Below are 106,097 nucleotides of genomic sequence, written 5' to 3' on the forward strand. Positions count from 1 at the left end.
AGGAATTCCCTGGCAGTCCAGTGGTTAGGACTCGGTGCTTTCACTGCCATGGGCCTGGATTTGATCCCTGGTGGGGGAACTAGGATCCCACAAGCTGTGTGGCGTGGCCAAAAAAAAACAGGTAAGAAAATTTGCACAGCAAAATTCATATCTATTGCTTACAATATGTTGTAAACAAATTATAATCAAAACTAGTTAAAAAATTGTTAAAAAACAAAACAAAACAACTTGTTAACAGGCAGGCAGAGCTTGGAAGGCAACTGGAAGGGTGAGCCTATAAGTAAAAATACACTGTCAAGGGCCGACTGACAACCAAGATGGTACATGGCATTATCATTAAGAACATGACTAATATCAATTAAAATATAAACTTAATTTGTGAAAACTGTAGATATCTGTAAACGTGAAATGTAAATTTTTTTCTACGTAACTCTATAGGCAATATTTGGAAAAATCCCTGAATTTCTAAAATTAAATAAAAGGTTTTATTGGTTTTGTTTTGCTTTGCTTTTATCTCAGTAAACAGTTTGGTAGTGCTGGTAACCATAAATCCAAATTTTTCAATTTGGTGTCTTCACCACTTGCTGCTGCTGCTTGTTCTGGCTCAGTTCTTGAATTTTTTTAAGCAAGGTTACTAATGCATAACTAACTACTCAGCCATAAAAAAGAACAAAATAATGCCATATGCAGCAACATGGATGCACCTAGAGATTGTCATACTAAGCGAAGTAAGTCAGAGAGAGAAAGGCAAATATATGATTATCACTTATATGTGGGATCTAAAAAAAGGGTACAAATGAACTTATCTACAAAACAGAAATATTTACCGATATAGAAAACAAACTATGGTTATCGGGGGTAAATGGGGGGAGGGATAAATTGGGAGATTGGGATTGACATATACACACCACTATATATAAAATAGATAACTAATAAGGACCTACTGTATAGCACAGGGAACTCCACTCGGTACTCTGTAATGGCCTATATGGGAAAAGAATCTAAAAAAGAGTGGATATATGTATATGTATATAACTGATTCACTTTGCTGTACACCTGAAACTAACACAACACTGTAAGTCAACTATACTCCAATAAAATTTTTTTTAATGAAATAATTAAATAAATAAATTATAGCACTATTGAAGTAGGAAATAGATGGGCCCCTGGGCTGGACAGCTGGTGTTTTATCAAATGGAGCAAAACTGAAGCTTTGTCCTCAGCCAGACAAGAATGATGCCCTTCTCCCTTCCTCCATTGATATGGAGGGAATGAACTAGCAGTGGGGAACTTGTTGCAGCAAAAATAGAAATGAGGGAATTCCCTGGTGGTTAAAGATCTGCCTGCCAATGCGGGGGACACGGATTTAAGCCCTGGTCTGGGAAGATCCCACATGCCGCAGAGCAACTAAGCCCGTGCACCACAACTACTGAGTCTGCACTCTAGAGCCCGCGAGCCACAACTACTGAGCCCGTGTGCCATAACTACTGAAGCCCACGTGCCTAGAGCCTGTGCTCTGCAAAAAGAGAAGCCACTGCAATGACAAGCCCGCACACTGCAACGAAGAGTAGCCCCCACTCGCCGCAATTAGAGAAAGCCTGCATGCAGCAACAGAGACCCAACGCAGCCAAGATAAATAAATTTACAAAACAAAATAGAAATGAGACTTTTCTTTTCTGATAAACAAGGAAAATAAGGAAACAATGAACAGGCTGGGGAAACAACATAAACAGGCCTGAAAGAGTTAAGCAATCTTGGTTATTCTTTAGCTGTTACTACTAACAAACACTTGTAGCTAGACCTGTCCTTCACAAAGCTGATTACTCTTGATTCCATATGAATTACCCTTTGCACCTAGCATTTCTTCTCCCCCACACTCCCTTGTAGCACTCTTCATTTCAAAAAGAACATCATGGGCTGATAACTTCAGGGCCATCAGACCCGGTTGCTGAGCTGCCTGATGCCAGCTTTGGCCATGAATTTGCAGAAGAAAAGAAATGCAAGACCTTAATTACTTTGAGCCTTATCACCTACCCCAGACTTCAAGCCCCAGGCTATATAACCTTTCCTTATTCCCCAGGGAAGGGGGGGGCACAGTTCTGGAGGCACTAGCCTGCTGTGTTTTTCCCTTTGTCAGGCAAAGATTAAGGCCATTTTTCTTGTTTCTCCAAAACTCTGTCTCTGTATTTCTTTCTGGCATTGGTGCACAGACAGCCAAGATTTTTGGCATCACTATTTATAATAGCCAAGCAACCTAGGTGTCCATTAACAGATGAATGGATAAAGAAGATGTGGTATACACACACACACACACACACACACACACACACACACACACACACTACAATAGAATATTAGTCATAAAAAAAGAATGAAATATTGCCATTTGCAGCAACATGGATGGACCTAGAGATTATCATTCTAAGTGAAACAAGTCAGAGAAAATATTATATGATACCACTTATATGTGAAATCTAAAAAATAATACAAATAAATTTATTCACGAAACAGAAACAGACTCACAGACATAGAAAACAAACGTGGTTATCAAAGGGAAAAGGGGGATAGAGGGATAAACTAGGAATATGGGATTAAAAGATACAACACTATGTACAAAATAGATAAACAGCAAGGATTTACTGTATAGCACAGGGAACTATATTCAATATCTTATAATCTATAATGAAAAAGAATCTGAAAAGTATATATACACATATAAATATATATGAATCACTTTACTGTACACTAATATAATATTGTTAATTAACTATAGTTCAATATGAAATTTTAAAAACTGAAAAAAGTCACCTATTAGATCTAAACTGTTGGATTTTAATTAATTAATTGATTAATTAACTAATTAAAACATGGGTAGGGAAAGACTGAAATCCTGCTAATGATATTGTGTTAAAAAAAACAAAAAGCAAGGAAAAGATCCAATTTCCTTCAAATCTCATACCTTGAAAACAAGCTGTAATTAGAGTCTTCCATTGTATCACCTATAGGAACTCTGCATTTTACCTAATACACCTTAGTTTCTCAATTCCAACAAAAAACAAATGAATTATTCAAGTATCAAGTTGAGACACCAGTGGTTAAGGGTAAAGATGATCTTCTCTAGCAGCTTTTTCAGGCGACAAAAATCTTGCATGAAAATGATGAAGGTCATCATCTAACTCTGCCTCTTTATCAATTTCTTCTCGATTTATTGCACAGCTATAAAACAAAAATTAAACTTTAGGCACTAACCAGAACTAGACTTGTCAATATTTCTCCCTAAAGGAAATACATTTCTTACCCCCTCTTTTATTAGCTAGACTTAAAAGTCGCATTATCACAAATATTAAAATTTCCTTTATATTTTTCCTCATGGGAAAAACAGATTTGCATTTAGGCTTATGGTAATACAAATCTGTTCAATTAGCATGAAAAAAATGCCATTGTAAACAAATCTTGGTTAAAAAAAAAAAAAGTAGAGCCATATCTCAAAGGATTTTTTACCACTGCTTCTAAATTGCAGTTTCCTTTAGTGAGCATCAAATATTCTAGAGGACCACTGTCTTTTAAAATATAACTTTAATTATATATATCTAAGTATACTATAAAATGTACATGCTTCATGAAAATTAATATGAGAAACAAAGTTCCAAATTACTTATACATACCACTAAGTCAACTAGACCAAAGACTTCTTAATATCTAAGAATATGAAGAAGAATGGGATAAATCAAACACAGGATGAATACTTTCTAACAGAGCTGGAAAAAATACTATTAGCAACTCTTTAAGAAACAATCTTTACTCATAAATGCCCAATACTCATAAGAACTGGGATTCCTTATGCCCATAAATAATCTTAGGCCAACAATTCTTTTTTTAATAATATAAATTAATAATTTGCTGGAAACTGTGAGGTATGTCTACATTAATATCCGTCCGTTATCTACTCATGCCAAAAGAGCATTTTAAAAAATTTCTCTAAGTTCTCCTCCAATTACTATTTTTTTACTTGAATATATTTGACATATACCACTGTGTAAATTTAAGGTGCAAGATGTGTTACTTTGATATATTTAATATATTATAATATGACTGCTGTTGTATTGATATTTGTCACATTTCATAAAAGTACAATATTATTGTCTCCAATTACTTTCTGATTTGACCCTAGTCCACCATCTAAAAAAATTTATCCTAGGTGAATCCCTGTCTTATCACAATAACGCTTACAGATAGAGTCATCAACAAAAGGATATCCCAGAGCATTTAAAAATATTTGCTACAATTTAAACAACAGAGATAGGAATTCTTTTCTATCTCTAAAGAAACATAGCATTAGTCTCCTGAGTGATTTCTGTGGGTTTTTTTAAGCTACATATAAGCAGAACTTTTCTAGATTCCTCTATTTAATTTTGGGATCCATGATTTAAGGAAAAAAATCTGAAGTGTTTGGAGGAGTATGCAATGATTATTTTAAAATTTGTAAAATGAGAACTAAGAGTTTTAAAAATTATTAATGTTAAAAGAAACAGTGTAAATTTTTGAGGTATTACAGTGGATTTGTTCACTCAACAGCTTTAAACATGCATTCCTGTACTACAGGGGTAGGAAATTAAATATTATTTCCCAACCTCCCTTGCAGCTAGGGTTCCAGATATGATTGGTCCAAACAATCAGATGTACTCACTTGAAACTTTTACTCAGAACTGAATTACATGGGGAGAGAAGCAGGACATGAAATATCCATTTTTGCTGACACAAAGCAAGGCAGAGGTGGTGTGGTTCTGGAGCTGGCAACTTCATGACTTCCTAATATGGCAGGTGGCTTCCTGATTTAGCAGGCAGCTTCTTGATGGTTCCAAAAGCAGCAGCTTCTTTGGCAGCCCAGTCTCATGATGCAGTTCCTAGAAGCTCAGCCTAAGTTCCATTCTTTCAGCCCTCCCAAAGATTCTGTGAGCTATCTATCTATACTGCTCCCCCCCCATCAATCCCATTCTGTTTAGTAGCTGAAGATGATTCTATTACTTACAATGAAGAATCTTAACCTATACAGAATTTGGTAGCTAGAAGTAAGGTGCAGCAAGTAAAAGGATCTGAAAAAATGGAATTGGCTTAGTTAAGAAGGTAGGGTTTGGGGCAGTGATACTTCATGCCAACTGAGGTTAAGGTATCAGAGAAAATGGTGGTAGAATTTCAGAATGCTAGCATGTGTGGGCTGCGCCTTGCCTCTTTCAGAAAAGTGCTACAGGAGAGATGTGGCTCGGGCTAAGTTAAGCAAGTCTGCAGAGATGGAAGGCAATATAGCTTTGCCGAGAGAACTGCTCTCTATCTACCAAATAAATTGATAAAGTCCCAAATCTGGAGCCCTGAAGAATTGAAAAAGTCACTTACTGTACTACCGTACTCTAAACTGAAACAGTTATAAGTAAAGGTTCTGAGGAAGCGCTAAAGCTTTCACAACCTTTCCAAGAACCTTCCCTTAAGAATTTTCTGCCAAATAATGGGAGCCATCCTAAGGAAAAAGATCAGATTAAGACTGCTGTTATCCCATCCAAGCCTATAGTTTAAAACAATCCCAAGTGGGTACCATTCATTTAAGACCCAACAGGAGAAAAGAACACAGAGGCCAGCAAGCAAAAGATGAAGTTCTTTGTTAAAGATGTCTTGACAAGATCTCTGTGGTTTCTCCTGGTAATAATTGAAGAAAACAGACCAGAAACGTACAACTTTTGAGGGAACTGTTTTGTCAAAAAGCAAAACGAAACAAAAACAAACAAAAACCCTAAACCTGGCCTGAAACAGCCTGTAACTATCTGAAACAATCCCAAGGCCCCAAACCCACAATAACAGGAAGTGAAGTGCGAAGACTGTCCAGCCTTCCAGAAGAGGACACTTCCCAATGCCCACTTGCGTCCTTGAAGGTTAATGGGCAATAAAAACATCCTAGAGGGCAATGCCAAGGGCCCCTGAGGACATTAGACAAGGGAGTTCCTCCCAGAAAGGTGAAGCAGGGGTTGCCTAATAGAAAAACCAAAGAATATATTTATGGACAGAGCAGAGAGACCTTGCTATTTTTGCCAAGCAGTATTTTTTTAATTGTTATGGAAAGATGACTGCTCTGTTTCCTGTTTTCCCCTTTTCTAAAAGGTTGATTTTATTGCAGTTATCCTGTATCTATCCCATTATGCATATGGTGCTCAGGGGGCAGACATGTTGCTTTTTAGTTTGCAGATGACCAGAACATAAAAAAACCACATCCTAACCTGATGGAGGGGACTATACTCAGATGTCATGGGCTTTGAACTACATGCAATAATAGATTGGGTTTTGGTGGTTTCCTTTTGAGGTGAGGGAAGTGAGCGGTTTCTGTTTTGGAAGAATGTACATAGATATTTAGGTAACCAAAAGGCTGTTTAAATTAAAGCTGTAAGTTGCCTACCAAACATTCCCTCTTCCCTTCTTAAAGGGAAACCTTCCTAAAAGAATCCTAACTTTTAGCCTGTCCCATTGCCAAATGGATTTCTCAGCTTCCCTAGCAGCTAGATGGCCATGTGACACAGCTCTGGCCAATGAGATGTAAATTCAAATGCTATGTGGTTCTCTGGGAAAACTGCATCAAGGAAGCTGATTCAACTGGGGGACATTCCTTTTGTTGCCCTTCCCCACTGCGTCCAAGAGCCATCTTGGACCCTGAGAATGAAATAACTCGAGAATAAAAACTATGCACTGGGGAGAGCAGAGGAGAAAGATAGGAACCTGTACATCACCTACTTCCAGATTTCTTCTATGTAAAAGGCAGAAGTTCTTATTCAGTTTAAACCACCATTATCTTTGGGTTTTCTGCTATATGTAGCAAAACCTGATCTTGAATGATAGAGTATAAAGCAAAATTGTAAATGAAAAATGAACTTAAGTGGTAGCAAGAGCTGTTTGGTTGAAGAATTTCTAGCAGTTAAGATTGCTGAAAGTAGGAAAAAGTTACCAACACACACTGGGGAATACTATGGTCTTCTCAGGAGAAGAATTATTAATATCAAAGAGCTTTTATTGAGAGAGGGGATGATAAGCACCCATAAAAGAGTATTTACCTTTATGAATAAGAGAAAACAATTTATTTTAAAAGCAGTGGGTGGCGCTTTCTCACTTAAATAGGTACTAATAGTTTCATTAAATTATGGCATAAAGCCACTTAATTAAATCACTAAAGGAGAACAAAGGAAAAAGAAAAGAGGTATGAAAATGAGAGCAGGTATTGAGTTTGTTTCCTTCCTGGTTCTGGTAGACTTCAATCCTTAAACATCTGTGTCCAAAAAAAAAAAAAATACGTTCTCATTTAAAAAGTATCTTCCTTTATTCCATATATGCTTTAAAATATTTACTGAGCAGAGGAAAAGGAAGGGAGGTAAAAAGATGACACACATGATGATGTAACAATTTTATTCTAAGTTCTGGCGGACTTTGGACTTTAAATGCCTGTTCAAAAAAAAAAAAAAGCCCTCATTTTAAAGGTATCTTCCTTTATTCTGAATATTCTTTTATACTTAGATATACTGAGTATTTGCTTTTTAACTATGTTTAGTTAATCACTGATTACAATTAAAAAACATATTCTGTGATAGTATCAATAACTGATTAGGAAGAATTATGAATAATACTGAAAAAAATCATTTCACCATGCATATGGCTATCAAATTATATAGCTTTTGAAATGTACTGATGTATACAAATTTGAGAGGCTTTTTCATTTTTCTGTAACACAAATTGCTCTATTTCCACAAATAAACAGAAAATAGCACAGATATTAATGACTTGAAATTATATTTGTAATAAATGTGAATTTCTATTTATTCAATTTTTTAATTTCCTCAAACAAACAAACAAATAAACAAAATTACATACGTGGCTGGATCTTTGATTCTCCACCAGGCACTGATGGGGAAATTTCTTGTTGTAATTTTTTTTGTTCCATCTGCTGTAAAACCTAGTGAATGGAAAAAGAATGCCTTAAAAGTAAGCGTTATTTGATTTTCTCTGATATGTATGACCATTGACAATGCACAACAAACTGAAAATTGTTTTCCAAAATGGGATATTTACGTTCTATAATTTAGATTAATATTCAACAAGGAAGTTTAAAAAAATGCAGTTTAAAAAATACTAAAATTTAAAATACGACAGCTAATTAAAATATATTACAAAAACACAGGCTTGTAGCAAAGCCCCTAAAATCCTTTTTAATGCCACAAGCCTTTTTACAAAATATCACCTGATGGTATTCCAGCTTCTGAGCCTCAAGTTGGTCATGCTGACGTTGTAGCTCTTCTTTTTGTTTCTGAAGCTCATCTGCCTTTTTCTTAAGTTCAGTTTCTTGTATGGAGATAAGATTTTCATATTCCTTCAGTTCTTCCTCTGTGAAGAACTGTTGTTGATCCAATGTCTAAAAGACAAAGAAATGAGAAAAGAAAAACCTTAGAAAGAAAACAAAAAGGTCTGATTCAGCTTTAAAATTCTATGCTTAGCAAAGTACAAAAGAATATCTATAGTATTATATCTTTTGGGTAAGAAAGAAAGGGAAATAAGAATATACACACTTGCACTTATTTGGGCAAAAGATATAACAGGAAGGAAAATCCAGAAACTAATAAGACTGGTTACCTACAGAGTAAGGGGAGAACTGGGTGGAAAGGACAAAGACAATGTGGGAAAAAAAAAATCACACTCCTTTGAATATGCCTTTTTTTGCAGAGATTTGATTGTTGGAAACATATCAATGTTTCACATACTCAAAGAAAAAAAGAAAATAAATAAAAATCCACGAGGACAGAAAACCTCTCCAAATTGAATACAAATAGAAACAAATAATACTTTTATTTTAAGTGAATAAAACAATCCACAGAAGGGGGCAGGAGAAAAGAACTAACCCAAGAAACTTTTTTTTTTTTGCGGTACGCGGGCCTCTCACCGCTGCGGCCTCTCCTGTTGCGGAGCACAGGCTCCGTCCGGACGCGCAGGCTCAGCGGCCATGGCTCACGGGCCCAGCCGCTCCTCCTCCCACACCGGGGCACGAACCCGTGTCCCCTGCATCGGCAGGCGGACTCTCAACCACTACGCCACCAGGGAAGCCCCCCCAGAAACTTTTGATCACAGCATTTGGACTATATGCCCTTAGGCTAAAACAACAAAAAAAACTGTAAAAAATATTAAAGTCTGGCTTTGCAGAGGCATCGATTAGCAATTCTGAAACTCTTCGTACATCTTAGGATTGAACAAATAAATACAATATTATTGTGGAAAATAAGAGCCAGGCTTTGTATGAAATATGGAAAAAGAAAAAGAATGTATTGCAAGTACAAGCGTTAGATTGAAATTTAAGGAGATATCAGTATGAACTCATGAGTTTTAATACCTCTTGATAGCTAAAATATAAAAATGAATATAAATGTATAGATGTGTCTATATACATATGTGCATGCATGCATATATATATATACACATACACATACTATAAATATATATTTTATATATATATATATATTTTTTTAATTCCTCAACTCTGTTACTTGATAAGACCTAGAAGCAATGGCACTCCAGTAGCAAGGAGCAAATCCAATGTCCAGATCCTGGACTGTAATATTGATCTCCACTAAAAGGAACCAGTGCTCCTCAGAAAAATGTCTGAGTCCAGAGGTAGGGCAGAGAAAGAACAAGATGAGCCTTGGACACCTTATTACGCTAAAAAGTAAGGAAGTCCTCAAAGAATGATAGGGACATGCCTGAAGGACACAAAAGCCAGTCTGAGGAAACTCCTACTAGCCAAATCAGGGACAATTTGAGCATTGAAAACAAATGACAGTAAGAATTCAAGTTTACTGAATAAAATAAGAAGCCAAGAGTCTACATTGATATAAACAACTAGAGAAGGGGGAAGGAACAGCTACAGTGGAAAGTCAAAGGGAATATTGGCTTTTTCCACCTACAGCGGAAAGCCAACTAAGGAATGATGATTAGAAAATCACCATTTGTCAACAGTCACAGTAACAATTTATTCTGGCTAGATTCATCAATGCATGCTAAACCCCGTAGATAATGAGTCTCAAAGTATATCCCCAAAGAAAATACCTTTTTAAACAGTAGAGCAATCTCATTTTTTATTGGTGGAAATGTAAATTGGTACAATTCTTCTGAAAAGCACTTTTACGAAGTATATCAACAACCTTAAAAATATGCCCTTGGTCCTGGTAATGCTACATTGAGAATTTATCTTAGAAAATAACCCTGAACACATAAAAACTTTATATAAAAATGTGTTTATAGCAGCACTATCTTTTTAAATAACAATAAAAGACTGGAAATAACCTATATGTCTAACCCTCAGAAAACAGTTAAGCGCCTCCATAGTTATTAAAACAATTCTTACAAATAGTATTTGGAAATACTTTTGATATGATGTTGAGTGATTTTTTTTTTAAGCTGACTTCTGATTCTAGCAGTATGGTGGGATAGACAAGATACTTTTCAAATTACAAAAGGTAAAATAGTAATTTTACAGTGGGAAAACCTGGTAGACACCACCTTAACCAAATAAGCAAAGTTAACATTGCCAGTTATGGAAATAATCAGCAGCATATGATTCTTGATATGATGCACTTAGCATCACTTCAGTGATATTCCTATCAAAAGTAGGAATCATAAGGAAACACCAGACAAATTCAAAATGAGGGACATTCTACAAAATAACTGGTCTGTAATTTTTAGAAATATCAATGCTATGAGATACAAAGACTCAGGAACTGTTTCAGATTAAAGTAGACTAGAAAGACATTACAACTAAATCCAATGCATGATCTTGGATTTTCTTTTGCTATAAAGACCAATACAGGAAAAATTGACAAAAATCTCAATAAAATCTAGAGATTAGAGAATAGCATTGTGTGTGTAGCATTGATAATCTTATTGTGATTATGTAAGATAAATCTTTGTTTGCAAAAAATACACACTCAAGTATTTAAGGTTAAAGCAGCATCGTGTGCAACTTACTCTCAAAAATAATTATAGATGTTATATATAAACACACACACACAGATTAAAAATAGAGAAAGAGAGAAAAGGAGGGAGAAAGCAAATGTAGTAAAATGGGAAATCTGGGTGAAAGGTATTCAGGAATTCCTTGTTCATACTTGCAACTTTTTTGTAAATCTGAAATTATGCCGAAGTGAAAAAGGTATATAATTATCTATTGATCCAGTTCACCAGAAGCACTCAAGGGAATTCATGTTCAAATAATCTTAGCATTCTTTTTCTTCACCAATGTCCAGAAATAGTTCAAACGTTAGACAAAAACTTACAACAAAAAAGAAGCTGATTTCTTTAACCTCAAACTAAGATGACCAATCGTCCCAATTTGTCCAGGATTGTCCAGGTTGTAACACTGAAAAGTTCCGCATCCTGGGAAACTCCACAGTCCGGGTAAACCAGGACAGTTGGCCACCCTATCTCAAACTAATTAAAAAGGTAATATTTTTATTTTATATAGGAAAGGACAATGTTCTTTTTTTTTTTAACATCTTTATTGGAGTATAATTGCTTTACAATGGTGTGTTAGTTTCTGCTTTATAACAAAGTGAATCAGCTATACATATACATATATCTCCATATCTCCTCCCTCTTGTGTCTCCCTACCACCCTCCCTATCCCAGCCCTCTAGCACCGAGCTGATCTCCCTGTGCTATGCGGCTGCTTCCCACTAGCTATCTATTTTACATTTGGTAGTGTATATATGTCTACATCACTCTCTCACTTCGTCCCAGCTTACTCTTCCCCCACCCCCGTGTCCTCAAGTCCATTCTCTACGTCTGTGTCTTTATTCCTGTCCTGCCCCTGGGTTCTTCAGAACCATATATATTTTTTTTAGATTCCACATATGTGTGTTAGCATACGGTATATGTTTTTCTCTTTCTTAGTTCACTCTGTATGACAGACTCTAGGTCCATCCACCTCACTACAAATAACTCAATTTCGTTTCCTTTTATGGCTGAGTAATATTCCATTGTATATATGTGCCACATCTTATTTATCCATTCATTTGTCAATAGACACTTAGGTTGCTTCCATGTCCTGGCTGTTGTAAATAGAGCTGCAAAGAATATTGTGGTACATGACTCTTTTTGAATTATGGTTTTCTCAGGGTATATGTCTAGTAGTGGGATTGCTGGGTCTTATGGTATTTCTTTTTTTTTTTTTTTTTTATGGTATTTCTATTTTTAGTTTTTGAAGGAACCTCCATACTGTTCTCCAAAGTGGCTGTATCAATTTACATTCCCACCAACAGTGCAAGAAGGTTCCCTTTTCTGCACACCCACTCCAGCATTTACTGTTTGTAAATTTTTTGATGATGGCCATTCTGACTGGTGTGAGGTGATACCTCATTATAGTTTTGATTTGCATTTCTCTAATGATTAGTGATGTTGAGCATCCTTTCATGTGTTTGTTGGCAATCTGTATATCTTCTTTGGAGAAATGTCTATTTATGTCTTCTGTCCATGTTTGGATTGGGTTTGTTTTTTTTGATATTGAGCTGCGTGAGCTGCTTGTAAATTTTGGAGATTAATCCTTTGTCAGTTGCTTCATTTGCAAACATTTTCTCCCATTCTGAGGGCTGTCTTTCGTCTTGTTTATGGTTTCCTTTGCTGTGAAAAAGCTTTTAATTTTCATTTAGGTCCCATTTATTTTTGTTTTTATTTCCATTTCTCTAGGAGGTGGGTCAAAAAGGATCTTCCTGTGATTTATGTCATAGAGTGTTCTGCCTATGTTTTCCTCTAAGAGTTTTATAGTACCTGGCCTTACATTTAGGTCTTTAATCCATTTTGAGTTTATTTTTGTGTATGGTGTTAGGGAATATTCTAATGTCATTCTTTTTTTTTTTTTTTTTTTGCGGTACACGGGGCTCTCACTGTTGTGGCCTCTCCCCTTGCAGAGCACAGGCCCCAGATGCACAGGCTCAGCGGCCATGGCTCACGGGCCCGGCCGCTCCGCGGCATGCGGGATCCTCCCGGACCGGGGCATGTTGGCTGTGGGTTTGTAATATATGGCCATTATTATATTAAGGTAAGTTCCCTCTCTGCTTACTTTCTGGAGGGTTTTTACCATAAATGGGTGTTGAATTTTGTCAAATGCTTTTTCTGCAACTATTGAGATGATCATATGGTTTATCTCCTTCAAGTTGTTAATATATTTTATCACATTGATTGATTTGTGTATATTGAAGAATCCTTGTATTCCGGGGATAAACCCCACTTGATCATGGTGTATGATCCTTTTAATGTGCTGTTGTGTTCTGTTTGCTAGTATTTTGTTGAGGATTTTTGCATCTATGTTCATCAGTGATATTGGCCTGTAGTTTTCTTTCTTTCTGACATCTTTGTCTGGTTTTGATATCAGGGTGATGGTGGCCTCGTAGAATGAGTTTGGGAGTGTTCCTCCCTCTGCTATATTTTGGAAGAGTTTGAGAAGGATAGTTGTTAACTCTTCTCTAAATGTTTGATAGAATTCGCCTGTGAAGCCATCTGGTCTTGGGCTTTTGTTTGTTGGAAGATTTTTAATCACAGCCTCAATTTCAGTGCTTGTGATTGGACTGTTTATATTTTCTATCTTCCTGGTTCAGTCTCGGAAGGTTGTGCTCTTCTAAGAATTTGTCCATTTCTTCCAGGTTGTCCATTTTATTGGCATATAGTTTCTTATAGTAATCTCTCATGATCCTTTCTATTTCTGCAGTGTCAGTTGTTACTTCTCCTTTTTCATTTCTAATTCTATTGATTTGAGTCTTCTCCCTTTTTTTCTTGATGAGTCTGGCTAATGGTTTATCAATTTTGCTTATCTTCTGAAAGAAACAGCTTTTAGTTTTCTTGATCTTTCCTACTGTTTCCTTCATTTCTTTTTCATTTATTTCTGATCTGATGTTTATGATTTCTTTCCTTCTGCTAACTTTGGGTTTTATTGTTATTCTTTCTCGAACTGCTTTAGGTGTAAGGTTAGGTTGCTTTATTTGAGATGTTTCTTGTTTCTTGAGGTAGGATTGTATTGCTATAAACTTCCCTCTTAGAACTGCTTTTGCTGCGTCCCATAGGTTTTGGGTCATCGTGTTTTCATTGTCATTTGTCTCTAGGTATTGTTTGATTTCCTCTTTGATTTCTTCAGTGATATCTTGGTTCTTTAGTAGTGTATTGTTTAGCCTCCATGTGTTTGTACTTTTTACATTTTTTCCTGTAATTGATATCTAGTCTCATAGCATTGTGGTCGGAAAAGATACCTGATACAATTTCAATTTTCTTAAATTTACCAAGGCTTGATTTGTGACCCAAGATATGATCTATCCTGGAGAATGTTCTACGAGCACTGGAGAAGAAAGTGTAATCTGTTGTTTTTGGATGGAATGTCCTATAAATAGTGATTAAGTCCATCTTGTTTAATGTATCATTTCAAGCTTGTGTTTCCTTATTTATTTTCAATTTCGATGATCTGTCCATTGGTGAAAGTGGGGTGTTAAAGCCCCCTACTATGGTGGTGTTACTGTTGATTTCCCCTTTAATGGCTGTTAGCATTTGCCTTATGTATTGAGGTGCTCCTATGTTGGGTGCATAAATATTTACAATTGTTATATCTTCCTCTTGGATTGATCCCTTGATCATTTTGTAGTGTCCCTCTTTGTCTCTTGTAATAGTCTTTATTTTAAGGTCTGTTTTATGACATGAGAATTGCTACTCCAGCTTTCTTTTGATTTCCATTTGCATGGAATATCTTTTACCATCCCTTCACTTTCAGTCTTTATGTGTCCCTAGGTCTGAAGTGGGTCTCTTGTAGACAGCATATATACAGGTCTTGTCTTTGTATCCATTCAGCCAGTCTATGTCTTTTGGTTGGAGCATTTAATCCATTTACGTTTACGGTAGTTTTCAATATGTATGTTCTTATTACCATTTTCTTAATGGTTTTGGGTTTGTTATTGTAGGTCTTTTCCTTCTCTTGTGTTTCCAGCCTAGAGAAGTTCCTTTAGTATTTGTTGTAAAGCTGGTTTGGCGGTGCTGAATTCTCTTAGCTTTTGCTTGTCTGTAAAGGTTTTAATTTCTCTGTCGAATCTGAATGAGTTCCTGGCTGGGTAGCGTAATGTTGGTTGTAGGTTTTTCCCTTTCATCACTTTAAATATGTCCTGCCACTCCCTTCTGGCTTGCAGAGCTCCTCCTTAAAGATCAGCTGTTAACTTTATGGGGATTCCCTTATATGTTATTTGTTGCTTTCCCTTACTGTTTTTAATATTTTTTCTTTGTATTTAAATTTTGATCGTTTGATTAATATGTGTGTTGGCATGTTCCTCCTTGGATTTATCCTGTATTGGACTCTCTGTGCTTCCTGGACTTGATTGACTATTTCCTTTCCCATATTAGGGAAGTTTTCAACTATAATCTCTTCAAATATTTTCTCAGTCCCTTTCTTTTTCTCTTCTTCTACTGGGACCCCTATAATTTGAATGTTAGTGCATTTAATGCCGTCCCAGAGGTTTCTGAGACTGTCCTCAATTGTTTTCATTCTTTTTTCTTTATTCTGCTCTGTGGTAGTTATTTCCGCTATTTTATTTTCCAGGTCACTTATCTGTTCTTCTGCCTCAGTTATTCTGCTACTGATTCCTTCTAGAGAATTTTTTTTTTTTTTTTTTTTTGCGGTACGCGGGTCTCTCACTGCTGTGGCCTCTCCCATTGCAGAGCACAGGCTCCAGACATGCAGGCTCAGCGGCCATGGCTCACGGGCCCAGCCACTCCATGGCACGTGGGATCCTCCTGGACCGGGGCACGAACCTGTGCCCCCTGCATGAGCAGGTGGACCCTCAACCACTGTGCCACCAGGGAAGCCCCTCTCTAGAGAATTTTTAATTTAAGTTATTTTGTTGTTCATCACTGTTTGTTTTCTCTTCAGTTCTTCTAGGTCCTTGTTAAACGTTTTTGTATTTTCTCCATTCAATTTCCAAGATTTTGGATCATCTTCACTATCATTACTCTGAATTCTTTTTCAGGTAGACTGCCTATTTCCTCTTCATTTGTTTGGTCTGGTGGGTTTTTACCTTGCTCCTTCATCTGCTGTGTGTTTCTGTCTTCTCATTTTGCTTAATTCACTGTGTTTGGGGTCTTCTTTTTGCAGGCTGCAGGTTCGTAGTTCCTGTTGTTTTTGGTGTCTGCTCCCAGTGGCTAAGGTTGGTTCAGTGGGTTGTGCAGCCTTTCTGGTCAAGGGAACTGGTGCCTGTGCTCTGGTGGATGAGGCTGGATCTTGCCTTTCTGGTGAGTAGGACGACGTCCGGTGGTGTGTTTTGGGATGTCTGTGACCTTATTATGATTTTAGGCGGCCTCTCTGCTAATGGGTGGGGTTGTGTTCCTGTCTTGTTAGTTGTTTGGCATACAGTGTCCAGAACTGTAGCTTGCTGGTCGTTTAGTGGAGCTGGGTCTTAGCGTTGAGATGGCGATCTCTGGGAGAGTTTTCCCCATTTGGTATTACGTGAAGCCAGGAGGTCTCTGGTGGACCAACTGTCCTGAACTCAGCTCTCCTATCTCAGAGGCACTGGCTTGACACCTGTAGGAAGGAAGGAAGGGAGGGAGGGAGGGAGGAAGGAAGGAAGGAAATAATTAAAATAAAAAATTTTTAAAAATTATTAAAAATAAAATAAATTAGGGCTTCCCTGGTGGCGCAATGGTTGAGAGTCTGCCTGCCGATGCAGGGGACACGGGTTCGTGCCCCGGCCCGGGAAGATCCCACATGCCGCGGAGCGGCTGCGCCCGTGAGCCATGGCCGCTGAGCCTGCGCATCTGGAGCCTGTTGCTCCACAACGGGAGAGGCCACAACAGTGAGAGGCCCGCATACCGCAAAAAAATATTAAATAAATAAAATAAATTAAAAAGTAATTAAAAAAGAAAGAAACAAAGAAGAGAGCAACCAAGCCAAATAACAAATCCACCAATGATAACAAGCAATAAAAACTATACTAAAAAAAACAAACATAAAAAACGGACAGACAGATTATCTAGGACAAATGGTAAAAGCAAAGCTATACAGACAAAGTCACACAAAGAAGCATACACATACACACTCACAAAAAGAGAAAAAGGAAAAAAATATCTATATAAAAAAAAAAGGAAGAGAGCAACCAAATCAATAAACAAATCTACCAATGATAATAAACTCGAATTACTAAACTAAGATAAACATAAAACCAGAAATAAATTAGATGCAGAAAGCAAACCCCAAGTCTACAGTTGCTCCCAAAGTCCACCAGCTCAATTTTAGGATGATTCGTTGTCTATTTAGGTATTCCACAGATGCAGGGTACATCAAGTTGATTGTGGAGATTTAATCCGCTGCTCCTGAGGCTGCTGGGAGAAATTTCCCTTTCTCTTTGTTCACACAGCTCCTAGGGTTCAGCTTTGGATTTGGCCCTGCCTCTGCATGCAGGTCGCCTGAGGGCGTCTGTTCTTTGCCCAGCCAGGATGGGGTTAAAGTAGCAGCTGATTAGGGGGCTCTGGCTCACTCAGGCCGGTGGGGAGGGAGGGGTATGGAATGCGGGGTGAGCCTGCGGCAGCAGAGGCTGACATGACGTTGCAATAGCCTGAGGCATGCTGTGTGTTCTCCTGGGGAAGTTTTCTCTGGATCACCGGACCCTGGCAGTGGCAGGCTGCACAGGCTCCCAGGGTGGTGTGGATAGTGACCTGTGCTTGCACACAGGCCTCTTGGTGGCTGCAGTAGCAGCCTTAGCATTTCATGCCTGTCGCTGGTGTCCACGCTGATAGCCGCGGCATGCACCTGTCGACAATGTTCTTTTTTCAATCTACTTTGTTTGGTACCGCTCAACTATTCTGTTCAAGATGTGTATGCACTCACTTATACACAGTAAACCACGGTATAAATTCAAATACTTTTCAGGAGCAATTTGACAGATATATTTAGAAACTAAAAAATGTTCATAAAACTTGAGAATAGTTCTATTCCTAGGAATTAATCCCAGGGAAATCATCACAGATGCCCCCAAATGCATGAACAAATGGATAGTCATCATAATGTTATTTATCACAGTAAAAAAAAATTAGAATTGACCCATAATGTCTGAATCTGGAAGAATGGCTATATAAATTATGTTACAACCACACAACTGCATGCTAAGTGGTCATTTTTCAAATCGAGATTTTGAGACATGGCATTGAAATGTTCATGAAATATTGTTATATTTTTAAAAAACAGAATTTCACAAACATACAAAGTCATTTATATAGTGAATATATGAAGCCATTTAAAAAATATATAGATATGAATTTATGTGTATATGTAAGCTAAAAATGGGACAGTATACTATTTATTCACTGTATGCTATATATGCATATACTAAATATACAAACGATTTCCAAACTGGCATAACACAATGCATAATTTAAGTGTCTACCTCCGGATGGTAGAATTACATGTAACCTCTAATTCATACTTTAACTGTATCCATATTTTTAATTTTCAAGAATGAACATATTTTACACATAAAAAAAGTACGATTTTAGGGCTTCCCTGGTGGCACAGTGGTTGAGAGTCCGCCTGCCGATACAGGGGACACGGGTTCGTGCCCCGGTCCGGAAAGATCCCACATGCCGCGGAACGGCTGGGCCCGTGAGCCATGGCCGCTGAGCCTGCGCGTCCGGAGCCTGTGCTCCGCAACGGGAGAGGCCACAACAGTGAGAGCCCCGCGTACCGCAAAAAGAAAAAAAGGACGATTTTAGAAAGACACAATTACATGCAATGTGATTACCAATAGAGATCAATTGTCCCCGCTTTGCAAGAAATCAAGTTCATTATTTTATAGTGAAATTTCATATGAAAAGCCAAGATGGTAAAACTATACATGCAAACATAATGGCGAATAAAAGTTAAAAGCAGAATAGACTGATGTAGAATTTCTTGAACGATACATCCCATTTAACGTAGGTTCTATTACCTCCCAGCTGTCTGGCTCCAAGAATTCCTTTTTTTCTGTAGCTTTCAAAAACTCTTCTAGAGTCACCAATCGGTCTTTGTTAGTATCAACCTGATTAAAGGAAAGTGTACATGTAAAATAAAATAACTCTTTCACATTATTTAGATATTAGAAATTCTTCTAATAGATGCTACTACATAAATATACAGCAATTAGGGCTAGCCTAACATCCAGAGAAACTGAGGGAAAAAATCAAAACAGGACACTCAACATTATCCTAGAATCAGAAAATAGATAACTTTTTCTTCTATATAATTCAAATTTGAAAATAACTGATACCCCCAAAGATCACCAAGTTTGAGTCTGCTGATATGACTGGGTAGACTAGTATTGTTTTCCTTACTCACCACACCTTTCAAAGCCAAGTGCTTGGGCAAGAAAAACAATCTTTCCAGAAAGAAGACTGTTTTAGCCAAGAGTAAAGGAGTTTAAGTAAAAATGCTCTCAACAATGTTTTCCTAAAAACAAACAACTAACTAAATCAAAGCTAAAGTTGACAACCTTTCCAAACCCTGTTTAATGGCTCTTATAGACTATGGCAAATTCAGTTACAAAAGTGAACTCTATGATGGCCAAAGAAATTAATTTGTCACTTGGTAGCCAACACTCAACAAAAATCCCAATTTACCATAAATAGCTCAAATAACAGGTGAAAATCACTGAAGCAAAACAGTGGGCTTGGGGAATTCCCTGGTGGTCCAGTGGTTAGGACTCTGTGCTTTCACTGCCAAGGGCCCTGGTTCGATCCCTGGTCAGGGAACTAAGATCCCAAAAGCTGATCCCACAAGCCACGTGGTGCAGCCAAAAACAAATAAACAAACAAAACAAAACAACAAAAAAGTGGGCTTAAGTTACCCTGCCTATGATAGCTATTTCAGAGTTTTCAGCTTAGTAATATGAACAAGAAATAAATACTTGTTGTTATAAACCATTAAGGTATTGAGTTTTTTAATTTCTTAGCAAAAACGAATACAGCATTTACAATATCAAATAATAGACTACATTATTTTTTACTTCTAAAAGAATGCTTTACAGCATTCTTTTATATGCAACAGCATCTTAATATTTTAAAATATTTTAAAGCAGTTACAAAATAATTTTATTTACACTAAGGGAAACTACTGACTGTTCTGGATCAAAAATGCAAAATCCAATTAAATATTATATATATTTATTTTCCATTTTACAATAAGATTTATTGCAAGAACTTGAAAACTCCACAGAAGTAACAGATAAACTTTTCAAACATACCTCATTCATTACATGTTCCCTCATTCTAAGCCTTTCTTCCTCCATTTCTACCATATCATCCTCTTCATTTTTGGGGTCATATACTTTCTCCAACTAAAAAGAAAAATTTAAAACCAATATAAAAGAAAGGAAGATAATAGAAGGAAAAAAGACAGAGCAAAACCACTGAATACTTAATGAACTCATTTACCTCTTTAGTAAATAGGGCTTCTAATTCTTGTTCATCTAGGAAGCCATCACTATTGACATCTAAAGTTTAAAAGTTACAAATGCAAAAACTGATTTTAATGCCTTAGAAAATTGATAGTTAAAATACAACTAATTACTAATGGTTTGCAAAAGTATTACTTAACACGAAGCATCAACATGCTACAGAAAAAGGTATCCTTTTTTATGAAGCCTCAGATCAGTCCAACTGATAACAATTCACTACTTATTCATAATTCAACATAGTTATTTAGAAAAATATATATATTAACCAAAATATAAAGTGAAGCAATATGCTATAAGACTAAAAGTAAATTTTAATATTACAGCATAAAGTCCATTAGATATAACCTAGCTAGTCACAGAAATGCCTTCATTTTACAGAGAAACTTGTAATAAGTCATAAAATGACTCAAAAGTAAAAGCAAGTATAAAGACATAGCTACTGACCTAAAGTATTTTATACTGCAGACCAGCAATAAAGACTACTATACTACCCTAGAGGAAAACTCTAAATGTTTACTATCAATAGGACTCGATTAGCAAACCTTGGCAGAAGTCAATTAAGAGTAAAGCATCTATAATTTTTCAAACAAAAGATATAAATATTAATATTGTATCAAATCTGTTACCATGTAATTTGAAAAATGTCTTGGGGTCAAAGTCATTAGGATCCAATCCATCAGTCTCTTCCCACACTTCTTTTAGTTGATCTTTGCTTCCCTGTGAATCAATTTAAAAAAAACCACTCAAGACAAACTATAATCTATGTATATAGGCTCAAAATAAAATATAAAATTGAAAAACTTTGCAGAATTAAGAATCAAGATTTTAAGTACTAATAACTTATAAAATTCTACTATCTGGCACAAAGAAGTATCTTCATCTAACTATGGTTTTACAAAGTCATAATCCTTACTGGATGATTAACTTTGGGATGACTTTCATGCTTTCTCTTCATTTCCTCAAATTTAGATTCTTCTTCTTTTCTCTTTTCTTCATTCAGTGTTTTTAAATATTCTCTCCTTTCATGTTCTTTCATCATTTCATATTTTTTAAATTCTTCATGTCGAGCTTTATCATAGTGTTCCAGATCACTTGTAGCCTATAATGCAATTTTTAAATTAAATAAGAAGATGTGCTTGAAAAATATAAATAAAGGCTTTCTTGCATATAGCATACTCTCTAACAGAAGGTAGCATAGGAGGGCCAAAACATATTTGACTTCTGTTTTAAATTTTACCCTTCTATTTTAGTCATTATTACTCTCAGAGATGTAGGCATTCAAAGAAACTAAAATTTCAAAGCTAGCTTCAACTTTAGGAAGTTCCTTATACGCAGTAATATATAAATTTATTTTAAAAAGAAGAAAAAGGAAGGGACTGTATCAAATCTGTACAGTATAGAGAACTAGAACAGTTCCTAACGACTTAACTAAATCTAGTAACACCCAGGCTAGAACATCTAATTTGCTAACTTCATACAGTACAACACGAGAGGTCTACAAATTACAATCTAAAATCCCTGAGGCAGGATGTGTTTAAGAATTTTCTAGATTTTAGAAAAGACATACGGCATATATGCCATATCATTTAACACCCCAGAAGAGTTTGTAATCAAACAGATTAGTACTTCCTTATCAAAATCTATAAATACACTAAGTAAGCTAAATAAAACCTATAAATAGCCTTACTATAATTTAAGCCAGGTTTCCATTTTTATAGTATTTTGGAATTGTTGGCAAGGGATTACAGACCTGTATGTCCACATTATTATCTATACTAATAAGGGTTAAGCTATCTCCCTTTAAAGATATTCTAGAGAGTATGTAAAAGTTATACTACCACGTCATGGAATTTACTTGTCAAATTACAAAACCTCAAAGGCACAACAAAGACAACACATTTTGAAATGAGTCTCACCGCTTTGATTAGCATATCTAAATCTGTAGATTCAAACTTCTCAGGATTCAGGTGATTTAGATGATCAAATTGTTTTAGAAGAGCATGGTGGTCTATGCCTGTATCTGAAAGAAAAAGAGAAAACTGTAAACAATAACTTATTAGAAGCTAGAAACATTAATATAAATAATACATAAGAATAAGCATTCATATTAATTCCTATAGGATTTTATAAGAAAATTCAAAGTTTTAGATTTAAAAGTTCATATTTTCTTTTAGAGTATTGTACATATTGTTATTCTAGTCAAAGGTAATGCCCTTGAATCTAGAATGGAATACAATTTAATGTGTACATTTTAATGTTATTTCAAGAAAGACTAGTTAGCTATCTTTTACAGTATAATTTACAGTAAAAACTTTTTCATTATTGTAAAAGTACCAAATTTCCTACTTTTAATTAAACTCTAATATACTACCCTCACCAAAGGTCTAAGAAGAATTTCTTTCTTTTTTTTTTTTTTTTTTTTTGGTTTTTTTTGCTGTATGTGGGCCTCTCACTGTTGTGGCCTCTCCCGTTGCGGAGCACAGCCTCCGGACGCGCAGGCCCAGCGGCCATAGCTCACGGGCCCAGCCGCTCCACGGCACGTGGGATCTCCCCGGACCGGGGCACGAACCCGTGTCCCCCGCATCGGCAGGCGGACTCTCAACCACTGCGCCACCAGGGAAGCCCTCTTTTTTTTTTATAAGAATTTTTTTTTCTTTTGGCTGCACCGGGTCTTAATTGCAGTATGTGGGATCTTTTATTTGCAGCATGTGGACTTCTTAGTTGCGGCATGTGGATGCTTACTTGCAGCATGTGGGCTTCTTAGTTGTGGCATGCGGACTACTTAGTTGAGGCATGCGGACTTCTTAGCTGCGGCATGCATGCAGGATCTAGTTTCCCGACCAGGGATCGAACCCGGGCCCCCTGCATTGGGAGCACAGAGTCTTACCCACTGGACCACCAGGGAAGTCCTAAGAAGAATTTCTAAAAAGAATTGCTCTAAAATTTATATGAAGGAACTATTTTTATGCTGCTCCAATTAATCCTTTATGGAACAATAAAAATCTAATTCAGTAAATTCAATTGATTATGACTTTTTTTTTTGGCTGCACAGTACAACATATGGGATCTTAGTTCCTCCACCAGGGATCGAACCCTCGCCCCCTACACTGGAAGCACAGAGTCTTAACCACTGGACCGCCAGGGAAGTCCCTGATTATGACTGATTTTTAAAGAAACATCAACAGTTTTCTTTGTAAAGAACTTAAAAAAAAAAAAAAAGCTATAGTGTATTGTAGTTGAATGAGTGAAGCAATTCTGGACGATTTCACTTGTATTATAGAACTGAGCAAAATATGTACATGTGTTGATTTGTTAGAAGTCAGGGTTCTCACTTAGGAAAAAAGAACATACAAACATGAAAATGATGGAAGGCAGGTAAGAAACTTGGGGAAAGGGATGGGAATTAGTGCTAACTGTGTGAACTTATTATTTCTAAACATACATATATAATGTGTACACATATATGCATGTGTATGAATATATATTTATATATGTGTGTGTACATGCATATGTGTATGGACATGCATGTATTTCCTATCTCTGTCCTATGGAAGTGTCAAGAAGAAAATATATCCTAGGAGTACTGAGCACACCTAGTGCCATCTCTTGGTCTGCAACATCATTTCACACTAAAATTAAGAACCAGGAATCCTCAGAGAAATGGCTAATTCCAGGGTTAGGGCAGGGTATAAAGTACAAGATGAGCCTGGAACATATTGTTATGCCAGAAAGTAAGAAACAGCTAAATTTAGTTCAACTAAGCTTTCACTGAATTCTCAGTATGGCCCTGTACTAGAAGTTTTACTTATGAAGAAAAGATCTGTTACAAAACCTAGCCCTAAAGGATACGACCCATCACTGAAATACATGAAAAGACACTTAGCCTCACTCAAAATAAGAGAAATACATATTAAACCTGCACAATTATACCATCTAACAGAGTGGCAAAACTCCTAAAGTTTGATGATACTTATAATTAGCAAGGCTGTGAGAAATTACTGCTGGTGGGAATGGGTATTGATCACCCTCTGTGGAGGTGGCAGTATCTACCAAAATTACAAATACATATATCCTTTGGTTTAACAGTTTCATTGTGGGGAACTTATCCTACAGATAATCTTACATGGATACATAGTGGTATGTGTACATGAGTGTTCACTAGAAATAACCCAAATATCTATCAACAGGGGTCTGGTAAATAAATTATGGTATACCTATATAATGGAAATCTGCGCAGTTGCTAAAAAAAATGATGGTCTCTATGTACTAATACAGAAAAATCTCCAAAATATATTAGTAAAGGAAAAATACAAGCTACAAACGTGTATTGCACGTATCTTTTGTATAAAAGAGAGGAAAAATAAGAACTTTTATTTGTATTTGTTTATATGTGAGTAAAGAAACTCAGGAAGGATGGTATTAGGGGCAGTGGGAACTGATAAAGTACAAAAATGTCATGGAACTTTTTGCTATATACTTTCTTACACTTTTTTTTTTTTTCTTTTTTTTGCGGTACGCGGGCCTCTCACTGTTGTGGCCTCTCCCATTGCGGAGCGCAGGCTCCGGACTTGCAGGCTCAGCGGCCATGGCTCACGGGCCCAGCCGCTCCGCGGCATGTGGGATCTTCCAGGACTGGGGCACAACCCGGTGTCCCCTGCATCGGCAGGTGGACTCTCAACCACTGTGCCACCAGGGAAGCCCCTTACACTTTGTTTTTTTAAACCATGTGAATGTATTGCCTACTTTAAAAATTACACACACACCCCGCAAAATTAAGACGCTTTAAGCCCTCCTTCAAATTATCAGAAATTTTAATTCATAAATTTTGAATCAATGAGAAAATACTCATAACTTTTCTAAGCATATAAAACAGTTTACTTTAGATAATGAAATTCAGCCGCTGTCTTGGAATAAAGAAAATGTTGCCAAGATTAAGGGGATGGAAGTTGTCTAAGGGCAAAGAAATCTCAAACCACCTTAGGCCTGGCTTCAAGGATGGAATTACCTTGTGTGTCTGACCAGCTGAAGTAGGATGGTATGAGTTAATTTACCTCTCATTGATATCCTTAGTTGCAGGATAAAGAGTATTTGGTACTTGTTTTCTAAGTCTATTCACCAGCAGAGAGTTTACTGCTCTACACAATTTCTCCAATATGATCCACTGACCAGAGGTACATGTTTAAAATGCAGGAACTTCCCTGGTGATCCACTGGGTAAGACTCCATGCTCCCAATGCAGGGGCCCAGGTTTGATTCCCAGTCGGGGAACTAGATCCTGCATGTATGTTACAACTAAGAGTTTGCATGCAGCAACTAAGAAGCCCGCATGCCACAACTAAGACCCGGCACAGCCAAAATAAAAATAAATAAATAATAAATAACTATTTTAAAAAGATAAAATGCAGATTACTCATCCCTAGAATCAGAGTATCTGGAGGTGAGATCCAGTAATCTGCATTTTTAACTAGCTCCCTAAGGTGATTTTTATGCAATCTGAAGTTTAAGAACTGCTATTCCACCCTTAGTAAGTATTCAGATATTTATTGATGACAATGAACCACCCAGATAACCAACAGATGGGGGCACGTTACAAGGACACAGGAGCCAGACTGAAGGGTCTCCCACTTGCCAAAGCTGGCCCTTGGATTTTGATTCATAATTAGAAAGGCCATTCCAAGACAATAAAGGAATTCACTTATGCTGTCAACTGTTGCTTTTATAGTTTTATTTTCTACACTTAAATCTTTGATTTATATAAGCACTTATTCTGATGTATATGAGATATAAATCTAACTACCTTTTTCCAAATGGCTATCCAACTCTATTAAGACTACTTATTTTTTTTTAAAATCTTTATCTCACTAATAATGAGATACCACCTTTAATTCAAACTAAATTCCATATGTATTTAATTTTATTTCTGGAATTTCTATTTTGTTCCACTGGTCTTTCTACTTACATGACAAAACCATAGAGTTCTAATGTCTGAGGCTTAGTGATATATTTTAATATCTAATATATCTAGTCCTTCTTCTTTGTTCTTCTTCAGAGGCACATCGCTTTTCTTGCTCATTTCCCTTCTCATATGAACTTTAAAATTAACTTGCCTAGTGCCAGTTTTATTTGGATCATGTTAAATTTGTAAATTAACCTAAGAACTGACATGTTCATAATGTTGAGTCTTTGTATCAAAAAGATGTTATGTCTTCCCCTTTTTTCAAATCTACTTTCGTGTTCTTCAGGAGCACTTTAAAGTTTTTATCTGAAAGTTTTGCACATTTCTTAATAGGTTTATTCTGGGTGTTTTATCTTTGTTGGTATCATAAATGGAGTCTTTTCTTCCATTATATCTCCTAACTGGCTGTTGTTTGTACATATGAAAAACACTGATTTCTGTATATTGTTTACCTTGCTGAATTTTACTTTTGCATATACTAAGTTTTTCAGACAAGTTCTTTGGGTTTTCCAAGTGAATAATTATATTACCTGCAAATAGAGATGGTTTTATCCCCTACTTTCCGATTATTTTACCTCCAATTTTTTCATTTGTATAATTGCTTTGGCTAGTACCTCCAAAACAATATTAATTAGTAGTGGTGACCGTGAGCATCATTGTTTTGTTTCTGATTCTAGTGAGAAAATATATTTGTGTTTCCCCAATGTGTAGCTGAGTTGGACATATCTGATCATGTTACAGAAGTATCTATTGATTACTATTTTATTACTTTTTTAAAATTACGAACGGGTGTTAATTTTTGTCAAATGCCTTCTCTGAATATATGGAGATGATCATATGAACAATGAGATTACTTTCTTTAAGATATCTTCACATTTCAAAAACTCTGCTTCATAGCTATTTAATCTTCTCATAGTCTAAAATTAAAAGAATATAGAAAGATGAATAGGCAGAGCACAGAGGATTTTTAAGGCAGTGAAACTACTCTGTATGATACTATAACAGTTGATACATGTCATTATAAATTTGCCTAAACCCATAGAATGTACAACACCAAGAGTGAACTCTAATATAAACTATGGATTTGGGGTAATTATGATGTGTCAGTGTAGGTTCATCAATTGTAACAAATGTACCACACTGTTGGGAGATGTTGGTATTGGGGGAGGCTATGAACGTTTGGGGACAGGGGTGTATGGGAAATCTCTGTACCTTACCCTCAATCTTTTTTTTTTTTTTTTTTTTTGCGGTATGCGGGCCTCTCACTGTTGCAGCCTCTCCCATTGAGGAGCACAGACTCCAGATGCGCAGGCTCAGCAGCCATGGCTCACGGGCCCAGCCGCTCCGCGGCATGTGGGATCTTCCCAAACCGGGGCACGAACCCATGTCCCCTGCATCGGCAGGCAGACTCTCAACCACTGTGCCACCAGGGAAGCCCTAAACACGTGTCCTTTTTTTTTTTTTTGCGTTTACCCTCAATCTTGCTGTGAACCTTATATTGCACTAAAAAAATTGTCTTAATTTTAAAAAAATACAAATTTCAAAGATTTATTCTGATTCATTATTTGTCCTTTGACTTTACAATTTCTCTTGTCACACCAAAAATTTCTTTCTTCTTATATCTATTCATATGATAATTTACAGCATTAGATTTCCTAAAATTAAGTTAATCTCGCATTCCTGAAATAAATCCACTTGCTATGATAGAATATTCTTTTAACGTCCAATAATTTTGGCTTTGGCATCAACACATAATAAGAGTGTGGAAGTTTCCTTCTTAATCTATGCTCTGGAATACTTTAAATAGCACTGACAATCTGATCTTTAATGGTTTGGTGGAATTCCCTTTGGCACTATCTGAACCTGGTGTTTCTGTGGAGCTAGCTCTGATGATTGTTCTATTTCATCTATGGAAATTGTTCTAATTAGATTTTCTCTCTCTACTTTCTTTTGGTTTGCTTTGATTTTATTTTTCCTCTTTTAAATCAGTGGCTTAATTCATTATTCTTCATTCTTCCTTTTTACTGATATAATTATTTAAGGCTAATCATTTTGATTTTTGAATGACATGAATATATAACCTATTCAAAAAATTAAATTTTAAAAATTAAGAGAAGGTGGGACTTCCCTGGTGGTCCAATGGGTAAGACTCCATGCTCCCAATGCAGGGGGCCTGAGTTTGATCCCTGGTCAGGGAACTAGATCCCACATACATGCCGCAACTAAGAAGTCCGCATGTCGCAATGAAGATCCCGAGTGCCGCAACTAAGACCTGGTGCAGCCTAAATACATAAATAAATAATAAATAAATAAATTTAAAAAAAAATAAGAGAAGCCAAATCAATACTAACATTAAATGTTGACTATAGGAACATGGTCTGTAAACTGACCTTAACAACCAAATATTGGAATTTTCCTGCCTTTTCTTTAGCACTTACCTTGAAGGGAATCCAATTTAGCTTTAATCAGCATTCTTAACCTTGCCACTTCTTGCCTTTTCAGTTCATCAAGTTTTGTCCTCACATGGTGACTTACTAAATCCAGTTCTTTGCTTAGCCTCCCACTCTGTTAACAAAAATAATAAATTAATTTTATCTATTCCATTGCATTTTTAGATAAGACACAATATATTAAAAATAGGGTTATAATAAAGTAGTGATACTTTTGACTATTTTAGATAAATCTGACATTACAAACAGCATTTCTTTCAGAAGATATTCAGTTTGTAACTCTAAAATCAAGATGTCTAAAAACCATATAATTTAGAAAAGCATAATTAAAGCACAAAGAAGAAACTCAAAAAGTAACTTAAATTGCAAAATGGTGCAGCCACTTTGGAAAACAATTTTGGCAGTTCCTCAAAAAGTTAAACCCACAGTTACCATATCACCCTGCAATTCCATTCCTAGGTATATACCTAAAGCGTTGAAACATATATTCACATAAAGTCTTTTTTTAAATATTTATTTATTTATTTATATTTTATTTTTGGCTGCATTGGGTCTTCGTTGCTGCACTCGGGCTTTCTCTAGTTGCAGTGAGCGGGGGTTACTCTTTGTTGCAGTGTGCAAGCTTCTCACTGCGGTGGCTTTTCTTGTTGTGGAGCACGGGCTCTAGGTGCATGGGCTTCAGTAGTTGTGGCACCCAGGCTCAGTAGTTGTGGCTCACTGGCTCCAGAGCACAGACTCAGTAGTTGTGGCACACAGGCTTAGGTGCTCCGCAGCATGTGGGATCTTCCCGGACCAGGGCTCGAACCCATGTCCCCTGCATTAGCAGGAGAATTCTTAACAACTGTGCCACCAGGGAAGTTCTCACATAAAGTCTTAAATATGAATATTCATAGCAGCATTATTCATACGAGCCAAAAAAGTAGACATAACCCAAATGTCCATCAACTGATGAATTCATAAAATATGGAATATCCATACAGTGGAATATTATTCAGCCATTAAAAGGAATGAATACACCAATACATGCTACAACATGATGAACATTGAAAACATTATGCTAAGTCAAAGAAGCCAGGCACAAAAGGCCAAATTTTGTATGATTCCATTTATATGAAATGTCTAGAATAGGCAAATGCACAGATAATAAAAGTAGATTAATGGTTGCCAGGGGCTGAGGAGAGAAAGGAAAGGGGGAGTGATTGCTTAATGGGTACAGGGTTCCTTCTGGGGGGAAATAAAATTGTTCTAAAATTAGATAGTGGTGATGGTTACATGACTCTGTACATATAATAAAACCACTGAATTGTATACATTAAAGGGGCAAGTTTTATGGTATGTGAATTATATTTCAATAGTTTTTTTTTTAAGTAATGTGGCCTCCTTAAGCTTTAGTCATTCCATATATAAACAACTTTTCAAAATTCATCTTTTTTAGGTTGCCTCCTTTGATTACATTTTTTCATAGATGAGTAATTCTATAAATGTTCCAAAATTTAAGAGACAAAATAGCTAGTGGTTTACCTTCTCTTGTTTAAAAATGCATTTTCAATCAGAAACTGCAAGTCTAACTAGCCAGCAGGCACACAGACCCTTCAGGACTGAGTCAAGGGGGAGGAAGGGAAGGAAAAGAAACGCCTCAAGCAAGACCAAGAAAGATTGTTCAGAGAGGGAGGAGAGCTAAGAGAATATGCTGTTACAGAAGCAAAAAGAGTAGTACATTTCAAGGAGAGAATGGTCATTATTATTAGATAAAACAATAGTTCTCAAGTGTGGTCCCAAAGTGGACGCATCAGCATCACCTGGGAACTTTAGATATGGAGGCCCTAGACTTACTGAATCAGAAAGTCAGGAGGTGGGGCCCAGAAATCTGTTTTAACAATTTAAAATCTGAGAACCACTGAGATAAAATAAAGGAGTCCAGTAAGAAGAGGAATAAAAGGTGCTCACTAGATCTGGCAATTAAGAAATCACTGACAGGTACTTCCCTAGTGGTCCAGTGGTTAAGACTCCATGCTCCCAGTGCGTGGGACCTGGGTTTGATCCCTGGTCAGGAAACTAGGTCCCGCATGCTGCAACTAAAGATCCCGCATGTCGCAAATAAGACCCGGTGCAGTCAAATAAATAAATAAATAAATATATTTTTTAATTAAAAAAAAAAAAATAAGGAAGTCAACTGGTATCCTTCACAAAAGTACATTCAGGGAAGTGGTGTGGGTGAAGCCATAATCTTCCCAGTTAGCAATGTTTGGTAAGTGAAGAAACATAGTCTGATTCTCCTTTCAAAATGCTTAGCTGACAACAAAGGACAACTTCTAACTTTTTTTTTCCAGTTTTTCCTGAGACAGGAGGCTTTGCTCAGCTGTTTGTAATGATTCTGTCGGCTTGATTTTTATTGTCTATTTTTACTCAATTTCTTTTTCATTAAACAACTGTTTAACTTACTTCATTTTGTCTCCCCCCATGCAACCCTATAGGGAATAGGAATTGACTGTGAAAGGAAGACAGTTATAAAAGTATTCTCCTATACCGAAGAAGGCAAGCTTGTTGTTTTCTTTTCCCTGATTATCTCTATGTAGTAACTCCCATTACCCACACTGCCTGTTAGCCCCCAAATAATGCTCTTAGTCCTAACTGAAGTAAATAAGAGACATTGAAAGTTCTACATTAAATATCATTCATCCCAGGAAATTAGTTCCACAGCTCAAATGAATTTTTCAAGGAAACACGAGATTATTCTCAAAACAATTCATGGGACTGTAGATATCATGCTAAGTGAAATAAGTCAGAGAAAGACAAATACCGCATGACATATGTGGAATCTAAAAAAACAGAACAAACAAACCAACTAAACCAAACAAAAAACAGATTCATAGATACAGAGAACAAATTGGTGGTTGCCAGAGTGGAGGGAGGTTGGGGGTGGAGTGAAATGGGTGAAGGGGATCAAGAGGTACAAACTTCCAGGTATAAAATAAATAAGTCATGGGGATGTAATGTACAGCATGAGGTCAATAATACTGTATTAACTTTGTATGGTGACAGATGGTTACTAGACTTATTGTGGTGATCATTTCACAATGTATACAAAAGTCAAATCACGATGTTGTGCATATGAAACTAATATAATACTGTATGTCAAATATACTTCAATTAAAAAAAGATAATTCAGGGCTTCCCTGGTGGCGCAGTGGTTGAGAGTCCGCCTGCCGATGCAGGGGACATGGGTTCGTGCCCTGGTCCAGGAAGATCCCACATGCCGCGGAGTGGCTAGGCCCGTGAGCCATGGCCGCTGAGGCTGCGCGTCCGGAGCCTGTGCTCCGCAATGGGAGAGGCCACAGTTGTGAGAGGCCCACGTACCACCAAAAAAAAAAAAAAAAAAAAGATAATTCAAAAAAAATAATAAAATAAAATAAAGATAATTCAAGGGAATTATTGGCATAAGGCCGTTACCATTCTCCCAGAAAAATTCACAGCCTCCAAGAGGACAGCTGTGAACTAAAAGCAGGGGACATGGGTTTGAGCCCTGGTCTGGGAAGATCCCACATGCCACGGAGCAACTAAGGCCGTGCGCCACAGCTACTGAGCCTGTGCTCTAGAGCCCGTGAGCCATAACTATTGAGCTTGAGTGCCACAACTACTGAAGCCCGAGCGCCTAGAGCCCATGCTCTGCAGCAAGAGAAGCCACCACAATGTAAAGCCCACACATCTCAAAGAAGAGCAGCCCCCACTCACGGCAACTAGAGAAAGCCCATGTGCAGCAATGAAGACCCAACACAGCCAAAAATAAATAATAAATAAATAAATTTATTTTTTAAAAAAATAATAAAATAAAATAAATAAAAGCCACACACAGGTTCTGATAGTGGCCACAACCTAATGTGGGTCAGACTTTCACAGGGGCCCAGACCAGGGACAGAGACTAAAATAAGGATGTTTGATTCAGAAATTTTCCTTCAAACAAAGTTCCAGGTAAGATAACTTTTTACAAAAGTTAAAAACAAATAAACAAAAATAACATACGCAAACCAATAAAACTATCTTGAGAGTTATAACTGAAAGTTTAAAATTAAATCATTGGAATTTTTTTTTACTGCTGACTCTAAGATAAACCCAACTAAGTGGATTCATTACCCTTCAAGGGTGGGCTTTAAAAGAATCTCTCACGTCAGATCTTGGTTTTTACAACCTTCTTTCTTTATTGTGAATACTAAGGAGATGTCTAGGGCTAGGATAATGTCAAATAAATAGGGTTCTTAGGACAGAGACAAATAATTAAACCTCCCCTATTGAGATAAGATATGGCCCGTTACGTCTTCTATTAATCTGGACCTGATTAAAACACCAGAACTAAACCTGTGCTAAACCTTTGAATAGCTTCCTGCTGTCCTCACATCATGATTCAAGCCCCTTACCATGATGTACAAGGCCCTCTGTCATCTAGCCCATGACTCTTTCCAACCTCATCTTTTGGCCAGTCATGGCCTCCACTTCCCAGGCCAGGTTCCAGCAACAGTTACTCCTTCCAGGTTCCTATATATTCCTGTCTCTGTTCCCTTGTACCTTGGCCTAGCATGTCTCCCAGTCTTTCTCCTTTTCTCAGCCGCATATTTAAGCACAGGCATAATCTCTACCAGGAAGAAAGACTTCCCACCTTCCCCCACTGCTTCCTACTGAATTAGGTGTCCATCCTCTGTATCTCCAAAATGTATTATACACTCAGCGTATATTTATCTTAGTAATCTTTTTCTGGATATTAGTCTCCCTTGAGGGTTCTTTAAGGGCTAAGAATGAGTCTTTGTTTTTTGTTTGTTTGTTTTAATTATTTATTTTTTTATTTTTGGTTGCGTTGGCTCTTCATTGCTATGCGCGGGCTTTCTCTAGGTGCAGCAAGCGGGGGCTACTCTTCCTTGCAGTGCACAGGCTTCTCATTGCAGTGACTTCTCTTGCTGCGGAGGACGGGCTCTAGGTGCGTGGGCTTCAGTAGTTGTGGCATGCGGGCTCAGTAGTTGTGGCTCACGGGCTCTCGAGCACAGGCTCAGTAGTTGTGGCAAATGGGCTTAGTTGCTCCGTGGCATGTAGGATCTTCCCAGACCAGGGCTCGAACCTGTGTCCCCTGCACTGGCAGGTGGATTCTTAACCACTGTGCCACCAGGGAAGTCCCGAGTCTTATCTTTGTAATCCCGATACTTAGCTCAGTGTCTGGCATGCTCAAGTGTTTGTTAAATAATTATTTAATTACATTTACCTTTATTTCCTCTATGTCTGCTTTCTGGAGCTTTTCTCTGAAATGATTATCTGTTTCCAGCACATCAATCACTTGCTTGAGGTATTCATCATAATAAAGTCCAGTATCCTTCAAATTAAGAAACAAACAGTAACTCTTCTGAAAGTTTTTCCTTTCCTGTATCTAAAGATTTCAATCCTAAAAAAACAAACAAACAAAATAAAAAACGTCTAGCAAAATGGCATTGAGACATACCTACTTTGATAGTTTGGGCAGCCAAAGTTAAAAGCTGTATTTCTCAAATGAAGAGAGTTGTATCAGAACCAATGTCATGTTTTACTCTTACATAAAGGTAGATTTTCTACATGGCTTAGACAGTGAATACTTAACCAATATACTAATTGGTTTTACCCCCTTGTCACCTGTCTCTCCTCATTGTTATCTGTCTCTTCTCTGAATATAGTACGTTTTCTTGGTTGGTTATCTCTACATTGGAAATATATTATGATTAATTCTTTTATACACTAATATACTAATTAGATATATATATCTAATATAACTACATTAAAAAAACTTTGTCTGATATTAAAGAACATATGCTTATCCAATACTCTTTTTACTGCTATTTCAGAAATAGTTCCTAAATGTCCAATTTTATAAGTAATAAATTCTTAGCAATATTTTAGTTAAAATTCTTCCCACAAGGTTATCTTTAGCATTCACTTACTGGTGGTTCTATCTTTGCACTGTCCACAGGTTGAGCATTTTCTACTTTTGTCTTGTCTATGTCTATAGGCACAGCTTCAAGAGCAGTAAGTATACATGTAACCAAGAGAAAACAGTATTGTAGTAGGATGGTCCTCCACATCATCTGAAATAAAGGTACAATTATATTAAGGTTCTGAAAAGACGTTTTCAAACTATATATACATGCATTCCCAATGCCACATTAATAATATATTTAATTTCAGGAAGTTTAATTCAACAAAAGAATTCTAGGAAAGGGGTTAAAAATAGATTATAACATCAAAAATAATGCTTAAAATAGATCACTAAAGAAAATCAGGAAAGAAATGCTTTTCAGCTAAAATTGAAATGACAAGTAAACAAAATTTTAAAGTTTAAACTGCTATATAATATAAGAAAACATTTGGTTAATTATAAAAGCTTCAGATAAAGACAGTAATGAGGGACTCAATTTTTTTTTAAATAAATAGTCCAAGTTTAAGAAAGGGAGAAGGGGGACTTCCCTGGTGGCACAGTGGTTAAGACTACATGCTGCCAATGCAGGGGGTCCGGCTTTGATCCCTGGTCAAGGAACTAGATCCCACATGCATGCCGCAACTAAAAGTTCACATGCTGCAACTAAGGAGTCCACATGCTGCAACTAAGGAGCTGGCGAGCTGCAACTAGGAGCCCGCCAGCCGCAACTAAGACCTGGCACAACCAAATAAATAAATAGTTTTTTTAAAAAAAAGAGAGAAGGGAAAACTATTTATTTTTTTCTCTATTAAAATACTAAAGAGCCAAAATTATTTCTGGATATAATATTTAAATTAGCTTCAATCGAATTTTGAAAATAAGTTGCTCTATGAACATAAATTGCTTAAAAGAGACAAATAACTGGCTACAAGTATTCTCTTAACTTTCCTAGACATTATTTTACCATAGCCAATAGTCTTATGTTAAAATTCTGTTTGGCCAATAATTTTTCAGATAAATAGGTCAATAAAATATCAAGCAGGGTGTAACAGCATTGAAGCAAAAGAGGAACAAATACTGCTGGTCCCGCAATATTATTCAAACCTTGCTCATTCAGCTTCTACTTCATAAGGATCTTTGTAGCTCCAGAGGATCTACTACAAGAATTAGAATGAATAAAAAGCTCATACTTAATTGATTTTATATAGAGAGAGTGATATTAGGATCCAAGTCAAAAATAATGGTCTGACCATCAATCTGGAATATGCATTATTAATTTAGAGACTCCCAAACTTAGCTGGCCATGGACTTTTTTTTTTAAAGTAACATGTTTTTATCTACAGAACACAATTTGGAAGAGTACATTGCCTCATTTTCATCACAACCCTACGTAATACATAGAACAGTGACTCATTTTATGGATGAAGAAATTTTTAATGGAAACAAATCACTCATAGAGCATTGTCTTGCATTAACAAAATCACTAGAATCCACATTTTAGTGCTATTTCTAGTATATCAAATTTTTTAGCATCTTTATTGAGATATAATTCACATGCCATAAAATTCACCCATTTAAGGTACAGGATTGGACTATTCTATAAAGATGCTACTCAAAGTTTAGTTCTCAAACCTGAAGGATAAAATCATCTGGGAGCTTGTCAGAAATGCAAATTCTCAGCCTGCAGCCAAGACCTCTGAAATCAGAATCTCTGGGGTGGGGACCCAGAATCTGTTTTAACAAACAATCCAGGTGATCCACCTATATACGTACGCTCAAGGCCAAGATTCACTCTTCTCTAGGACACTAGTTCAACATGATTGCCGTGAATAAATGGTTTTTATAATGAAATGTTTGGGAGATACTGGCTCAATGAAGCTAAATAAGTTTCCACCTTCATAAGACTTTCAGAACTTCAGATCGGCTACTCTGCATTATGAATCTCTAATAGAAGGATGGTTTGTTTCTCCACAGAATCTTTTCCTAACCATGAATTACCTCCTCTTCCCACAATTATTTTTTATGACAACAAAGTTTACTTCTCATTCATGCTTCATGCTCACTGTAGGTACATGTTTTATTTTTGCTCTTTTGAGACACAATTTACATGCTATAAAACTTACCCTTTTCAATTGTACAATTCAGTGGTTTTTAGTATATTCACAAGGCTGTGCAATTATCACCATTATCCAATTTTAGAACATTTTCATCACTCTAAAAAGAAACCCCATACCCATTAGTAGTCACTCCCCACTCCCCCTATTCTCTCAGTCTCTGGCAACCATTAATCTACTTTCAGTCTATATAGATTTGCCTATTCTGGACATTTCATCTAAAACATGTGGCCTTTTGTATCCGGCTTTTTTCATTTAGCATTGTTTTCAAGGTATAACCATGTTGTAACACGAATCAGCACCGCATTCTTTTTTTTTGGCTGCATTGGGTCTCGTTGCTGCGCGCAGGCTTTCTCTAGTTGCGGGGAGCGAGGGCTACTCTTCATTGGGGTGTGCAGGCTTCTCATTGCAGTGGCTTCTCTTGTTGCAGAGCACAGGCTCTAGGCGCGCGGGCTTCAGTAATTGTAGCATGCAGGCTCAGTAGTTGCGGCATGCGGGCCCTAGGGTGTGCAAGCTTCAGTAGTTGTGGCGCATGAGCTCAGTAGTTGTGGCTCGCGGGCTCTAGAGCGCGGGCTCAGTAGTTGTGGCACACGGGCTTAGTTGCTGTGAGGCATGTGGGACCTTCCTGGACCAGGGATCGAACCCGTGTCCCTGCATTGGCAGGCAGATTCTTAATCGCTGTGCCACCAGGGAAGTCCCAGCACTTCATTCTTTTTTACAGCTGAATAGATTTGCCATTGTATGGATATTCCACATTTTGTTTATCAATTCATCAGTTGATGGACATTTGGGTTATTTCTACTTTTTTGGCTAGTATGAATAATGCTACTATGTTCAGGTTATTGTGTTAGCATATTTTGAATTCTTTAGGTTGTATACCTAGGAGTAGAATTGCTAGGTCAATTCCATAACTCCATGTTTAATTTTTTGAGGAACTGCCAAACTGTTTTCCATAGCAGCTGCACCTTTTTCCACTACCACCAGCAATATAAGAGGATTCTAATTTTTCCACATACTAACCAACACGTGCTATTGTCTATCTTTTTTATTATAGCCACCCTACTGGGTGTGAAGCGGTATCTCACTGTGATTTTGATTTGCATTTCACTGGCTAATGATGTTGAGCATCTTTTCAAGTATTTATTAGCTATACCTTTTACCTTTAAAAAAATTAATTTAAAAATATTAAGTTAGTTGTTTTTTTAAAAACTCTGAATTGAAAGTTTTGTTTACCTTTGCAAGTCCCATATGCCACTGTAAACAGGCTGACCAAATGACCATTAAACAACGTAAAAGTTTTAAGTGTAATCATGGTTGAAAGGCCCAAGTTATGACTTAACTGCTCAAGTCAATTTTGATGTCTTCTACACACACTTCTGGAGCTTAATTAAGCTCCAGCCCCTAACATGGTACCTGTACAGTTAGAAAATGAATAATTGCTAAAATGGTTTGAATAGTCTCTCTATAATAATGTACACAGAGAAAGTCAGCTCAGGGATATACCTCCATAACTTCATTTTGCAGACCCCATCAGGAACTGTGATTATCCCTTGATGTGGTCAATCCAGAGTTCAAAAGAATCTTTCAGGACTTCCCTGGTGGTGCAGTGGTTAAGAATCCGCCTGCCAATGCAGGGGACACAGGTTCAATCCCTGATCTGGGAAGATCCCACATGCCGCGGAGCAGCTGAGCCTGTGCACCACAACTACTGAGCCTGTGCTCTAGAGCCCGCGGGACACAACTACTGAGCCTGTGTGCTGCAACTACTGAAGCCAGCATGCCTAGAGCAACAAGAGAAGCCACCACAATGAGAAGGCTGCACACCACTACGAAGAGTAGCCCCTGCTCGCTGCCACTAGAGAAAGCCCTTGTGCAGCAATGAAGACACAACACAGCCAAAAAAAAATAAAATTAAAAAAAAATACATTAAAAGAATCTTTCATACAGATCTCTCCCCTCCACCTGTGTCATCTCTGATGTCCCTTAGGCTCTCCTTTTCCCACAATACAACACACGTACACATTAATAAGCAGTTCTGTCTTAGCAATTGGCAGCTATGTCACATACCTTGAAATATGCTCTTTTTTTTATAGTGTCCACCTTTACTTCAATACACAATAGAAGCTGAGAGTAATAAAAATAAACTATAGATAAATCCAATCTTGGAAGTGGAATCTCTTTACCAATTTGTCACTTCTGCTCTCTCACTCTTCTTTCAAGTCTACCATAAATACGAAGAGAGTCAAGCAAGAATGTGTTTGTATATATGAATGTGTCTATGTGTCTGTGTCCTGACAGCATCTCAAAGTGACAGAAAGTCTCTGGGCATCTACTCTAAAACACTGACTGAATTTATGGTTCATAAACATTTCACTGGGTCCCAGGCTTATTATAAATAACAATAGAAACCATCTATTGAGTGTCTACTATGTAGCAAGCAGTATGCCAAACTTTTTTATTATATTAACTAATCTATTTCTTATAATGGTCCTGTGAAATAAATATTATTATTCCCATTTTACAGTACAGGAATCTGAAACATATCAGTTAAAAAACTTGATCTGGGTCACACAGCAGTAAATCGTAGATCCAGAGTTTGGACCTGGGAGTGACTGACTTCAAAGAGTATGTCTGCTTTTAAGCACTGGTTCTCAAAGTGTGGTCCCTGAACAAGCAGCATCTGTACCACCTGGGAATTTGTTAGAAATGCAAATTATCAGGGCTTACTCCAGATCTTCTAAATCAAAGAATCTTTGAGGAGGGTGAGGAAGAGAAGGGGGGGGCAAAATCTGTTTTAACAAGCCCTATAGGTGATTCTGAGGCATGCTAACATTTGAGGACATACTGCCTCTCCTTAGCTCTATTATTCACAAACCTCTTCTACTATGAGAGACAAAGAGAATGTGTATCTGAAAAGTAAATTTGGATCCTCAAGGAAATGAAAGTCAGGTGTTACATCTAAGAAGGGTAAGGCAAAACTAAATTTAGGTCTATATTCTAATTCCAGCTGTACCATTCACTTGCTATGTGATCATAGGTCAGTCAGTTAACTTTCCCTGCTTCCTCATTTTTTTAAATAATGAATTTTTTTAAAGAGACTTTAACTAGACTTCAGTATTCTTTAAGCTCTTAGAGTCTATTATCAGCTTATTCTTTTGAATAATGTGTAGATCTTTTCTGTTACCTTATCAGAAATACTACTAAAATTGTTTGTACTCACACCAATTGTAAGAAATTAAATTATATGATTTATAAATGTCTTTAAACCAAACATTGCTTATTCAGCCAGCTGAAAATTACCTTGGTAGATCAAATAGAAGATCTGGGTGCTGGGATACAAAGAATACAAAAATCAACTACCAAAGAAAGTTCCTATCTAGATAAAATAAGAATGAAGTAAAGCCAGGAATGTTTCACACTTCCCATACAGAGTGTGAGACACTGTACACTTTAAAAAGAGTGAATTTTATGATATGTGAATCATATTTCAACTTTTTTTTAAAGTAATGAAAAATAGAGCAAAAAATCTGAGCTTATAAAATAAAATGCGAACATTAAAAAAGGAACAAATACAATTTACAAATATCATTTACCTACAAAAGTAAAGAGGTTTTAGAACTAGCCATACTCTATAAATTTTCGTAATTATCCAATTTTTACATTCTTAATGATTTTTGTCTGTTTGTCCTATCATACTAGAAAAGTGAAAATCTTGCACTTTAATTTTGGATTTATCTGTTTTTCCTTATAATTCTGTCCATTTTCATTTGAATATTTTGAGGCTATGTTATAAAATGTACACAAATTTGGGCTTCCCTGGTGGCGCAGTGGTTGAGAGTCTGCCTGCCGATGCAGGGGACACGGGTTCGTGCCCCGATCCGGGAAGATCCCACATGTCGCAGAGCGGCTGGGCCCGTGAGCCATGGCCGCTGAGCCTGCGCATCCGGAGCCTGTGCTCCGCAACGGGAGAGGCCACAACAGTGAGAGGCCCGTGTACGGCAAAAAAAAATGTACACAAATTTAAGATTTTCTAGGTTTCTGGTGGGTTTAATCTTTTTCACATTTGAGTGACCTTTATACCCCAATTTGCCTTAAGGTCTATTCTGACAGTAATATAGGTAAAACAGTTCTCTTTTGATTAGTGTGTAGATACACACAAACACACACACACACATTCTCACACACTTTATTTATTTTTTCCATTCTCTAATAAATTTTCTTTTATTTGTATGATAAAGACCAGTTATATATAAAAAATAAGTGTCATATTTTGGGTTTTTTTGGTTATTTTGAAGTACACTTGGTAAGGATGAAATCTTCCTAGCTCATATTTTTATTTTTTTAACTTTTTATTTTATATTGGAGTATAGCCGATTAACAATGTTGTGATAGTTTCAGGTGCACAGCAAAGGGACCCAGCCATACATATGCATGTATATCCATTCTCCCCCAAACTCCCCTCCCATCCAGGCTGCCCCATAACATTGAGCAGAGTTCCCTGTGCTATACAGTAGCTCCTTGTTGGTTATCCATTTTAAACATAGCAGTTCATATGTTTTTTTTAAATTCAGCCTAATAATCTTTCCAACTAGAGTATTTTTTCTGTTTATATTTAATCAAATTACTGACATTGTACTTAATTCCTCAGTTTAACATCTCAGAAATCAGAGTGTTTTTCAGTTAATGGAATATTAAAATGTGGTTGACTAAGTGGCAATAGCAACATAATCTTTACTGCCTGCACATGCATGAACTTTATTATAGCTATTCCTACTTCCATCACTTCAGACTGAGTTTTTGCATTTTGGGTACTTCACAAATTGAATTTAATTGCCATTTAAAATATCTTCAAAAGGATTAAATTGTGATTTGGCATTGAAATGAAAAGCTATTCTGGGGAATTCCCTGGTTGCCTAGTGGTTAGGATTCTGGGCTTTCAATGCTGTGGCCCAGGTTCAATCCCTGGTCGGGGAATGAGATACCGCAAGCCTCGCGGCCAAAAAAAAAATATTTTGTAAACACAGAAATGAAGCAGCTGATATTAGTGAAGCAAATATTTGATGTTAAAGGAATAACAGCAACTTTACATTTTCTTGTAAAAGAACATTTAAGTGCTTCACCTGACTTTAGACAGGAAGATACCAACAAATAGACAAAGCTGCCTTACATTTTGAGATGCAACAAGATTATCTACGAGCAGCCAAACAATGCAAATGAAGGCAGTAGAAACTGACAATGCCTCCAACAAATAAAAAAAAAATTATAGAACATGAGGCTGATTTGATGGATTCATGAATCGTTAAGGCAAATGTTAATTTGTCAGAGACTTCCTATCAAGACTAAACAGAAGCTGCATAATTTCCATGTAACCTGACGAAGAAACAAAGCTGAATTTAGTCAATAGGAAATGCTGAAAAAATCCTGGTGTTCTTCACAGGCCTCAAAATGATATACTAAGGCTAAAGGTACTAAAGAGATTGATATCCTGAGAATGGGTTACATAGGGAATAGCATATCACTGAAACACTAGCATAAGCACCTATGGCCACAAGTTGCTGCCATATTAAATTTTAAACTACAAAAGCATTTCCCAAAAACGTTACTGTGTATGTAAAAGAGGGATTATGGCTGAGTTAAAGGAAGGCTAGCTAAATCTGGTTTGAATGTTCAAGAGCCTTTCGTGGTCTGCCAAGGGTATGAGTTTAGTTCTTGATGCATTCTGAGGCTGCATACATGATGCCTGGGATTGTTTTAAAAATAATCTGGGGGCTTCCCTGGTGGCGCAGTGGTTGAGAGTCCGCCTGCTGATGCAGGGGGCACAGGTTCGTGCCCCAGTCCGGGAGGATCCCACATGCCGCGGAGCGGCTGGGCGTGTGAGCCATGGCCGCTGAGCCTGCGCGTCCGGAGCCTGTGCTCCACAACGGGAGAGGCCACAACAGTGAGAGGCCCGCGTACCACAAAAAAAAAAAAAAAAAAAAAGAATAGGTTCCTGGAAAGGTATCACAACTTGATGTTATTCCTGATGCCATGTCTAGACAAAATATAACCCCTCAACATTTTAGTCAATAAACAACTGAAGGAGAGGTTGAGGAAAGAAGATGAATCTGACAACTTTCCATTGTCATCTTTTGAAAAGCACTGGCATCAAAGCTTGCAAAATGAATGTCAGAGGCTTGGAAGAAAATTCCAGGCAAATGGTCTTAAAGAAATTCCCAGAATAAAATTACCCTCACTCTTCATAGGAGAGAGAACAATGTCGTGTGGGAAAACACAAACATTCACAATTCTGAATCAAGGAAGCATTTCAAAAGACTCAGACTATGAATGTGAAAAAGCCTTAGGAATACCTTAACCAATTTATTTAACTTGTAATTTCTTTATGTATCTGCAAAAGTGATGTGAGAAAAATCTATATGTTTAAATGAATCTTAAAAAGCACTTTCAGTAAACACAAAATGAAATTATAAGTGATAAAGCACAGTGTAATAATTTAACTGGCAGTATGTGTTCTATATAGTATAAACTGGTGTCTTAATATCAATGGAGTCTTAGAGTTGATGAAACACCATCTTCTTTTCGGCTTTCTATTTATCCTGCCTCTTTAATATTTATCTCCTATCCTTTCTTGCGTGTTTTTTAAAATTTTGTTTTTGATTGATGAGGAATTTTTAAAACACATTTTTCCCTTCTATTAGTTTCTAATCTTTTACTGTTTATTCTAGAAATAATTAGGACAATTAACTTACTGAAGTCTAAAGCTAATTAAAACATTTACTCCTTAATAAGCCCTCAATAAATGTTGGGCCAAACTAGCTGGCTGACACAGCAGACTGATCCAAACCAGGATAGACTGAAAATTAACCCTCTGAAGTAGGATAATATGAAATTCTAAATCAGGCAGTGATCTCAAGACAGCATGGAGGGATTTCCCTGGTGGTGCAGTGGTTAAGAATCCACCTGCCAATGAAGGGGACATGGGTTCGAGCCCTGGTCCGAGAAGATCCCACATGCCGCAGAGCAACTAAGCCCCTGCTGCATGACTACTGAGCCTGCGCTCTAGAGCCTGCGAGCCACAACTACTGAACCCATGCACCACAACTACTGAAGCCCGTGTGCCTATAGCCCGTGCTCCACAACAAGAAAAGCCACCGCAATGAGAAACCTGCGCAACACAAGGAAGAGTAGCCCCCACTCACCGCAACTAGAGAAAGCACGTGCACAGCAAAGACACAACACAGCCAAAAAACAAATTTAAAAAAAAAGACAGCATGGAAAGCACTGATCCCAAAGGCATTAGAGCCTCAAGAAAAATTACAAAATAAGCAGAGTTCTTGGAACTTCCCTGGTGGTCCAGTGGTTAAGAATCTGCCTTCCAATGCAGGGGACACAGATTCAATCCCTGGTTGGGGAACTAAGATCCCATATGCCGCGGGGCAACTAACCCTGTGCGCCACAAAGAGAGAGAAGCCCGTGCACCACAAGACCCAGCACAGCCAAAATTAAAAAAAAAAAAAGCAGAGTTCTTAAGCCTCTCCTAACATGCAGTAGATACAAAATAATTTCCCTAAATGTCCAAGTCCTAAAAATAAGTTTAACTCTCCTTCCCTGTCTCCACCAAATCAAAATTCCCATTCATAAACAGAGGCACATTTCTCAACTACTGATTCGTACCAGTAATTATCCAGATTAAGTTTACTTGGGGTGTGTATGTGTATGTGTGTTTCTCAAGAGTTTCATGTTTTGCTTGTTTGTAAGGAGAAAAACCCTGGAAGTGATTAAAAAGCATGGTCATGGGTGAGAAGTGTGAAAAGTACAAAAAACTGAAACTAGTTTGTCTCTCTTTCCTTTTGTTTCTCTTCTTCCTCCCTCATCCATCTCTTTCTCCCTCCCCCAACCCTCCTCTTTTACTCCTATTCCTTTTAAATTTAAGACTGAATTGAAGTACGTTTTGTTTAATCTGTTGTATGCTATTTATTAATTTAACAAATATTTACTAAGTACTCACTATATTCCAGCCATTATGCTGGATACAAAGGTAAGTGAGATAGACATGGTCCCTACCCTCACAGAGTTTTCAATCTAGTGTGGAAGGCAGCCTATTAAGTAAACAATTGCAATTTGAAAAAAGCTGCTTACAAAGCAAATGCAGCATGATCCTTTCTGTTAATTGAAAAACTTTTAAGGCATTAAAATAGTATTCAGCAAATAAGACATTTTCAGTCAGGTGACTAAAAATGCTAAATGTCTTAATTTGCTCCTTATATTCCTTCTAATATTCTTAAAAGATTCACTGAATCTTTAGGTTCTTCCCCCATCCAATTTCCATTTCTAAATTTCAGTTTCCTTTTCTCAAAACTTTATTTCATTCACTTTCTTTACAGATGTAATGGCAATTGAATCATTTCATGTGACAAGTATAGGGTATATTTACATAATATTTACCCAAAAAGGTCTGGAAGGAAATAAAATATTGGTATACCTAAGTAAGTTAAGCAAGGGCTAGTAGTTAAGTAAGAGGAAATTTCAAGACGGTTAACAGTTAAGTTGTTTTAAAAAAACCACAACTTTTAACCAAGAAGAAAGGTAAAAATGTTCATTGCGTGACAACATTGAATTTAAATGTATCTTAAGGTGGATTACACTTTTCAACATAAATTTACTTCCTGATGACTTATTATGTGATACTCTTAGGATAACTTATCTCTGTCTTTATAGTACTTTGCATAAAGCAAGTGGCTCAATAAATGTTAGCTACACAACCAACATCTACTATTGAACATTTATGGGTAATTTTTTTTAAATAACCAGAACAAATACCCAATCAAGACAGAAAACCTTCTATAATGAATCATGGGATAAACATAACAAAAGAAAAACAGTGTATTAGATGAAAGTTATTTTCTTCTAGAGACAATGGTCAGACTAGAGTTCTGCCGTGGCAAACTACTGAAGCTTCTTTGAGTGGTTATCACAGCTTACAGATATCAGAGATGAAAGAGAAAAAGATCCATATTGTGGCAAATACTTCTATTTCCCAGCCAATATCCAAATCTTCCCTTCCTCTTCAATAACAAAAGCCCAATTTTGTTCAGGGCAGCCATATATCCAGCTACATTTCCCTGCTTCCCTGGTAGCCTGAGCGTTGGTTCAGGATAATCTCCTTAAAGGGAGAGGATGCATCCTTCTTTGTCTTTGCCTTGCTGCCTGGAACTCTGCTTTGACAGTTAGAGCTCTGGCAGCTATTCTGGACTACGAGGACCAGGGCCACATCTTAGGAAAGCAGATCAAAGAACTGGAAAAAGTTTAGGTCCCCGGTGACTTTATGAAGCTACTACACCTATTCTAGGCTGCTTACTTCAAGAATTACTTTACATGAGAAAATAAATATTTTATGTTGAAGCCACCACTAAGTCTGTTTTCATTTTTGCTTTCTTAACTGATCACTTACCTTCAAACAGGTAAAGAATTTTTATCTCCTTTTTACAGATCAGGCAACTGAGATCCAGAGAGGTAAGATGACTTGCACAAGATCAGTCAGTGAAGAGGTGGGTCTGGCTCCTGGCTCAATGCTTTTTCGCAAGAACTGACTCTTAACAGGTTCTAAATATATGTAAAAAAAAATAAAAATTAAAAATAAACATAAATTTAGCCTTATTACAGTGGTAATGGCACATGACAGTGTAAACATTTGTCAAATCCTGTGATAAGAAAAGGTGCCAAATTTCTATAAAGTGGAATGAGACTGTATCATATTCCAGTGGGGGAAGGGAAAGAAATATATTAACTAAACAGAATCAAAGACCAGAATAAGCAAAGATACTCATTTATTGTACCCAGGTTTTACCATATTGCTCCTCTTTTAAATAACTAAGAAAAGTTCAAATTAAAAGCTTATTTTCCTCTGCAATGAGACTTCAATACATAGGGTAAGTTTCCCCATTAAATCCTTAACTGGAATTTTTCTTAAAATCTTTATCTGGAATCTTTTTTTAATCTTAGCACCACTTTTAAAAATTAACCTTGGCCCCAGCCTCAGACATAGTGATCAGTAATAAAGCAAAACATCTCAAAATCTTTTTTGAAATCCACTACCTAACTGTAAAATACAAGGCAGTTAGCTCATGTGCAAACTCACCAGTGAACATAATTATTTCTAAACAGTATGTAAAGAAAATAAGGAAATAAAATATCTTCAAGTTTTAAGAACACAGATTTGTTTCTTTTCATGGTACTATATTTAACATAAAATTATCTAAGCAGGAGAGTAATCATATGCATGTAATATGTCGGAAAGGCACATGACTTTTATTACCACAGGATGGTCAAAAATAAACAGCAGGGCTTCCCTGGTGGCGCAGTGGTTGAGAGTCCGCCTGCCGATGCAGGGGACACGGGTTCGTGCCTCGGTCTGGGAAGATCCCACATGCCACGGAGTGGCTGGGCCCGTGAGCCATGGCCGCTGAGCCTGCGCGTCCGGAGCCTGTGCTCCACAATGGGAGAGGCCACAGCAGTGAGAGGCCCGCGTACCGCAAAAAATATATATATAAAAAAATAAAAATAAACAGCAGATTGAATCCTAAACACCCTCATTTACTGGCAAGCTATTTGACTCTCTGAGTCTCGATTTTCCTATCTATAAAATTGAACTAATACTTCTCCATAAGTTTTTGACTGGATGAAAATAAGAATGACTACAATGTAACTAGCACAGTACTGGCAATAGTAAATGCTCCATAAACAGTAATGCCCTTCCTGTCTTGAAAATTTAATATCTATATATTTAAATTAAATCTGTGCTGTAAACACCCAAAGTCATTGAACTTAAAAAGCAATAAACCAGTTTGACATACAACGTTAAATGTCATTTTTTGAAAGGCCATGTTAGAGCTCTCCTCTGAGCATTGCCATAGCCAAAGTCCTGATGCAGCTGTAGGCCAATGAAAAGAATACATCCAACAAAAGAAGAACACAATCTCTTCCTCCCTGGAATTAAAACAGAGCTTCTGGGCTTCCCTGGTGGCGCGGTGGTTATCCGCCTGCCAGTGCAGGGGACATAGGATCGAGCCCTAGTCCAGGAAGATCCCACATGCCGTGCAGCAACTAAGCCCATGCGCCACAACTACCAAGCCTACGCTCTAGAGCCCACGAGCCACAACTACTGAGCGCAGCATGCCGCAAGTACTGAAGCCCACGCGTCTACAGCCCATGCTCCGCAACAAGAGAAGCCACCGCAATGAGAAGCCCGCGCACCTCAACAAACAGTAGCCCCCGCTCGCCGCAACTAGAGAAAAGCCTGCGAGCAGCAGCGAAGACCCAACACAGCCAAAATAAACAACTAAATAAATAAAATTTAAAATAAAATATATACGAAAAAAAGAAACTTTCTAAAATTAAAAAAAATAAAACATCAGATGTATGACCAGCTGAGCTGGACTCCAACCCTTCCCTGTATCAAGATATCAGCATAGATCTTAGTGTCTCTGCTGCTTATATCTGTAGAAAAGGACACCAATCAAGAAAACCAGTATATTGCCTTTTTTTCCAACCTTAAAAGACAGTTTCAGTATTCTTTTTTTTAAATTAACCATTCTTTTAATTGAAGTATAGTTAATTTACAATGTTGTGTTACTTGCAGGTATACAGCAAAGTGATTCAGTTATATATATATTTATATTTATTCTTTTTCAGATTCTTTTCCACTATAGGTTATTACAAGATATTGAATATAGTTTCCTATGCTATACAGTAGGTCCTTGTTTATTTTATATATAGTAGTGTGTAGTAGTGTGTATATGTTAATATAGTAGTATGTAGTAGTGCGTATATGTTAATCTCAAACTCCTAATTTCTCTCTCCCTCTCCCCTACAGTATCCTTGATGATAAGGCTTCTGAAAAGCAGATACTGTTGCTCATATGTATACTCAATAAACATATGAGCAACAGTAAGAATTTTAAATTTATTAAAATTACAATGTCTTCATTATTTACACATACTGTACTTCAATAATTAAAATACAGTATGTCAAGAAGCTCTGCCAAAAACAACAAAGAAAAAACAAACAAACACAAAACTGCCAAAAATAAAAGCATGCAACTGCTATCTCATTTTCCATTAGGCTGCTTTAAATTTTTTAAATCAGAGAATGCTGGGACCAGAAATGATCTTAGAGGTTGTTCGCTTCAGACCCTACTTTTATAAAAGGTTATAAGGCACAGGGAGGTTAACCGAGTTGGCCAAGATCATTTGGCAGAGCCAGGATTGGAATCTGGCCATTTAATTCTAAGTAAATGTACTTTTTACCATATTGTGGTGGTTTTTAAAATTTTTAGATTGAAAATCATTAAAGTGATCAACACTTTTCCTTGAATGAATTATTTTAAATTGTTAGGAGCCTGTTTTTTAAAGCCTATAAACTAATTGCATGTATTAAACAGAAAAATAACAATTTCCCCTTTCTAGACCTTCAATTATTTAGAAAAAGTTAATCATCTATCATGCCAAATATAGTCAACTCAATTACAATACTTAAAAGATTATTGACTTTAAGAATTATTTTCAGTACATTTTGAAATCCTACACTTGATTCCTCCAGCTACCCAGTACTTAAAAGGGTATTTTGCACTCTTCAGTCATCTAAAGGGTCCTTAGAAAGTGGAAAGGAATTTAAATATTATTCCAAATAACACAAAATTAGTTTGGTATGTCTACAGAGGTACATAACATATCCCAAAATAAAAAGACACTGGTATTGATCATGTTACTGATACTCTATATTAGTGCCCATAATCAATAACTAGTGTTTTGAAAGGTACCCTTATTGCCTTAATTGTGCATTTCATTTTAACTGGTATTTACAGAGCACAAACCAACTTGGCAAAAAGCATACTGAAAGGGTATATACAAAATGTGTGGTATGAACAATAAGTACCTCGGGAGATCATAGAAAGGTAAACACAACATGGACTTCACCCTTGCAAAATGGGTAAAACTAAAATAGAAGGAGAACAACATAGGTAACCACAAGGAGACAAATGAATTTTTCACTTATCTTGAAAAGCAGGACCAGATCATGGAGAATTTAAAGACCAAGATGAGAAACAGAAGTTCCTATGGGTTTTTTTGTTTGTTTGTTTTTTTGCTGTATGCGGGCCTCTCACTGTTGTGGCCTCTCCAGTTGCAGAGCACAGGCTCCGGACGCACAGGCTCAGCGGCCATGGCTAACAGGCCCAGCCGCTCTGCGGCATATGGGAGCTTCCCAGACCAGGTCATGAACCCGCGTCCCCTGCATCAGCAGGCGGACTCTCAACCACTGAGCCACAAGGGAAGCCCAGAAGTTCCTATGTTTACCCTAATAACAAGAGGGATATTATTTGAGATTTCATTTCTAATTCTAATTTCCATTTTTTTCTTAAAATTTTGACTCTACTAACTGAGGAAGAATTGTTGAAACATCTGTTGGTTCAACGTTTGTTGAACTTGGTTTTCAAGTTTTGTAAAACAAGAACTAACACTCGGCTTAAATCAGAATGAGTCTCGAGGCAATATCTATGAGGAACAAGATGCAAGAATCTGGATATTGGCTGACACTATGCAACAGAGTTTACCAGGGAAGGTCTTAAGAAACAAGTAATTTAAGTAGGCTGTAAAAGAAGCTATAAGTTAATGGATCCAAATCTATTATACCACTAGTCATACTACTTTTAATGAATTCCTTAAAGCAAATATCTCATCAATTCTTTCAGTTCTTATAAGGAAAGTCCACAATATCCTTCAGACAACATTGAGTATCAGATATAATTGCATTTAACCTCCCTTCTCCCTCCTGCTCCCTTTTTTAACCCAGGTAATATATAGTTTGGTGCTCATAGTCACTCATGAATTTAATAGCCTTAATAAAAGGCTTAGACGGCAGCACTTACTTATTCAATTGTGTAAATGGACATTATCCAATTTAGGAGTTTAGCGGACACTGAGACTTTCAAGAGGTTCTGTCTCCCAGAAATGAGAGTAATGGTTCAATGGTTTATGTCCATATTTTCTTTCTTGACATTATAAAATAACTGCCATCCAAGACCACTGCCAGCACCAACCACAACAATAACCACATTTTACTCAGTCACTATTTAGCAGGTGCAACAAGGAAGTACCATCCTTCTCAAACCCTGTACCATCATCTCACACCTAATGATTTGTCACTTAGGGAAAACAATACCACACCCGGCACGAACTTTCTCCTCCCCTAATGTCAGCGGTTGCCGGCTGAACAGAACCGGCAGAAGAGCAGGATTCACCGGCCTATCTTAGCTCCTGCGCCTCAGCCGGTGGTGAGCATCAGTCTCACCAGGGGGCACCTCCCTCGCCCATCAACCTGCCAAGGCCGGGCTGGAGCCCAGACTGGGACTTGGACCTGCACTAACCCCCCCCCCCCCCCCCCCCGCCTGCTCCTCGCCAAGAGCCTGCCACTTTCATCAACCGCAAAGAAAGCATGGGTGCCCGGCAGCGAGTGGAACGGAGAAAGAGACCTCGCGTCTCAAGCTCGAGCTGGAAGCCACTCTCCACCGTGCCCGCCCAACCGTGGAGCTCCCACCATCCTTACTGCCGGGGCAGGGTAGGCGAATACCTGAGCTTTATCTCAGGACCCACCCCAGCCTCCCGCGGTGCAGATCCTCACCCACCTCGAGACCGCCGGCCTTACGAAGCCGCGTCTCCACACGCGAAGCTCCGCCTGCTGAACGCTTGCAGCGCACGGACCTGCCTCTCCAGCCCCCAGCCGGCAGCTCTGCTCTGTACTTCTACCCACCGCGCGCTCCCGCCTCCTTGCTGCCATGGCGACCGCCCCGGGCCCCAGCAGCCGCTAATTGGTCCTACCCGAAGAGTGGAAGGTGCCGATTGGCAAGGGCGGAGACCAGGCCGCGCCGGAGGGCTTGGAGGCGGGCGGTGTGGAGAGCTAACGCGTAGGAGCCCCGGGGAGGGTGAGCCAGGAGGGACGTGGCGCTCCGCGGCGCGGGCTGAGAAGCCGCGCCCCTTCCTTCTCTGGCTTTCATGGAGAGTCCTGTGGAGCAGGATTTGGGTGGGTGAGGTGCTTACCCGGGACGCGGACAAAAACCCAGGTATCTCCTCCCCTTCGGCCGCTGGTCCGCGCCGGCAGCTCCCGGACTGGTCAGAGACAGGCTATTAGGCTCGTTTTCGCCCGCAGGCCTCGCTTGGGTCTAACACCCCGGGCCTCCTCCATGGCGGGAATCTTCCTCATATTTGTAACCGCACCCACTCCCGTTTTGCTGGGCCCTGGGCCACTATGGCTTGATTGCTTTTATTTCACCTTGTCTCACACCCAGCTGCGGACATCTGTCTTTTCTTCACACCCTTCTCATAGAACTGAGACATCTACTCCACAACCCTCATTTTAAAGATAGGAAAACTCAGCTTCAAAGATATTAGTGGTCGAGGGTTAGAGAAGCTGTTGGAGCCTCAAGGCTGGTTTCAAAACTTAAGTCTGCCAAATAATGGCATCTTTCTCCGAGCCTTAGTTTTCTCCCTTGTGAAAAATAGTATATACCTCAGAGTTGTTAGTGAAGATTAGATAAGATTCCAGAAAACCAGTATAGAACCTGTTGCATATATGTTAGTAATGGTAGCTTCTTTTTTATCAGGAAGTAATAGAGAATAGTAGCTAAGTCACAAATTTGGAGCCAGACTGCCTATGTCAAACCAATTCCTTGTCTCGCAGCGTTACTTAAGTGCTCTGTGCCTCACTTTCTTTGTCTGTAAAATGAGAATAATAGTACCCTCCTCCTTACAGCATAAGTTAATAGAAAAGTGACAGGCATATAGTAAGTGCTCAGTAAATGTTAGCCCTTCTCACTTTAGTGGCTGAGCTATGGCTATAATTCAGGTCTCTGGATTCCAAGACCAGCAGTCTTTACTCTTACACACCTCTCATCTGTATACTTACAACAGTGCCTGGAGGTTAAGCTTTTTTGAAGGTTAAGGAGGAAACACTTGTCCATTTTCTTAAAATCTCAAACTATCTCCCTCATCATCATGAAAGTCCTAGAATGTTATGACTCTGCCTTCACTGAGGGTTTAATAGCAGAGACAAATGTGAGGAAAATAATCATATTCGGTTCTGATGGAGAGATTGAAAAGTGAAAACACTAGAGAAAGAAAGTATATTCAAGAGGTTATGGTATAGGAGGACTAAATTTCTATTTGAAAAACATGCGAAATACTAATACGGGGGTATTGGTTATGTACCATTAGTAAGCAATGTTACTGTTAGGTCAGGAGACAATACCACATCCCATCACTGTGGAAAACACTAAACTGTAAATACATCAAAGGCAGGAGCTATCTTCCACATTTTTATTACCCACTATCTACCAAAGGGCCAAGCACACTGTGCCTGATCTAGGCCCTAAAAATTGGGATAAACCCTTTAAGGGGAGACCCTGAAAGATCTTGTAATAATCTATCTAGATTATTTAGATAAATATTATTTATTACTATTATCTAGTAATCCAGTGGAGAAAAGAATGGAAAATGAGAAATTGGATTAGTCCAACAACACAATGAAAAGAAAAAAATAACACTGGCTTGGTGGCTGAGATGCTGGCAATATTCTCAGCAATATTCTGGGGTGAAAGAAGAAGAAAACAAGAAAGACAGGAAAACAAAGATGAAACAGCAAGACTCAGGATTAGGAGAGATCACTGAGGAAGGTATTTCAGAATGTCATGTGCCTGTAAAGCAGGCAACAGCATCTCTTATACTAGTAAAGACTATCTTGTGGTAGAGAAAAATAGGAATGTTGATAGTGAGCCCTGGAACTATGAGCTCATGTGAGGGACTTATAAGGAAATGTTATTACTTAAGAGGTAAAACCCCAAACTTGGAGAGGGAAAAAACAAGACTTTGGAGCCAGACCTGGGTCCCAGCCCTGCCTGGATTAAAAACTCAGTTCTGTCTTTATTAGTAGGGTATCTTCTGGCAAGTTACTTAACCTCTCTCCATAGCATAGCTTCCTCACCTATAACATGGAGGCAATAATAGTTCCCACCTCATAGACTTGTGAGGATTGAATGTGTTTATATTTGTAAAGCAGAGCAGTGCCTGGCACATAGTAAGTGCTATATTAATGTCTGATACAATATTAGTCTCAGTTTCTCCATCTGTAACCTGGGAGCATAATATTGAACTTACGGTAAGGGTTCAAAGGATGTATGTAAACTGTTAGAGAAGAGATGCTCAATAAATATTATTTCTCTGCCCCCTCCACCCCTGCAAGCCCCCAGCCTGTTACCTCTGAACTCCTCTCTGATTAACACTGCCACTGCCACTTCCATCAAGGGGCTATTGCTCAACCTGGTCTAAGCAAGGATAAAATATCTTTGCTTGATTTTTCTTGGCTCAGAGGAAAAGCTCAAAATGAGTTTACTGGAGGCCAGGAGAAAATAAAAGGGAAACAACTCCAGAGAACCAGCTGATGTGAAGCCTGCCCCATACCTTGGTCTTCCAGGAAAAAAAAAAAAAGGTGTCAGGGAGATTCTGGCTTTTTAACACTTCAATTTTCTCCTTCTCACTTCTAGGATCCCACAGGACATCACTTGGCCAAGTTCTTCACTGTGTTCAGAATGGGGGAGAGGGAGGCAGGAGTACTTACAAGAGACAGTAAGTAATCAGAAAGAGGAAAACCACAGTACACTGTACATGGGCACCAAGACGTAACGGTTTTATTACGATCTAGGTCAGTGGTCAGCAAACTAGGCCCTTGGGCCAAATCACCCAACTGCCTGTTTTTGTAAATAGTTTTATTGGAACACAGCCATTCTCAACAGCCACGCTCATTTGCCTATGTATTGTCTCTGATTGCTTTTGAATTACAAGGGCAAGGTTGAGTGGTTGTAATGGAGAATCTGTGGCCCTCAAAGCCAAATATATTTACTACCTGACTCTTTACAAAAAAAAAATTGCTAACCTTTGATCTTGATAATTCACCCAGAATCATTTGTCAATATCCCGACTGCAAAAATGTTCACCTTCGTCAAATCCCCTAATCCATTGCTTCTCAAACTTTAATGTGCATACAGATTACCTGGGGGGTCTTATTAAAATGCAGATTCTGATTCAGTAGATCTACAATGAGGCCTGAGATTCTGCATTTCTAACAAACACTAGGGTGATACCCTAGTGTTGCAATACTAGCAGTACTAGCAATACTAGTATTGCTAGTCCCTAGATCAAACTTCATCCCATCAGCCTGCATTTCTAACAAACACTAGAGTGATACCCTAGTGTTGCAATACTAGCAATACTAGCAATACTAGCAGTATTGCTAGTTCCTAGATCAAGCTTCATCACATCAGCCTTTTTTTCCTTTATTTTATTGAGATATAATTGACATATATCATTTATATTAGTTTCAAGTATATAACATAATGTTTCAATATTACATATTCAATATGTATATATTGCAAAATGATCACCACAATATGTCTAGTTAATGTCTATCACCACACATAGATACAATTGTTTTTTCTTGTGCTGAGACTTAAGATTTACTCTCTTTAGCAACTTTCAAATGTGAAATACAGTATTTCACACTACATAAAGGACCAGCTGTATAGTACAGGGAACTCTACTCAATACTCTGTAAGGACCTATATGGGAAAAGAATCCAAAAAAGATGGATATATGTATATGTATAACTGATTCACTTTGCTGTACATGTAAAACTAACACAACATTGTAAATCAACTATACTCCAATAAAAATTAAAGTAAAAACCTAATTAAACTTAAAAGCTTTTGCACAGCAAAGGAAACCATAAGACAACCATTAGAATAGGAGAAAATATTTGCAAGCAAAGCAACCTACAAGGGATGAATCTCCAAAATATACAAACATCACATGCAGCTCAATATCAAAAAAACAAACAACCCAATCAAAAAAATGGGCAGAAGATCTCAATAGACGTTTCTCCAAAGAAAACATACAAATGGTTAAAAAGCACGTGAAAAGATGCTTCAACATCACAAGTTATTAGAGAAATGCAAATCAGAACTACAATGAGGTATCACTCACACTGGTCAGAATGGCCACCATCAAAAAAAATCTACAAATGATAAATGCTGGAGAGGGTATGGAGAAAAGGGAACCCTCCTACACTGCTGGTGGGAATGTAAACCAGTATAACCACTATGGAGAATAGTATGGAGGTTCCTTAAAAAACTAAAAGTAGAGCTACCATATGATCCAGCAATCCCACTCCTTGGCATATATCCAGAGAAAACCATAATTCGAAAAGATACATGCACCCCAGTGTTCATTGCAGCACTATTTACAATAGCCAGGACATGGAAGCAACCTAAATGTCCGTCAACAGAGGAATGGATAAAGAAGATGTGGTACATATATACAATGGAATGTTACTCAGCCATAAAAAAGAACGAAATAATGCCACTTGCAGCAATATGGATGGACCTAGAGATTGTCATACTAAGTGAAGTAAGTCAGATGGAGAAAGACAAACATCATATGATATCACTTATATGTGGAATCTAAAAAAAGGGTACAAATGAACTTATCTACAAAACAGAAATAGAGTTACAGGTGTAGAAAATAAACTTACGGTTTATTGACATAAACACACTACTATATATAAAATAGATTGACATAAACACACTACTATATATAAAATAGGATTGACATAAACACACTACTATATATAAAATAGATAACTAATAAGAACCTACTGTATAGCACAGGGAACTCTACTCAATACTCTGTAATGGCCTACATGGGAAGAAATCTAAAAAAGACTGGATACATGTATATGTATAACAGATTCACTTTGCTGTACATGTGAAACTAACACAACATTGTAAATCAACTATACCACAATTTAAAAATTGTTTTAATTAAATTAAAATATAATAAACCATATAGTCACCATGCTGTACTTTACATCCCTAGGATCATTTATTTTATAATTGGAAGTTTGTACCTTTTGACCACCTTCACCCATTTCACCCACTGTCCACCCACTGCCTCTGGCAACCACCAATCTGTTCTCTGTATCTATGAGTTCATGTTTTTATTTTTGTTTTTTAGATTCCATATATAGTGAGATCACATGGTATTTGTCTTTCTCTGACTTATTTCACTTAGCATAATGCCATCAGCATTCATCCATGTTGTCACAAATGGCAGGACTTTCTTCTTTTTCTAATGGCTAAATAATATTCATATATATATATATATATATATGCGCCAAGAGTGCAAAGTCTTTCAAGGAGAGAGACAGGTCAGCAGCAAAGAATGCTGCTGAGCAGTTGAATAAGATGAGGACAGAAAAGTGTCCACTCAAAGGAGAGCTTAATACTGTAAAAGCCATCTCAGAGGAGTGGTGGAGATTCCATCTTGCATATGCATATATATATATATAATTATATATATATTATGAAAATGTGATATAGATATATATCACATTTTCATTATCCATTCATTCACTGATGGACACTTAGGTTGCTTCTATGTCATGGTTATTGTAAATAATGCTGCAGTGAACACAGGGATGCAGGTATCTTTTCAAGTTAGGATTTTCATTTCCTTTGGATAAATATCCAGCAGTGGAATTGCTGGATCATATGGTAATTCTATTTTTAATTTTTTGAGGAAACTTCATACCATGTTCCATAGTAGCTGTATGAACTTACATTCCCACCAACGGTGCACTAGGGTTCCCTTTTTTCCACATCCATATCAACACATTTCTCTTTTATTTTTTATTGAAGTACAGTTGATTTACAATGTTGCGTTAATTTCCGCTGTACAGCAAAGTGATTCAGTTACCCATACATATACATTCTTTTATGTATATATATATATCCTTTTCCATTATGGTTTATCATAGGATACTGAACCAACACTTATTTCTTGTCTTTTTGGTAACAGCCATTCTCACAGGTGTGAGGTGATATCTCATTATGGTTTTGATTTGCATTTCCCTGAAGATTAGTGATGTTGAGCACCTTTTCATGTACCTGTTGGCCATTTGAATATCTTCTTTGAAAAAATGTTTATTCCAGTCCTTTGCCCATTTTTAAATTGGATTATTTGGTTTTTTGTTATTGAGTTGTATGAGTTCTTTTTATTTTTGGATATTAACCCCTTATCAGATATAGGATTGGCAAATATTTTCCCCCATTCCATAAGTTGCCTTTTCATTTTGTTGATATTTTACTTTGCAGTGCAAAAGCTTTTTAATTTGATGTAGTCCCTCTTGTTTATTTTTGCTTTTTATTACCTTTGCTTTTGGTGTCAAATCCAAAAAATCATCAACAAGATTGATGTTCAGGAACTTACCACCTATGTTGAAGTTCTTCTAGGAGTTTTATGGTTTCAGGTCTTATATTCATGTCTTTAATCCATTTTGAGTTAAATCCACAAACCGCCATGATTCTGTAACCATTTGCTCTTTTTTCCCTCTGTAACAACAAAAGGCAATCCCTTTACCTGTACTCTGAATCCTGTTCCCCTCCCTCAGTTCTCAAGGGCTTCATTTCTCACTTGGTTATTCCCTTTCTTTCTTTTTTCATTAATCTTCCGTACCTGTTGAATCACACTGTAGGCATACAAACATGCTCTAGGAGTGTTTTTCATCTTTAGAAATTCCTTCCTTATGGATATATAAAAAGATATGATAGGGACGTCCCTGGCAGTCCTTGCCTTCCAACGCAGGCGGTGTGGGTTCGATCCCTGGTCAGGGAGCTAAGATCCCATATGCCTCACGGCCAAAACACCAAAACATAAAACAGAAGCAATATTGCAACAAATTCAATAAAGACTTTAAAAATAGTCCACATAAAATATATATATATATAATAAAGCAAACATAGTAAAATGATAATGATAGAACTTAGTGAGATTTACTGTTATATTCTTTCAACTTCCTGCATGTTTAAAACTTTGATAATAAAATATTTGAAATAAAATCCTTCCCTTGACCCCAAATCATCCTCCATCTTGTTTCTCTGCTTATTGTTTATTCAAATTCCTTTAAAAATTTCCTTTCTCTGCTTGCTCCCCTCCCTTTACTCTCAGCTTGTGCCCATCTGGCTTCCATCTCCACCACTCCTCTGAGATGGCTCTTACAGTATTAAGCTCTCCTTTGAGTGGACACTTTTCTGTCCTCATCATATTCAACTGCTCAGCAACGTTCTTTGCTGCTGACCTGCCTCTCTCCTTGAAACACTCTGCACTCTTGGCATCTGACACCACTCACTTCTAGTTTTCCTTCTACCTTTCTAGGTACTCCTTTTTTGGTCTCCTTTGCCAGCTTCTTCTCCATTACCCAACTTCTCAGAGTTGGAATGTCCCAAGGCTTGGTTCTGGGACCACTTCTCTGTCTACAGCCAATTTTTCCACCCAGGCTCTATTGGCATTTTATGTTGGACACTTCTTCACTGAGTAGAATTTCCCATGTATTTCAGGATGTTTTACACTCCTAGACCCTACCCACTAAATGCCAGTAGTGTCCCCCTTGTCCCCTTAGTCAGTGTGACGACCCAAATTGCCTCCAAACAGTCCCTAGAGCAGTGATATTTCTCAGGGTTAAAAACCATTTTGTCTCTTAGTAGGTGATGCCAGCCAATCTGTGACCTTAAATATCATATATATGCTAATTCTCAAGTATCTCAGGCCCAAACATCTCTTGTGAACTCGCTACCAACTATGCACCTGACATTTCCATTTGAATGGTCTATTATAGAAGCTCAATAAATATTTGATGAATGAATGATCTAATTAACTGTCTTAGCCCCGCTCCTATCAAAAACTGAATTCTTGATCTTTTCCTACCTGTTGTTCCCTGTGGTGGACATGGAGATGTGCTTACTTACATCCCCCTTCAAGGAAGGACTGCCTGCCCAGCTGTGAGGAATGTGGTTAACTGACAGATTCCAGCTCTTACCTGTTTCAGGGTCCACCTCACCTTTAGAGCCAGTTACACTCTTCTTGGGGTATAACTAATGGCATACTGTTCTTGGGGAGGCTCCCAGCCAATGAATGAGCAAGGTGGTAGTACAAGGACCTAGTCCAACACAGAACTCTACTAACTAGCAGTCTGTGCTCTGGTGCTCCCCACTGGGCTGGCAGAGACTTTGTCAGGTTTGCATCATGCTTGCAACCTCTCTCTATACAACTATGCTTCTGCCTCTTTTCCTTTTACAAGTGTTATTCCCTGAGAAACTTTTTGCACACCTAACTCTGTGTCAGCATCTGCTTCCCAGAGAACCTATTAGCACTCTATCTTTTTCATTTCAGTAAATGGAATGCACCTGTTGTTCAAGCCAAACCCTATGAGTCATTCCTGATTCTTAATGTTCCTTCATATTACATATCTAATTCATCAGCAAGTTCTGTTGACTCTACTCCGAAATACATAATCTACTTCTCTCTCTGCTGCTACCAACCCAGTCCAAGTTATCATTTCTCACTGGAATACTGCAGATAGCCTCTAAAGTAGTGTCCTACACCCACTCTGATCACCTATATTCCATTCTCCACACAGCAGTTGGGGTGATCTTTAAAACATAGCACTGCTCTACTTGAAAACAATGGCTTCTATTCCAAACTCCTTGCTCTATCTATCAAGCTTCTTCATGAGGTCTCCTAGCTCTCCATTCAACCTTATTTCTCACTACCATCCTTCTCAATCACTATACTCTAGCCATGTTGATTTTTTTATTTGATTTTTGAATTTTATTTATTTTTTATACAGCAGGCTCCTATTACTTATCTATTTTATACATATTAGTATACATATGTCAATCCCAATCTCCCAATTCATCCCACCACCACACCCCCACCCCACTTTCCCTCAGTGTCCATATGTTTGTTCTCTACATCTGTGTCTATTATTTCTGCCTTGCAAACTGGTCATCTGCACCATTTTCTAGATTCCACATATATGTGTTAATATATGATAATTGTTTTTCTTTCTGACGTACTTCACTCTGTGTGACAGTCTCTAGGTCCATCCACGACTCTACAAATGACCTGATTTCATTCCTTTTTATGGCTGAGTAATATTCCATTGTATGTATGTACCACATCTTCTTTATCCATTTGTCTGTCAGTGGGCATTTAAGTTGCTTTCATGACCTGGCTATTGTAAATAGTGAGGCAATGAACATTTGGGTGCATGTGTCTTTTTGAGTTACGGTTTTCTCTGGGTATATGCCCAGTAGTGGGATTGCTGGGTCATACTATAATTCTATTTTTAGTTTTTTAAGGAACCTCCATACTGTTCTCCATAGTGGCTGTATCAGTTTACATTCCCACCAACAGTACGGGAGGGTTCCCTTTTCTCCACACCCTCCCCAGCATTTGTTGTTTGTAGATTTTCTGATAATGCCCATTCTAACTGGTGTGAGGTGATACCTCATTGTAGTTTTGATTTGCATTTCTCTAATAATTAATGATGTTGAGCAGCTTTTCATGTGCTTCTTGGCCATCTGTATGTCTTCTTTGGAGAAACGTCTATTTAGGTCTTCTGCCCATTTTTGAATTGGGTTGTTTGTTTTTTTAATATTGAGCTAAATGAGCTGTTTATATATTTTCGAGATTAATCCTTTGTCCGTCGATTCGTTTGCAAATATTTTCTCCCATTCTGAGGGTTGTCTTTTCATCTTGTTTATAGTTTCCTTTGCTGTGAAAAAGCTTTTAAGTTTCATTAGGTCCCATTTGTTTATTTTTGGTTTTATTTCCATTACTAGCAGGTGGGTCAAAAAAGAACTTGCTGTGATTTATGTCAAAGAGTGTTCTTCCTATGCTTTCCTTTAAGAGTTTTATAGTGTCCTGTCTTACATTTAGGTCTTTAATCCATTTTGAGTTTATTTTTGTGTATGGTGTTAGGGAATGTTCTAATTTCATTCTTTTACATGTAGCTATCCAGTTTTCCCAGTACTACTTATTAAGAGACTGTCTTTTCTCCATTGTATATCCTTGCCTCCTTTGTCATAGATTAGTTGACCATAGGTACATGGGTTTATCTCTGGGCTTTCTATCCTGTTCCATTCATCTATATTTCTGCTTTTGTGTCAGTACCATATTGTCTTGATTACTGTAACTTTGTAGTATAGTTTGAAGTCAGGGAGCCTGATTCCTCCAGCTCCGTTTTTTTCCCTCAAGATTGCTTTGGCTATTAGGGGTCTTTTGTGTCTCCATACAAATTTTAAGATTTTTTGTCCTAGTTCTGTAAAAATTGCCATTGGTAATTTGATATGGATTGCATTGAATCTGTAGATTGCTTTGGGTAGTATAGTCATTTTCACAGTATTGATTCTTCCAATCCAAGAACATGGTATATCTCTCCAACTGTTTGTGTCATCTTTGATTTATTTCATCAGTGTCTTATGGTTTTCTGAGTACAGGTCTTTTACCTCCTTAGGTAGGTTTATTCCTAGGTATTTTATTCTTTTTGTTGCAGTGGTGAATGGGATTGTTTCCTTAATTTCTCTTTCTGATCTTTCGTTCTTAGTGTATAGGAATGCAAGAGACTTCTGTGCATTAATTTTGTATCCTGCAACTTTACCAAATTCATTGATTAGCTCTAGTAGTTTTCTGGTGGCATCTTTAGGATTTTCTGTGTATAGTATCATGTCATCTGCAAACAGTGACAGTTTTATGTCTTCTTTTCCAATTTGTATTCCTTTTATTTCTTTTTCTTCTCTGATTGCCATGACTAGGACTTCCAAAACTGTTTCATAATAGTGGTGAGACATCCTTGTCTTTTTCCTAATCTTAGAGGAAATGCTCTCAGATTTTCACCATTGAGAATGATGTTTGCTGTGGGTTTGTCATATATGGCCTTTATTATGTTGAGTTAGGTTCCTTTAATGCCCATTTTCTGGAGAGTTTTTATCATAAATGGGTGTTGAATTTTGTCAAAAGCTTTTTCTGCATCTATTGAGATGATCATATGGTTTTTATACTTCAATATGCTAATATGGTGTATCACATTGATTGACTTGCATATAGTGAAGAATCCTTGCATCCCTGGGATAAATCCCACTTGATCATGGTGTATGATCCTTTTAATGTGTTGTTGGATTCTGTTTGCTATATTTTGCTGAGGATTTTTGCATCTATAGTAATCAGTGATATTGATCTGTAATTTTCTTTTTTTGTAGTATCTTTGTCTGGTTTGGGTATCAGGGTGATGGTGGTCTTGGACTTTTGTTTTTTGGAAGATTTTTAATCACACTTTCAATTTCATTACTTGTGATTGGTCTGTTCATATTTTCTGTTTCTTCCTGGTTCAGTCTTGCAAGGTTATACCTTTCTAAGAATTTGTCCGTTTCTTCCTGGTTGTCCATTTCATTGGCATAGAGTTGCTTGTAGTAGTCTCTTATGATGCTTTGTATTTCTGCAGTGTCCATTGTAACTTCTTTTTCATTTCTAATCTTATTGATTTGAGTCCTCTCCCTCTTTTTCTTGATGAGTTGGCTAAAGGGTTATCAGTTTTGTTTATCTTCTCAAAGAACCAGCTTTTAGTTTTATTGATTTTTGCTATTGTTTTCTTTGTTTCTATTTCATTTATTTCTGCTCTGATCTTTATGATTTCTTTCCTTCTACTAACTTTGGGTTTTGTTTGTTTTTCTTTCTCTAGTTCCTTTAGGTGTAAGGTTAGATTGTTTATTTGAGATTTTTCTTATTTCTTGAGGTAGGCTTGTATTGCTATAAATTTCCCTCTTAGAACTGCTTTTGCTGCATCCCATAGGTTTTGGATCATCGTGTTTTTGTTGTCATTTGTCTCTAGGTGTTGTTTGATTTCCTCTTTGATTTCTTCAGTGATCTCTTGGTTATTAAGTAGTGTATTTTTTAGCCTCATGTGTTTGTGTTTTTTACGTTGTTTGCCCTGTAGTTTATTTCTAATCTCATAGCGCTGTGGTCAGAAAAGATGCTTGATATGATTTCAATTTTCTTAAATTTTCTGAGGCTTGATTTGTGACCCAAGATATGATCTATCCTGGAGAATGTTCCATGTGCACTTGAGAAGAAAATGTAATCTGCTGGTTTTGGATGGAATGTCCTATAAATATCAATTAAATCTATCTATTGTGTCAATTAAAGCTTGTTTTTCCTTATTAATTTTCAGTCTGGATGATATGTCCATTGGTGTAGGTGAGGTGTTAAAGTCCCCCACTATTATTGTGTTACTGTCGATTTCCTCTTTTAGAGCTGTTAGCAGTTGCCTTATGTATTGAGGTGCTCCTGTGTTGGGTGCATATATATTTATAATTGTTATATATTCTTTTTGGATTGATCCTTTGATCATTATGTAGTGTCCTTCTTTTTCTCTTGTAATAGTCTTTATTTTAACGTCTATTTTATCTGATATGTGTATTGCTACTCCAGGTTTCTTTTGATTTCCATTTGCATGGAATATCATTTTCCATCCCCTCACTTTCAGTCTGTATGTGTCCCTAGTTCTTAAGTGGGTCTCTTGTAGACAGCACATATATGGGTCTTGTTTTTGTATCCATTCAGTGAGACTGTGTCTTTTGGTTGGAGCATTTAATCCATCACATTTAAGGTGATTATCAATAAGTATGTTCCTATTACCATTTTCTTAATTGTTTTTTTTTTTGTAGGTCCTTTTCTTCTCTTGTGTTTCCCACTTTGAGAAGTTCCCTTAGCATTTGTTGTAGAGGTGGTTTGGTGGTCCTGAATTCTCTTAGCTTTTGCTTGTCTGTAAAGCTTTTAATTTCTCCATCGAATCTGAATGAGTTCCTTGCCAGGTAGAGTAATCTTGGTTGTAGTTTCTTCCCTTTCATCACTTTAAGTATATCATGCCAGTCCCTTCTGGCTTGTAGAGTTTCTGCTGAGAAATCAGCCGTTAACCTTATGGAAGTTCCCTTGTATGTTATTTGTCATTTTTCCCTTGTTGCTTTCAATAATTTTCTTTGTCCTTAATTTTTGTCAGTTTGATTACTATGTGTCTCAGCGTGTTTCTCCTTGGGCTTATCTTGCCTGGGACTCTCTGTGCTTCCTTAACTTGGGTGGCTATTTCCTTTCCCATGTTAGGGAAGTTTTTGACTGTCATCTCTTCAAATATTTTCTCAGTCCTTTCTCTCTCTCTTCTCCTTCTAGGACCCCTATAATGTGAATATTGTTGTGTTTAATGTTGTCCCAGAGGTCTCAGACTGTTTTCATTTCTTTTCATTCTTTTTTCTTTATTCTGTTCCATGGCAGTGAATTCCATCATTCTGTCTCCCAGGTCACTTATCCTTTCTTCTGCCGCAGTTATTCTGATATTGATTCCTTCCAGTGTATTTTTCATTTCAGTTATTATATTGTTCATGTCTGTTTGTTCTTTAATTCTTCTAGGTGTTTGTTCTTTAATTCTTCTAGGTCTTTGTTAAACATTCCTTGCATCTTCTCAATCTTTGCCTCTGTTCTTTTTCCAAGGACCTGGATCATCTTCATTATCATTATTCTGAATTCTTTTTCTGGGTGGTTGCCTATCTCCACTTCATTTAGTTGTTTTTCTGGGGTTTTATCTTGTTCCTTCATCTGGTATATAGTCCTCTGCCTTTTCATTTTGTCTGTCTTTCTGTGGATGCGGTTTTTGTTCCACAGGTTGCAGACTTGTAGTTCTTTTTGCTTCTGCTCTAGCCATGTTGATTTTTTATTGTTGTTGTTCTTAGAAACCATTCCCAGCTAAGGCCTTTGCTCAAGTATACCCACTTCGGTAGACCACTATTTCCCCTACATTTTACATGGCCGGATCCTTCTTCACTTGTACTCAGCTTGCCATTGCCTCAGAAAAACCCACTCTGACTACTCAACCTAAAGTAATTTTCCTCTCCTCCTTCCCATTATTCTCCATAATAATATGTATATATACATTTACATATATGTGAAATTCATTTACATATATAGGTATACATATATATGCACTTCTTTCCTTAATTGCTTTTGTCTGTCTCTTTCACTAGACCAGAAGATCCATGAGAGTATAGACCATATTTGATTTGTTTTTCACCATTTACCCAGAGCCTAGCACAGTGTCTGATACATATAGTAGGCAATCAATACATATTTGTTGAATGAATGAGTGAATGAAAGGACAATCACCTAATTATCTTAGGTATTCATGTTGTTGGGGATGTTTTTTCTCAGTATTTTGACAAAGGGATTTGATTCTTGTTTTTATCTTTTTTTTCCTTTATAAGGAGAATGGAAATTGTGTCCTCTGCCTGCTGATATTAGTGATCATCACAAAGGAGACAAATATTAGTAAGAGTAAATCAATAGACAGTAAAAACAATATCTAGATCCATGTTACAATGACAATAATTTAAAGAGTCCCATACTTTAAAAATTAGACTATCTCTACCCAAAAAGTTTTATAGCATCCTAAGAATGATAATTTTACTCCCACTTAGGAATCCTAAAAAAAAAAAGAAGAAGAAACTAGAAACAAAGTAGTATGAAGTATGTGTTCCATAGATTACAAGAATTTAGTGAGAAAAAAATTCAGTCATGCTGCCGTAAGGAATGTTATCAAATAAATATTGTGTGCTACATTCATAATTTTTGTTTCTGTTCAGCAAAAAACCTTATAATGTGCAATGACTGTAGTTATATAAATCTTATTCCCAATCACTAGATTTTCACTTTATGAAGTTAAAAAAAAGATAACCTCTCACTCCCCCTAAAGAATAAACAGTATATCCAGAAAGCAGAATCTCTTTAGAGATCTCCTATAAAACTTCACTATGATAGATGTTTGCCTGAAATACTTGGAAAACTGAATTTATACTTTTTACTCACTCTAACGAGATCTAAATCACAGTATTTACACATCCTTCTCTAACTTTTATGATCCTTTTTTTTTTTTAGAGAGATGTTTATTCAAGGCCTTTGCCCATTTTATTTTATTTTATTATTTATTTATTTTTGGCTCTGTTGGGTCTTTGTTGCTGCATGCGGGCTTTCTCTAGTTGTGGTGAGCAGGGGCTACTCTTTGTTGCAGTGTGTGGGCTTCTCATTGTCATGGCTTCTCTTGTTGCGGAGCACGGGCTCTAGGCGTGCGGGCTTCAGTAGTTGTGGCACCCGGGCTCAGTAGTTGTGGCTCATGGGCTCTAGAGCGGAGGCTCAGTAGTTGTGGCACACAGGCTTAGTTGCTCCGCAGCATGTGGGATCCTCCCAAACCAGGGCTCGAACCCATGTCCCCTGCATTGGCAGGTGGACTCTTAACCACTGCGCCACCAGGGAAGTCCCTATGATCCTTTTAATGTAGAAATTTTCTTATGACATCATGAAGTTTCCCAAGCAACCTCATGCTTTTGTGATGCCATACAGATTTTATCTTCCCACTTCCCATCCTATGTTGCAGTCCTGAATGAGGTTAATACATGATATCATGGGGCATGATACAAAGAAATAGGCAAATGATTGCAATGGTATGGAGGCATGGGTTGTCATTCCAAGGTGGTAGGGCAATTCATGAGGTCATAAAGGGTAGGGTGTGGCCAGGGAAATTCAAGAATGGAGGGGAAGATTGTTGGTATAGTTCACGTTATCACAAGAGAGGTTTTAAGCATAAAACTTGATGCTTAAAGGAATGGGCAAACTGCAATTACTAGAGGGTGGTACAAAATAGTTCTTCACAAGAGAAAGAGGTTGAGTCCTTATTTGGGAATCCAGTAATGTCAGGAGATGGAACAGTCCTTCATTCCTTTAAGTATGATATCATAGAAAACTAAAAAAGTTAAGCAACTGGTGCCCAGGGGTAGAATCAGACCCATAGACATGTTGTTTGACCTGCTTATAGGGTTGGGGTTTTTTCCAACTAGTTACCAAGTCACAAGTTCCCATAATAAAAATCAGGATTTCTGGCTTCTCTCTTGAAAATATTGGAGTTCTGACAGTCCTTAGCCTGTATTCCTACATGGCAACAACTGGCTGGAGCAAAGTAACAGCTTCCCTCTTTGGACAAGGCAGATACTTATTAGTTTACAATCCCACTTAGCCAGCTTTACTCATATTATCCACCTAGCACTTGTAGGCTTTTAAGTTTGTGACACTAGTTTGGGGAATTCCATATAACAAAGAGGTGAGTCAATGTTGTAGGAGGGGAAGGTAATCTATGACATAAGGTATAGAGACCTTGGAAAATTCATTGTGACAAGAGTAGAAGCAGCAGGATGTTTATATCCTGCCCTTTTAATCTCAGTAATATTCTTTCTGATCCTGCCACTCTGACCTCAGAGGATTTTGCCTCCATTATGCAGTCTATGTATTAATCAAGGAATTAAACTGGATCGATGGAATTTAATTCATAAGATACTTTCCTCCCAAATTCACTAATGTTGACATAATTTTTATTATATATTTGTATATTGTCGAGTGTCCTTTGTGTCAAACATCCATGGGTCAAGTTTAGAACAAATCTCATTATCCCTAAGTGGTATAAACCATCATGTCTCCAAAGAATAAGACATTCCATAGCATCACCAACTGTTTGTCCTTGGGGCATCCTATTCTCCTCACTGCCTGCATGCCTTGGCACAGACTGCTTCTTTTCTTGTAATGTTTTTCTCTCTCACTAAACTAGTCATTTTTCAAAGAACAGTAGAGAAATCACTTTCTCTAACTATACCTTCCTAGCATTAAAAAAAAAACTCTGGGACTTCCGCGGTGGTGCAGCAGTTAAGACTCCATGCTTCCAATGAAGGGGGATCACAGGTTCAATCCCTGGTCAGGGAATTAAGATCCCACATGCCGCGTGGCGTGGCCAAAAAAAAAAAAGAAAGAAAAGAAACAACTCGTTTATTAGGCTCTCATAGAAATTTGAAGATACCTTTATTAAAGAACTTATACCTTTATTTTAGAACTGCAGTAGTTTTTTTTAATTTATTAATCTCCTTGGGTAGAATTAAAGACGGTGACTTACTTAAAGGCAGTATTTTCGTTTCTCCAGGGCCTAGCAATCTAAAGACATTTAATAAATGTGTTGAATGAATGGTCATAAGCAAGTATAGAAATCTACTAGGTCAAAAGGTTATGGGGGGGGGACTTCCCTGGTGGCGCAGTGTTTAAGACTCCGTGCGCCCAATGCAAGAGGCCCGGGTTCGATCCCTGGTCAGGGAACTAGATCCCACATGCGTGCTGCAACTAAGAGTTCTCATGCCACAACTAAGGAGCCAGCGAGCCGCAACTAAGAAGCCTGCCTGCCGCAACTAAGAAGACTGTCTGCCACGACTAAGACCTGGTGCAACCAAATAAATAAATAATCATTTCTTAAAAATTGCCATAAGGGGATTAAGCAGAATATGATGTCATGAGAAAAATCTGTGAAAATTTATCTGGTGACACTAGTCTGGAAGTGTTGACCACAACAGGAAGAGGAGCTGGACCCTGCATTTATACCACTAGGGTGATTGATGCAAGCCTCTCTGGAATCCTCCCATGCCCAGATAAGCGTGAACACTTACCACAGTGCCTGAAGCCTAGTAGGCCTGCACTAAAGCCTTGTTGAATAAATTAATGAATGAATGGGTCTGGGAATGAGCCAGCATATTTTGGGTTCTGGGCCATCAGAAACCAGGCCTTGGCCCTAATCTGGGTTAGTCAGGAGTTGTTTGGTTTCTACGTCAAGGTGGACTGGCACAGTCCACTATGTTCTGAGTTGGACTGATCTCTTAGCTGAGGACATGTTTGTCTATCTGTGTCGACACAACTCTGGGTACAACATTATACTGAGATGGTACTGGCTGGGATTCTGGCTGGATTGTAAACTGGTTTCTGAACCGATATGCTAGGATTGGTCAGTGCTTGCTCTGGCAGCACATATACTGAAATAGGATTGGTCAGCAGGTCTAATCTTGGGTATGGGTTCCAGTTTAGGCTATGGATCAGTCTGGCACTTTCCTTGGCAATGGAATTAGCCCATAACTGAAATCATGAACTAAATAACAGGTATGAGTTGATATCTCATTGTGGTTTTGATTTGCATTTCTCTGATGATTAATAACGCTGAGCACCTTTTCACGTACCTGTTGGTCATTTGTATGTTTTCTTTGGAGAAATATCTATTCAGAACCTTTGCCCATTATTTTATTGAAGTATGGTTGATTTACAATGTTGTATTAATTTCTGCTGTACAGCAAAGTGACAGTTATACATATATATACATTCTTTTCTGTATTCTTTTCCATTATGGTTTATCACAGGATATTGAATACAGTTCCATATGCTGTACAGTAGGACCTTGTTTTTTATCCATTCTATATATAATAGTTTGCCCCTTTGCCCATTTTTTAATTGGGTTATTTGGTTTTTTGCTATTGAGTTTGATGAGTTCCTTATATTTTTTCAATATTAACCCCTTATCAGATATATGATTTGCAAATATTTTCTCCTACTCCATAGGTTGCCTTTTCATTTTGTTGATGGTTTTGTTTTCTGTGCAGAAGCTTTTTAGTTTGATGTAGTCCCACTTGTTTACTTTTGTGCTTATTGCCTTTGCATTTGGTGTTAAATCCAAAATATCTGTAAGCAAGTTTTAAACTCTAGTTTGTTAGTTTGCTTTTTGCCATGGAGCAAGTTAGTAATTCTGTTTTTGTTTTTGTTTTTTGCAGTACGCGGGCCTCTCACTGTTGTGGCCTCTCCCATTGCGGAGCACAGGCTCCGGACGCGCAGGCTCAGCAACCATGGCTCACGGGCCCAGCCGCTCCGCGGCATGTGGGATCTTCCCGGACCGGGGCATGAACCCGTGTCTCCTGCATCGGCAGGTGGACTCTCAACCACTGCGCCACCAGGGAAGCCCAAGTTAGTAATTCTGAAACTACCTTTTGTGCATTCTAAGAGAAACTTAGTAAACATATGTGAATAATTTCTAGATCTCTCACTGTCAGAAATGAGTTCAAATATGGAAAGGAAGAAGGCTAGAATGAACCCTATGGTAATAGAGTGAAATTGAGGGAATCAGAATAAACTCAGGGTTCTATACAAATAGATGAATGGATGGCTGATTGGTAGTTAGTTCATTTCCTGGGTCCTCTGAAAAGCAGACATCAAGACAGGATTAAATGTGCAAGGAATTTATTAAGGGAAATGTCTTTGAGAGAGAAAATGGGTAGGGAGCCAGAGAAGGCTGGGAGATCTGTCAGACTGCAGTACAGCTCTGACCCTGAGTGAAGGAGAGAAGGAAGGAAGGAAGGGAGGAAAGAAGGGAAGAAGGGAGGAAAGAAGGGAAGAAGGAAGGAAAGAAGGAAAGGAGAGAGGGAGGGAGGGAAGGTGGAAGGAAGGACAGGAGGGAGGGAGGGAGGGAGGGATAAAGGGAAGAAGGGAGGAAGGGGGGAATGCTTAGACAGCCATGCAGTTCTAAGAAAACTTTTCCAGGCCATCAGGTAGCCTTCCAGCTGAAGTCTCCATAAGAAGAGCAACAAGTCTCCTAGGAAGGGGCCTACCTTAGTATCCTTGCTGTGCTCAGTCACTGGCTAGGGAAGCATGGCCTTGGCACAAACATAAGGATGAATTTCCAAGCACAACAGCAGAGGCCTACAGTCAGTTATGGTCCCTGGAGTCAGAGACCTGAGAGCTCATAGCTGCCATAGTCCACCTATTGTGCCATGCAGACCTACTTCTCTGTACTGTACAGGGAGCACCTCCTCCATGCTGCCCATGGGCCTCTCTTTCTGAGGGGAAACTTGCTTCCTGAGGGAGGTGTGTTGGAAGAGCTACAGCATCTATTGCTGCATTTGATCTGAAGGCTTCATTTAGTACTCATCCTCTCCTTCCTCCACTATGCATTCTTTTTTTTTTTTTTTTTTTTTGCGGTAAGCGGGCCTCTCACTGTTGTGGCCTCTCCCGTTGCGGAGCACAGGCTCTGGACGCACAGGCCCAGCGGCCATGGCTTACGGGCCCAGCTGCTCCGTGGCATGTGGGATATTCCGGACCGGGGCACGAACCCGTGTCCCCTGCATCGGCAGGCGGACTCTCAACCACTGCGCCACCAGGGAAGCCCTGCTTCTTACTTTTATGTGTTATAGAGAGGCTATAACTTGGGTCATGGTAATAAACATGTTCTCTTTGCCACTTTAAGAAGCTGAAAGAGATGTATGTGGCTGTAGAAGGTGTAGTATATGTGTTCATGAGCTTTGCTAGTCTGCTAAAGTGCTCCTGTACAACAAGCAATTCTCATTTATCCATCCGCCAGTCTTCTCTGTACAACAGAAGTTAGTTGCTTTGGTTAAAGGTAGTCCAACATAAATGGCTGAGACTATTCCAGGAGCAATAGTCATAGAGAAATAAAACTATGTATGTCTTTTTTTTTTCCCAAGGGAAAAAAAAAAAGCTTTTGTCCTAAAGCAGAAATCCTCTGGTTTTCTCATCTCCAGATTTCTTAACACTTACATTGGAAGTGGAACCAAAGAAAATTTAAAGACCTTTTTATTGATTTATTTAAAGTTAGCAATGATGACTCCATTGATGTTAACATAAATAACATCTTAGTATTATTATGAAATAGCTGTGATCTCATGGATCCAAGAGAGAACCACTGTCCTAAACTTCAGTAGAGTGTCAGTTTGTTCCAGAATATTAAAGAGCATAATGATAGGCAAAACTTAAAAGTTAATTTTATTTGCCTGTGCATTTGGCTGTTATAACAAAATACCACAGACTGGGTAGCTTACAAACAACAGAAATTTATTGCTCACAGCTCTAGAGGCTGGAAAGTCCAAGATCAAGGTGCCAGCATGGTCACTTTCTGGTGATGGCCCTCTTTCTGGTTCATTAGCAGGCACCTTCTCCCTGTGTCCTCACATGGTGGAAGGGGCCAGGGATCTCTTATAAAAGAGACTCCACACTTATAAGAGACTTTTATAAGAGACTCCACACTTATCCCATTCTAAGCAACTCCCAGAGTTCCCATCTCTTAATATATTATCATCTTTGGGGGTTAGGTTTTTAACATATGAATTTTTGGAGGGGGGAGTGATCATTTAGACCATAGCACCTCGATTTATACTACCTGAGTTTGAAAAGAAGCTATGAAATTGGTGAGTGCTTTAGTGAAGTTCACTCTGTCTTGAACAGCTTGCTTTTATGAAATTATTCCTCCAAGAGAGCAGTCAGCCACTTTGTGGCAAGTTGAGTACATCAGGCCTCTTCTATCCACTTGAGCACCTCCTGGAATTCTTTTGATCCATTATAACTATGAATGGTTACATGTAGCAAACCTGGACTGAGAAGGGTATGATTATCAATAGGTTCAGACCCCTCAGACATAAAAGTTTGAGTTGCACTATCAGGTAAGCCACGCAGATCTGCTGGGGTAGTAGCTGAGGGTGAGGGGAATTTAGAATACATAGTGGAAACCATAAGCAAGACGAAAAGACAACCCTCAGAATGGGAGAAAATATTTGCAAACAAAACAACAGACAAAGGATTAATCTCCAAAATATACAAACAGCTCATGGAGCTCAATATCAAAAAAACAAACAATTCAATTAAAAAATAGGCAGAAGACCTAAATAGACATTTCACCAAAGAAGACATACAGATGGCCAAGAGGCATATGAAAAGATGCTCAGCATCACTAATTATTAGAGAAATGCAAATCAAAACTACAATGAGGTATCACCTCACACTGGTCAGAATGGCCATCATCAAAAAATCTAGAAACAATAAATGCTGGAAAGGGTGTGGTGAAAAAGGAACCCTCCTGCACTGGTGGTGGGAATGTAAACTGATACAGCCACTATGGAGAACAGTATGGAAGTTCCTTAAAAAACTAAAAGTAGAACTACCATATGACCCAGCAATCCCACTACTGGGCATATACCCTGAGAAAACCACAATTCAAAATGAGACATGTACCACAATGTCATTGCAGCACTATTTACAGTAGCCAGGACATGGAACCAACCTAAATGTCCATCGACAGATGAATGGATAAAGATGTGGCACATATATACAATGGAATATTACTCAGCCATAAAAAGAAACAAAATTGAGTTATTTGTAGTGAGGTGGATGGACCTAGAGATGGTCATACAGAGTGAAGTAAGTCAGAAAGAGAAAAACAAATACTGTATGCTAACACATATAAATGGGATCTAAAAAAAAAAATGGTACTCATGAACCTAGTGGCAGGGCAGGAATAAAGACGTAGACGAAGAGAATGGACTTGAGGACATGGTTAGGAGAGGGGGAAGCTGGGGCAAAGTGAGACTAGCATCGACATATATACACTACTGAATGTAAAATAGCTAGTGGGAAGCAGCGGTATAGCACAGGGAGATAAGTCCGGTGCTTTGCAATGACCTACAGAGGGGGGATAGGGAGGATGCGAGGGAGGCTCAAGAGGGAGGGGATATGGGGACATATGTATGCATATGGCTGATTCACTTTGGTGTACAACAGAAACTAATATAGTATTGTGAAGCAATTATACTACAATAAAGATTTTTTTTTTTTTTTTTAAAAAAGAATGCACATGGGCTTCCCTGGTGGCGCAGTGGTTGAGAGTCCGCCTGCCGATGCAGGGGACACGGGTTTGTGCCTCAGTCCGGGAAGATCCCCCATGCCACGGAGCGGCTGGGCCCGTGAGCCATGGCTGCTGAGCCTGCGCGATCGGAGCCTGTGCTCCGCAACGGGAGAGGCCACAACAGTGAGAGGCCCGCGTACTGCAAAAAAAAAAAAAAAAAGTAAGAAGCAAAACTATGTATACTTAAAACTATGCTTAGTAATAATCAACAATACAGTATTCTACATTACTTAGAAGTTATCTAGGTATTCAATGATTATCTAGTAATTAACCTAATATCAGTCCAATGTTGGGGTTTTTTTTGTTTTTTGTTTTTGTTTTTGGCCAAGCCACTCAGCTTGTGGGCTCTTAGTTCCCTGACCAGGGATTGAACCCATGCCGCCCTGCAGTGGAAGTACAGAGTCCTAACCACTGGACTGTCAGGGAATTCCCAGTCCAATGTTTTAAGTTAAAGAACTTGAAAATTAACTTCAGGTTACTACAAAACATACATACTACAAAATATAATTATTATTGAAATAAAAATGTTGTCAGTATAGTGATTCAATTTAGTTGAGCACAAATTTACATTTCATAATCTTAAATATTGTTAATGCCCTTCAGCCAAAGACCACCAGGAACACTCCTGTAGTTGAACAAGTTTGGTTTTGTACCAGGAGAGAACATACACCATAGGGAACTGTGGGGTGGCTCAGTAATAGGATGTTAGAAAGGACTTATACAACTAGGGGTTTGGTTGGGTGATTTTGGAGAAGGTACAGGAAGAGAGGGTTTACTCTAGGCGAAAGCAGGGACAGTCTATGATTATCTCGATACATCTTATTCATAGGGAAGGCACACTAATGCAAGCATAGAGCTATAATTGGTAAAGCAGTATGAGTCACATACTAGCTGGTCTAGAGAGATATTTGGTATTTTATGGCTTGGACAATGTTCTTGTTTTGTCTATGTTCAGACATGATTACTGGAGTGAGCTCATTTTTGTAATAATCTGTCATGGTCACAGAGTGGCCTTGTCTGATGTTGATGTTCTGTGAAATAGTTCATGTCCAACAGGAGAACATTAAGACCTAGCTGTGAGTGACAAGCCAGCTCATAGCAACACCAAGGCCCAGCAGAAGATAGCACCAGGCCAGCTCCTGGATGTCAGGGTCTGCTTTTTTTCTTTATTAACATTATGTAGAAGTAATGTTAGCTTATTTGGTCAGTAAACCTCCATACGTTTAGGAAAAACAAATACAAATAGAACAAAATGTAGATTTGTATTATACTTAACACTGATAAATCAGAGAAGAGATAGCTATTTCTCAAAACCAAAATTGTTAAATGAGTCTTGAAGGGGTTCAGAACATGCCGCCTCAAAATATGTTGATTTGGCCTACTGATTATTTTGAGCTAAAGGCACTTGTAAAACAGCAGATGCAAGAAGGGCACTCTGACCTCCCCTTTCTTCTTGAAAGCAAGAGGTAAAACTCCCATGTGAAAGATGCCCTCTTTGCCCCTGGAAGAAAAGGACGTTCTTATCACCAGAGACAGGGAATGGAGGCCACAAAGAATCTGTACCTTGTTAGAAGAACCCTATTTTTCTTGAGCCTCCCCATATATTCTGTTAGAATTTTTTTAGTTTAGCACATTTAAAGTATTAGATGCTTGGTCTCCTTATTTTAAGAGAATTTTAGGAATATTTGATTTACGTGTGTGCTTAGTTATCTCTATAAGCCAATCAGAGCAGAGCTCCTTTAATTTAGAAGTCCTTATAATCTTATTTATTTATTTTTAAAATTGTTATTTATTTATTTATGGCTGCATTGGGTCTTCGTTGCTGCATGCGGGCTTTCTCTAGTTGTGGCGAACAGGGGCTACTCTTCATGGCAGTGCGTGGGCTTCTCATTGTGGTGGCTTCTCTTGTTGCAGAGCATGGGCTTTAGGTATGCAGGCTTCAGTAGTTGTGGCACACGGACTCTAGAGCGCAGGCTCAGTAGTTGTGGCACAAGGGCTTAGTTGCTCCGTGGCATGTGGGATCTTCCTGGACCAAGGATCAAACCCGTGTCCCCTACATTGGCAGGCGGATTCTTAACCACTGCACCACTAGGAAAGTCCGTATAATCTAATTTATTAATATCATCTAGAGATAGGTAGACATTCTGCAACTGAGTCCCCCTAAAACCGAGTTCCTTTACCCAATTTTCGATTTTCTTTCCATCCCAAACTTTATTTCCTTCCTTTCTTCTCTGACCTCAATCCTGTGCTAACTAAACGCTAATCAACCAGAGTCAGATAAGTAAAACTGATGTTGTTGATAACATCATTAATGTACTAAAATTGATGTTGTAGATATTATTATTAACTTAAACAAACTCAGGTGGTTTCTCCAGGGCAAGATGAGCTAATAGGCCTCTGAGCCATAGACCACTTGGCCAGAGAATCACAAACCAGAGACATCCTGATTCCCAAAACTACAATTAAGAAATGTCACAAGAAGATGATTGACCCCAGCCTCTTTGTTCTCCCCCTTGAAAAAACTCGTAACTCAAAGACCAAGTTGGAGTGGAGACTAGTCTCCCACTCCCTTGCTTGTTGCCCTGCAGTAAATCCTTACTTTGCTGCAAATTCCCACTGCTAGAGTTTGGCTTTCTGTACTGCTGGCCCATGAGCCCTTTGCTTAGTTACAGTTTCACACTCATACACAGAGAGGTAAAGGCCTTTCTAAATTACACAGAGATGTAGATTTATAGCTTTAAATCTACAATTTCAGCTGCAAGTCAAGAGTAAAACCAGAAACACAAAAACTTACTAGTTTGGATATCAAAGAGCTGTTTCCCATCCAGGTAAAAGTCTGTTCTCCTTCCTGGTTTGCACGGTCTTAAGATGGACAAGTAGAGAAACAAATATGACTAACAAAATTTGGGGAATAACTTACCAGCCATAAGCAATCCTGAAACAAACAAACAAAAAAAGCACAGAATCAGTAGTGATGACAAGAAACTAGAGAAACATATATTACCTAACTCAGATTTGGCCGTTTGCCACTCAAAAGCCAATACTCGAGAGACCAGTGTTGACTGGAAAGCGAAGATTGCTTTATTCAGGAGGCCAGCAACATGGGGAGAAATAGGACTCGTATCCAAGAACCAACTCCCAAGATTCTGCTTGACCATGAAAGTTTCTTAAGAGGGAGAAAAGGGAAGTTAATCACAGTTAATCATTTGGGGAGGGGGTCAGAGTCTTTTATCTTCCACAGTGTGCAGATTTTCTTCTGACTGGTTGGTGGTGAGGTAACAGGGTGATGCTCCAGGAATTATACCCAGCCTGAAGTTAGCATCCTCCACCTGGGTGGGGGCCTTAGTTCCTACAGAAGAACTCAAAGATACTGTTATGTATGTTCCTTGAGGAAGAACCAGGACCCTGCTTTATTATTGCACTATGGTTTCCTGACTGCTTCTCCTTTGTGTCTGCATTCCCTCTCTTCCCCAATAAGCAACTGTTTGAATCTACCCGTTGGTACTCAGGGAAGGTCTAGGAGGCTGAAGCTTCTTTCCTACAAACAAGAAATGGGGAACACAGAAAGGATTTGTATCCAAAAGGATTTCTACTGAGGAGGGCCCCACAGGGTCCTGCTCAGTTTCACACAGTGTCAGCAAAGTTCTATTGCCACTTAGCATTCACCTATAGGAGCCAAAAAATAAGTGGCTGGGTTTAAGACACCCATGAGGTTCCTTCTCCAGCAATGTAATATACCTGGCCCTTTTGAAACCGTGCACCTCAGATTGGGACTTGAACCCACATGCCAGGACTCGAACCCAGCCTAAACCCACAATCTTCCAACTGAGATCACACACCTGGTTTCAGGACTTAATGAAACTCAGGTTCTTGATGTCTCATCACAGAAAGAATTCAGTGAGTGACAAAATGATACATAAGAAGTGGATTTATTTAGAGAGAAACACACTCCACAGACAGTGTGGGCCGCTCAGAAGGCGAGAGCAGCCTTGGGAGAAACACACTCCACAGACAGAGTGTGGGCCATCTCAGAAGGTGAGCAAGGCACCAGTGTACGGGGTTGTCAGTTTTTATAGAGGTGGGTAATTTCATAGGCTAATGAGTGGGAGGAGTATTCCAGCTATTTCAGGAAGGGGTGGGGATTTCCAGGAATTGTGCCCCTGCCCACTTTTTGACCTCTATGGTCGGCCTTGGAACTGTTACAGCACCTGTGGGTGTGTCATTTAGCTTGCTGATGTGTTACAATGAGCATATACTGAGGCTAAAGGTCTAGTGGAAGGCCATCTTGGACCTGTTTGGTTCTAATCACTTTATGTCGTGTCCTTGGGTTATGTCATTCTTTTAAAGATTGTGCCCTACCCCCTTCCCTCCTGTTTCAACACATGTGGGTTCAAGTCCCAATCAGAGTTGCATGGTTTCACGCTCTCACCGCTTGTTTGTAGTCCTTTCTTAAAGATAAAGCAAAGCATGGACTTGGGAGAAGACTACCTGGGCTTTACCACTTACTAGCTGTGTGACCTTGGGCAAGTTACTCATCTTCTCTGTGCTCCAGTTTCCTCATTTGTAAAATGAGGATTTCAATAGTGTTATTTCATAGAGTTGTTACAAGGATTAAATGACCTAATATTTATTTGGAAAGTACTTATAACAGTGCCTAGCACATATTCAGTGTTATATAAATATTACATAAAGATATGTGAATAATTTGCTATCTCGTTTATCTATTTTCAAGTAATATGTTCAGGTACTCTAATGCTATGTACATGATAATGTTAAAACTTTCTCAGAGGAAAAGGAGCGGGGAGGGACAAGGTATATCTACAAAAAAATGGATGTGGTTTATTTTTTTTTCACCATCATCCCTTCTATATTCCCTGTTTGTGAGGAAATTTTTTCAAAGACACTTGACATCCCTACTCGTGTATTTGTGCAGAGGACAGACTCTTGTTCGGTTCCATTGCAAGATCTCCTTCCGTAGCATGCTTTGTCCTCCTGAAAGAACCTTTCCTTTCAGTTCCTCTCCCTAATGCTGCAGATCTGCTCCTTTGCCCCAGTCCTGCCCCCACGGCCCTGAACTAGTGGGAGAATCTCCTAGATGCAGAATGCCTGCCTTGCTAACCACACAGATGGACCAGACATGGCCTCTGCCTTCAGGTCACTCACAGACCAAGAGGATCAGTACTGTGTAATCTTGAAACTAGCCATTTCGGCTGTATATGAGAACCTGACCTGCTTTCATGTGGTTCTCTAGCATAATTCACATCCACACGTCCGACCGTAATCAGTCAGTTATGTCTTATATTAAGCCACCCAGAAAAATAACCACTTCCTTAGAGGAAATTATGTTAGACCAACGTCTTCTGTGTTTTTCTTTTTCCCTGGTGCATTTTTATTTTAATAGCAGGGAAGTTCATCTCTGAAAAAGATTTTAAGTTGCTTGCCATTATAGAAAGTATCCTGAGCTGGAAGTCAGGCATTTTGGAGTTTAATCCTAGCTCTTCCCTTTTAGCACTGGGGGTGAGTTGCTTCACCTCTCTGGGTCCCCGCTTACTAAAACCTTCAATGGTAAAGAAAACAGCAAATGCTTTTTGATGCTCTCACAATCAAAAGCAAGCTTCTGCTGAATCAGTGGAGCACTGGGACTGGATACCAACTAGTCTAATCTCTCATTTTACAGAGGATAAAATGAGACTAATACTGACAAAGTGGCTTACCAAGTTCAGAAATCTAATTGAGATCAAAGTCAAGACTGTGTGATGAAGAATTGTGCTCTGTTATTTGCTAGACCCCAAGCCATAGTGTGCCTACTGGTTATTATGTAGCAGCAAACAATATTATGCTTAGCTTAAAACACAGTTTTCTTCCTTTATTTAGACAGTTCCCTTTGAAGGAAATAAAGTTCTTGCATTTGTTCTGATGTACTTTGAAGGATTACAACCTTTTATCGTATGTTTTTGGTTATAAAAATTAAAACTTTGCATAGCTTTAAAACATTATTCGTAGGATACAAAAAAATTAAGTAAAAGTTTCTGAAAGATGAAAAATGTCTAATTTTGTAATTCAACAAGACACAGCATGCAGAAAAAAAGGGGATATTAAAGTGCCTTTATTTGGACAGAAGAATTATAACAGGATTTCCCTTGTGAGAGAAAAAAACAAAGGGACAAGTTTTAAAGACTTGAAGGTTTTTTGATAGTTAATGCAGTGGTAATTAATTTTCCTCTGACATCTTGCACTTTATTCCTGTGTAACACCATTCATCTGAAGATTATAGATGAGTTTTGGACTTCCCTGGTGGCGCAGTGGTTAGGAATCCGCCTGCCAATGCAGGGGACACAGGTTCGAGCCCTGGTCCAGGAAGATCCCAGGTGCCGCAGAGCAACAGTGCTCGTGCACCACAACTACTGAGCCTGCGCTCTAGAGCCCATGAGCCACAACTACTGAGCCCACATGCCACAACTACTGAAGCCCGTGCACCTAGAGCCCATGCTCCGCAACGAGAAGCCACCGCAATGAGAAGCCCGTGCACCTCAACGAAGAGTAGCCCCAGCTCGCCGCAACTAAAGAAAGCCTGAGTGCAGCAACAAAGACCCAACACAGCCAATAAATAAATAAATATTTAAAAAAATAAAAATAAATAAAGATTATAGATGAGTTTTAATCTTGTCTATACCTAAGTTTTATATAACCCATTTATATATTTTTTTTTATTGAAGTATAGCTGATTTGCAATGTTGTGCTAATTTCTGCTGTTCAGCAAAGTGACTCAGTTATGCACATATACACATTCTTTTTTTATATTCTTTTCCATTATGGTTTATCTATGACCCATTTATTTCTCTCAGTTTTCAGATGAGCAAATCAAAATTTTCAAAAATAAGATACTCTCAAAAGCCCTGCAATGCCTGTTTCTTATTTTAACAACTCAAGTCTGGATATGGCTTGATTCAAATTTAGCTTTGCCTGTTACAGGGATTCCATCATGCAAGCCGCAAGTTCACGGTTTGCCAGATAAGCTGAGATCTCCTAGCCTCAAAACAATCATCTACCATCATCTCTTCACCCCACTCTCGGGTGCTCTTCCCATTCACCCAGCTAATTTTGCTTCAGCTTCCCCTGGTTTGCCTTTGGGCTTCCTGTAGGACCCGTGTTCAATCAGTCTTTTCTCTCTCTCAGCTTCAGTCCACCTCAGGCAGGATACAGCTAAGCAGCCTTAGCCAGTGCCCTTGCTGGACCTGCCCTGGATTAGAGAGAGGAAGGTTTAGACACCCATTATTGCCCCATGCTGACCCCTAAGTATGAACGAACAAAACAAAGGAAGCAAGTCAAAGACTTGCTCTAGTCCTCGGATGTAGAGTGCTTGGGCAGCAAGCGTTAGGTTCTTAGTTGGACACTTATGACCCCAGGAAGAAAGAGAGGATGATAAATACTATTGATGAATCCTCGTGGGAAGTAGAGGGGTAACTGAAAGTGGGGGTGCATGCATTGTCTGCGGCTCTGTTATTCAAAGTGCGACCTAGGGACCAGCAGACTCAGCATCACCTGGGAGCATCTCAGGCCCCACCCCAGATCTACCAAATCTGAATCTGCATTTTAGTAAGACCTGTAGGTGATTTGTGTGCACACTGTCTAAGGTGAGTCTGGCTTGATCTGTCCTTTCCTGTGAAAGGCCTCAGAGTGTCCAGGGCCTGAGAGACAGGCTTGGGCACCCCAAAATTCACAGGAGCCAAATGCTAACCTAGCCATCCACAGAGAGACTCACTGCCCCAGGGTTTACATACTTGAAGGCTGAATGCCTGCTCATTTCCTTCCCTATCGGCAAACTTAACCCAGGAGGCTAGATCCTCATCAGGTTACCAGGAGAACCTGGGATATTTACTCTCCCCTTCTAAATAATTCAGTGTTTCTCCAAATACATTATTGCCAGCCTAAGCACACTTCAGTCTCCTTCTTCCACTTCTGAAAAGCAGTTCTACTTGCCTCATTTTCTCAAGCTTGGGGGACATCTCCTAGTAACTCTCAAACAATTTTTTTTTTTTTTTTTTGCGGTACGCGGGCCTCTCACTGTTGTGGCCTCTCCCGTTGCAGAGCACAGGCTCCGGACGCGCAGGCTCAGCGGCCATGGCTCACGGGCCCAGCCGCTCCGCGGCATGTGGGATTTTCCCGGACCGGAGCACGAACCCGTGTCCACTGCATCGGCAGGCGGACGCTCAACCACTGCGCCACCAGGGAAGCCCCCAAACAATTTTGATAATCATAAGTCAGTCACACAACCTCATCTAATCCTCATAACAACTATGCAATAGGTACTAGTATCCCCATTTTACAAATGCAGAAACTGAGGCTCAGAGATGTTAAGTAACATGCTCAAAGTCATACATCTAATAGTGGGGGATCAGAATTCTTGCTGGCCCCAAAGCCAGTGGTTTTAGTACCTGGAACATACACAACCACCTCTTTGGCCTTTTCCTCAGACAAGCTCCAAAGATGCTTTGCAAGCTGTTATTTACAGACATACGACTTGTCTTCTTGCTCGTTCGTGTGGTTCATATGTCATGTGTCAACCTCATTATTATGATTACTATCATTTTCATCATCATCAATCAACATTTGTTGAAAGCTGTCATGGTGCTGGGCACTATAATTTTAATTCCCTGCATGCAGTTTCTGCCTGTATACTCTTCCTTTTAAATAATCACATTGCTAGGAATATTTTCTTTTGAAAGTGTGACAAACTACCAGCAGGTGCTTGTAGTTTCCAGCAGGCATTTGTTTTAGTGCTGAAAGCTGGAGAAAAAATTTGCTCAGTTATTCACTCTGTACAAAATCTGAACAATTGATGTCTGCTTTCACACTTCATGCTTGATGGCTTCAAAGATCAAGATAAATTCTTTCAACCAGAGGAAAAATAAATCCATAAGAGCTTAATCTGTGGTCTATCACTGCTCAATGTTGAACACCTATGCTTTTATTCTATTCTGATTTCTTTTTATTTTTTTTAAATTTTTATTGGAGTTGATATACAATGTTGTGTTGGTTTCAGGTATACAGCAAAGTGAATTAGTTATACATGTACATATATCCACTCTTTTTTAGATTCTTTTCCCATGTAGGCCATTACAAAGGATTAAGTAGAGTTCCCTGTGCTATATGATTTCTTCTTAAATTTTATTTTTTTCCCAAGACATTTTATTTTATTCTCTATTTTTTTATTGAAGTATAGTTGATTCACAATGTTGTGCTAATTTCTGCTGTACAGCAAAGTGACTCAGTTACACACATATATACATTCATTTTTTATATTCTTTTCCATCATGGTTTATCCCAAGGAGATTGAATACAGTTCTGTGTGCCAGACAGTAGGACCTTGTTGTTTATCCATTCTAAATGTAATAGTTTGCATCTACTAACCCCGAACTCCCAGTCCATCCTTCTCCCTCCTCCACTCCCCCTTGGCAACCACAAGTCTATTCTCTTTTTAAATTTTAAAATGCTAAGATTTACTATTGAAGCTTAGAGTTTTAATGTCTAACCTTCCGACTGTGAATATTTATATCAGTCAGTAAATGGCAATGTAAAGGAAGTCAGGTTTATATTTGAATTTTGGTTAATACACTTACCAGCTTGGTCCCTTTGGGAATGTTACTTCACCTTGCTGAGCCTCAGTTAATCAACCTATTGAAAGAGGCTAATAAATTATTTTTCTTTTTTTCTTTTTTTTGGCCGCACCACACCACTGCAGGATTTTAGTTCCCCAACCGGGGATTGAACCTGGACCCTCAGCAGTGAAAGTGGGGAGTCCTAACCATTGGACCACCAGGGAATTCCCGAAAGAGGTTAATAAACTCTTAAAAGATTTCTTATCTTTTAGAGATATATACTGAATGAAATGATGTGATGGTTGGGATTTGCTTCAAAATAATCCAAATGTAGGGGGAAAGTTGGGTGGGTGTATAGTTGAAACAAAACTAGCTAATATGTTAATTGTTGACACAGGGTGATGGGTACCTAGGGATTCATTATAGTATTCTCTCTACTTTTGTATATGTTTGAAATTTTTCAATTAAAAGAATGAAAAAAAAATCCTCATAGATCTTTGTGAATATTAGAAAATATATGTGAAAAATATATATATGTGAAAGTGCTTTAGTCTGGAATAATAGCAACCACTTTTCAGGCATTTACTGTGTGCTATATGCCATTCAGAACACTTTACATCATTATTTCATTTAATTATCACAACACTTGCATGAATTAGGTAATTGTTATTATCTGCATTTTAGAGATGAGGAAAAAGAGACACAGAATTTAAGCAACTCACCCGAGGGCACGCAGCTAATAAGTACCAAAATCAGATTCAAACCTTAGTTGACCTCCAGAGCCCATGCTACGTTGCCTCTCATCTGATAAGCATCTGAGTAATAGCCAATAATAGCTGCCATTTTTTGTGTTCCAAACATACTAGGAATCATCCTAAATGTCTGCTCTACTTTATCTCTGATTTGTTCAACAAAAACCCAAAGCAGCCAAAATTAATTAATTAATTAATTTTAATAATAATAATAATAATGAAATAAATTAACTGAGGCAAATTTGGAGCGAGGTTGACTGAATACACTGAACTCCTTTTGAATGAGTGGCATGTTTGGTCTGCTCCCTAGCCAACACATCAGCAATGAATAGAGGGCTAGTTCATGGTTAACAACTGTCCCTCTGGGAGGGGGAGAGAGAAAAGCCCTGATTTGTAGCATTTGCAGGGATAAATACTCCTACCGTGGCCATTTTTGCAATGTCATTGAGTGCAGAACTGGGAAGAGATGTGCAGTATTACACACTGTTATATAAGATTTCCACCCTGCAGATAGTTGACGTAAATGCCTTCAAGAACATAGGTAATGGTAAAATGTAGCAGAATAAGGAAGTGATGAGTTTTGATCATTTTTTTGTCTTTGTTCTTGATGTAATTTATTTAATTGTAAGTTTATAAAAGTTAATTTTTTTAAACTATTTACTGTGAGGTCCTAATAAGGTAACAATCTGAAAGTTGTTGCAAAGTATTTTATTTATTTATTTATTTTGGCTGTGTTGGGTCTTCGTTTCTGTGCGAGGGCTTTCTCTAGTTGTGGCAAGCGGGGGCCACTCTTCATCGCGGTGTGTGGGCCTCTCACTATTGTGGCCTCTCTTGCTGCGGAGCACAGGCTCCAGACACACAGGCTCAGTAGTTGTGGCTCACAGGCCTAGTTGCTCCACGGCATGTGGGATCCTCCCAGACCAGGGCTCGAACCCGTGTCCCCTGCATTAGCAGGCAGATTCTCAACCACTGTGCCACCAGGGAAGCCCAAAAGTTAATTTTTAATAATTGCATTGTTTAACAGTTGGCTCACAAAATTCCCAAAAATTGAACAGCTGGCTCTCTTGAGCTGTTACAAACCATTTCCAACATAACAGTAAAGATCAAGTTTGCTCTCTATCAGTTACGTGATAGTGAAATGTAAGTGGTTATTGCCAGCAAAAATTATTGGCCTAAAAATTAGGAATTTGCAGAAGACAGTTTTATCACCAGATTTCTTTTCATTCAGAATTAGCTTCACAGGTATAAATATAAAAGTATGTGTTGATCTGAGACTCCAGTTTGGAAGGATTTGTGAGTGGAGACATGAATGACTTTAGAAAGAGGTAATTTCTGCTAGAATCTAACAACCAAATGGCTCTAAAGTGCAACCCATCAAGAGATTTGAACAGACAGTTCATAGTAAAGAACTAGAATGGCCCTTCATCATGATAAAAAGACTCATCTTTCAAGAGAGTAAGACAAGTCACAGACCAGGAGAAAATATTTGCAAAAGACATATGTGATATAGGACTGTTATTCACAATATACAAAGAACTCTTTAAACTCAACAATAAGAAAACAAACAACCCAGTTGAAAGATGAGCAAAAGACCTGAAAGCTCACCAAGGAAGATATACAGGTGGCAAATAAACATATGAAAAGATGCTCAACATCATATGTCATTAGGGAATTGCAAATTATAACATCAGTAAGATACTACTACACACCTATTAGAATGGCCAAAATCCAAAACACTGTTAGCACCAAGTGCTGAGAAGGATGTGGAGCAACAGTAACTCTCATTTATTGTGGTGGAAATGCAAAATGCTACAGCCACTTTTTGGAAGACAGCTTGACAGTTTCTTACAAAATTAAATGTACTCTTATCATATGATCCAGCAATTGCACTCCTTATCAAAATGAGTTGAAAACTTATGTTCATACAAAACCCTACACACAGATATTTCTAGCAGCTTTATTCATAATTGCCAAAACTTGGCAGCAACCAAGATGTCCTTCAACAGATAAATGAATGAAGAAACTGTGGCAGATCCAGACAGTGGAATGTTATTCAGCCCTAAAAAGAAATGATCTATCAAGCCATGAAAAGACATGGAGAAATCTTTAATTCATATCACTACATGAAAAAAGCCAATCTGAACAGTGTGATTCCAACTACATGACATTCTGAAAAAGGCAAAACTATGGAGAGAGTAAAAACATCAGTGGTTGTCAGAAGTTAGGAGAGTGGAAGGGATGAATTAGCAGAGCACAGAGTATCTTTAGGGCAGTGAAACTACTCTGTAGGATACTATAATGGTAGATACATGCCATTATAAATTTGTCCAAACTCAAGGAATGGACAAGAGTGAACTATAAGGTAAACTGTGGAATTCAGGTGATAATGATGCATCAGTATAGGTTCATCAATTGTAACAAATATACCACTCTGGTGGGAGATGTTGATAGGGGAAGAGGCTGTGCATGTGTGGGAACAGGCAGTATAAGGGAACTCTGTATCATCTGCTCAGCTTTGCTGTGAGCCTAAAGGTGTTCTTAAAAATGTCTATTTAGGGGGCTTCCCTGGTGGCACAGTGGTTGAGAGTCCGCCTGCCGTTACAGGGGACAAGGGTTCGTGTCCCGGTCCGGGAAGATCCCACATGCCACGGAGCAGCTAGGCCCGTGAGCCATGGCCACTGAGCCTGTGTGTCCGGAGCCTGTGCTCCCAAACGGGAGAGGCCACAACAGTGAGAGGCCCGCGTACCGCAAAAAAAAAAAAATGTCTATTTAAAAAAAAAGCGGGGGGGAGACCTTCAAGATGGCGAAGGAGTAAGACATGGAGATCACCTTCCTTCCAACAAATACATCAGAAATACATCTAAATGTGGAACAACTCCTACAGAACACCTACTGAACGCTGGCAGAACACCTCAGACTTCCCAAAAGGCAAGAAACTCCCCACGTACCTGGGTAGGGTAAAAGAAAAAACAGAGACAAAAGAATAGGGACGGGACCTGCACTTCTGAGACAGACGTGTGAAGGAGGAAAAGTTTCCACACACTAGGAAGCCCCTTCACTGGCAGAGACGGTGGGTGGGTGAGGGGGAACCTTCAGAGCCACAGAGGAGAGTACAGCAACAGGGGCGCAGATGGCAAAGCGGAGAGATTTCCGCACAGAGGATCGGTGCCGACCAGCACTCACCAGCCTGAGAGGCTTGTCTGCTCCTCCACCGGGGCGGGCAGGGGCTGGGAGCTGAGGCTCAGTCATCGGTCGGATCCCAGGGAGAGGACTGGGGTCGGCTGCGTGAACACAGCCTGAAGGGGGCTAGTGCGGCACAGCTAGCCGGGACGGAGTCCGGGAAAAAGTCTGGACCTACTGAAGAGGCAAGAGACCATTGTTTCGGGGTGCGCGAGGAGAGGGGATTCAGAACACTGCCTAAATGAGCTCCAGAGACGGGCGCCAGCCGCAGCTATCAGCGCCGACCCCAGAGACGGGCATGAGACGCTAAGGTTTCTGCTGCAGCCACCAAAAAGCCTGTGTGCAAGCACAGGTCACCCTCCACACTGCCCCTCCCGGGAGCCTGTGCAGCCCGCCACTGCCAGGGTCCCGTGATCCAGGGACAACTTCCCCGGTAGAACGCGCACGGCGCACCTCAGGCTGTTGCAACGTCACACTGGCCTCTGCCGCCGCAGGCTTACCCCGCATTCCGTACCCCTCCCTCCCCTCGGCCTGAGTGAACCAGAGCCCCCTTATCAGCCACTCCTTTAACCCCATCCTGTCTGGGCGGGAACAGACGCCCTCAGGCGACCTACACGCAGAGGCGGGTCCAAATCCAAAGCTGAACCCCAGGAGCTGTGCGAACAAAGAAGAGAAAGGGAAATTTCTCCCGGCAGCCTCAGGAGCAGCAGATTAAATATTCACAATCAACTTGATGTACGCTGCATCTGTGGAATACCTGAATAGACAACGAATCATCCCAAAATTGAGGCTGTGGACTTTGGGAGCAACTGTAGACTTGGGGTTTTTCTGTATGCGACTGACTGGTTTCTGGTTTTATGTTTATCTTAGTTTAGTATTTAAAGTTTATTATCATTGGTAGATTTGTTTATTGATTTGGTTGCTCTCTTCCTTTTTTTTTTTGTATATATATATGTATATATTTTCCTTTTTTTCTTTTTGTGAGTGTGTATGTTTATGCTTCTTTGTGTGATTTTGTCTGTATAGCTTTGCTTTTACCATTTGTCCTAGGGTTCTGTCTGTCCGGTGCTTTTTTTTAGTATAGTTTTTAGCGCTTGTTATCATTGGTGGATTTGTTTTTTGGTTTGGTTGCTCTCTTCTTTCTTTCTTTTAATTACTTTAATTTTTAATAATTTTTGCTTTTATTTTAATAACTTTATCTCTTTTTATTTTCTTTCTTTCTTTCTTTCCTTCCTTCCTTCCTTCCTTCCTCCCTCCCTCCCTTCTTTCTTCCTTCCTTCCTTCCTTGCTTTCTTTCTTTTTTTCTTTCTTTCTTTTTTCCTCCCTTTTCTTCTAAGATGTGTCGCTGACAGGGTCTTGGTGCTCCAGCCAGGTGTCAGGCCTGTGCCTGTGAGGTGGGAGAGCCGAGTTTAGGACATTGGTCCACCAGAGACTTCCCGGTTCCACGTAATATCAAATATCAAGTGAAAGCTCTCGCAGAGATCTCCATCTCAACACCAAGACCCAGCTCCACTCAATGACCAGCAAGCTAAGTGCTGGATACCCTATGCCAAACAACTAGCAAGACAGGGACATAACCTCACCCATTAGCAGAGAGGCTGCCTAAAATCATAATAAGGCCACAGACACCCCAAAACACATCACCAGACGTGGACCTGCCCATCAGAAAGACAAGATCCAGCCTCATCCACCAGAACACAGGCACCAGTACCCTCCGCCAGGAAGCCTACACAACCCACTGAACCAACCTTAGCCACTGGGGACAGACACCAAAAACAACGGGAACTACGAACCTGCAGCCTGCAAAAAGGAGACCCCCCCAAACACAGTAAGATAAGCAAAATGAGAAGACAGAAAAACACACAGCAGATGAAGGAGCAAGGTAAAAACCCACCAGACCTAACAAATGAAGAGGAAATAAGCAGTCTACCTGAAAAAGAATTCCGAATAATGATAGTAAAGATGATCCAAAATCTTGGAAATAGAATAGAGAAAATACAAGAAACGTTTAACAAGAACCTAGAAGAACTAAAGAGCAAGCAAACAATGATGACCAACACAATAAATGAAATTAAAAATCCTCTAGAAGGGATCAATAGCAGAATAACTGAGGCAGAAGAACAGATAAGTGACCTGGAAAATAAAATAGTGGGAATAACTACTGCAGAGCAGAATAAAGAAAAAGAATGAAAAGAACTGAGGACAGCCTCAGAGACCTCTGGGACAACATTAAATGCACCAACATTTGAATTATAGGGGTCCCAGAAGAAGAAGAGAAAAAGAAAGGGACTGAGAAAACATTTGAAGAGATTATAATTGGAAACTTCCCTAATATGGGAAAGGAAATAGTTAATGAAGTCCAGGAAGCACAGAGAGTCCCATACAGGATAAATCCAAGGAGAAACACGCCAAGACACATATTAATCAAACTATCAAAAATTAAATACAAAGAAAAAATATTAAAAGCAGCAGGGAAAAACAACAAATAACACACAAGGGAATCCCCATAAGGTTAACAGCTGATCTTTCAGCAGAAACTCTGCAAGCCAGAAGGGAGTGGCAGGACATATTTAAAGTGATGAAGGAGAAAAACCTACAACCAAGATTACTCTACCCAGCAAGGATCTCATTCAGATTTGATGGAGAAATTCAAACCTTTACAGACAAGCAAAAGCTAAGAGAATTCAGCACCACCAAACCAGCTTTACAACAAATGCTAAAGGAACCTCTCTAGGCAGGAAACACAAGAGAAGGAAAAGACCTACAATAACAAGCCCAAAACAATTAAGAAAATGGGAATAGGAACATACATATCAATAATTACCTTAAAAGTAAAAGGATTAAATGCTCCAACCAAAAGACATAGACTGGCTGAATGGATACAAAAACAAGACCCATATATATGCTGTCTATAAGAGACCCACTTAGGACCTAGGGACACACACAGACTGAAAGTGAGGGGTTGGAAAAAGATATTCCATGCAAAAGGAAATCAAAAGAAAGCTGGAGAAGCAATTCTCATATCAGATAAAATAGACTTTAAAATAAAGACTATTACAAGAGACAAAGAAGGACACTACATAATGATCAAGGGATCGATCCAAGAAGATATAACAATTGTAAATATTTATGTACCCAACATAGGAGCACCTCAATACATAAGACAAATGCTAACAGCCATAAAAGGGGAAGTCGACAGTAATACAATCATAGTAGGGGACTTTAACACTCCACTTTCACCAATGGACAGATCATCCAAAATGAAAATAAATAAGGAAACACAAGCTTGAAATGATACATTAAACAAGATGGACTTAATCGATATTTATAGGACATTCCATCCAAAAACATCAGAATACACTTTCTTATCAAGTGCTCATGGAACATTCTCCAGGATAGATCATATCTTGGGTCACAAATCAAGACTTGGTAAATTTAAGAAAATTGAAATTGTATCAAGTATCTCTTCTGACCACAATGCTATGAGACTAGATATCAATTACAGGAAAATATCTGTAAAAAATACAAATACATGGAGGCTAAACAATACACTACTTAATAACTAAGAGATCACTGAAGAAATCAAAGAGGAAATCAAAAAATACCTACAGACAAATGACAATGAAAACACGATGATCCAAAACCTATGGGATGCAGCAAAAGCAGTTCTAAGAGGGAAGTTTATAGCAATACAAGCGTACCTCAAGAAACATCTCAAATAAACAATCTAACCTTACACCTAAAGGAACTAGAGAAAGAAGAACAAAAAAACCCCAAAGTTAGCAGAGGGAAAGAAATCATAAAGATTAGAGCAGAAATAAATAAAATAGAAACAAAGAAAACAATAGCAAAGATCAATAAAACTAAAAGCTGGTTCTTTGAGAAGATAAACAAAATTGATAAACCATTAGCCAGACTCATCAAGAAAAAGAGGGAGAGGACACAAATTAATAAGATTAGAAATGAAAAAGGAGAAGTTACAACAGACACCACAGAAATACAAAGCATCCTAAGAGACTACTACAAGCAACTCTATGCCGATAAAATGGACAACCTGGAAGAAATGGACAAATTCTTAGAAAGGTATAACCTTCCAAGACTGAACCAGGAAGAAACAGAAAATATGAACAGACCAATCACAAGTAATGAAATTGAAACTGTGGTTAAAAATCTTCCAACAAACAAAAGTCCAGGACCAGATGGCTTCACAGGTGAATTCTATCAAACATTTAGAGAAGAGTTAACACCCATCCTTCTCAAACTCTTCCAAAAAACTGCAGAGGAAGGAACACTCCCAAACTCAATCTACAAGGCCACCATCACCCTGACAACCAAAATCAGACAAAGATATTACAAAAAAAGAAAATTACAGACCAGTATCACTGATGAATATAGATGCAAAAATCCTCAACAAAAAAACTAGCAAACAGAATCCAACAACACATTAAAAGGATCATACACCATGATCAAGTGGGGTTTATCCCAAGGATGCAAGGATTCTTCAATATACACAAATCAATCAATGTGGTAAAACATATTAACAAATTGAAGAATAAAAACCATATGATCATCTCATTAGATGCAGAAAAAGCTTTTGACAAAATTCAACATCCATTTATGATAAAAACTCTCCAGAAAGTGGGCATAGAGGGAAGCTACCTCAATATAATAATGGCCATAAATGACAAACCCACAGCAAACATCATTCTCAATGGTGAAAAACTGAAAGCATGTCCTCTAAGATCAGGAACAAGAGAAGGACGTCCACTCTCACCACTATTATTCAACATAGTTTTGGAAGTCCTAGCCATGGCAATCAGAGAAGAAAAAGAAATACAAATTGGAAAAGAAGAAGTAAAACTGTCACTGTTTGCAGATGACATGGTACTATACATAGAGAATCCTAAAGATGCCACCAGAAAACTACTAGAGCTAATCAATGAATTTGGTAAAGTTGCAGGATACAAAATTAATGCATAGAAGTCTCTTTCATTCCTATACACTAATGATGAAAAATCTGAAAGAGAAATTAAGGAAACACTCCCATTTACCATTGCAACTAAAAGAATGAAATACCTAGGAATAAACCTACCTAAGCAGACAAAAGACCTGTATGCAGAAAACTATAAGACACTGATGAAAGAAATTAAAGATGATACGAACAGATGGAGAGATATACCATGTTCTTGGATTGGAAGAATCAATATTGTGACAATGACTATACTACCCAAAGCAATCTACAGATTCAATGCAATCCCTATGAAATTACCAATAGCATTTTTTACAGAACTAGAACAAAAAATCTTAAAATTTGTATGGAGACACAAAAGACCCCAAATAGCAAAAGCGGTCTTGAGGGAAAAAGACAGAGCTGGAGAATCAGACCTCCCTGAATTCAGACTATACTACAAAGCTACAGTAATCAGGACAATATGGTACTGACACAAAAATAGATATGTAGATCAATGGCACAGGATAGAAAGCCCAGAGATAAACCCATGCACTTATGGCCAACTAATCTATGACAAAGGAGGCAAGGATATACAATGGAGAAAAGACAGTCTCTTCAATAAGTGGTGCTGGGAAAACTGGATAGCTACATGTAAAAGAATGAAATTAGAACATTCCCTAACACCATACACAAAAATAAACTCAAAATGGATTAAAGACCTAAATGTAAGACCAGACACTCTAAAGCTCTTAGAGGAAAACATCGGAAGAACACTCTTTGACATAAATCACAGCAAGATCTTTTTTGATCCACCTCCTAGAGTAATGGAAATAAAAACAAAAATAAACAAATGAGACCTAAGGAAATTTAGAAGCTTTTACAAAGCAAAGGAAACTACTAACAAGATGAAAAGACAACCCTCAGAATGGGAGAAAATATTTGCAAACGAATCAATGGACAAAGGATTAATCTCCAAAGTATATAAACAGCTCATGCAGCTCAATTTTAAAAAACAAACAACCGAATCCAAAAATGGGCAGAACACCTAAATAGACATTTCTCCAAAGAAGACATACAGATGGCCAGGAAGCACATGAAAAGCTGGTCAACATCACTAATTATTAGAAAAATGCAAATCAAAACCACAATGAGGTATCACCTCACACCAGTCAGAATGGGCATCATCAGAAAATCTACAAACAACAAATGCTGGAGAGGGTGTGGAGAAAAGGGAACCCTCTTGTACTGTTGGTGGGAATGTAAACTGATACAGCCACTATGGAGAACTGTATGGAGGTTCCTTAAAAAACTAAAAATAGAATTATAGTATGACCCAGCAATCCCACTACTGGGCATATACCCAGAGAAAACCATAATTCAAAAAGACACATGCACCCCAATGTTCACTGCAGCACTATTTACAATAGCCAGGTCATGGAAGCAACCTAAATGCCCATTGACAGACAAAAGGATAAAGAAGTTGTGGTACATATATACAATGGAATATTACTCAGCCATAAAAAGGAATGAAATTGGGTTATTTGTAGAGACATGGATGAATCTAGAGACTGTCATACACAGTGAAGTAAGTCAAAAGAGAAAAACACATATCGTATATTAACACATATATGTGGAACCTAGAAAAATTGTACAGATGAACCGGTTTGCACGGCAGAAATTGAGACACAGATGTAGAGAAGAAACGTATGGACACCAAGGGGGGAAAGTGACAGTGGGTAGAGGTGGTGGTGGGATGAATTGGGAGATTGGGATTGACATGTATACACTGATGTGTATAAAATGGATGACTAATAAGAACCTGCTGTATAAAAATAAATAAATAAAATTCAAACAAAAAAAATTACAAGTGAGTGCACCCTTTGAGACAATAATTTCATTTTGGGGAACTTATTTTAAGGCTGTACTCCCCAATGTGTGAAATGACGATGGACAAAGGTATTCATTGCAACAATTTTTATGCTAGCGAAGATTGAAAACAGATAAAATGTACATCATTAAATAAAGTTCAAACAAAACTTCCCTAGGAATGCGGAAGCTTTTATGTACTAAAACAGAAATATTTCCTAGATGGATTAGAAAAGGAAGAGGCGAAACTGCATTGTTATCTGTTTTAAGTTTAGAGAAGAAACACCAGGAGATATTTCACATTCCTATGTATTATCAACATAAAGAGTATCTCTGGAAGGATATACAATTCGCTAATAATAGTAGTTACCTATTGGGAGAGTGTGGGAATTGAACAGATAAGGGAAGGACAGAAAGAAGATTTTCTCTGTACTTCAAAAAATTTTTCAAATCATGTGAATGTATTACATATTCAATAAAGTAAATATATAATCTCACTCCCAGAAAAAAAATATATAACCCATGCCTAAGTCATAAATATATATGCCACCCCTAATAAAATGGAAAACATCTCAAATGTCAGTTTTTGTTTGAATTTTATAGTTGGAATTTTAGATGATTTTAATAGAGTTATGCATGTATGCATATGCACACATATTCACACACACATGCATATATATATGTAGGTACTGAGAAGGAAGAAGAGCATCCTTTGACATCCAGGAACTGACCTGGTACTACCAGCTGGTAGTACTGTTGGTACTACTACTACTGGTACTACTGCTATGAGCTGGCCTGACAGCTAGGTCTTAATGTTCTCCTGTTGGACATGAACTATTTCACAGACCATCAACATCAGGCGAGGCCACTCTGTGACCACGATACATCAACACAAAAACAAGACCACTTCATAATCATGTCTGAACACAGACAAAACGTTAACAGTATGCAAGCCATAAAATGCCACACATCCGCCTATCCTGACTAATGTGAATGATGCTGCTTTAGCTTTGCTCTAATCTGTCCTTCTAATAAATAAGATTTATTGAGATACTCAATGATAGAATTGTCCCCACTTTCTAACAGCCTGGGTGAACCCTGTCTTCTTTGTACCCTCCTCAAAATCATCCAACCAGAGCTCAGGTCCTAAATGAGTCCTTTCTAACACCCTCTTACTGAGATGCCCTGCAGTTCCCCATGGTATATGTTCTCTCCTGCTGCAACGAGTTATAAACCAAACTTGTTCAACTACAGGAGTGTTCTTGATGGTATTTGGCTGAAGAGCATTGACAAAATATATGAATAAAGCTTAAATAATCTCCAGTTTAGCCTGGCATTTACACATTAGACTCTACTACAGGCAAACCTGGATTCAAACCTGTCACTAGCCCAGTCAGCCCCAAACCACCAGGGACAAGCATGCAGGTGACAAAGTCAGGTAAAATGACTCCTTACTATGAGGGAGACTGCACACCAAAGGAGCTATGGGGCAGGAAAATATAGAATTATTGTGGGATTTGAGGAAAGGGCAGAATTTTAGGTGTAACTGAGGGAAGCAGTGTTCTGATTAGGCTTAGAGTGAAACAGGGCTATTTGTAAATGGGTGAACATCAGTTTAGGACTGCTAATGGACCAAGGGTCCTGTTTCCTTGGATATTACAAAGTTAAGGTAGATATGGATTGTTGTATCCAGAACTCGTCTGAAACTCTCACCTAGGTTGAAAATCAAGGCAGTCTCTCTGTATCAAAGCGACTAAGAACCTCTAGGCAAAAATAGGGTGTTTCTTTTTTACTGGTATAATTTCAAACAACGACGTTTTGGATACTCTGTGATTTTAGAAAACAAGGTTTTTCAGTGAGTAAGAAAGCAGTGGTCCCTCTAGAAGGGGATCATTTGTAACACTTTATGGTTACCGTGTATCCTTAAGAGAAACAATAATTCTTGCCAACTTTGCAGCTAGCTTTATCTGTGTCCGTCCCCCCAACCCCCAACTTGCCTGCCAACTTGATGAATGGCAGGACAGTCTTCTACTTCCTCAGATTCCATCTGTGCCTCTTACTATGTACTTTCACCCAGGTAGCTTGACCTCTTATACTTCAGTTACCTCCCGTGTAAACTGGGGATACCTACTATATAGGGTTAATATTTAAATGAGATAATGTTTGTAAAGAGTCCAACATGTTACACGGATATAGTGCATACTCAAAAAAAAAAAAATCGTCTGTCACCATAGAGATAGACTTTCTGGGTCAGATAAGTTGTTTCTCCTGGTCTAGAATATAAAATGAAATCCTGTCTTATGAGAGTCTGTTAGAGTTCATCCTGTTGTATGATACTCCATTTATTGAGCGCCTGTACTGTTGGGGGCAATCAGGAGAGAAGCTTCATAACACAAGGAGGAGTTCAGCCCTTTTTTAGAGCCAGCAATGCAGCCTGAAAGGTGAAGAGTTTAAGACTCAGGGAAATTATGGATGCAGGATTCTTTTTATTTTCTTCCAGTTTTACTGAGACATAATTGACATATAACATTGTATTCATTTTAGGTGTACAACATAAACATCAGTGTTCTGATTAATAGCGGTTTAGCGTACCCTTGAGGTCCAATAGCTACTAGAACTTACATGATGTGCTGTTGTAAGTTGTAATGATGTGTTGTTGAAAGAAAGAGAGAGAGGAGGGAGGGAGGGAGGAAGGGAGGGAGGAAGGGAGGGAGGGAAGGAGGAGAAAGGAGGGAGGGAGACTATAAACACAAGCCCAGAGACGGATTTTCTTCATGATGTGCCAGAGGACAAAGCACTTCTGAGCTGTAAGGACTGATAAACATGTATTTGATCCTACCTGTAGCATTTCTGAACCACTTTATCTTGGGCATCTTCTCAGACTTTTGATCTTTTTCTTTCTGTCCTGAACTGTACATAATTAACTCTGGATGTCTGGCCATCTAATCCTCTAGTCCTAGCCATATTGAAGTGTAGCCAGTAAAGAGTACAAAATACATCATGACCATTTAGTATAAGAGTGTCAGTCTCTGAATATACATCCTTGAAGAAAGCTTGTCAAAAAAAAAAAAATCTTCTTTCAGCCTTAAAAATGTCATATCCTTTGACTTAGTAAAAATGTATCTGAAGGAAAGAATTCCAATTATGCAAAAGCTTTTATGACAAAATATTTACCAAAACATTATTTATAATGGTGGAAAATTGGTAACAATCTAAAGATACAACAGTAGAAGATCTATTAATTACAGTACTTCAACTGGATGGGCTACTATGCAGTCATTTTTTAAAATGATATTTCTGAATATAAGCCCCTAGAAAAATGTTTCCATAAAATTTTTGTTTAAGATGCAGAAAATAGGTCTTCCTGGTGGCACAGTGGTTAAGAATCCACCTGCCAATGCAGGGGACACGGGATCGAGCCCTGGTCCGGGAAGATTCTACATGCCGCGGAGCAACTAAGCCCGTGCGCCACAACTACTGAGCCTGTGTTTTAGAGCCCGCAAGCCACAAGTACTGAGCCCGCGTGCCACAACTACTGAAGCCTGTGCACCTAGAGCCTGTGCTCCACAGCAAGAGAAGCCACTGCAATGAGAAGCCTGTGCACCGCAACGAAGAGCAGCCCCTGCTTGCCGCAACTAGAGAAAGCCCGCGCACAGCAACGAAGACCTAATGCGGCAAAAAATAAATAAATAAAAATTTAAAAAAATAATAAAATGCAGAAAATAAAATAGGATATACAATACGGTCCAACAACAACCAAATCTAGGCTTAAAAAAAAGATGGGAAGGAAATAGACAAAAATGTTAATAGGGGTTGTCTTTGGTTGTGGGAGTATGGAGAGGGCTGAGATTACTGTCCCTCATTCTTTCCACATGTTGGTATTTTTGCAACTTTTTTTGTAATGAGCACACTATATTTTCCTCTTGATGTTTCTTCATCTGTTCTTATTATCCTTACATAATTCTTAGAGCCCTGAGCAATAGCACCCTCAAGGAGCTGTGCTGTGGAGGAGCGAGTACAATACTAAAGAAACAGAGACTAGAACTCACCATCCTAGGAACTCAGGTAGGATGCATCCAAAGCTAACTAATGTCAGACATTGTTTTTCATGTGAAATTTTAATTTGCTTAGAATTTTTTAAAGTTACTGTAACTCCAACTTCCAGAGGGAGTTGGAAGGGAAGTCCCTAGACAACAACTATGTAGCAGGCTTATAAAACAACACAACTAGATTGGAGGTGTATGAGAACAGAGGGCTCCAGAAGGAGTATCTCTAGGAAAGCATGGAGACCATGCGTTGTCTGATATGTTTGACTCTATAGAAGCCTATAATAAGAAGCTGTTGGAGTATATGGGAAGAATTAGCAATAGATATATAGAAAATTGAGCAAATTAGAAGATGAGACAGTTATTAAATCTGGAAGAAACAGAAATATATGTAAGAAAGGAAACATAATTTATGTATGATATATGCTTCAATAGTAAATTATGCTTAGTCATATTGAATTAACTTGCTTACACAATTATATGGGAGGAGCAGAAGAAGAGAATGGTTGAAGAATGCTGAATCTCTGTCTGCCATAATTACAAAATAATAATGACTGAAACAGATAAATCGAGAAATAACCATCTTGCCACACTATTTAGGACTATGGAGTGGAGGACCAGAAGAACAATTAAAATAGTTGGAAAAAAAAGCTGCTCTGAGGAGCAGGATTGGGGAGCAAAGAGGGATGGGATAGGAATGGGGACATTATAACCCTTTTAGAATTTCATTATTTGACTTTTTAACCTCACGCAGCCATTTTTAAAAAGGTTTTATTTTGATTTTTAAATTAACCACAAAACCATAATGAGATATTACCTCATACTCATTACGATGGCTACTGTAAAATGAACAAAAACAAAATCAGAAAATAACAAGTGTTGGGACTTTCCTGGTGGCGCAGTGGTTAAGACTCCATGCTCCCAATGCAGGGGGCCTGGATTCAATCCCTGGTCAGGGAACTAGATCCCACATGCATGCTGAAACTAAGAGTTCACATGCCACAACTAAGGAGCCTGGGAGCCGCAACTAAGGAGCCTGTGAGCCACAACTGAGACCTGACACAACCAAATAAATAAATAAATAAAATAACAAGTGTTGATGAGGATGTGGAGAAATTGGAACCCTTGTGCACTGTTGGTAGGAATGTAAAATAGTGCAGCACTATGGAAAACAGTATAACAGTTCCTCCAAAAAATTAAAAATAGAACTACCATATGATCCGGCAATTCTACTTCTGGGTATATACCCGAAAGAATTTAAAGCACGGTCTCAAAGAGATATTTGTATATGCATGTTCATAGCAGCAGTATTCACAATAGCCAAATGAGGGAAGCAACCCGTGTGTCCATGAATAGATGAAGGGATAAACAAAATGTGCTACATACATACAATTGTATGTTATTCAGCCTTAAAAAGCAAAGGAATTCTGACACATGCTACAACATGGATGAACCTTGATGACATTATACTAAGTGAAATAAGCCAGTCACAAAACGATAAACACTTTTGTATGATTACACTTATATGAGGTTCCTAGAGTAATCAAATTCATAGAGATGGAAAGCAGAAAGGTGATTGATAGGAGCTGGAAGGAAGAGGAATGGGAAGTTGTTCTTTAATGAATATAGAGTTTCAGTTTTGCAAGGTGAAAAGAGTTCTGGAGGTTGGCTGCACAACAGTGTGAATATACTTAATGCCACTGACCTATATACTTAAAAATGGTTAAGATGGGGACTTCCCTGGTGGTGCAGTGGTTAAGAATCCACTGCCAATGCAGCCAAGACAATGAGAAGCCCGTGCATCGCAACGAAGAGTAGCCCCCACTCGCCTCAACTAGAGAAAGCATGTGCACGGCAACGAAGACCCAACGCAGCCATAAATAAATAAATAGATAAATTTATTTAAAAAATGGTTAAGATGGTAAATTTCATGTTATGTGTATTTTACTGCAATTTAAAAAAATTGTAAATTAACCAAAGTAGTTGGAATTCAGACTACATATGACTATGGTATGTGCTCTGCTATTATACTCTCTTGTGGGTGTAATAATCTTTAGCTGAGCTCTGCAATGCAACTGCACATCTTAAGATATCAAGAAATGATAAACATAGCCCAAGAGAACATAATATATTTTTCCTTTTAAGATTAAGTGATGAATACGGCTTACAACACCTGACTAAATTTAGAATATAAAAGGAGGTAGTTTTGGTCATCCTAACTAATGCCTAGAAACTGGCTTGACATCAAGCCAAAATCAATGTCAAATTAATTAATGTATACATTCCATATTTATTCAGCAAGTGTTAATTGAGCACTGACTATGTGCCAGGCACTGTACTAGACAATGAAACTACCTTGTAATTCATGAGCCAACTTCAGAAAGAGAAAGGGATGAAGTCAGGAAGAGCAGAGTCTGAGCCCCTACTGGGTACCAAGCACTATGCCAGCTTTTTTTTTTTAAGACTTATTTATTATTTATTTTATTTTATTTTAGTTTTGGCTGCATTGGGTCTTAGTTGCGGCACGTGGGATCTTTGTTGAGGCATGTGGGATCTTCGTTTTGGTGTGTGGGCTTCTCTCTAGTTGTGGCCTGTGGGTTTTTCTCTCTCTAGTTGAGACGCGCAAGCTCAGAAGTTGTGGCGTGCAGGTTTCTCTCTCTAGCTGAGGTGCATGGGCTTAGTTGCCCTGCGGCATGTGGGATCTTAGTTCCCTGACCAGGGATTGAACCCCGTCCCCTGCATTGCATGGCAGATTCTTTACCACTGGACCACCAGGGAAGTCCCTATGCCAGCTTTATACACATTATCTCCACTAAGCTGCACACGATGGTGTGTTTTTCATTAGCTGTCAAGCTGTAAGCAAATCACTTTTATGAAATAAGCTTCCTGAATGTCTATGATATTTTTTCCAGTCAACATAGAATGGATTTGTCTATTATTGAAGAATACATATGTAAGTATACCCCATCTTTCAAATCACATTTACTTAAAAACCTTTCTAGTTGACAATTTCTGCTTTAATAACTTTTCTTTGCAATTCCCACCCCCAGCTCCTCCTGAACTCCCATAGCCCAATGTTTATACATTCTTTTTCACAATTTTCTGCTCTATAGTTTTGAGTCTCCTTTTCATATTCCCACTGGATTGCAGGGGTCGGGGTTGATGTGTTCACTACAAGTGTCTAATCTCACACAGACCAACTAACTGTTCCAGTTTGCCCCAGGACTGAACAGATTCTCGGGTTGTGATTCCGTTTTTTGGGGTTTTTTTTCTCATTTGTAATTTTAATCAAAGCATTGCTATTCATTTTTAAAAGTCTTTCCTTATAAGCACCAAATTTTAATATCTATGTCAAGTTTGGGGGGAAAGAAACTCCATCAACAACTTCCCTCCAGAAGAAAACAATGATGTTCATTCCTCCAAACAACCAAATTCAAAGTCTACCAAAACAGAAACAAACAAACAAAAAGCCCACACAGAAAAACAAAGACAAAAATCACATTCTAGGGGTTCAGTGCATTTAGCAGCCTTCACTGTGCTGTCTAATCATCCTTCAGCTGACTTTCAAAAAAATAACAGTCTAGCTCATCAAAATATACACTTTCCATTTGATTTTTAAATTAAAAAAATAATTAAAAAAAGAAAACTTGAAGGGATTCACAATCAATTGTCTGACTCGCTTCGATGTCATGTACAGCCTACGAAGGTCAGGAAGGCTATTTGCAGCACACAGGGTTAGGGGAAATTGATTTTCAAGGTTTAGCTTTCTTCCAAACAGTGTAAAATACCCACAACTCCAAGTATGAAGGGACATAGACAATCTCCTTTGAGAATTCCACAGAACAATACAGGCACCGCAGCTGTTCTTCATAGAGTGACAGGGCTTCTGTCAAATTGACACAGTTCCCCTGTGTAAAATATTTCCCATCCTGTTTCAATACTTTCATTGAGAGGTCAAGAATCAGTCTGAGATGGGCCTTCCCTCGTGGTGCAGTGGTTAAGGATCCGCCTGCCAATGCAGGGCACACGGTGTTCGAGCCCTGGTCCTGGAGGATCCCACATGCCACAGAACAACTAAGCCCATGCGCCGCAGCTACTGAGCCTGCGCTCTAGAGCCCGCGAGCCACAATTACTGAAGCCCTAGCACCTAGAGCCCGTGATCCGCAAAAAGAGAAGCCACTGCAACGAGAAGCCCGTACACAGCAGCAAAGAGTAGCCCCCGCTCGCTGCAACTAGAGAAAGCCCACGCACAGCAACGAAGACCCAATGCAGCCATAAAGAAAGAAAGAAAGTTAGTCTGAGAAACTCCCACGTGGAATCTTCTTCCAGAGATGTGTATATTGGAACAGCTGTCAAATCATTATGTGATTCAGTTTTAAAACCGAGAAAGTACTTGGCAAACTCACTTTTAGCAGTTTAAGTCCCATGTTCTGGGAACCCCCTTGGTCCTGAGGTTGGGGTCATCCTAACTCTCAGCTTTCTCTTCTCATTGTCTATCTTGATCTTGTGAGTGTGTGTTGATATATTTATATAAAGTCAAGCGCTCAGCAGAGCGCGAGAGAGCTGAGCTGCCAGATGTTCAGAGTGCTCCATTAAAGCAACAGGCTAAAATGAAAGTAAGAGTCAAGCCTTTCATCACTTACTGTGATAGTATAAGCAAGAGGCTAAAACAGAGAAAGTTTTGACTCCATCTGCTTGCATTTTCCCTCATGGAACATTGCAGGTCAGGTGGATCAGCACAGATATGGGGTCGGGGTGGGGGGGTAAGGGGGATTATAGGAGGACTAGGAGTGGTAAAGTACTGAGTACTGAGTCAGAGTGGAAAAGTACTAGTACTGAGTGAGAAGGGAGAAAGTGTCTTCATGGCCTCTCCCTCCCTCCTCTCCCACCAATAAGGAAGCCTAAGCAGAGGCCCCGAGGAAAGTCCTAATGAAAGAGACCTCCAAGTGTAGGCTCCTGGTCTAGAAATGCAGATATGTAAGACCATGGGCGGTCAGAGAGGGTCCTGAGTCCTTGAGTAAAACTCCCTTCAGAGGCTGCAGCGTACTGCCTGTGCAATTCTAGTGGGGGCAGTATTCACCTGTGAGACTTGCCAAGTAAAGCCTTTGTAATTGCCTACACCTGGGCCTGAAAAAATTACATGTAGGTTTTTGGCCAGGAGCTGGAATATATCTCTCTTCCTCTACAACCCAATAGAAAAATGGACAACGATTATGATCAAATGGTCCACACAGAAGAAGAAATGTTAAATGATTCTTAAATACATGGAATGATGTTCAATCTCACTTATAAGAGAAATGCAAATTAAACCTGCATGGAGATAACAATTTTTCACTTAACACACTGTGATCCTAAAGGAATGGGGAAACAGATACTCCTGTTGTAGGAGGGCATATATACTGGTACTGCCTCTACAGAGAGCAATTTCACAACTTCAATCAAAATTACAGATTCAGGGACTTCCCTGGTTGTCCAGTGGTTAAGACTCCGTGCTCCCAATGCAGGAGGCCTGGGTTTGATCCCTGGTCAGGGAACTAGATCCCGCGTGCTGCAACTGAAAGGTCCCGCACGCAGCAGCGAAGATCCTGAGTGCTGCAACTAAGATCCACCACAGCCAAATTAAAAAAAAAAAAATTACAGATTCAGGTATCTTTGACCAGTAAATACATTCTAGGAATTTATCCTGCATATAGGCCCACACCTGTGGGAAATGACAGATACACAAGTCTTTATTCCTTGCCATTCATTTTTTTTTCTTAATTTTAAAATATTTATTTATTTGATTGTGCCAGGTCTCAGTTGCGGCGTGCGGGATCTTCAGTCGTGGCATGTGAACTCTTGGTTGTGGCATGTGGGGTCTAGTCCCTTGACCAGGGATCGAACCTGGGCCCCCTGCATTGTGAGTGCAGAGCCTTAGCCACTGGACCACCAGGAAAGTCCCCCATTCATTGCTTATAATAGCAAAAGATTGGAAACCAACTAACAGTTATGGACTGGTAAAACAAAAATACAATACATCCATACACAGAAATACTGTGCAGCCATTAAGAAGATATATCATTATGTTTTAGAAGCAAATGTGGGGCCTTCCTGGTGGTGCAGTGGTTAAGAATCTGCCTGCCAATGCAGGGGACATGGGTTCGAGCCCTGGTCTGGGAAGATCCCACCTGCCGCGAGGCAGCTACGCTCGTGCGCCACAACTACTGAAGTCCACGTGCCTAGAGCCCGTGCTCCGCAACAAGAGAAGCCACCACAATGAGAAGCCCATGCACTGCAATGAAGAGTAGCCCCTGCTCACCCCAACTAGAGAAAGCCCACGTGCAGCAACGAAGACCTAACACAGCCAAAAATAAAAAATAAAATAATAAATGTGGAAAAATATGTACTGTATACACAGTTTGTGTGATAATATGGGGAAATAACACATATATTTTTTGTTTGTGTATAGAAGGATACATAAGAAGCTAATAGCATTGGTTTTTAGGGAGAGAACTAGGTCTCTGGTAACAGTAATGGAAAGACACATTTCGTTGTATACTATTTTACACCTTTGGAATCATTTTGACTGTAAATCAAAATTTAAACAACAACAACAAGCAAACAAACCAACCACAAAAACATGGGCTCTGGTATCAGACTGCCTGGGTTTAAACCTTTCTCCATCACTTACTGGTTGTGTGACCTCAGGCAAATTACTTAACTTTATGTTTCTTTCCACATCTACAAAATGGGTATAATGATAGCACTGATTTCAGAGAGTTGTTGTGAGAATTAAAGGAGATCACACGGGTCAAATATTTATTTATTTAAATTAATTTTATTTAGTATTTTTATTTTTGGTTGCATTGGATCTTTGTTGCTGTGCGCAGACTTTCTCTAGTTGTGGCGAAGGGGGGCCACTCTTCGTTGCGGTGCGCAGGCTTCTCATTGCTGTGTCTTCTCTTGTTGTGGAGCATGGGCTCTAGGAGGGCGGGCTTCAGTAGTTGTGGCACTTGGGCTCAGTAGTTGTGGCTCGCGGGCTCTAGAGCGCAGGCTCAGTAGTTATGGCACACGGGCTTAGTTCCTCCGCGGCAGGTGGAATCTTCCCGGACCAGGGCTTGAACCCGTGTCCCCTGCATTGGCAGGCGGATTCTTAACCACTGCGCCACCAGGAAAGCCCAAGGGTCAAATATTTAGA

The 106,097-nt window shown here is 38.6% G+C and overlaps 1 protein-coding gene and 1 long non-coding RNA gene across 8 annotated transcripts; one reads left to right on the forward strand and one right to left on the reverse strand.

The window, feature by feature from the left end:
- Window positions 1-2,809: 2,809 nt before the first annotated feature.
- NUCB2 (nucleobindin 2) lies at window positions 2,810-51,721 on the reverse strand (the record flags this gene model as incomplete). Of its 7 annotated transcripts, XR_013829298.1 has the most annotated exons (14): window positions 46,406-47,170; window positions 34,869-35,012; window positions 34,163-34,270; window positions 28,906-29,032; window positions 22,429-22,532; window positions 21,426-21,611; window positions 21,139-21,229; window positions 20,490-20,548; window positions 20,300-20,392; window positions 19,010-19,099; window positions 8,267-8,437; window positions 7,900-7,981; window positions 4,688-7,473; window positions 2,810-3,216 (listed from the first exon to the last, which is right to left on the reverse strand). XR_013829298.1 is itself a non-coding variant. In XM_079928083.1 (13 exons), exons 2-13 carry the CDS (start codon window positions 35,010-35,012, stop codon window positions 3,206-3,208), a joined length of 1,266 nt encoding a protein of 421 aa, XP_079784209.1. In that variant the 5' UTR covers window positions 51,635-51,721. The 7 variants fall into 7 exon arrangements, 6 of the variants coding, with proteins under 6 accessions (XP_079784209.1, XP_079784208.1, XP_079784211.1 ...); XM_079928083.1 differs by lacking the exons at window positions 4,688-7,473; window positions 46,406-47,170 and adding an exon at window positions 51,635-51,721; XM_079928082.1 differs by lacking the exon at window positions 4,688-7,473 and having other exon boundaries at window positions 46,406-47,171.
- A 225-nt stretch (window positions 51,722-51,946) lies between these two features.
- Window positions 51,947-70,794, forward strand: LOC307189931. The gene is made up of 3 exons (XR_013829323.1): window positions 51,947-52,069; window positions 54,545-54,626; window positions 70,613-70,794. It is a non-coding gene; the product is annotated as an uncharacterized lncRNA (long non-coding RNA).
- Window positions 70,795-106,097: the final 35,303 nt, after the last annotated feature.

The sequence above is a fragment of the Stenella coeruleoalba genome (genome assembly GCF_951394435.1).
Source record: "Stenella coeruleoalba genome assembly, chromosome: 8".
In the NCBI taxonomy this organism is placed as follows: domain Eukaryota; kingdom Metazoa; phylum Chordata; class Mammalia; order Artiodactyla; family Delphinidae; genus Stenella; species Stenella coeruleoalba.